Here is a 109,512-nt window from a genome sequence, read left to right as displayed (position 1 = left end):
CCAGGCTGGGTCAAATGTGACGCCCATTTACGCCGCGTTCTTGTCTCCCACCGCGCCCAGCGTGGCCGGTATCACGGATGAGATCAAGAAACCTCTGCTGGAGAACGATGGAAGAACCTACCCCTGGGGTTTGCTCCTTTCCTGAGCCCCCCGCCTGCTGGCAATTGGCGTGTGCCCCACAGGAGGAGTTTATTTGTGCGCACGACATCTGTGTGTGCATTTTTGACCCTGACTATTGCAAATCCGAATATCCCCAAACTCCCTGTGAACAGCCCCTCGCTGTGTGAATGCTCCTGTGTTCTCGCCCCCCTCGTGTAGCTGAGGGCAGTGTAAGCCCCCAGCGCCTGCTGTGAGAAGCATTTTCTCCGGGCGGGCTCTGGAGTGGTTGGCTCTCACTTTCAGTGAGCGTCTCCTTCTTCTGGGGGAGCTGGGAAAGTGCGAATTGTTCTACTCAATATAGTACCGGTGAGAGGGGCCTTTTCCTCGCGCGCGACGATGGAGGAGTTTCACACCGTGTTACTCTTGCATAGCCTCTGAGAGACGACTTCATGTGCTGCGAAAGAAAGTTCCAGCCCAAGCCCCCCGTCTAAAACAGCGACTCGGGGGGCGGGTCCTTTGCCTTCCAGGGGCACCGGATTCATTTCTGGCTCAGATCTATTCCTGGTGCGATGGGTGTGCTGGGGGAGTCGGGGGGTGGGGGGACGCACACCCTGACAGTCTGGGGCCTACCAAACCGGCACCCAGCTATTAAAACGAGCCGATGTGGGGCTGGGGGGGAGTCGGAAGCCTTGGGGCTGGGTTCCCTTTAGGGACCAGGTTTTTAAGGGACAAGCAAACGGCCCAGAGGCCGAGCTTAGACACAGAATAAGGCCACCAGAGGGCAGCACAGCCCAAGAGAGCAGAGAACAGGCTGTGGCTGCTGGGCACAGACTGAGAACCGACCCAGCTCGTGTCACAGGTCAGGCTGAGCAGACGCCGGTGTTGGCCAGAGCGCTAGAGAATGACACGCCAGAGGCCCGGGCTCCTGTCCGTCACCTTTGCTTTATTGATTCAGCACCACAGAGCGAATGGCAGGAAGGAATTGCAGCAGAAACACGTTGCAGAGAAAAACTCCCTTCGGGGAGCCAGCAATTCGGAGCTGATCCCCAGACTCAGCCTGTGCTACCCCGCGATCTCCTTTCCTTCCCAGAGCTGGGAAAAGACCCCCCCAGTGCCATCACACCCAGACTCCTCTGCTCCAGCCTGCTGGCCTGCACTCGCCTGCTGGAACCGGGCACACAGCCCCGGCGGCCCGACCGCCAGGCCTCCTTTCTAACCACTAGCCCACGCTGCCATCCCAGGGGAGGGGTCCCAATGCGGCGTCGCCTGCTCTAACCATTCGCCGGCGCTTTGCAGTCCCTGAGCTCTGCATGGAGACACCAGTTCGGCAAGAGCAGCGTAACAGAAGCTCCGGTTATGGGCCCTCTCCCTGGCTGGAGGGTGGCCGATGGCTCCAGCAGGGGACAAGCTACGAGCCTTTACGTGGAGGTGGCGTTGATCGGTGATCCTCCGTTTCCCTAACACTCGGCTCGCAGGCCAGTGGGAACAGACCTTGGATTCTACTTGTTGGCGTAGCAGCGGGTGAGGGAGAACGGAGATCCCTCCGGCGAAATCCACTGAGCAAAGCCCAAGCGATCCATCACCCGGGGAAGCCGATGACCCTCGAGGGGTCAGGGCAGAACCCCAAGTGAACTCTGCTCCCTGGGGGGTCAGGTGACAGCGTTAGGCCTCAGGGCACTGTCAGGGGTGCTCACAGCAACTCACAGGTCTGCTTCTTTCCAGGCACGCCAGGTCCAGGATGCTTCTGTCTCCGTCTGTCGGGCACATCAGTGTCTGGTTTCTCCTCTCTCACTGGGGGGACGTAGGGTTAGGCCATGCTAAGCTGCCCCTGCAATCCTTCCTTACCCTTCTTCCCACTGCCAATTCTTTTTCCAGGTGGTCACAACCTTCCCCGGTCCGCTCCCAGCTGCACATCCTCTTCTGAACTAAGCTCAGGAGGCAGGATCCTCCCAGACCCGCTTCTTCCTGCTGGGCTCACTAGCGCTCAGGAGAATGGGGAGGGAATGTCTGCGAGGCGTCCTCCAGCCAGGAGAGTCCCTGATGCTGTGTTAGGGACCACATCCCATCTAGACTGCATCCGAGGAGCACACAGTTACTAAGCCGAGGCTGTGGAGAACCTCACCCTTCTCCTGGGACACTGAGGGTGGGCTCGTCTCCCCGAGGGAAGGGCTGGTAAACTCATCCTCTGGGATGTTTAAAGGGACAGTTTCGGGGGGAACAGCCGGAAGAGAACAATTCTGCCCCGTTGCTGCTGGGGACGGATGAGCTGGGAACTGGTGCGACTGTCCCACGGTCGCTGCGGAGATGAACGGGGCTTTTGCGAATTTGAGAAGGTGTCTGGTCGGCATCTCCAAGCAGAAAGCCCAAGCGCCAGGAAGCGGTGGAAATCTGTTATCTTTTGATCATGCAGCTTTGCTCGGGTCGGGCCACGAAGCGGGACCCCACCGCAAGGCTGTATTGATTCTGCTCTTCCTACTGTATAGGCAGCTCCCTCATCGCCTTCCGCAAGGCTCCTTCAATTGCTTCCAGCTTCGCCTCATCCACTGGCTGCTGGCTGGTCTTTATCGCCTCCTTGACGAGCTCCATCTGGCCTTTCACGTTTTTCTTGAACGCCTCCTGCTGCTGCAGCACCAGGCTGGAGATCTCCTTCTGGGTCTCTTCTATCTTGTAACTCAGTCGGAAATTCTCAGAGGAAGACTTTGTAGAGACGGTTTTCAGCTTTCCCAGCAGAGGCATCAGATGTTTGTAAGATACGCTGACGTAGGTGTCGGAGATCATGAGCACGAACTGCGCCACGCTGGAAGCTCTGAATATCTCATCCATTCTGCGGGTGGGAGGGAGCTCTGGAGAGCCCTGGACAGAACAAAGATACTCCCTGAAGCAGGAGTCGATCTTCTTGCCTATCATCTGGAAGAAGGGAGACATATTGTCCCACTGCCTCCTCATACTCTTCAGGGCCTCGACCGCTTGGCCCAGCCTCCTCCCGCCTGTCTCTAAATCCGCCGCCCTCACCTCGTATTCCTTTAGGTCACATTCAGCTTTCATCAGCTCCTTGTTCTGCTGGTCGACGCTCTCAAATTCCTCCTGCTCCTGCTCCAGGGTTGCCTGCAGCTTCTCCCACTTCTCCCTCACGTCGGAGAAGCTCTCGTGGCTCAGCAGCGTTGCATCCGACTCTGGGGCAGGGAGCTCAGGTGTGACGTCGGGGGCGGCGAGACACTTTTTCACGATCTGCAAAAAGACCATTTTCACAGAGTTGCCCGTCTCCAGCACGGCTGCCACGTAGCTCCGGAAGTCCTCATCCGTCTGCTGGTTCTTGGGACCCTGCTTCGCGTCCTCCTTGGCCGGCTTCGCTGGGATGCCTGCCTTCAGCTCTTGTACACGCTTCAGCTCCTGCTCACAGCCCTGCCTGGCGTCTTCACAGGCCTGCAGCAGGTTCCCGACCAGACTCATCACAGCGGAGAATGTGGTGCGGAGTTTGGGCGTCAAGGCCCTGCTTTGGTTCGACGCTGCCTGTATGCTCTTAACAATGCCTTTGAGCTCAGCGTTCTCTGCGCCTTCCTGGCAAAGTAGGACAGACTTTGCCATCTTCTTTGGGACGCCTCTGAAACACACTTTCATCTCACTCATGATCTCCTGGGTGGCTTTAAAGGACCACCAGAGCTGAATGTTCACTTGTGCCAAACAAGCCCCGAACGATTTTGGCAGCTCTCGGATGTTCTGGTTGACGAAGACATTCCCCTCACCGACCGAGATGGACGTCAGCTGCTCCAAGCTGGCGATGAAGAGTAGGGCTGGTTTGAGGAGCTCCTCCCAGTTGCTGTACGGCTCCATCATCAACTGAGTCACCTTCCACAGCCCGTCTGCTTTGCCGATGCTCTGCTCCGGCTCGGTCGCAGCTGAACTTTGCCTGCAAGGTGTAACCCTATTAAACACTGCACCCGGCAAGCACAGGAGCGATGTACTGGGCTTGGAGAAAGGTGCACCACAATTAGAGCCAGGGGGCAAGCGTGAAAAGTTCAATGAGTTTTTAAACAATTGGCACCATTGATTTATCTCCTTAATTTAACCCCCTCCCCTGCCCCGAAAGCCGGCCAGCAGACGGGCATGCGAAAAGCCCACTAACATTAGCTGGCGCAGGAGATACCTTCCTGGCACCTGCACTGCAAATAAGGAGGGGAGAGCTCGGGTTGCAGTGTCGGGGCCAGGGGCAGAAATATCCCCGGGTGTCCCCCACTGGGGCAGGGGGGTCACAGGAGGCCAGTGAGCTGAATTCGCACCTGGGACAGAGTTGGCTGGGGACCGAGGAACAGCCACGTCCCCCCCCGGGCTTCCTCTCCTGCCCTGTGCCTGCATGGGGAGTTCGGTGCAGATCCACAAAGGGACGCAGGAGTTGCTCGGGAGCACACAGTGGCACTCCAGACACCCCCGGCCCAGGCCAGTTTGAGATCACTGCGCAGGGCTCCCGTCCAGTTACGGGCACCGGAGAACGGGGCCCACAAAAGCCACCACACCAGGCTGAGAGGGACATGCTGGGGAGAGGGGTGCGTCCCACCCCCCTCTGGCACTTGTCTGGGCTGGGGCGAGGCCTGTGCCGGCTGATCCGCGCCCAGGGACGGTCCCCTGGCGGCAGGCGGTTAAGCCATTCCTATAAGATTGGTGGTGGCGCCTGCCGGGCTCCTCACACGCCGTCGGCGGGGCAGGCTGCCCCTCTCACGCCTGTTAGCCCGGGCACTAGGGTGCTTGCCTGGGATGTGGGGGGTCCGGGTCCTTCCCCCTCTCTGCCTGGCGAGGACGAGGGCTCTCCTGCCGTTTAGGGGAGCGCCGGCTCAACCGAGGGGCTCTCCTGGGACGGGTCTCCGCCTCTCTGTTCAAGCTGTTGCACTGCAGATAGAAACTTCAACAGTCCCCGGCACAGAAGCAGTGTGAGACTGTCTCGGGAGCCCACTGCTTGGAAATAGGGAACCCCACGTTCAGCTCCCTTCTTCTCATCGGCACAGGGAGGAATTGAAACAGAAGCTCCTCAAAAAAAGACGGGGGGGGTCTGGGAGGGGGCTGCGAGCTGGAGGAGGGGTGTAGGAGGTGGTACAGGCGCGGCAGGGGGCTGTGCGCTGGAGGAGGGGTGTAGGAGCTGGTACAGGCGCAGGAGAGGGCTGTGCGCTGGAGGAGGGGTGTAGGAGCTGGTACAGGCGCGGCAGGGGGCTGTGCGCTGGAGGAGGGGTGCAGGAGGTGGTACAGGCGCGGCAGGGGGCTGTGCGCTGGAGGAGGGGTGCAGGAGGTGGTACAGGCGCGGCAGGGGGCTGTGCGCTGGAGGAGGGGTGCAGGAGGTGGTACAGGCGCAGGAGAGGGCTGTGCGCTGGAGGAGGGGTGTAGGAGCTGGTACAGGCGCGGCAGGGGGCTGTGCGCTGGAGGAGGGGTGCAGGAGGTGGTACAGGCGCGGCAGGGGGCTGTGCGCTGGAGGAGGGGTGCAGGAGGTGGTACAGGCGCGGCAGGGGGCTGTGCGCTGGAGGAGGGGTGTAGGAGCTGGTACAGGCGCGGCAGGGGGCTGTGCGCTGGAGGAGGGGTGCAGGAGGTGGTACAGGCGCGGCAGGGGGCTGTGCGCTGGAGGAGGGGTGCAGGAGGTGGTACAGGCGCGGCAGGGGGCTGTGCGCTGGAGGAGGGGTGTAGGAGCTGGTACAGGCGCGGCAGGGGGCTGTGCGCTGGAGGAGGGGTGCAGGAGCTGGTACAGGTGCGGCAGGGGGCTGTGCGCTGGAGGAGGGCTGTAGGAGCTGGTACAGGCGCAGGAGAGGGCTGTGCGCTGGAGGAGGGGTGCAGGAGCTGGTACAGGCGCGGCAGGGGGCTGTGCGCTGGCGGAGGGGTGTAGGAGCTGGTACAGGCGCGGCAGGGGGCTGTGCGCTGGAGGAGGGGTGCAGGAGGTGGTACAGGCGCGGCAGGGGGCTGTGCGCTGGAGGAGGGGTGCAGGAGGTGGTACAGGCGCGGCAGGGGGCTGTGCGCTGGAGGAGGGGTGTAGGAGCTGGTACAGGCGCGGCAGGGGGCTGTGCGCTGGAGGAGGGGTGCAGGAGCTGGTACAGGCGCGGCAGGGGGCTGTGCGCTGGAGGAGGGGTGCAGGAGCTGGTACAGGCGCGGCAGGGGGCTGTGCGCTGGAGGAGGGGTGCAGGAGCTGGTACAGGCGCGGCAGGGGGCTGTGCGCTGGAGGAGGGGTGTAGGAGCTGGTACAGGCGCGGCAGGGGGCTGTGCGCTGGCGGAGGGGTGCAGGAGGTGGTACAGGCGCGGCAGGGGGCTGTGCGCTGGAGGAGGGGTGCAGGAGCTGGTACAGGCGCGGCAGGGGGCTGTGCGCTGGAGGAGGGGTGCAGGAGCTGGTACAGGCGCGGCAGGGGGCTGTGCGCTGGAGGAGGGGTGTAGGAGCTGGTACAGGCGCGGCAGGGGGCTGTGCGCTGGAGCAGGGCTGTAGGAGCTGGTACAGGCGCGGCAGAGGGCTGTGCGCTGGAGGAGGGGTGTAGGAGCTGGTACAGGCGCAGCAGGGGGCTGTGCGCTGGAGGAGGGGTGCAGGAGGTGGTACAGGCGCGGCAGGGGGCTGTGCGCTGGAGGAGGGGTGCAGGAGGTGGTACAGGCGCGGCAGGGGGCTGTGCGCTGGAGGAGGGGTGCAGGAGCTGGTACAGGCGCGGCAGGGGGCTGTGCGCTGGAGGAGGGGTGCAGGAGGTGGTACAGGCGCGGCAGGGGGCTGTGCGCTGGAGGAGGGGTGCAGGAGGTGGTACAGGCGCAGCAGGGGGCTGTGCGCTGGAGGAGGGGTGCAGGAGGTGGTACAGGTGCGGCAGGGGGCTGTGCGCTGGAGGAGGGGTGCAGGAGCTGGTACAGGCGCAGGAGAGGGCTGTGCGCTGGAGGAGGGGTGCAGGAGGTGGTACAGGCGCAGCAGGGGGCTGTGCGCTGGCGGAGGGGTGCAGGAGGTGGTACAGGCGCGGCAGGGGGCTGTGCGCTGGAGGAGGGGTGGAGGAGCTGGTACAGGCGCGGCAGGGGGCTGTGCGCTGGAGGAGGGGTGCAGGAGCTGGTACAGGCGCAGCAGGGGGCTGTGCGCTGGCGGAGGGGTGCAGGAGGTGGTACAGGCGCGGCAGGGGGCTGTGCGCTGGAGCAGGGCTGTAGGAGCTGGTACAGGCGCGGCAGGGGGCTGTGCGCTGGAGGAGGGGTGCAGGAGCTGGTACAGGCGCAGCAGGGGGCTGTGCGCTGGCGGAGGGGTGCAGGAGGTGGTACAGGCGCGGCAGGGGGCTGTGCGCTGGAGGAGGGGTGCAGGAGGTGGTACAGGCGCAGCAGAGGGCTGAGGGCTGTAGGAGCTGGTACAGGCGCGGCAGGGGGCTGTGCGCTGGAGGAGGGGTGTAGGGGCTGGTACAGGCGCGGCAGGGGGCTGTGCGCTGGCGGAGGGGTGCAGGAGCTGGTACAGGCGCGGCAGAGGGCTGTGCGCTGGAGGAGGGGTGTAGGAGCTGGTACAGGCGCAGCAGGGGGCTGTGCGCTGGAGGAGGGATGCAGGAGGTGGTACAGGCGCGGCAGGGGGCTGTGCGCTGGAGGAGGGGTGCAGGAGCTGGTACAGGCGCGGCAGGGGGCTGTGCGCTGGAGGAGGGGTGCAGGAGGTGGTACAGGCGCGGCAGGGGGCTGTGCGCTGGAGGAGGGGTGCAGGAGGTGGTACAGGCGCGGCAGGGGGCTGTGCGCTGGCGGAGGGGTGCAGGAGCTGGTACAGGCGCGGCAGGGGGCTGTGCGCTGGAGGAGGGGTGCAGGAGGTGGTACAGGCGCAGCAGGGGGCTGTGCGCTGGAGGAGGGGTGCAGGAGGTGGTACAGGCGCGGCAGGGGGCTGTGCGCTGGAGGAGGGGTGCAGGAGCTGGTACAGGCGCGGCAGGGGGCTGTGCGCTGGAGGAGGGGTGCAGGAGGTGGTACAGGCGCGGCAGGGGGCTGTGTGCTGGAGCAGGGGTGTAGGGGCTGGTACAGGCGCGGCAGGGGGCTGTGCGCTGGAGGAGGGGTGCAGGAGCTGGTACAGGCGCGGCAGGGGGCTGTGCGCTGGAGGAGGGATGTAGGAGCTGGTACAGGCGCGGCAGGGGGCTGTGCGCTGGAGGAGGGGTGCAGGAGCTGGTACAGGCGCGGCAGGGGGCTGTGCGCTGGAGGAGGGGTGCAGGAGGTGGTACAGGCGCAGCAGGGGGCTGTGCGCTGGAGGAGGGGTGCAGGAGGTGGTACAGGCGCGGCAGGGGGCTGTGCGCTGGAGGAGGGGTGCAGGAGGTGGTACAGGCGCGGCAGGGGGCTGTGTGCTGGAGCAGGGGTGTAGGGGCTGGTACAGGCGCGGCAGGGGGCTGTGCGCTGGAGGAGGGGTGCAGGAGCTGGTACAGGCGCGGCAGGGGGCTGTGCGCTGGAGGAGGGGTGCAGGAGGTGGTACAGGCGCGGCAGGGGGCTGTGCGCTGGCGGAGGGGTGCAGGAGGTGGTACAGGCGCGGCAGGGGGCTGTGCGCTGGAGGAGGGGTGCAGGAGCTGGTACAGGCGCGGCAGGGGGCTGTGCGCTGGAGGAGGGGTGTAGGAGCTGGTACAGGCGCGGCAGGGGGCTGTGCGCTGGAGCAGGGCTGTAGGAGCTGGTACAGGCGCGGCAGAGGGCTGTGCGCTGGCGGAGGGGTGCAGGAGGTGGTACAGGCGCGGCAGGGGGCTGTGCGCTGGAGGAGGGGTGCAGGAGGTGGTACAGGCGCGGCAGGGGGCTGTGCGCTGGAGGAGGGGTGCAGGAGCTGGTACAGGCGCGGCAGGGGGGCTGTGCGCTGGAGGAGGGGTGTAGGAGCTGGTACAGGCGCGGCAGGGGGCTGTGCGCTGGAGGAGGGGTGCAGGAGGTGGTACAGGCGCGGCAGGGGGCTGTGCGCTGGCGGAGGGGTGTAGGAGGTGGTACAGGCGCGGCAGGGGGCTGTGCGCTGGAGGAGGGGTGCAGGAGCTGGTACAGGCGCGGCAGGGGGCTGTGCGCTGGCGGAGGGGTGCAGGAGCTGGTACAGGCGCGGCAGGGGGCTGTGCGCTGGAGCAGGGCTGTAGGAGCTGGTACAGGCGCGGCAGGGGGCTGTGCGCTGGAGGAGGGGTGCAGGAGGTGGTACAGGCGCGGCAGGGGGCTGTGCGCTGGAGGAGGGGTGCAGGAGGTGGTACAGGCGCGGCAGGGGGCTGTGCGCTGGAGGAGGGGTGCAGGAGCTGGTACAGGCGCGGCAGGGGGCTGTGCGCTGGCGGAGGGGTGCAGGAGCTGGTACAGGCGCGGCAGGGGGCTGTGCGCTGGAGGAGGGGTGCAGGAGGTGGTACAGGCGCGGCAGGGGGCTGTGCGCTGGCGGAGGGGTGCAGGAGGTGGTACAGGCGCGGCAGGGGGCTGTGCGCTGGAGGAGAGGTGCAGGAGGTGGTACAGGCGCGGCAGGGGGCTGTGTGCTGGAGGAGGGGTGCAGGAGCTGGTACAGGCGCGGCAGGGGGCTGTGCGCTGGAGGAGGGGTGCAGGAGGTGGTACAGGCGCGGCAGGGGGCTGTGCGCTGGAGGAGAGGTGTAGGAGGTGGTACAGGCGCGGCAGGGGGCTGTGCGCTGGCGGAGGGGTGCAGGAGGTGGTACAGGCGCGGCAGGGGGCTGTGCGCTGGAGGAGGGGTGCAGGAGGTGGTACAGGCGCGGCAGGGGGCTGTGCGCTGGAGGAGAGGTGTAGGAGGTGGTACAGGCGCGGCAGGGGGCTGTGCGCTGGAGGAGGGGTGTAGGGGCTGGTACAGGCGCGGCAGGGGGCTGTGCGCTGGCGGAGGGGTGCAGGAGCTGGTACAGGCACGGCCGGGGGCTGTGCGCTGGAGGAGGGGTGCAGGAGCTGGTACAGGCGCGGCAGGGGGCTGTGCGCTGGAGGAGGGGTGCAGGAGGTGGTACAGGCGCGGCAGGGGGCTGTGTGCTGGAGGAGGGGTGCAGGAGGTGGTACAGGCGCGGCAGGGGGCTGTGTGCTGGAGGAGGGGTGCAGGAGCTGGTACAGGCGCGGCAGGGGGGCTGTGCGCTGGCGGAGGGGTGCAGGAGGTGGTACAGGCGCGGCAGGGGGCTGTGCGCTGGAGGAGGGGTGCAGGAGGTGGTACAGGCGCGGCAGGGGGCTGTGTGCTGGAGGAGGGGTGTAGGGGCTGGTACAGGCGCGGCAGGGGGCTGTGCGCTGGCGGAGGGGTGCAGGAGGTGGTACAGGCGCGGCAGGGGGCTGTGCGCTGGAGCAAGGGTGTAGGAGCTGGTACAGGCGCGGCAGGGGGCTGTGCGCTGGAGGAGGGGTGTAGGAGCTGGTACAGGCGCGGCAGGGGGCTGTGCGCTGGAGGAGGGGTGTAGGAGCTGGTACAGGCGCGGCAGGGGGCTGTGCGCTGGCGGAGGGGTGCAGGAGGTGGTACAGGCGCGGCAGGGGGCTGTGCGCTGGAGGAGGGGTGCAGGAGCTGGTACAGGCGCGGCAGGGGCTGTGTGCTGGAGGAGGGGTGTAGGAGCTGGTACAGGCGCGGCAGGGGCTGTGTGCTGGAGGAGGGGTGCAGGAGCTGGTACAGGCGCGGCAGGGGGCTGTGCGCTGGCGGAGGGGTGCAGGAGCTGGTACAGGCGCGGCAGGGGGCTGTGTGCTGGAGCAGGGCTGCAGGAGCTGGTACAGGCGCGGCAGGGGGCTGTGCGCTGGAGGAGGGGTGCAGGAGCTGGTACAGGCGCGGCAGGGGGCTGTGCGCTGGCGGAGGGGTGCAGGAGCTGGTACAGGCGCGGCAGGGGGCTGTGCGCTGGCGGAGGGGTGCAGGAGCTGGTACAGGCGCGGCAGGGGGCTGTGCGCTGGAGGAGGGGTGCAGGAGGTGGTACAGGCGCGGCAGGGGGCTGTGCGCTGGAGGAGGGCTGTAGGAGCTGGTACAGGCGCGGCAGGGGGCTGTGCGCTGGAGGAGGGGTGGAGATCGGGATGCAGGGCCTGGGAAGGCGAATGGCTGCCAGAGCTGGTTACGTGGGGCAGAGGGGCGCGGTGGGAGGAGGCGGCAGGCTCTGGCCAGGGGGCACTTACCTGGCCTGGAGTCCCGCAGGCGCCTTAGCCGAGGAGCTGCGCTTTCCAGGCCCTGCCTGCGCTCGGAGCAGCTGCTGTAACCTGGCAGTTGCAAGCCCAGGCAATGGCCCCTGCAAGCCGGGACACCAGCCAATGGGAGCTGCGAGCTCGTGCCGGGGCGAGGGCAGCGCGAGTCCCCTGCTCCCAGAGTTCCCAGCCCCGTCGCCCACTTGGAGACGGGCCAGGCAGGAAGTCGACTTGGGCTCTTGCAGGCGAGCTCCAGCCTGGGGACCGTATTTCGCCTTCCCTGAGCTCGGGTGTGCTGCTGGGCGTGGGAAATTCCCCGCTCAGGTGAGTCCTCCGCCCACCGCTACCCCGGCCGGTCGCTGCAGAGCCAGGCAGGTGCCCAGGCTGCCCACGCCAGGAACGGGGCCTCCTGCTGGGAGCTGCAAGCCGAGACAGGGGCCTGCGCCGTCCAGACGTGAGCCCTGGGCTCCCGAGGGGCAGCCCCGGCCTCTCCTTATCCCAGATGACTTCCTGTGGGTACCACGCCCCTCCGGCGGCCTCTTGTCTCGACTAAACCTGGCTCTCTTCTTCCTCCTCCCGGCCTGGGCCAGGCTCTCTTACCCCGGCTCATTCGGGGGTCTCCCCGCCGGGGGCACCTCGCCCCTCGCTCAAGGCGCCTAGAACTGCGCACAGGAATCCCCCGAGACTCACCCCTGCTGTGGAGAGGGGGACGGGCACAGTCCTCCCACTGACCAGCGCCTGTGTGTGGGACTCATCCCCCCACCCCGGGCGTGTCTGACTTATGCCCATTGTCAGCTCTTCCAGGCAGGGCTTGGCTGCTCCCCTGTGGGTGTGGACAGCACCCAGGGGGGTGGTGCCCTTCCCCGCTGAGCCCCAGGCACTGCGTGGGGCGACCAGATCTCCCTGTCCCACATACGGCAGCCGCCCAGCGTCCCCAGCTTCCCCGAGGCTCGGCGAGGAAGAGGGCCAAATACAGGCCAATAAGTCCCTTTGAGAGATAAGTCGGGGCACATTTCAGCATCCCAGCTATGGGACCGTCCCGCCCAGCACAGGGCGGCTGGTCACCCTCGCAGCGTGGAAATGCGCTCGATAAGTAATAAGCGTAACCCCCGGCCCGTCTGCTCCCCTTCTCCCTTGCTGGAGGCCGAGGGCTGGCGTGACTCACCCTGCCTTCCACGGAGCCCAAGTTCCCGGCTGTTCCTCACCTTCGGATGCGGCTGGGAGTCAGACCTGGTCTCTGGTGAGACGGGACGCAGCATAAATAGAGGTGCAAATGACCTTGGGGGAGTCTCAGGCGGGGCTGCAAACATCTGGCTGGTGGCCAGAGCTCAAACCCCTCCCCTGTTCAAGCTCCCTTCCACCCCCACCCCCACGTGGCCCGGGCTGCGAGAGGGAATGTGGGTGAGAAAGAGGTGTGGGCTTGGGGAGGGACTTTGGGTGCAGGGTGCTGGCTCTGGACTGGAGCAGGGAGGCTGGATCTCGGAGGGGGTTCGGGGCTGGGGGGCTGGCTCTGGACTGGAGGAGGCAGGATCTTGGAGGGGGTTCAGGGCTGGGGTGCTGGGGGCTGGCTCTGGACTGGAGGAGGCAGGCAGGATCTCGGAGGGGGTTCGGGGCTGGGGGGCTGGGGGCCGGCTCTGGACTGGAGGAGGCAGGCAGGATCTCGGAGGGGGTTCAGGGCTGGGGGGCTGGCTCTGGACTGGAGAAGGCAGGCAGGATCTCGGAGGGGGTTCGGGGCTGGGGGGCTGGCTCTGGACTGGAGGAGGCAGGCAGGATCTCGGAGGGGGTTCGGGGCTGGGGGGGCTGGGGGCCGGCTCTGGACTGGAGGAGGCAGGCAGGATCTCAGAGGGGGTTCGGGGCTGGGGGGCTGGCTCTGGACTGGAGGAGGCAGGCAGGATCTCGGAGGGGGTTCGGGGCTGGGGGGCTGGGGGCCGGCTCTGGACTGGAGGAGGCAGGCTGGATCTCGGAGGGGGTTCGGGGCTGGGGGGCTGGCTCTGGACTGGAGGAGGCAGGCAGGATCTCGGAGGGGGTTCGGGGCTGGGGTGCTGGGGGCCGGCTCTGGACTGGAGGAGGCAGGCTGGATCTCAGAGGGGGTTCGGGGCTGGGGGGCTGGCTCTGGACTGGAGGAGGCAGGCTGGATCTCGGAGGGGTTCGGGGCTGGGGTGCTGGGGGCCGGCTCTGGACTGGAGGAGGCAGGCAGGATCTCGGAGGGGGTTCGGGGCTGGGGTGCTGGGGGCCGGCTCTGGACTGGAGGAGGCAGGCTGGATCTCGGAGGGGGTTCGGGGCTGGGGTGCTGGGGGCCGGCTCTGCGGGGGAGTCTGGGTGCAGGCGGGGTGCCGATGCACAGGCTTTGGGAGGGAATTTGAGGCTCTTCAGGGGCTCGGTCACGTCAGTCGCAATCAGGGGTGGGCGCGTCACATGCAGGAGCATCGGCCATTTGCTCCCCGTTCGCTCCCGTCAGGGTTGACGGTGGCACCCCTGGAGCGGCGCCGATATGGGCGCCCTTAAGCACCACTCCCGCCCGGCCCCTTCCCGTGTTGCTTCCCACCGGCTGCGGGGGCATTGGAACAACTTCTCTTCCCCTGGACTCTGCAGGGGCCAATCCCTCCGCCTTCCCGCGCCGGCCCTACCACAGGCCTGTCTCTGCCGTGTCGCTCGGCCCCACCGGGCGTAGGACAGACGGACCCTCGGCCGGATCTCTGACAGGGCTAGCAGGGGCCCAGCTCCCATCACTGCCTTCGGTGACTTCCACACCACCCCGCTCCCGATTTCCCGGGGGATCACAGGGCGCTGAGTGTCCAGACGCTGCCCTGCCTAGGCCCCCCCCCAGTCCACAGGGATCAGGAGCCTGTCCAGCAAGTCGGCTCAGCTCAGAGCCCTGCCCCTCCGAGCTTCATCGTCCTCGTCGCTGGATGAGGTGGCCCCGGGCGCCTCGTCCATAGGCCCCCTCCAATTCCCCCCACTGCAAAGGGGTGCGAAGACGCTACCTCATCCCCCCCCAGGGTGTGAAAACTCCCCTCTGAGCTGGCCGGGGTCCTGCTCTCACTGCTGACCTGTGCCCCCAACTTGGCTCCCCCTTGCCGCCGGTGCGGGTTGGCCGGAATGCCCCTCGCTTACAGGAGTAAAGGTGTTTCGGGTGTGTCCAGATTTAATCTGTGCGGTGGAAACGGCCTTGCTGTGCTGAGTGAGATAGCGGGTCATTACTCACTGCTCTTGGCAGCCCTGCTTCCTCGCCCGGCAGGCCTCAGGGCCAGGGCAAATGGCTGCCACCAAGCTTTAAAGCCTGTGCCGACGGCAGCAAACGTAGGGCCCAGAGCAATCCTCACCTGTCCAGCCTGTGCCATTCCAGCCCAGGACACCGAAGGACGGAGGTCAGCCGCTGACCGTCGCCGTGGCGGAGTCACCGTCGAAGGAGGAGGCGCCTCAGCACCGTCACCGGCCCTGCAGGGCCCGAGGAGGTCCAGATCCCGGTCCCGGAGCCTCGCGAAAGGAAAAGACACGAGAGGCGCAGGCTCCTGCTGAGGCCCGGGCACGGGCACCCGGAACCACCAGCGTCCTGCCGACCCCGCCTGGCCTCCTGTCCGGAGGCCGAGTCCACCCCACAGTCACAGCTGGACAGTACCGGGGAGCTCCATCTCCCCTCCGCCCCGGGGCTGCGCCATTCCCACCCAGGTGCCAGGAGGCACGGCCCCTCCGTGGTGCCCGGCGGCAGAGGCTTCAGCCTCTGAGTCGGACTCGTTCCGGGCCAGCGGAAGCAGGAGCAGGAGATGTGAGCACCAGGGGACCCACGCTTGGCCAGATGGCGGAAAGCCAGGCCACTTACCGCCAGACAAGGGGCTCAGCCGTCCCTTCCAGGCTTCCAAGCCGCGGCATAAGCTAGCGCAGCTCCAGGGCGCTCAGGGGCCCGGGCGCCGGCCGGTGGGAATCGGGGCGGCTCTGCTTGGCTGACGGTGCTTTCTGCCGGCGCAGCGTGGGGCTCTGTACGCCGAGTTCTGCCTCTGCGGCCCCGGCCCAGCGCAGCCCAGGTCAGCATCTGCTGGCTGGATCCCCTTGAGCAGGGACGCCGAGCAGTGAGCAGCCGGGAGTGCCAGGCACGGGGCCTGTGTTCTCCCATCCCCTCGCTCCAGCCACAGGCACAGCCACAGCGCATGGAGTGGCTCGTGTCCTGGGATTTCTGTAACACCCGGCCAGGGAGAGAAATACATGTGTACTACCTAGCTCGAGGCGCTCCCTCTCCCCTCCCCTCCCCTCCTCCAGAGCCAGGCATCCCCAGTGCCCCCCGACAGCCAGGCACCCCCAGCCCCCCCTCCCCCACAGCCAGGCACCCCCCAGTCCCCCCAACCCAATCCCCTTCCTTCCCCCAGAGCCAGGCACCCCCCACCCTACCGCCCCCTCTCCCACTTTAGCCCAATGCCTGGGACTCCCTGGTGGGCCCCCACCCCCCATGCTCCTCCCTCTGGGCACGGGGTCTCTGGGTCCCTCCGCAGCCGCGTGTTGCCGGCTCAGCAGCGGGTTCCTGTGAGCATTGGGCCCTCAGATTGCCTGGGAACAGCCACAGGGCCTGGGCTCGAACTCCCAGGAAAGTGGCCATAAAGCCCTCGGCCGAGTCTTCTCTGTGCTGTGTGTCATAGACCCCCGACATGGTCCAGCGTGTCTGAGTGGTCCAGTGCTCAGAGCCCTGCCTGCTGCCAGAGAGCAGCTGACGCTGGGGGCCGGGCCGGGCTGGGCTGCCGGGGCAGTGTGGGGAGCAGGGGTTAGCTAAGAGGTGGGCACAGACGGGAGGAGGCAGAGCTCGGTGTCCGCACAGAGGCGAGGCCCCAGAGATGGCCACCAGGCCCCCCCCAGGCTCCCTGCATGCTGAGTAAGACGGGGCCCTGCCCCGGCATGTGGGGTGTGAGAGCCCCGCCCCGCCCCCCCCCACCCTGCCCCAGAATAGGTATTCGCTTTCTGGGGGGGCTCGGGAAACTCATGTTTCTGGAGGGGTTAAAAGACGTGGTTCAGAGAAGCCCCCATCCCTGGGGTCTAGGCCCCTTGGCAGGGCAGCCTGGCCCTCATCACTGAATAATTCCCCCTGACGATGGGTGCCCCCCGCCAGCCCTGCTCGTAACGAGCCGGTGTCGTCCAGCCCTTCCTGCCCACCTGGCTGTTCCTGGAGCGGACGGCTGACGGGAGAAACGGCAAGGCAGGCCGGGGTCGCCGGGACCCAACATCATTTTTATTCAGAACTTCTGTGTTACATTCGCCCTTCTATTTAAGGCCTCCTAACCTCGGGGAGAAGAGTTTTCCTAGCGCCACCAGCCGCCTGCCCCTGCTCTATGTCACCCCGGTAAACCCACGTACGTGGGGTCAGAACCAGACCCCCGGCAAGGCACATTCTCCTCCGCTGCTCTGCACTGGATGCAGCTCAGCTCTGAGCGATCCTGGCTCCCTTCGCCCTGGAGTGGAGGATTTCGCCGAGTTCCCTGACAAGGTCCTGTATTTTCTTTCCATTGTCCCTCGTGGTATCAGCCCAGAAGCTCAACAGCCCCTCGCCCCCTTCCAGCTTCTCAACCGCCACCGTTTCCAGAGTCGTCCAGGCATCTTCCCAGCAACCCTCTTCCTCCAGCTGGCGTGGGAGGGCCTGTAGCTCTGTGAGCAGCAGGCCCAGGAAGCAGAGAAACAAATCCTGCTCTTCGCTCCAGTTCGCCTGCAGTCGTGAAAGTTCCTCCTCGATCTCGCGTATTCTCGTCTCATCAGCCTTGACGCTCTGCTCAGTTTTTTCCTTCTCAAGGTCGCATTTGCGGATGTTTTGTTCGTACTCGCAGACTTTGGTTTTGTAGAAGTCGACGGCGGTTTGCAGCTCCTGTTCTGCCCTCTGAGCAGTGTACAGGGAGGCCTGGAAAACGGCAGTCATGATCCCAGCTGAAACGAAAGGGGCGTTCTTACAGGCCACCGTGGCGACAGGTTAAAAGAAAATCCATTTCTGAGAGAAAATTGGGATCTTCTCTAAATCATAGAACACTAGGACCGGAAGGGACCTCGAGAGGCCATCGAGTCCAGCCCCCTGCCCCAATGGCAGGACCAAGTACTGTCTAAACCATCCCTGACGGACATCTGTCTAACCTGGTCTTAAATATCTCCAGCGATGGAGATTCCACAACCTCCCCAGGCAATTTATTCCAGTGTTTGACCACCTGACAGTTAGGAACTTTTTCCTAATGTCCAACCTAAACCTCCCTTGCTGCAGTTTAAGCCCATTGCCTCTTGTTCCATCCTCAGAGGCCAAAAAGAACAAAGTTTTCTCCCTCCTCTTTATGACACCCTTTTAGATACCTGAAAACCGCTGTCATGTCCGCCCTCAATCTTCTTTTTTCCAAACTAAACAAGCCCAATTCTTTCAGCCTTTCTTCATAGGCCACGTTCTCTAGACCTTTGATAGATTCTTGTCGCTCTTTTCTGGACCCCCTCTAATTTCTCTACCTCTTTCTGTGCAATGACTTCTGCAAAATGATTGTATTCAAAAAGTCTCTGCTTGCCACAGAAAATCTCATTTCACCGTCAAACCATTTCAGCCACAGCCGGACACCTCTCGGCCAGAAGTGGGGTTTGCCTTGCCGCAGGGGAGCTGTGTTTCTATTCCCGCCTCTGGCCAGGCACCATGGCCGGAACCGATCTCCCGTGTGCGGAGAACTTCCCCGCCCCTCCCTAAAGGAAGAGACGGGTCGGGGGCAGAGGTTGCCTGAGCAGCCCGAAGATGTGAACGGTAGCGCCTGGCCCCGAACTCCCAGGAAGCCCTGCCCTGGCAGGTCACATCAAAGTACTTCAGCCCCAGTTCTGACGCTCTGCAGGCAAATCAAAACCCTCTGGGCTGGGTTTGAAGACCAGCGCATTGCTGTGCTGGCGTGGGACGTTTTCACAAGCGAAAGATCAGACCTCCGCTCACGCACCGGAGGCTCCCGGTTATAGAACCGGGGACGGGCGGCTGAGTGCCTCAGTGGGCCGATATCTCACCCTCCGCATCCCAACAGCCCCCTCTTTCCTCCTGCACCCCAATGCGCCGCCCCGACCAGGGGTTCCCCGCTCGGAGACTGCCAGGAGCTCAGTCTCCATGACCTGCTCAGCCCTTGGCCTCCACGGAGATTGCAAGCGAGAGCGGAGGTAGCAGCAGAAAAGGGTACATCCAAAGCAGCTGACGGTACAAAGGAAAGGCCGCGTGCCCCATTCCCCGCCCGCCAGAGCCCCTCTTTCCAAAGGGCCGCAGCTGGCTCTGAGCGGAGGGCACAGCTGGCTCGTGAGGAAGCCGCTGCCACCCCGTGGGAGGGCAGGGCTTGGTCGAGACCTACCCATGAGACTGGAGAAAGGCAGGAACGCCAGGGCGATATTTCTGGCGATTTTATTCCACCCCACCTCTCGTCTCGCCTTCTTCTGCATCTTCGTGAGCTCTTCCAGCTGACTCTTGGCTGTGCCGTGTATTGTCTCGGCGTGTTCCTTGGTGCTCTCGTGGTATTGCAGCTCTATACGGGAGAGGTCCTGGCTCAGTTCTCTTTCGTGCTTTTCCTTACGCAGCGTCGAGCTCTTCTCCGCCACCTCCACGGCCTGGGAATCCATGGTGCGCTGCTGCTTTTCCAGCTGGCTGTTCACTGCTGTCATTTCCTTCAAGGCACTGCGGGCATCTTCCTGAACCCGTCTGTGCACACCCGGGGTCTCGCTGGAAGAGCTCATGTTCCTGGCCAGAGATACCAGATGCTCCAGGCCTTTAGCAATCCCACGTTGCAGGTCGGGAGTTAAAAAGGCCATGCTGAGCAAGGCAGGGAACAAGGGTGGTGGGATCTGCGGGAAGGGGAGAACTTTCAGTGCCCCGGACAGGAGAAGAACGTCCTTTCTCACGCTGGACCACCCGACCGTGGGCCACGCCGCAAGGGCTTCCCCCCCACCAGGAAGTCTCAATTCTGGCACAGAAAAGTACTGTGGAAGGAACTGGTTCCTTGTGAGGGCGGTGCCTTTCCCCCGTCTGACTGTTCAAATGCCACAAACGCAGGGTTGCGCCGCCAGGAGACCCTGGGGTGGCTCCAGGGACCCCGCTGACTTCGCTGGGCCTGCTCTGGGTGTTAGAACTGAGCTGAGGGTGTGAGAGTTGAATTGCATCATCCCGAATCTGGCTGTTCTCCCAGAGCCTGCTCTGACCCTGCCGGTGCTGTGTGCTCCGGGCCCCTGCTGCCCCGGTCAGAGCAGTGGGTACAGCTCGACTCCTCTCTGCTGCCCTGGACTGGACTCGTGGTCCATCGCTTCCCGTCTCTCTGGCCGCAGCCCGGCCTGGCACAGTCTCTCCAGCTCTTCCCTGGGCTCTCCCCAGCCCCAGCACACACGCACTGAAACACTGCTGTTTGCCCATCGGCGCGAGCAGTGCCCAGTGACGGCCCCGGCGAGCACAGACCACAGACCGTCCCCACGCGAATGACTTTTCCCCGCTCCTACCTTCCGTCCACGTCGAACCTCGTCCCGTCGGTCACGCGCCCGGTGCCACGTCGGGGGTATTTACAGGGCTCTGCTGCAGGAGGGCGCTGCCCGCTGGCGTGTCAGAGGCTGTGCGTGAAATCCCAGTGTGCAATGAGAAACATGTTCGATCACCTGTCCGGTGCATGGGGCACACACCCTCCACGCCCCTGGGCGAATTCCAGCTGGGTGGCACCTTCCCGCCACCCTGCGCTCTACTTCCAGCTGGGGCCAGGGTTCTGCCCCCCGAGAACCCAGGAGTCCTGGCACGGATCTCTGGATGAGACTTCCCCGTTTCTACATTCTCCCTCCAGCCTCGCCACTACCGGCCCTTCCTCTTCCAGAGGCTTAAAGCTGCTGGTCGTAGAGCCAGCAATGGAATTACATCTTGGCAGGGTCTCTCCCAGTCAGTTCGACAACCCCCCCCAGCCCACCTCTGGGTTTGCAATCCAGTGAACACGAGGGAGAGAAGGGGCGGGACAGGGCACCTGGATTTGATCTGGGGTGGCAGGGGATGGACCATGGCCATGGAGAGAAGATCTCTCGATTGCCTGCCCCCCGTTACGCGCTCCATGGAGGGCTGAGTTCCCACCCAAGGCAGCGTTGCGCAGGGCAGCAGTTACTCTGACCGCTGCTCCCTTCTGCGCACAGGATCGTCGGTGCCTTACAAAGCCAGGAAATGCGGCGCAAAGGGGAGTCCGAAGGAGGACTGGATGCGCAACTCCGCCAAAGGCAGCGGCGTCGAGGTCACCTCCTGATCTCAGCGGCCCTGAGGTGCATCCAGTGCTCACCCAGGACCCAGCAGAGTCTGCGACAGGGTCTGATTTGAATTGCCCCAGTGCAGGACTGGGCCCACCGCACCGACCCCAGGGGAGCTCGGAATGACCCTCCTGGCCCCAGTGGGCTGTGGGCGAATTGTCCCTCCAGAACCAAGTCTGTCTCACCCGCAAGCCCGGCTGCCTCCCTGTACCGAGTCCGGCCAGCTCTGGCTCAGGAGAAACACGTCCATCCCCTGCCGCCCCAGATCAAAGCCTGTCCTGCCCCTTCTCCCTCTCAGCATCAAACCAATGGGATCATCTAGCCCAGAATCGCCCAGCGCTCACCACCGCCCTGCGTTAGACCCTGGACAGCGCCTCTGCGGGGCAGCCTAGCCCCGAGCACCCTGCTAGAATTGTACACGATTTACAATCCTTCCCTCCCCGGCGCCCACCAGCACTACCACTTACCTCTCCATCTGCTTCAGGCCTCCTCCCGCCTGGAAGCCAGCCTGGTGCCGAGCTGCGGTGGCATTTATACTGGCCTCTTCTGAGGGGTGTGTTCGCGTCTCAGCGTGACCTGAGCTGGCTCCTGAAATCCCAGCGTGCAATGAGCTGACAGGTGGGAAAGCCCCTTTGATCACACGTCCAAGAAATGAGCATTAACCTGGAGCACCCGGAGTAAGTTGCAGCTGGGTGGGTTCCAGCCACCCTCCCAAAACGCCAGTTCCCCACGGAGACGGGGTGCACCTGCTGTCTCCCCCTTCTTGCACTGAGCTCCTGGGTCCTAGGAGAACCTCCCCACCACTGGCAGTGGTGTGCAGTGTGGACACAGGCTGGTACGTGGTGACGCCTCCTAACACACCCAGCCACTGTTTGCTTCTCCCAGGCCTGAAGTCAAAGGCGGATCCTCCGAATTGGGTTGGTGCCACTGTGGAGGCCGTGATGGGCACCCGGGCTGGCACGGGGGCAGGACGTTGGTTTAAGGGAAGGGGGAAATGCGAAGAAACACACACCCACGTCCTGCTGAACAAACATTACCCGAAGAGTCAACAGTCACAAGCCGCTGAACTCGGGTGGAACAAGCCAAAGTCTCCACATGGGCATTGTTTCAAACCCCGTGTGAACACCCAGCGCTGAATTTTATCTCCTTCCCTCAGCTTCCTGGGGCGCTGTTACCTGGGGGTTTTCAGTCCCTCAGCTGAACCGGCTGAACCGCCAGGCTGGGATCTCCCTGAAAACGATACTGCCGGGACGTGGGGTGGGAACCAGGAAGGGGCGGTATTTGGGTGAGGCTGGGAAATGAAATACTGGGCTTTTCTGCAGGTCACGTCAGTGAGGGCTGGCTGAGTCCCAGCACATTAGGGAGCCCAGGAGGGCGGGTTAATATTTTTATTGGCCCATCTTCTGGGAGCTTAAATTCCTAATTTTGCTGGATACTAAAAAGGATGGACTGACTCGCGAGCTTCCATTTCTGCCAACTTCCCCGTGTGGGTGTGAGCCCCAGGAACGGTCTCAGCTGTGCCCACGGGTGATGAGTTATATGGGACAAGGTCTGGAGTGAGATCTCTGCCCTGCCTGAGAGCACCTGCTACCTCTCTCCCCAGCGAGTCTGAAAGCTGCTTCGAGTTTGAGGCCAGGTCTACCTTGCAGGGCTTCCCCATGTTCCTTATTCCGACGGGGTCTGAATAAGTCACTTCGGAAAATGGCACACACCCAGCCGCCGCTCTGGGGCACCGAGCGTTCTCATTTACAGCTGCCGCTCCGGGGCACCGAGCGTTCTCATTTACAGCCGCAGCGTTGCGGAGGGAACCCTTGCAGGAGCAGGAAGTAGCTGTCCTTTGCTCACACCCATTCCTTTGCAAACTTGAAGAGGGTGGTGCCAGCAAAAGTCATTCGCAGAGCTGGTGCGGTTACGTCCAGGGAAAAGCTCTGAGCTGTTGCTCAGCTGAGCGAGTGCTTGGGGGGGGGCGGTGCTGGGAAAAAGGGGGTTTTCTGATCCCCTGCCCCGGGTAGACGAGAGCTGCCACACCTGAGTGGCAGGACAGTGAGACAGGACTGGCAGCCCCCTCCCAGCTCCTGGCTTCCCGTGGGGTTAGAGCAGAAGAGGGACCTCCCAGCTGAGCAGCTGCTGCTTGAGGGGGCTTCGGGGGTGAAAGCTGTGCAGGGCCTCCTCCTCCACCCCCAGCCACCCTCCTGCCCAACTCCAGGCAAGGGAAACCCCAACCTCCCCCTGTCTGAGGGCAACAGTGAGGGGCAGGCTGGGTATTGGGGGCAGACCCTTATGCGGTCTGGATGTGGGCAGCTGGGTCGGGGTGCAGCAGGGAGGGGGTGCTAGGCCTGGGGGCAGGAAAATGGGCTTTTCCTAAAAATGTCTTTTGTATTTTGCAAAATCCACCCTTTTGCCAGATTTGTCTTCCACTGGCAATAAAAACAGCGCGCGCGCGCGTGTGTGTGTGTGTGTTAGTTAAACGGGTTGGGAAGGGTTATAAAATGGAAAGAGAAAAACAGAAAAAAACCCCTAAAATTATCATAGCTACCAATTTTCAATAAAAAAAACCAGAAAAATCCCCAAACTCTTTCCTGCCCGTCCCCCCGCCGACTCTTACCAAGTGGTAAGAAACTGGAGAAGTCTGCGCTGTGCGCGCCAGCGGTTTCCTCCCCGCTCCCCCCGTGACGTTTTGTTTATACGTATCACATAGAACTGGAAGGACCTGGAGTCCCGTCCTCACAGCAGGGCCTGTCACCATCCCCGACAGGTATTTCATTTTCCCCCAGATCACTGAATGGTCCCTCGAGAATTAAACTCACAGCCCCGGGCTCAGTAGGCCAAAGCGCAAACCACCGAGCGAGCCCCGCTCCTACCTTCCGTTCACGTCGAACCTCGTCCCGTCGGTCACGCACCCGGTGCCACGTCGGGAGTATTTACAGGGCTCTGCTGGAGGAGGGCGCTGCCCGCTGGCATGTCGGAGGCTGTGCGTGAAATCCCAGCATGCAACGAGAAACGTGTTCGATCACCTGTCCGGTGCATGGGGCACGCACCCTCCACGCCCCTGGGCGAATTCCAGCTGGGTGGCACCTTCCCGCCACCCTGCGCTCCCGTTCCAGCTGGGGCCAGGGTTCTCCCCCCCCAGAACCCAGGAGTCCTGAGCCCCGAACCCCTCTGCTGTGCTGCCGGAGTGGATCTGTAGACGAAGACACCCCCGTTTGTACTGGTCACACCTCCCACCCTCGCTACCAGTCCCTCCTCTTCCACATGGCGCCAGGGCCTGACAGCTGCTGCTCACGGACCCAGCCCTGGCGTTACATCCTGGGCGTGACTCCCTCTTTCCCCAGGCTGCCCATCTGTCCCTCTGCCAGGCAGCTTGCCAACTGCCCTGGTCCGGCTCTGGGTTTGTAACCCTTTCTGCCCCTTCCCAGAGGATGCCCAGCTGAGCTAGTGCAACTGACCAGGCTAGGGTGTCAGGCCACTGAAATCCAGCTGCGTTGTCCCCCTCTGCTCTGGTCCACTGTTCCCCCATCCCAGCCCTGAGGCCCCATTTTCAGCCCCCCCCCCGCTTCGTTACGTTCACCCCTCAGAGCTGGCAATAGACCCCTGGCAGCCTGACTTCCACACCAAGCCCCCGTCCGCTCCTGCAGCTGGGGAGAGAACCAGGACTCTCTACTCCCCAGCGCCCGTGTTAACACCCTGCCTTCCTTAGGCAAACGGGAGGATCGGGCCCAAATGGCAGGAAATTCGTTCACGGCTCCAAGCCGGGGACCCACTGGCCAAGCGGTAGATCTGGCTGCCCAAGACCTGGGGATCACCACGCAGGAGGCGGTGGAGCTGAGGAATAGAAGGGCCTTGTAGGCATTAGGAGGAACATGTCCAGATCAATAGGAGTGATGATTTCCCTCGACCCAGCACTGTGGAGGCCACATCTGGAGTACCGTGTCCAGTTCTGGGCCCCCAGGATAGGCAGGATGTGGGTCCAGTGGAGGGCAAGGAAAATGTTTTGCGGGGCTGGAGCACGTAACCTGTGAGCAGAGGCTGAGGGGTTTGGGCTCATTTGGTTTCAGAAGAGACGACTGAGGGGGGATTTCACAGCAGCCTTCACCTGCCTGACGCGGGGCTCTGGAGAGGCTGTTCTCAGTGGTGCCGGACGGCAGGACAAGGAGCAATGGGCTGAAGTCACAGAGGGGGAGGTGCAGGTTGGATATTAGGAAACACCCTCTAACTCCCTTCATTGTACTCCTCTTCCAGAACCAGAGCAACAATCCAGAATTCCTGCCTCTCCACCTCGCCCCTCAGCAGTTCCCAGCTCCCGGCCATCCCGCCCTTCCCGGAGCGGGCCCATCTTCTGGATGTTCAGCCTTCCCCGAGGCTGGGGGCGAACAGGCGAAGGGTTCTTAGGCTCTCAGGGTCTCTGCTCTCAGCCCCAGGGGACAGGTAACGGACAACTCTGCTCCACTACTCCCGCTCTGCTCGCTGGGCAGGGTCCCCATTATGTCCTCCTCCTGGCTGGTCCCTCTGCTCCTGCCCTGCCCGTCTGCCCACCCTGGCACCAACAGCTGCCTCCCCCCGAGCAGAGGCCTCCAGCCAGAGGCCCAGATGTCCTGCTCAGGCTGCTGGGGCAGCCGGTGGGACTGGCCTCGGAGCTGCCGAGAACAACGGTGCTCCATGGCAGGGCCAACCCGGGCACAGCCCAGAGGAGATTCCTGCAGAGCAGCTCCCAGCCGTTCCCACTGCACCGCAGGCCTGTTCCCAGGGCAGGCGCTACGGCTTCTTTGGAAGCAATTAGCCCGGTTTGTTTTTCAGGGGAACTTGCAGCCCAGCTGCCAAAGGGCCCGGCCCCAGCACTGCTCAGCAATAGCTCAGGAGCACAGCGTTTATGGGTGCTGAGCCCTGAGGATGCCATGTGCTACGCCAGGCTAACGGCGTGCAGGGAGTGAACTGGGGGTCAGAACTCCTGGGTTCTGTTCCCAGCACTGGGAAGTGACCAGGTTCCAGTGGGTCAGAGCTGGAGGGGGCTGGGAGCTGGACTCCTGGGTTCTGTTCCCAGCGCTGGGAAGTGACCAGGCTCCAGTGGGTCAGAGCCGGGGGGGGCGGGGCTGGGAGCCGGACTCCTGGGTTCTGTTCCCAGCGCTGGGAAGTGACCAGGCTCCAGTGGGTCAGAGCCGGGGGGGGCGGGGCTGGGAGCCGGACTCCTGGGTTCTGTTCCCAGTGCTGGGAAGTAACCAGGCTCCAGGGGGTTAGAGCTGGGGGGGCTGGTCATGCCAGCAATACAACCCCTGGCCGATTACTCCCCAGTTTGGCCTGAGCATTTGAGGTTCCTGACCTAAACTGGACAGGAGCACACAGAAAACCGCATCTTCGCACAAGGGAAATTTCTGACAAGCCCTCAATGTGGCCTGTGAGACCTGCAGCCTTCCAGACGGCCCCTGGGCTGCTAAAAGCTCCCTGTACCCTGCTCAGGGAGCAGCAAGGAGCCATCGGCCTCTGAAACCAAGCTCTGCAAACGCAACTGGCAATCAGCAGCTGCCCCAAGCAGAGGGCCAAGCTCAGGCAGGAGCTCAAGGCCAGAGGGAGAATTAAAGAGGCAGAGGAGAAACCAACCGAGCTCACAGCACTGCCAGGGAAGATGAAGAGAAAGCAGAACAGCCAAGGAACGGTCCACTCCCTAGGTCTGCAGGCCAGGGCACGGTAGGTCACTGCGGTGGAGACCCTATGGGACTTCCTAGGTCCTTTTGGAAGTGACTGACACTGTGGGGAGAGGATAGGGCCAGGAGTTGGGGGGTGATGCCGGGTGATCCCCGGGTGCCGAGTACGACCAGGAGTTGGGGGGTGATGCCGGGTGATCCCCGGGTGCCGAGTACGACCAGGAGTTGGGGGGTGATGCCGGGTGATCCCCGGGTGCCGAGTACGACCAGGAGTTGTAGAACTTCCTGGCTGGAGGGGAAATAAGAGGCCCTGGAGGGAAGGTAACGGATACGATTCTGTTTAGGGCTGTCCAGGACTAGGATGTTCAGAGCTGAGCTGGGCCTGGAGCAGAGGGAAACGTGACATTTGTGTGTTATTTGGGTCTCCGATATCACTGATTGTCACCGAGGGACTGTCCCATCCGCCCAGCTCCCTCGCTGTCCCTGCTAAGGGCCAATCATCAAAAGGTCTCTGGGCCAGCAGGCAGGGAACTGGGCACGATCTGTCAGCCAAGCTGGGCTGTACTGGGGGGCAGTGGGGGACGTGGCAGGGAGGAGACAAGCCCAGCAGCACCTGCTCTCTCTCAGCCAAGGGCATCACAGCCGCCTCTGGAAATCAAACAGGAGGTTTTTTTTGCTCTTTCCATGGAAGGAGGTGCAGTCACAGGAACCCACACCCTTGTTTACACAGCTGACGTGGGAACCAGGTGCTCCTGTTTACTACTTCCACGGAATCGAGAGGAGCAAACCCATCGATTAACGAGTGCCAAGGCGGTGGGTGTGGGGCCTCGGAGGAAGCTCTGGGCAAGACTAGCTGGTTGCCATGAGTGAGAGGGAGTCAGGACTCCTGGGTCCCATTCCCAGCTGCAGCTAAGGGCACTAATGGATACGCAGGGGATCCCCCAGTGGGAGCAGGGGCGGTCACCTGGTTAGACAGATAAAATACACAGGAGCTTTTCAGGGGCCGAGGCAGGTTGCCACGTTTATAAGAACGTAACCGATCTCTAATGCCCAATACCGACACACCCACCCCCAACCGTAACCCATCTCTAATGCCTAATACCCCACCCCCCACCGTGCTCTGCAGCTGCTAGATAGTTACCAGGCCTGACCGCGGCTGGGGTCCGTAGCTCGAGTTTGCAGCTTGTGGTGGCTTCGTGGCCGGGAAAGCCGGGCGGGAGAAAGAGCCGGGTCTGCTGGGCGCGAACCGCTGCTCCTTGGTGTTGCAAGCAGAACGGTGCCCGGAGGTCTCCCCTGCTCACCCCGTCTTTTACAGGGTTCACGTGAGACGTCAGCCTGGGGGTCCTGCCGGGTCAGGCTGCCTCACGACTTTCATCTTGTCCATCTTTTCTCTTCAGGGTGGATCTTCTGCTCAGCTTCGGGGAGTTGTCTGCTCTGTTCAGCCCCTGGGGTCTGATCCTCAGGACGGGCTGGTGTGAGGGTCAATCACACACACCCCATTCACACCTCTAACACAATTCACACCCTAGGCACGCAACTTAGGTCGAGTTTTGGTTTCAACAGGGCTTTACCAAATGGAGCGCGGGATCAAAATGCATCCTTGGTTACAGTATGGGGTCTGGTTCGCCCTTAATGGTGCGTATTACACCAGAACTTGAATTATAAATATAAATTGATAACACTAGACTAATCCCGTGTTCATAGTTAATCTTTAGTTATCACACAAAGAATTAACACAACATTACAAACAGTTTCATTTTTCCTACATACAATATTAGTTTCCCTTTTTCCTACTAATTAACCCTACAGCCCCTGAATATATTAGCACGGCTGTTCCTGGACAAGTGCCCTCTTCCGGTCTCTGCATTTCAAAGGGAACAGTGGCTAAATGGACACCAGAAATGTTCTGGCAAAACCCCCGTACTAATGGGATTTAATTGCTTTGCCCAACAGGGGAGAAGGTTTGTAGGTGCTGGTTGTAGGCCAGGACCTACCCGAGGAGCTCTCTGATCACAAAAACCAAACAAGACCCAGTGGGTAGAGATTTGAGCCAGGCAAATGCAGATGACGACCAAGACAAGCGTTTGAAGGGAAGTTACCACTCGGAACAATGCACCTAGAGATGGGGAGGGTTCTCCGTCGCTGGGAGGCTTTAAGTCAAGACCAGGTTGGCGTCTCCCTATAAGACCTGCCCCAATTCAATCACGTGTAGCTGGATTTGAAGATGGGGCGGGGGGGGGATTTGTCCTCGAGAGATGCCTCCTGGTGCAGGTGCACCCCTGCCCCTCTGCTGCAGATGGGTCAGGGGTGCAGAGCCTGCCTCACCCAGGGGTGCCCTTTGCATTTACAGCCCAAATTTCCAGCTCCTTCTCAGCCACCCTGGCCTCAGACAGCCCTGCAGTCCTGCTCACACCCAGTCAGCCAAACAAGAAACTAGCGCCAGCCAGTCTGCAGGACAGCTTTGTCCCCTGAATCGTTCCGCCCAGAGTAGCTAGTAGCTGTACGAGGACTTCCTCAAACTTCGAGTTCTATGGAAAAGCAAACGAGAGCGGCCTGGAGGCGAACCAGCGTATCCCAGGCTCCCCTTCATCAACGCAATGTTTCAGGGGGAACCCAGGAAACATCCCATCTGATCTGCAACTCGACGGCTTCCTACGGTAAACACCTGGGACCAGCTCCAAGAACCCAGACCGGGGACCCTTCATAAATGGCAGTGCAACCCTTGGGCTGGGCGGTGCAGTGACAGTGGATGGGGATGAAAAATGGGCCCCCCAGCTCTCAGGAAGAAGGCGGCACTTTTGCTTGGTTCCATTGCAAACGTCCACCTTGACGTGGCCCAGCCGGCAGTGGCGGCACTGAGCTCCCCGACCCTCCCAAGAGCATTCAGGGACCAGAGATTTGCCTCCGCTCATCTGCCATCACCTGCTGAAAACAGGTCCGCAGGAGAGATCCCCCGAAAGCACCAAGCCCTTCCCCTCCCCAGTTCAGCACCCAACGGGAGCCGGTCAGCCCTACCGCCTAGTGGGATCTGTGGCCCCCTCCGTCGCGGCAGGGAGCAGAGCGCCCCACGCCCAAGCCACCGCCCGTCACTCCAGCCCGTAGCTGCGCGTTTCCTGGCAAACTCCAGCAGCCCTCGACTGAAGGCCGGACGAAGGAGCCCCGGCCACGCGTTCCCTTGCAGGCCCCAGAGACTGGAGAACGGGCTTCCGGCCTAGTGTCGGAGATTTCCAGCACCGGCGGCAAGGCTGACCCAGCCGGACCAAACCCCGGCGGCTCCTCCGCTGGCACAGGGAGCCCAGAACATCCGTCCCCCCCATCTGTGACCGCGGGGTCATTGTGCAGCAGCTCGGCTGGCCCCTCTCAGGTTGGGGCTCTGTGCGGCGTGGCCCTGGGGCGGGCATGATGGTGCCTGGGGGGTTGTAGCAGCACTGGCTGATCTAAGGCCTGTGCAAGTCAGGGCATGGATGGGCCTGGCCCCTGCCCTGCTCCCAGCCGGCGTCGCCTCAGCACAGCTCCCTAGGAGCGGCCGTGGGGGCGGAAACAGCAAGGGTACAAGGAGGGGCCAGCCCTGGGGCCCGCTGGTCAGTCGCCATCCGCCGAGCCGGCCCGGCAGCGCACAGGGGTCACAGGCTGAGACTGGCCAGCACAAGGCGGAGGACGAAGGGAGTTGATGGGCAGGGGCCAGGGAGGCCATACCAGGGCTCAGGCAGGGGCTTCGAACGAGACGCCCCTCTGCCTCATGCTGGGGGGCAGGGCACTACGGTTACACCCACCCCCGGCTCCCTTCCCAGCAGGGCTGAGCACCCTGCCTGGGAGGGCAGCACCGTTCTCCTCCGGCTAAAGGGGAAACTGAGGCACAACCCCCCCCCCAGCCATATATGAGGGGTTGGAGGGGGCTGTGCTGGGGACCCACACAGGGAGGGGGTGCAGGCAGGATCTGGCTGGAATGGGATCCCCTGCAGAGGGACGGGGGTGATTCCACCAGGCCCCTGGAACAGCCGGCTCAACATTACACCCCCAGGGCTCCATCCAGTAGCCTGCGCTGCCATTGCAGCCCCCCTCCAACCCCCGCACAGAGCAAGGCACCCCCCAGCAGTCACAGTGTTTATTGCGCCTGCCTCGTTCCCAGGATGCACTTCTTCCTGGTCCAGGCACCTTCGCCCCATTGGTCCTCGGAGATGCCTGCGGGGCTGGGGAGCCTGGGCAAGAGAGATGGGCGGTGGGGGTTAGGGTCACCCCATTCCTTGCCCCACTCCCTGCACCCCTGCCCCCAAGCCAGCCAGGCCCCACCCCCCCGGAGGCAGCCAGCCCTGCCCCACTTCCGAGAGTGTTGGAGCAAAGAGACCGAAGCGCTGAGATCCCAGCTGCTCCGGCTGTAACTCCTCTCTCCCGCTGCTCTGCCTCCAGTTCTTACGTGCCCGAACATGGGGGGGCCCAGGCACGCCTTTGTGGGAGGCCCTCTGTGCTCACGCGGCAGCACCCCGGCCCCACGCCCCTTCCCAGCATCGGGGAGTTCTACCCACTCCTTACCCCGGTCTGTTTTACTCACCTGGGCCTGGCCGCCCACTGCAGCGAGCCAGGGATGCAAGCTGCCCCGGCGCTCCCCCGGCCCCGTCTGCTGACCCCCTGGAGCTCACTGCTGCAGTGCGTTCCGCCCCAGAGGTGGCTGCATTTCAGCCCGGCTGAGTCCGCCCTGCGAGGTGCGCTTGGGCCAGGCAGGGTCACGGCTGGGGAGCTGTCCCCCGGGAAACCCACACGTCGGCAGAATCGGAGACGCCGGCAAAGCTGCCGCAGGAGAGGGGGTGTCGGCTGAGTGAGGGGTACACAGGGCAAAGCCCCCAGCCCTGCCAGGCAGATACCAGCGTAGCAGAGGGAGCAGCTGTCCCCTCACCCCGGTTCCTATGTGCCCCCATGGGGCAGGGTAAGGGCTGTATGGTGTCCTCCCCCCACCCTCAGACTCAGCTGGGACCCAGGCGTCTGGGCTGGCAGCACCCCCCCTACGTCACAAGACAGACTCCAGCCCCGTGCTAGCAAGGGGCGGGAACGAACTCTCCCCTAGGACTACAGCTCCCAGCATGCCATGCGACAAGCTGGGGGGGTTAACCCTTTGAGCACCTGCACCACAGAGAGAAAATGCCCCCCACCCCCAAATCCCAGCCATGGTGTGTCAGAACCATCCTGCTCTGACTCGAGCCCCCTTCCCAAGCCGGAGATGGGACCCAGGCATCCTGGCTCCAGCCCCCTGCTCTAACCACCAGCCCCCAGCGCCCTCCCCGAGGGAAGGATGGGACCCAGCCCTTCCGCACCCCCAGCTGTAGCCACTGGACCCCCCTGCCGTGGTATGATTGTGCGGAGCGGTACCTGTCAGGCTGGTGTCTCCGACCGACCCGTGGCCACTGGTGGGGGTATGCAGGAAAATGTCAGTGGGGCTGGAAAGAGGGGGGGGGGGCTTATTAATTCACTGGTGGTTAATTACATCAGAAGAAAAGCAGTGGGGGATGGGCAGCCGCAGAGCCGGGGGACCCCCCCCATCCCGCCTCTCACAACACTCACTGCCCTGCACAACCCACCAGCTCAAACCCCAGGGGCACACAGGTCCCACCCCACAGCACACGCTCATCCGCGCAACAGAGCCAGGCACAGAGAGGCGTACACAACACACGCTCACAACCGCGGCAGCCAACACCCTCACAATCCACGTGCGTACACGCCCATCCCCAGCCACGCACAAAGGCACTTGCCCACCCCTGTAAATGCACCCTCGTGTGTAACACAAACACACCCTCGCTCTCCAAGAGCCACGGGGAACCAAGCTGGGGAGGGGTCGTTCTGCTCTCAGTCTGCGCAGCGCCGCGCACCCCCGGGCTCTCTCTATCCCGACTCCGTGCAGCGCCGCGCACCCCCAGGGTCTCGCTGCCCCGACTCCGTGCAGCGCCCCGCACCCCCGGGTTGGGTGCCCCCCGGCGGTTCCCGCTGGGCGCGGCCGCTCACGTACCGCGGCCCGGGCGCCCCACTTTCCGGGCAGCCCCCCACCGAGCCGCGGCCGCCAGCCCCGGGGCAGGATGGCAGCGGATCCCACCGACCCCGCCGGGGCGACGCCAGCGCGGCTCCTTGGCCGCCCTCCTCCCGCCGCGCGGCACGCTGGGAAAAAGCGGGCCTCTCCTCCTCCCATTGGCTGGCCGTCCCGGCCTTCTGATTGGCCGACAGAGGGGACGGGCTGTGATTGGCGGAAGGGTCGGTAGGCGGGGCCCCGGCCGGAGTGGGCCCGACAGGTGAATGGGACGTGGGAAAGGACGGTGAGAAGCCCCGCCCCCTTGGGACCAGACTGCGGGGGCGGGGCGGAGGTGAGCCCCCCCCCCCCGTACGCTCCCCGGTACCCCGTACCAGTTCCCGACCCTCCGCTGCCCTCTCGTGGCCTTTCGCTCTCTCGGGTCCTGACCCCCCCGGCCTGCAGCCCCCCCCCGCCGGGGGCTCCCCCCGTCCGGTGTCCGTCCGCCCCCCCCCCCATCCGCCTGGGAAATGCTCCCGGGGCTGTGGCGCGGCCGCCAGGGGTCAGCGCGGAGCCAGGACCGGGTCAACTCCCCCCTCCCCCCCCACGTCTGCCCGGTGCCCCCCCCGCTCTGGGACTGGGCCCGATCCTGCTCAGCCCCACGACCCCCTCCAGCCCCAGAGCTCGGGCCAGCTCCCATTTCCCGCCCTGTCTGCTCCCGTGACCCCAGGCTGGGACCCCAGGCGCCCCCGCGGGGCCAGTCGTTCGCCACCTGTCCCCCCCACCCCCGAGCCGGGAGAGAACCCAGGAGTCCTGCCCCGGACCCCCTGCGCCCCAACCCCCCACCTGAGCCCGGAGGGAACCCAGGAGTCCTGCCCCGGAGCCCCCTGCGCCCCAGCCCCCCACCTGAGCCTGGAAGGAACCCAGGAGTCCTGCCCCCCCGCTCTAACCACTACCCCCGCTGCCCTCCCTGTGTCCTTGGCTCCCTAATCCCCCAGGCGGTGGGGCTGAGTCACAGGGCAGGAATTCCGCAGAGGCACCAATTAGCAGCTGGCCCCAGCCGGCGTGCCGAAGTCTGGGCCCAGCGCCTGGCGGGGAGCCCCTGGCACACTGGCGGGATGGGGCCCACCACCGCCCGGGGCTGCCTAGGCAGGACTCAGCCTCCTGGGACCCGGGGTTGGGTCAGGACACCTGGGGTCTGGCTGGCTCCAGGAGGGCAGTGGGGGCTGGTGGTTAGAGCCGGGGGGTGGGAGCCAGGACTCCTGGGTTCTCTCCCCAGTGCTGGGAGGGCAGTGGGGGCGGGTGCTTAGAACAGGGGGCAGGGAGCCAGGACGCCTGGGTTCTCTCTCTGGCGCTGGAAGGGCAGTGGGGGCTGGTGGTTAGAGCTGGGGGGTGGGAGCCAGGACGCCTGGGTTCTCTCCCCGGCGCTGGGAGGGCAGTGGGGGCTGGCGGTTAGAGCCGGGGGCAGGGAGCCAGGACGCCTGGGTTCTCTCCCCGGCGCTGGGAGGGCAGTGGGGGCTGGTGGTTGGAGCAGGGTGGGGCGGGAGACCGGACACCTGGGTTCTCACCCTGCTCTGACAGGCACCTGCTCTTTCCAGGCGCCCGGGGCCCAGCTGAGGGCTGACCAGGCAGCTCCCCCTGCATAGCCCCCCGACACTCCCCAGCTGTGGGGCAGAGGGCAGCACTTATGTGCTTCCCCAGTGCCATGGCCGGGAGGTTGGGGGGCTGACCCAGAGTGCTCGGTGCCCAGCAGAGGCCCAGCACGGGGAGGGGCACAGGACTCCTGGGTTCTTTTCCCACGCTGCTGCAGGGGGCTGGGCTGGCATTTCCCCTCCCCCACCCCACCCCCACCCCAGCTGTTGCCATCAACCCCCAGCTGCTCCCTCCCCACCCCCACCCCATCCCCCTACAGCTGTCTAGGGGAGAGACCAGGCACGGGCCATCAACAGCCCTGCAAGGTGGGGGGCCTGGCTGGCTCAGGGGGCAGGGAATGGGGCAGGGCCTGGCCCCTCTAGGGGCACCGGCTCCCCCTGGCTCAGGGCAGGGACTGGCTGGCTCGGGGGGCAGGGAATGGGGCAGGGCCTGGCCCCTCTAGGGGCGCCAGCTCCCCCTGGCTCAGGGCAGGGACTGGCTGGCTCAGGGGGCAGGGAATAGGGCAGGGACCTGTCCCTCATCGGGGCGCTGGCTCCGGCCTGGCCAGTGGATGGGAACAGCCCAATGTTTGGGGGAGGGATCCCGGTCCCCAGCAGGAGACGTGTGAGCTGGAGAATGGGACCCAGGAGTCCGGGAGGGCAGAGCCAGGCCTCACCCCATAGGGACCAGGTCTGAAGGGAGATCGATGGCTCGGGGGGGCGGCGGGAAGCCAAGTGGAGTCTGTCGCTTCGGTTTCTGAACAGGAGTCGAAAACATGGAGTCATTCATAGCCCAGGGCTGGGGGCAGGAGTGGGGGGCAGGAGTGGGGGGCACCGGCAGGGCAGGGGGCGCAAGTGGGGGGCGCTCAGGCCTGGGCTGGCCCGTCTGTCTCCAGACTCCTGCCCCCCCACGCCCGGGCCAGGCCCCGGTTCACCCCGGGGGGGAGGGGCGGGGGTATTTTTAGCCCTGACTCTTGTTTGCATTGAAGGATTCAAAGGTCAGTGCTGCAAATGAGCCATGAGATCAGCGCTCCGGCGGGCTGGGCTTGGGGGAGGGCCGGGAGCCAGGACTCCTGGGTTCTCCCGGCGCTGGGAGGGCAGTGGGGGCTGGTGGTTAGAGCAGGGCCTGGAGCCAGGACTCCTGGGTTCTCCCGGCGCTGGGAGGGCAGTGGGGGCTGGTGGTTAGAGCAGGGGCTGGGAGCCAGGACTCCTGGGTTCTCCCCAGTGCTGGGAGGGCAGTGGGGGCTGGTGGTTAGAGCAGGGGTGGGAGCCAGGACTCCTGGGTTCTCCCGGCGCTGGGAGGGCAGTGGGGGCTGGTGGTTAGAGCAGGGGCTGGGAGCCAGGACTCCTGGGTTCTCCCTGGGGCTGGGAGGGCAGTGGGGGCTGGTGGTTAGAGCAGGGGCCTGGAGCCAGGACTCCTGGGTTCTCCCCAGTGCTGGGAGGGCAGTGGGGGCTGGTGGTTAGAGCAGGGGCTGGGAGCCAGGACTCCTGGGTTCTCCCCAGTGCTGGGAGGGCAGTGGGGGCTGGTGGTTAGAGCAGGGGCTGAGAGCCAGGACTCCTGGGTCCTCCCACAACCCAGCTCTGGGGGCAGACTGGGCCTAGCAGCTCCCCTGCTCTCTCGGGCCAGCAATGGGGTTAACCCCTTGGCTCCCGCTCTGCGGTGAAGGGGGGGCTGCGTTGGGGGTCACCTTGGCAAGTGCATTGATCCAGCCCATGTCGCCCCCCTTGGCTTCCTGTTAGGGCTTGTCGGGGAGGGGCTGCCAAGGGCGCCCCTTGGTTCCCGCCCCCCTGGCAGTGGGGGAGTTATTGGACACAGAGTTGGGGGGAGAACCCAGGAGTCCTGGTCCCTGCCCCCCATAACCGCTAGGCCCCCCTCCCCTCCTGCGGCCGCGGGGGAGCTCACACTGCTTACCCATCCTGCAGCTCAGGGGGGAGGAGGGATCAGAGCGCCTGCCCCAGGCTCCAGCCCCCTTGGCGCTGAGGAGCCCCTGTAAATAGCATAGGGCCAGGGTGAGACATTTCACACCTGGGGCCCAGGCCAGAGCCAACAGCTCAGCAGGGTCCCGCAGGACTCCTGGGTTCTCTCTGGAGGGCAGTGGGGGCAGGGGTTGAGAGCCAGGACTCCTGGGTTCCCTCCTGGGCTGGGGGGGTGGGGGGGAAGGAACCTGGGAGTCCGGGCTTCTATCCCCGGTGGGGAAGCAGATGGTGTAGCTCTGTGCCTCAGTTTCCCCCCTGGAAGGGGATGGAGCTGAGTCCCAGCCCCCTCTCCCCCGCCCCCTGCCAGTTCATTGATTGGTTGCAGCTGCCTTCCTGGGGCCTCTGAATAATTCACCAGCTCCCCCTCTTCCCGCGGTGGGGGGGCTCCTCTCACAGCCCGGCTGGTGAATAATGGAGACCTCACTAATGGTGGCTGGAGGCCCCAAGGAGTGTGCGGGGGGCGGGGGGGGGTCTGTTGAGTCCATTCCTGGGATGGGATAATCCAGTTCCAGGGTTTCTGTTACGCCCAGGCCTGGCCCAGTGGGAAGGGAAACCTGGACCGGATTCAGTAGGAATCTGGAACCTCCCCCCATCCCCCAGCAGGGGTTTAGCGCTGCCCTGGGCAGGAACCTGGCCTCGGGCGTGTGTGGGGTGGGGTGGGGTGTGGCTGGGAGGGGCCAGCTGGCAGGTGGGGGTGTGGATGTGTCACCAGGTTGCACGGTGTGTGGTTGTTGCCTTGTGGGCCTGTGCCGCCTTGTGCTGCTGTGTGTGTGGAGGCGGCGAGGGTCTCAATGGGAACGCAAAGCCCCGACAGACCCAAAACTGGGGCCTGAGACGAGCGGAGAAGAAAGTCACTGAGCTGGCGCTTGGGAAGCAACCAGCCTTGGTGTGAGTGTGGGTGTGTGTATGTGGGGTCTGGTGTGTGTGTGTGTGTGTGTGTGTGTGTGTGTGGTGTGGGGTTTGTGCGGTGTTTGGGGGGGTGGAAGGGTGGGTGGGTGTGGGTTTGGGTGTGATGTGTGTTTGGTGTGTGTGTGTATGTGGTGTGGGTTTTGTGCGGTGTTTGAGGGTGCAGGAGGGTATGTGGGGTGTGTGTATGAGGTGGGGGGGGTTGTGTGGTGTGTTGTGTGTTTTTGGTGTGCGGGGTTTGTGCAGTGTTTGGGGGCAGGGGAGGGGTGTGTGTGTATGTGGTGTGGGGGGTTGTCTGGTGTGTTTTGTGGTGTCTGTGTGTGTGTGTGTATGTGTGTGTGTCTCCTCTGTTTGGCCCTCGTCCCTGCCAGCCCCCGGCCTGAGTCTATATTTAACAGCTCCAGAAGCCAGGAATCTGGGCAGATAAAAACCCACTTGTGAGCCCAGCCCTGGCTGCTGCCCCCCACGCCTGGCCTGCCCCCCGCCCACCACTGGCATCATGGGCAGGGTCCAGGAGGGGCTGGGGGGCACCGGCAGGGCTGAGGGGGGCCAGGCTGGGGCTGCAGGTGGAGAGTGAGTGGCACCGATGCAGCTGTGGGGTTCTGAGGTCGTCCAGTATCTGCCCCTGTCACAGCCCAGGGGCCCCGAGATGGGCGCAGATGTGGGGAGAGAGCAGGAGCCGTAGGGACGCTCCGGCGGGCTGGGGACACTGGGGCCCTGTGTGCGCGTGAGAGAGAGAAATCCATATACAGCTGCAGCCATATCTCTCCCTCGTCTGCTTCAAGGTCTCCCCTCCCGGCTGGGAAAAGGAGTTTCAAATCTGGGGGTCCCCTCCCTGCACTGTAGGGCTGTGGGGTGTGAGCCTCCCTTCCCTCAAACCTGGGTCAAAATCTCCCCTGTGTGTCAAAATTAAAATCTTGAAGGGTTTTCACTCTCCCCTTCCTTCCCCGGCTCTTTCGGGTCAGGAGAAAATGAGTTTCAAGTCCACCATTTTGCTGGGTGAAAAACTGGTATCAAGTTCCCTCTTCTTGTGGGCGGGGGGGAGGGGAGAGTGAATTTCAAGTCCTACCCTCATGCTGGGATAAAATTAGTTTCAAATTCTCCCCCATCCCTCCTTCCAGGCTTAAAAGGTAGTTTCAAAACCCCCTCTTCCTGGGAGAAAAAAATGGGTTTTAAGGAGCCCCACCTCGCTTCAGAGGGGCAAAAGACGGTTTCAAATTCACCCACAGGAAGTATTTTTCATCTCCCATCCCGTGGCCACACCAGGGCTATTCTGCACCTGCTGAAGTCTCCCCAGTGGGGCTGGGTGTGTGCTAAAATCCACCCTCTCCCCCCAGACTCACGACTATTGCCAGCGGGGGGCCTGGAAACAGCCCCAGCTGCTCTCTGCCCCGCTCCAGCAGCCCTGGGCCTACCAGACGTGGTCCCCTCCTGCCTGGCACTGAACAGGGACCTGGCTTTGTTCAGCTGGGGCCTGACAGCTGCTATGGTCCGGCTCCCCCCAGCCCAGGGCAGGGCCGGGCTGGCTCAGGGGAGCAGGGAATGGGGGGTGGGGGGGCTCTGTCCTCTCAGGGACATGCTCTGTGAGCTCTCTCCCCCAAACTGGCATCAGCTTATCGCCGGCTGACTCAGTGCTGGGCCGCGGGGGAGTCAGATAAGGGGGAATGTAGGTGCCTCTGCTGGTGCCCCCCCAGCCCAGCCGGTGCCCCTCCCTCCCTCCCCCCAGCCCCTGCCAGGCCTGCTCCCCCCAGCTGTGGGCGAAGCAGACCAAGGCGCGCTAGGCTATTCATGCAGCCGGCTCCATGGAGCCCATTGAAACTGCAGCACAAAGCCGGGGTCACGAGGGGCCCTGGCAGAGCCGCTATTCATGGAGTTATGGCTCAGCCGCTAATCCCCCCCCCCACCCAGCCCCCCGGCACCCCCCAGCGCTGCTGAGCTTCTGCGTTAACCCTCTACTCCCCGGGGCAGGCATGGTTGGGTTCTGCGCTGGGCGTACAGCACCTGGCGCGGGGGCCGTTGCCCTGGGGGTGGGGGAAGGTGGGAGGGGACTGGGGGCGCACACGGGGAGCTGCAGCAGAGGGGAATGGAGGGCAGGTTGGGGGGCCTGCCCCCCTTTGGCTGCCCTCAAATCTGTCCCCTCCAGAGCAACGCTGACCGTAGTCCAGCCCTGAGGGGCTTAGTCGCCAGGGCCTGTTCAGCCGGGGCTCTGTGCTGGGCTCCCGCCGCAGCTGAGAACCAGCCAGCTCAGCGCATCGGGAGGGGACTGGGGCATGGCTGGAATGGGGGTGTCCTATGGAGAGGGGTGGGGGCAGGGCCGGGAGCCAGGACTCCCGGGTTCTCCCTGGCGCTGGGAGGGCAGTGGGGGCTGGTGGTTAGAGCAGGGGGCTGGGAGCCAGGACTCCTGGGCTCTCTCCCCAGCTCGGGGAGGGGTCGGGTGGGTTGGAGCAGAGGGGCTGGGAGCCAGGACGCCTGGGTTCCCTGCCTATTGTTCCTTACCTGGGCTGGTGTGTGCCGGGGGAGGGGTGATCTCCATGGCAACCCCCCCTTTTATCCCAGCCTCCCCCCACTTGCTGCCAGCTCAGGCAGCGGGGGAGGGAACGGGCCTGGCCCCAGCAGGCCCAGACGAGGGCTGGGCGCGTCCCCTGGCAGCTGCGGCCCAACTCACCTGGGCGCCTCCCTCCCGCCGGGCCCTCTCCGTCCCCAGTCCGCGCTCCCTCGCGTGTCCCCCCAACCCTCCCCTCCACTCCCCACCCCCAGCACCCGCCCAGCTCTGCCCCCCGGGCTGGGGAACCCTGGCACAGAAACCAGCATCTCCCCCCAGCCCGCCTCACCCGGTTCTGAGTCAGCCCCACGGTGCCCGGGGCCAGGGCTGAGTTCCCTGGAACTGCTGTGTGTTCACACCGGCCGCCACTGCGAGCCTGGGCTGGGGGGAGCTGGCGTCTGCCCCATTCCCTGCCCCCCAAGCCAGCCAGCCAGCCAGGCCCTGTCCTAGGCCGGTGGGGAGCTGCCCCCCATACCCAGAGGGGACAGGCCCCTGTGGCTACAGGGAAAATTGTTTTCTGCTGTTGTACTTTCTAATCCCGACTTTCACTCTTGCTGTTTTCCTGTCCCCAAAGCCACGTGAGCTCGGGGAGGTGGGTCACAGCCGTGCTGGCGGGAGCCAGGATATCCGGTTGGACTCTGGAGTACTTCACACCACTTCTGCCAGCTGTTGCCTCTTGCTGGGAATAAATGAGTTTTGAAGGCACGTCCAGCTGCAGGGAAGATGTACGTTTCCGACCCCAGCTCTTGGCTGTGAAAAAACGAGTCGTGATAGGAAATGTGAGTTTCAAGTCCACCCCACTTCCTCCTGGGGAACATGTGAGTTTCAAGTCCCCCCATCTTGTTAGGACAATATGAGTTTTAAACCATGGCTTTTTGGGAAGAACAATTTGTTTCAGCTCCTTTGTCTTGTGGGGTGAAATAGTCTCATGTTCCCCTTCTGGCTGTGGGGAAAATGTGAGTTTCCATACAAAATTTCCCAGAGCTGCGGATGGAAACCAGGCACTCTGAACTCCAGGAATGTCTTATGGAGACACCAGTAGGCTGTGAAAGAGGGGGGCAAAACCAAGGGCAGTGTTCTTGTGCAGGGGCGACTTGAAACTCACATTTCCCCCCAGGCAGAAGATGGACTTGAAACTCTTCTTTTCCAGCTGGTAAGGTTTTTAACTTGATCCCCTCAAAAGGGTAGATATGAAACTCAATTTGTCCCCCCAGACGGGGGACTTGAAACTCATTATTGTCCAAGCAGGACAGCAAATTTATAATTCACTTTGTTCTGAGCTAAGAACAAAGAGCTAATTGGTCTCATCAAAGCCCACAGTCATTCAGATGACAAGTGGGAGGAATTTAAGCCTCATTTTACCCACAAAAGTGGGTGCCAATTTGAAACGGTGTGTGTGTGTTCAGGTTGAAACTCCTTTTCCACAACAGGAAGGGGAGAATTGAAATTCCCTTTCTCCTAGCTTTGGGAGGTTGGGGATAACTTGAAACTCACTTGATCCTGGAGTGAGAGCGGGCCTGGGGAATTGAGAGATACCCAAATCTATCACAGGGTGGGGGGAATTGAAACTCACTTTATCCTGGTGTTTGGAGAGGGGCCATTGAAATACCTTTGTCATGGCATTTGGATGGGGTAACTGAAACTCACTTTTCCTTGGTCTTTGGAGGGGGGGTAATTGAAATTCAGTTTATCCTGACATTTGGAGGGGGTAATTGAAACTCACTTAGCCCTGGTGTTTGAAGGGAAGGTAACCAAAACTCACTTTATCCTGACATTTGGAGGTGGTAATTGAAACTCACTTTACCCTGGTGTTGGGGGGGTGTTAACTGAAACTCACTTTACCCTGACACTTGGAGGGGGTAATTGAAACTCCCTTCAGCCTGGCCTGAGGCCGAGGAATGCGCAGGGGAGCAGAGAGGAACCCCCTTTTGCAGCTGTTCCCAGGCCGGCAGGTGGAGATAGCTGCCAGCAGCCGTACTGGGATCGCCCCCCACCTGCCCCCTTTTCCTTTCTGTGCTTAGGGGGAGCTGGGCCCCTGGCTGGGAGAGCTGCCTCCAGCCACTGCCTCAGCCCCAGCCCCAGCCCCAGCCCTCCCTCTCCTGGGGCCCTGGTGTGGGAGGCGCTCTGTGTGTGTGTGTGGCGGGGTGTTCACGGCAGAGCCGAGGGAGGCACTGTGGGGGGGGGAGAGGAGGGTTGTGTTCCTGTTGGAGCAGAGGGAGGCGCTGTGTGTGTGTGTGTAGCAAGGGGAGAACGCAGGTGGAGGCAGTGTGTGTAGGGAGAGAAGGAGGCGGTGTGTGTATGTGTGTGTAAGGAGGGGTGTGTTCCTACCGGAGTGGAGGGAGGCGCTCTGTGTGTGTGCGCGTGTGTGCGCGCAGCGGGGGGAGGAGGCAGGTGGAGGCAGTGTGTGTCTGGCAGTGTGTGTGAGTGTGTGCAGGAGGCGGGGTGTGTGTGTGTGTCTGGTGGGGTGTGTGTGAGTGTGTGCAGGAGGCGGGGTGTGTGTGTGTGAGTATGTGCGGGAGGCGGGGTGTGTGTGTGTCCGTCCGGCGGGTGTGTGTGTGTGATTGTGTGCAGGAGGTGGGGTGTGTGTGTGTGTGTGTGCAGAAGGCGGGGTGTGTGTGAGTGTGTGCAGCAGGCAGGGGTGTGTGTGCGTGTGTGTGTGCAGGAGGTGGGGTGTGTGTCTGGTGGGGTGTGTGCATGTGAGTGTGCAGGAGGTGGGGTGTGAGTGTGTCTGGCGGTGTGTGTGTGTGTGTGTGCAGGAGGCAGGGTGTGTGTGTGTGGAGCGAGGGGAGGAGGCAGGTGGAGGCGGTGTGTGTCTGGCAGGGTGTGTGTGTGTGTGTGTGTGGAGGAGGCAGGGTGTGTCTGGCGGGGTGCGTGCATGTGTGTGTGTGGGTGTGTGTGTTTGCGCAAACATGCCGAGGAGGAGGAGGAGGAGGAGGCGGCGGGGTGTGTGTGAGTGTGTGCAGGAGGCGGTGGGTGTCGGCGTGTGTCTGGCGGGGTGCGTGTGAGTGTGTGTGTGCAGGAGGCGGTGGGTGTGGGTGTGTGTGCAGGAGGCCGTGTGTGCATGTGTGTGTGTGTGCAGGAGGCGGTGGGTGTGGGTGTGTGTCTGGCGGGGTGCGTGTGTGTGAGTGTGTGCAGGAGGCGGTGGGTGTGGGTGTGTGTCTGGCGGGGTGCGTGTGAGTGTGTGTGTGCAGGAGGCGGTGTGTGTGGGTGTGTGTGCAGGAGGCCGTGTGTGCATGTGTGTGTGTGCGCAGGAGGCGGTGTGTGTGTGTGTGTGTGTCTGGCGGGGTGCGTGTGTGTGAGTGTGTGCAGGAGGCAGTGGGGGTGTGTGTGTGTGTGTCTGTGAGTGTGTGTGTGTTCGCGCAGACACGCCGGGGAGGAGGAGGAGGAGGCGGGGTGTGCATGTGCGTGTGTGTGCAGGAGGCGGGGTGTGTGTGTGGGTGTGTGCGTGCAGGAGGCGGTGTGTGTGTGTGGGTGTGTGTGCGTGCAGGAGGTGGTGGGTGTGTGTGTGTGTCTGGCGGGGTGCGTGTGAGTGTGTGTGTGCAGGAGGCGGGGTGTGCGTGCTTGTGTGTGGGTGTGTGTGTTTGTGCAAACACACCGGGGAGGAGGAGGAGGAGGAGGAGGAGGCAGGGTGTGTGTGAGTGTGTGCAGGAGGCAGTGGGTGTGGGTGTGTGTCTGACGGGGTGCGTGAGTGTGTGTGTGCAGGAGGCGGTGGGTGTGGGTGTGTGTGCAGGAGGCCGTGTGTGCGTGTGGGGGTGTGGGTGTGTGTGTGCAGGAGGCAGTGGGTGTGGGTGTGTGTCTGACGAGGTGCGTGTGAGTGTGTGTGTGCAGAAGGCGGGGTGTGTGGGTGTGTGGGTGTGTGTGTGTGTGCAGGAGGCGGGGTGTGCGTGTGTGTGTCTGGTGGTGTGTGTGTGTGAGTGTGTGCAGGAGGCGGTGTGTGTGTGCAGGAGGCGGGGTGTGGGTGTGGGTGTGGGTGCAGGAGGCGGGGTGTGTGGGTGTGTGTGTGCAGGAGGCGGGGTGTGTGGGTGTGGGTGTGGGTGCAGGAGGCGGTGTGTGTGTGTGTGTGTCTGGCGGGGTGCGTGTGTGTGAGTGTGTGCAGGAGGCGGTGTGTGTGTGTGTGTGTGCAGGAGGCGGGGTGTGTGGGTGTGGGTGTGGGTGTGGGTGCAGGAGGCGGTGTGTGTGTGTGTGTCTCACGGTGTGTGTGTGTGTGCGCGTGTGTGTCTGGCGGTGTGTGTGTGTGTTCGCGCAGACACGCCGGGGAGGAGGCGGCGGCGGAGGCGGAGCCGGCGGCGCTCCTGGGCTGGGTGCCCGGCCCGGCCCTGCGCTGCCAGCGAGTCCCGGCCGCACCGCGCACCGCCCGCGCCGCGGAGCTCCGCGCCGGGGTTCGGGGTTCGGGGCCCGCTGGGCGCCGGGTTCGCCCCGGATCGGCGTCCCGGTACCTCCCGCAGCGCAGCGCGGCGCCGGGCGGGGTTCGCAGGTGAGGCGGGGGCGGGGGTCCCGCGGTGACCCCGGTACCGGCCGCGTCCGGTGCCAGTTCAGGGGCGGGGCCGCCGGGAAATTCCCAGCCCGCTCCCGGGGGTGGGGCGGCCGCGAACCGGCCCGGTCCGGCCCGGTTCCCCCCCTGGTACCGGCCCGGTTCCCCCTTCCCCCGGCCCCGGTACCAGCCTGGTTTCCCCCCCCCGGTACCGGCCCGGTTCCCCCTCCCCCCGCCCTTGGTACCGGCCCGGTTCCCCCAGCCCCAGTACCAGCCTGGTCCTCCCCGTTCCCGGTACCGGCCCTGATTCCCCCTCCTCTGCCTTCCCCAGTACCAGCCCTGATCCCCCAGCCCGGTCCCTCCCCCCCGTACTGACCATGATCCCCCCCCTCCGCCTCGCCTGGTACCAGCCCGGTCCCCCCTAGCCTGGCTCTTCACCCAGCCGGGGACAGTCCCTGCCCCGGCTGAGATCAGGGCCCTTGTCGGGCCGGGCGCTGCACAGACACACAGCGAGAGACAGTCCCTGCCCCGTTGATCTGAAGGACAAGATGGACCAGGGATGTGCCCAGGCTGCGACCTGAATGGAACCCAGGTGTCCTGCCCCCTTGTCTGGGGCCCCACCTGCTGTGCTGTTGTTATACAGATAGCCGCTCAGGTTAGCTCTTGCCAAGGTTGTCATTAGTGCGGAGGCTGTGGGGTGAAAGGTGACATGGGGATTATTTCTGCAGACAACGCCTGCTTGGGCCTGGATCCAATACTGCATGGGGATGGCCTGTCCCAGGGACAGCTGAGATGACGCCGAGGTACGTGCGGTGTTTTTAAATTTAATCTGCCTCTTGCGATTTAGCCCAGCACAATTAGTTGTTTGTATGTTTCACCCCAATGAAAACACACCTGCGGGTTGGCACCCAAGTAACGCCGTTTTATGTGGGCAGACAGAGCTGGGATTGGAGGGTGACTTGAAACGCCTTTTCTGCAAAAAGGGGAGTTAGAAACTCATTTTTTCTTCCAAGGAAGAAAGTACGTGTGGCTGTGGGCCGGGCGTGTGGAAGTAACTTTTCAAAGACCAAAATCGCATTTTATTTCCGTAAGAACCTAGTGCTTTCCGATATCTGACCCGGGATCCTACTGGGGCCTCCCTTGTTTAAGCATCCGTTGTCTTGCCCGTGTTTCTTGTGACTATATTCATTGCAGTGGTGGTTGTGGGTTGTGGTGTTCTGATTTTCACAGGCCCTGTGTTTCGTTGTGTATGAACATGTTGTGGTTGACTATCGTGTCTCGGGACATGCGTCGGAGTGTCTCTTGTTGGATGTGTGCTGGCAGGTAGTTATTTCTTGCAGCTAGTTGTGTGTGTTGCTGTTGTAATTGTGGGTTCTCATATACTGCCTGTATCTGTATATGTGGATGTACTTTTGATGGTCTGCACTGCACTTCATGCATTTACATCTAGTTTGTGGTTATGTGTTGCCTGTTGCGACGCTTTGTATGTGTGTGTGATGTAGTTATATGTTGTTGTTTATTGCATAGATGCGTATTGTTTTGGAAGTGTTGTGGGTCTTAAAACTTATTGCTGGTTCTCTGTGGTCCCTTCTTGTCCTGGGTTGTGTGTGATGTTCGTGGTGTTTGTGGGATTGTGAGGTGGGATTGGAGGGTCACTTGAAACTCACTTTTCTGTAAAAAGGGGAGTTAGAAACTCATTTTTTCTTCCAAGGAAGAAAGTACGTGTGGCTGTGGGCCGGGCGTGCGGAAGTAACTTTTCAAAGACCAAAATTGCATTTTATTTCAGTCAGAACCTAGTGCTTTCAGATATCTGACCCAGGATCAGATATCTGTTTTCCATTTGCAGGGAATTTACCAATGGGGAGATTTTTTTTTTTTTAACTTGTTTTTTCATTGCACTTCAGAACCCCAAAAAATCTCGTGAAACAAAATGGAAAAAATAAATTTAGTTGGCCTGAAATTTTTCCATGTCAATGAAAAGGAAACATTTCGTTCTGCTTTTGACCTTATCCGGTTTTTGCTGTTTACGCACCATCTACCAAAACAAGGAGTCGTGTTTCTAAATGCCGTTTCCAGACGAGGGCATGAAACATTTCGGCCCGAAAATGTCAAAACGGGAGGTTTCAACACCAGCAAATGGCACTTGGGCTACAGTGAAATTTCCTTGAAATTGACACATTTTCCAAAAGGTTTTGCTTGTAGCCAGAGGTGGCGAGGATTTTTGTCTATAAAAAATGAAGTTTTATGGATTTTTTCCCAGCGCTATTGATTGCCCTCCAGTGTCAGGTTTATTGTGTAGAAATAAATTGCACAGGGCTGCAAATTTATGAGCTGGATTGATGTGTGAGTGAATGAAATAGCGAAAGGATTGGTCCTAATGACCTGGTTCTTTACCTTAGAGGCAACTCTCATCAATAGCTTGCATTAGATTTAGCTCAAAACAATTAGGAATTGATTTTTACCTTTCGACCCCATTAACACGCGCCCCCCCCCGGCACTTGGCGCTCAATTAACACAGTTGTAGGAAGGTGGCGGATTGGCGGGCAGATGAAGCTGAGATTTGAGGGGGGGTCTTGAAACTCACTTTTCTCCCCAGCAAAAAGGGTACTTTGAAACCCATTCTTCTATATTATAGTGCACCAAGGTGCCTGTTACCTTGACGTGTGCTGTGATTTATTGTGTGGATCCATAATTGCGGCTGACAGCGGCTGTTATGAGTTTGTGTTCCTGTTAAATATATTTACCGCAGTGTGGTTTGTGCTGCCCGTTCCAGGGTGGTTAGCGTCACCGGATGAGGTGTCAATTATTTGCTGTTGGTTTCTGAGTCTGTGGCCAGCAAAGCAAGGAGGTGGATGAGTTTTGTCTGCAGAAGGGCCAACAAAGACGGTTTTACACTGCCTGACTTCTGTGCCATGGCTGTGTGGGCCGCAGAAATGTCTTCGGGCGAGAGCTTTTCTCTCTCTGCCTCCCTTGGCATCTCTCCCACCCAACCCAAGTCCGTTTCTCTCTGGTCGGACGCCCGTGGCCCAGAGTCAGCTGTCTCTGGCTGTGGCCCGTGTGTCAGGGAAGGAAATGGGCGCTCGGAGGCGGTGTCCAGCCGAGTGGACCAGGGCTGGTATGAGCTGTGGGCGTCCCGGCAGGGAGGCAGCCCAGTATGTTGCTGGGTGGCACAGATGCTCTGGGAACTGGGGCTGATTGGGCGGTGGTGATCCAGGTCCAGGCCTGGAGGGCGTTCAACCCATTGAAAGGCCCTCGGTAACCTACCGACCTGTCCATTACCTGTAACCCTCCGCCGGCTGCAGCAAGGCGACAGGGAGCCTGGGTGAGGGTTTACGGCTCTCTGGGGTCAGGGTGACACGGGGACGCGAAACCTGGGCCATGACTGAGAATGGCGACGCCCTCCTGAAGTGTTAATGTCGCCCGTAATCGCTGGGGCTAACGAGCTGGTGGTTCCGGAGTGGGGCTCCCTCCGAGCCGGGCACGGCAGGGCAGGCTGCAGTGCAGCCGGGCTGATGAGCTGTGAGCTCGCAGCTGGGATTGCCCTCCTAGGGGTGGTGGATGCCCCCCCTGCCTTCGTGCATGTGACACGGTGCATCCTGCGCACGGGGGTGGGGATTAGGGGTCCCCCTGGCCCTGCCCCGTCTCTGTGTCGAGCGCCCGGGTCACTCCATTAGTGGCTAATTGTAACGCACTGAATAATTAATGCCCTCAGCTCCACATTCGAGTCGTACCGCCTTCCCGACGGCCCAGAGCAACACCCCCCTCGCCGCGCGCGTACAGCTCCAGGCGCCGGGAGAACGGTTGCCAGTGTCGTGTGCTCGTCGGCCGAGTGGCAGAGATGAGTGGGTGGCCCCGCTCGTTACACACGCGCGGGCCGGCGTGCTAATTATTGCAGGTGGCCGGTTAGTAGGCCAGGTACGGGAGAGTAATTCTTAATGGTGTCGTCGTGTCGTTAAAGGGCAAAGTGCTGAAGCAGTGCATTTCCTAGGCGTAATTATGAGGACATGTAAATTAATGGTCCGGTGATACAGAGGTTAGGCTGAGTCTGTCAGGGACGGGCTGGATGGGGCTTGGCCCTGGCGCGAGGGCCAGGGACCGGGTTCGAGCTCTCGTCAGCTCTTTCGTTTTCTAGTTCTCAGATTCCTTTCCAGCTAGGCTGTCTCACCAAAGTCTTGCTGGCTGCCCGCAGAGCCTGTTCCTGCTTGCCCTGCTCTCGGCGCCTGTGGGGTACAACCACGGCCTGCGCGACAGCCCTGAATGGAGCTGGGAATGCGGCCGGAGGCTGACAGAAATCAACGTGCGGCGGTTTTGCTGGCCGCAGCCGGTGTAATTGACGTTTACCGCCGCTGGTTGGTTAAAGCCGACTCCTCTTGGCCGACGCTCGGCCACGGCGGGGAAATGTTTGTAGACGGCGTCGGCGGGACCAGAGGCAGGAGCGCCGGTTGTCAGAGGGCGGGGCGGTTCTTGGGCTGGGTGTCTCTTGCAGCCTTTTGCTGTCTGATCCGGAGGGGCGCGGCTTCTCCAGGAGGTGGGGGGAAACCAGTCAGGCTTGGGGCTCGGTGCCTCGGGCGGCGGCGGAGTCAAATTCCAATCCCATCAGGCAGAGCCGGGATTCGAACCCGGGTCTCACGGGGACGGCTGGAACTCGCTAGGCTAAGAGCTTGGCAGGAGATTCGCTGCCCAGCCCAGCTGTGGACTGTCAGCTGAGAACACCCCCCTGCTGCCCCCACCTATCACCTCTCCTGGGGGAAGGGGAGGGGCTTAGATCCCTATCTCCCATTGGTTCATTTCAATTGCTTCCCGCCCCGCCTGCTGGGTCCCTGTTTCTCCCCCGGCTGGGTGGATCCCAGGGGTTTTCCAGGCACTTACAAGTCCAGCCGCATGCGCCAGAGGCCACGTTGAGCCAAAACGATTCGGGGTTCGGAACGGGGCCGTGTGTGGGGAGATGGCAAAGGGGGAGGGGGAGAAGTCTATAAAATCACACGTGACGTGGAAAAAAATAAACAAGGGAAAGTGCCTGACTTGTTGCCGTGAGACAAGATCGAGGGGCCAGCCAATGGGCAGCAGGTTTTAAGCACGCAAAGGGAAGTTGGTTTTCCCGCAGACCACCATTAACCTGTGGAACGCCTCGCCGCAGGAGGCTGTGAAGAGCACGAGAAGGACAGAGTTCACAAAAGAACTAGATACGCTTATGGGTAAGGCCGTCAATGGCGACGAGCCAGGATGGGCAGGGCTGGCGGCCCTGGCCTCTGCTGGCAGCTGAGAATCGGCAACGGGCTGGATCGCCGGCTGGGATGATTCCTCGTCTGTTCTCACCTGGCTTTGACTGCTGTTGGCAGACAGGACCCTGGGTTGGATCGACCTGTGGTCTGACCCTGCCCGGCCGCTCTTATGTTCCTTTGTGAGTCCGGCCCTTAGAGGCCCTGTGCCTCAGTTTCCCCACAGATGCAACGGGGCATAACTGGGGTATCGGGAGGATCAACATGTGAGTGGGCGAAATGAAAGCGAGCCGTGGAGGAAAAGCGAGCACGGTAATTTAGTACAGCTCTAGGTCTCGGCTGCCGGCAGCGTCGGTAACCGGACAGACTCCCGCTACTACAATCCACCTCTTTCTCTGCGGCGGCGATCTCCGGTTAGTAGCGGGTATTCTTCCGCCCGGCAGGGATGTGCTAGACGAGGCGATCCCTGTAATGGAGCTGTTGGATTGGTGCTAACGAGACCATTGTTGATTCGCTTTTAGCGCGTTGGTCTTGGAGCAGGCAGCGGTTGCTGACGACTGAGTGTGGTCTTATTGCAATCCCTCGGGAGCGGATTGTCGTGGCTTTGTCTTAGCATCAGGCAAATTCGGGTCTCGGGGACGGCGGCGTCAGTCCAGGTCGACCCGTTCGGCCGGGGGTGTGGGCTGGGTCGGGGGGTCGGCTCTAACCAGAGCTCGGCGGAGATCCGGAGATCAGGCCGGCAGTTGGGGAATTTGCCTGGGAGCCGATCTGGTTCTGGACGTAGCGGGTTCAAATCTGGCTCGGTTAGGCCGGTCCTTTTCTGTTCTTTCTCCGAGCGCCCCGCAGTCCCTCAGCGTTTCCAGCTGCGCCGTGGACTGGGCCCCCTGGGCGTGCAGTGGCTGGCCGGGTGCCCTTCCTGCCTGCGGGGCAGAGGGGCGTTACGCCGGCAAAGGGACGCGAGTGACCCGGCGAGCAGGTGTGGAAAGTCGGGGTCTGGGGGTGGCACTGAGCCGCGGCTGGTGGCCGAGCTCGGGGGGGCGTCCGGTGGCCACGCCAGCCGGCAGCTCCCGCTTTGTCTCCGGGCTTTTGGGCGGGGCGGGAATTTGGCCAAAACATCCCCCCCCCCCGCCTCCTGCGACGCGTCGGTTGGTGGAAGCTGCTCTCCCGTTTGTTGCCTGGGAGGGGTGCGCCGGGCGGCCGTCCCGCTGGTGAGCAGAGCGCCTGTTTGTGGCTGTGGGTGCGCATCCACGTGTCCCTTGGCGCAGGGAACAAAACTGATTCCACCCGCAGGAGGTCTCTCCTGACTCCGAACGCCAGCTGTTTCCCCAGGGAGCGGTGCAGGGTCGTGCCGCCTGGAGAGAAAGCAGCCGGAGGTGGGTGCGGAGCCCCAGCCTCCTGGCGGTTCCCCGAGCCGGCGCTGGCGGTGGGGTTTTGGCCCAGTTTGGGGCGGGGGAACCCCCAGCAGGAGAGGGGAACCGGGCTGGCACCAGCCCTGTCGTGCGTGTGGGTCTGGCGCTCGGCTGAAGGTTAACGAGATACCAGGCCCTGCTGGCGGCACAGCAGGGCAAAGTCGAGGGCAGCCGAGCGAACCGGCCCCGCCCCCGCCCGCCGGCACAGAGACGCGCCTCCCCCGCCGGGCCATTGTGCGGGGCCTGAATGGAGAACCATGCCGGCGGCATGCCAGAGAGGTGGGGGGAGGGGGGGAGGTAAGGCAGCAGAGAGCCCAGAAATCACATGGCCAACTCCCCGCTCTAACCACTAGACATCACTCCCTTCCCAGAGCTGGGGACAGAACCCAGGCGTCCGGGCTCCCAGCCCCCTGCTGTAACCACCAGCCCCCACTGCCCTCCCAGCACTGGGAGAGAACCCAGGCATCCGGGCTCCCAGCCCCTGCTCTAACCACCAGCCCCCACTGCCCTCCCAGCCGCAGGGAGAACCCAGGAGTCCTGAAGTCGGCCAGTCGGCCCCAGGCCTCCCTCCCCTCCCCTACTGTGTCACCCTGGCTGGGCGCCGCATACCCAGCTGCCTCCGGCACTCAGCCAGGCAGACAGCCCAGCGAGGAGTCGGTGTTGTAAATGGATTTGCCGAGGGACCACCGGAGCCAGGCAGCTGCCCTAGAGGGGCCAGGCCCTGCCCCATTGCCTGCCCCACAGCCAGCCAGTCCTGCCTGGGCCTGGGGGGAGCCGGCGCCCCTAGAGGGGCCAGACCCTGCCCCATTCCCTGCCCCCCGCAGAGAGGGGTGGTTTTGGGGGTCTCATCTGGTGCTCCAGGCGTGTGGCTGGTCCGGGCCTCCACGGAAGGGAGGCCGGCTGAGGAATGGGCCAGGAATTCAGCGCGGCCGCAAGCCGAACGCCAGCCCCACGCAGCACCCTGCTCGAGAGCCCCTCGGCCCGGCCGGCGCCCCTCATCTGCGCCCCCCAGCCCCGTCGATGCCCCTCACTCCAGCCCCCCCAGTCCCTGCCCCCCAGCCCTGCCGGTGGCCCTCACTCCCACTCCCCAGGCCCTGCCTAGGGCCCAGCTGGGCTTTGCTCAGCCCCTCGTGGGTACAAAGCCCTCCCCCCTGCCCGGCCCCCCCGCCTGTCAGCTGCTGTTTACCAGGCGTGGGGCCGGCAGCTGTTGGCACTGACATTCCGGCAATGCCTGGTCAGAGCAGCTGGCCGGCGGCCCCCCCCCTGCTGGGGCTCCCGCTGCTGGGAAGGGGCCGGGGAGGCAGAGGGGGGCACTGGGCTGCGGGGGGGCTGCCGATGGGGGGTTGGGGGGTGATGCTGCAGGGCCTTCCCCCCCTCACCCTGATGGCGGGGCGGGAACCCAGGTGTCCTGCTCAGAGTCCCACGAGTGGGGGCGGGGCGTGGGGATCCCGTCACCCCATGGCAGGTCCCTGCCGCGTCCAGCGGAATGGAGAGTCACTTCCCGGCCCAACCAACTCTGCCCGTGCACAGGTTCATACGTGTGGAAGCGCACGAGCGGGGCGTGAAAGCAGGAGGCGCGTGTAATAGGACTTGTGGGTAGGGGTGTCTGCAGCAGGACACGGGGGAGGGGCGGGGTCTGTGCACGCAGGTGTGTGTTTGTGCACTGGGGCACAAAGGCGCGTGTGCATGAGAACACAAGGGGGTGGCTGTGCACACGTTTGTGCACTAGGACACGAGGGTGCCTTGCGCACGTGTCTTTGTGCACGAAGCCACAAGACGGTGTCTGTGCAGGTGTGTGTGCACAAGGACAGGGGTGGCTGCGCACATGTGTGTTTGTGAACAAGGCCACAAGAGGGTGTATGTGCACGTGTGTGTGCACAAGGACGGCAGTGTCTGCGCACGTGTGTTTGTGCACTAGGACACAAGAGAGTGTCTGTGCATGTGTGTGCACAAGGACAGGGGTGGCTGTGCACACGTTTGTGCACTAGGAAATGAGAGTGTCTGTGCATACATGTGCACCAGGATGTGGGGGTGTGCGCACACATGTTTGTGCTCCAGGACACAAGAGGGTGTCTGCACACGTGTGTGTGTGCACGAGGACATGGGGGTGTCTGCACACGTGCGTGTGTGCATGAGGACATGGGGGGGTCTGGGCACACACACGTGCCGCCCAGTTGTTCATGCCTGCGCCTGGGGAAGCACTAACAATCGCAGGAAGCCCCTGCTCTGCCCCGTGTTACTCAGCGGCTGGGGAATCCTGGCTGGGGCGGGGCCGGATTTCCCCTTCAGCCCAGGCTAACTGCACTCAGCCAGGGGCCCTCTGTATGGCTGGTACCCAGCTGCCCCACCCCAGAGGTGGCTGCATCTTGGCACCAGCAGACCAGCCCTCGGCAGAGCCGTTCTGTGTGGCTGTCCCCAGCCGCCCCGCCCTAGAAGCAGCTGCATCTTGGCCCTGGGCGAGCTGTCCCTGAGTGGCTGGTAGCATGGCTCTTCCGCCCCAGAGGTGGCTGCATCTTGATGCAGGGGTGGGGGATAGCCGCCGGACTGACCCCGCTGTCTCCCTCTCGCAGGCACGACGACCCCCTGGCTGGCCTAACGTGAGCGCCTGCGACCTGGGGGGCCCACGATGAATCCCATAATCCTTTGTTGCTTCCTCTGGGTGTCCGTCTGGGCGTCGGAACTGGAAGGGCACTTCGATCTAGGTATGGCTGGGCCCTCCTGGCTCAGGGCTTGATAGAGGCCTTGGGGGGGCCAGTGGGGGCTTGGGGGGTATGTGGGGGGCAGGGAGAGGGAAAGGGGGCTGGGCTGGGGGGCTGGGGGTCCATGGGGGAGGGAGCTCCTTGGCTGGGCGCCCCCTTGTGGCTGCACTGGGGCTCTGCCTCTTCCACTCCGGCTGGGGGGGCAGTGGGGGGTGGGGGGGGTCAGGCCATGGGGGGCGTCTGGGGACTCAGGTCTCCCCGCTCCGCCCCCCCCACAGCCCGGTGCCGCTACGCGCTCGGCATGCAGGACCGCACCATCCCCGACGAGGACCTGTCGGCCTCCAGCGCCTGGTCTGAATCCACCGCCGCCCGGCACAGCCGGTGAGAGCCCCCCTGGAGCCCCCCGACAGTCCCCGCCCCCCCGCCCTTTGGCCCCTCTGACAGCCCCCCCCAACAGCCCCTCCCACCAGCCCCCCCGACAAACCCCTCCGTATCCTGTCCCCGCCACCTCGGAGCCCTTCTGCCCCTCCGCCTCCTGTCCCCCCAACCCCTCCGCCTCCCCAGTGACCCCTCCGCCTCCTGTCCCCCCCCCGGGCCAGCCCCCCCAACCCCTCTGCCCCCCTGGTGACCCCTCCGCCTCCTGTCTCCCCTGGGCCAGCCCCCCCAACCCCTCCGCCAGTCCTGGTGACCCCTCCGCCTCCTGCCCCCCCTGCCAGCCCCCCCCCAATCCCTCCACCCCCCCAGTGAACCCTCCGCCTCCTGTTCCCCCCCCAACCCCTCTGCCCCCCTCCGGTGACCCCTCCGCCTCCTGTCGCCCGGCGCAGGCTGGACACCAACGACGGGGACGGGGCCTGGTGCCCGGCAGGGCCCGTTTACCCCAACGACGCCGAGTTCCTGGAGGTGGACCTGCGCCGGCTGCACTTCCTGACGCTGGTGGGCACCCAGGGCCGCCACGCCGGGGGCCACGGCAAGGAGTTCGCCCGAGCCTACCGCCTCCACTACAGCCGCGACCGGCGCCACTGGCTGGCCTGGCGGGACCGCTGGGGCAACGAGGTGGGGGGAGGGGCTGGGCCGCCGGGGGAGGGGCTCGGGGCGGCGGGAGGGGTGGGGGGCTGGGCTTCCCCTTCCAATGCCTCCCGTTGGTGATGTCATAATTGACTCCCGGTGACACCACGGCTCCCTGTGACATCATTGCCCAGCGGTGGGGGAGGTCTCCCGAGGGGGTGGCCCCCAGGGTTACGCCCAGAGGGAGACCACACCCCTCCAGGCGGGGGTGTCCCAGTGTGACGCAAGGGGGTGGGGGGCGAGCGCACCGGGGGGGGAGGGGGTCCCAGCAGGTGGGCGGGGCTCTGGCGCTGGGGGAGTGACTCGCCCCTCCCCCGGCCAGGTGATCTCCGGCAACGAGAACACCGATGAGGTGGTGCTGAAGGACCTGGGGCCGCCCGTCATTGCCCGTTACGTGCGCTTCTACCCCCGGGCCGACCGCGTCATGAGCGTCTGCCTGCGCGTGGAGCTGTACGGCTGCGTCTGGCGCGGTGAGGCGCCCCGCCCCCGCCTCCCTCTGCCCTTCCCCCCCATCGCCTGGGTCCCGGGGTCTGACCCACATCTCCGTCTCCCCCGCCAGACGGACTCCAGTCCTACACCATCCCGCTGGGCCAGACCATGACTCTCCACTCGGAGCTCGTCCGCCTCAACGACTCCACCTACGACGGCTACAGCGTCAGCAAGTGAGTTCCTAACCCCCAAGCCCCCATCGCCGCCCCGGCTAGTCCCCACTCAGACGCTGTGCCAGCCCCCGGCCCGGCCCGCTGGGAGCAGGTGATCCATGCCTGCGGGGCGGGGGCAGCTCAGGAGGTCGGTTGGGAGGCGGACCCATGGGTGAAGAGGGAGCTGGGGGTGGAGGGGCGGATAGTTAAGATAGACCTGGAAGTGGATGAACTTGTTGGGTGGTTGGTTAGAACAAGTTGGGGGGAGATGGATGGTGGCTCGGGTGGGTACGTGGATGGACGGGAGGATGGGTAGTTGGGTCTGGTGGATGGATGGTGACTCGGGTGGGTACGTGGATGGACGGGAGGACGGGTGGTTGGGTCTGGTGGATGGATGGTGATGCGGGTGGGTACGTGGATGGACGGGAGGAAGGGTAGTTGGGTCTGGTGGATGGATGGTGGCTCGGGTGGGTACGTGGATGGACGGGAGGACGGGTAGTTGGGTCTGGTGGATGGATGGTGGCTCGGGTGGGTACGTGGATGGACGGGAGGACGGGTAGTTGGGTCTGGTGGATGGATGGTGGCTCGGGTGGGTACGTGGATGGACGGGAGGACGGGTAGTTGGGTCTGGTGGATGGATGGTGCCTCGGGTGGGTACGTGGATGGACGGGAGGACGGGTAGTTGGGTCTGGTGGATGGATGGTGGCTCGGGTGGGTACGTGGATGGACGGGAGGACGGGTAGTTGGGTCTAGTGGATGGATGGTGATTCGGGTGGGTACGTGGATGGACGGGAGGATGGGTAGTTGGGTCTGGTGGATGGATGGTGACTCGGGTGGGTATGTGGATGGACGGGAGGACGGGTAGTTGGGTCTGGTGGATGGATGGTGCCTCGGGTGGGTACGTGGATGGACGGGAGGACGGGTAGTTGGGTCTGGTGGATGGATGGTGGCTCGGGTGGGTACGTGGATGGACGGGAGGACGGGTAGTTGGGTCTGGTGGATGGATGGTGGCTCGGGTGGGTACGTGGGTGGACGGGAGGACGGGTAGTTGGGTCTGGTGGATGGATGGTGACTCGGGTGGGTACGTGGATGGACGGGAGGACGGGTAGTTGGGTCTGGTGGATGGATGGTGGCTCGGGTGGGTACGTGGATGGACGGGAGGACGGGTAGTTGGGTCTGGTGGATGGATGGTGCCTCGGGTGGGTACGTGGATGGACGGGAGGACGGGTAGTTGGGTCTGGTGGATGGATGGTGCCTCGGGTGGGTACGTGGATGGACGGGAGGACGGGTAGTTGGGTCTGGTGGATGGATGGTGGCTCGGGTGGGTATGTGGATGGACGGGAAGACGGGTAGTTGGGTCTGGTGGATGGATGGTGACTCAAGTGGGCAGGTGGATAGACAGAAGGATGGGTGCATTGGCTGGGGTCTGGGTGGGGTGGGGTGGATGACTGGACTGGAGAAGGGTGGATCAGCCTTGTCTATAGGTTCCCCGCCCTTGTGGCCCTGTGTACCAGCCTAATTCGCTAGCCTCCCCATCTCACTCTCCCCGTGCAAGTACCCAGCAGCCCAGATCAGCCCCTCTCCGAGGGGTGTGACGGGACCCTGGCGGCCAGCTCCTCTCAGTGCTGCATGGGGCGGGTGCTGGTGGCCCCATCCATGGCGCTGTCTCCTCCTGGCAGGCTGCAGTTCGGGGGCCTGGGGCAGCTGACGGATGGCGTGGTTGGACTGGATGACTTCACCCAGACCAAGGAGCTGCGGGTCTGGCCAGGCTACGACTATGTGGGCTGGCAGAATGACTCCTTCCCCCAGGGCTACCTGGAGATGGAGTTTGAGTTTGACCGCCTGCGGACCTTCACCTATATGAAGGTACCGGGATGGGGGCCGGCCCCTTCGGGGTCACCAGCTCCAGGGTGGAAGGCCTGGCTGGCTCACGCCCCCTCCATGACTGACCCTCCTCCTTCCTCTCCTAGGTCCACTGCAACAACATGCACACGCGGGGGGTGAGCATCTTCCGGCAGGTGGATTGCCGGTTCAAACGCAGCCTCCCCACGGCCTGGGAGCCCGAGCTCGTCTCCCACGTGCTGACGGTGGACGTCAAGGACCCCAGCGCCCGGTCCGTCACTGTGCCCCTGGGCGGCCACCTGGGGCGGTTCCTTCAGTGTCACTTCTACTTCTCCAGCGCCTGGATGCTCTTCAGCGAGATTGCCTTTCTCTCGGGTGCGTTGGGGTCATTGTTCATCAGCCACTCCATCAACCAGTGAGTTTGTGGGCAGGCACGTTCGTTGGCTAATTTCTCTGACGGTTCGCTCCTTGTTAAGGTTGTCAGATTTCTAGGTTCTTTCGGGCATTCTCTTTTCTGGTGAGTTTTTCTGGGTGTTTCTTCATTAGTTGGTCTGTTCGCTGTTTGGTCGACTGGTTGTCTGGATAGTTTTGCTGGTTGGTTGGCTTTGAGACATTGGTTGGTGGGTTGATTGGTTGGTTCTTTAGGTCATGTTTTGGGTGCGTTGACTGATTGTTTCCTTCCTGAGCTGTTGGTTGGCTTGTTGTGTGTTGATTGGTTATTCCATTGTTCTACGGTTCATCTGTGGATTCAATAGTGGGTTCATTTCTGGGTTGAGTTGATTGGCTGGTGAGTTACTTCCTTGATTCGGCTGCCCATTGGTTGGTTGGTTATTCCATTGTTCTATGGTTCATTTGTGGATTCACTGGTGGGTTGGTTTCTCAGTTGAGTTGATTGGCTGGTGGTTACTTCCTTGGTTCCATTGGCCATGTTGGTTGGCTGGTTATTCCATTGTTCTGTGGTTCATTTGTGGATTCACTGTTGGGTTGAGTTGATTGGCTGGTGAGTTACTTCCTTGGTTCCATTGGCCATGCTGATTGGTTATTCCTTTGTTCTTCGGTTGGTTTGTGGATTCACTGTTGGGTCGAGTTGATTGGCTGAGTTACCTCCTTGGCCGTGTTGATTGGTGCGTTGGTTTGTTAACTTTTTTTGTTAGTTCATTAGCAAGTTCTGGCCCTCATTGGCTCTGTTGCTCATTACCTCATTGGTGGTTCTTCCCCCCACAACCCCTCTATTTGTCATTTGTACCTTCCTGGTTCATTCATTGGCCACCCATTCGTTCTCTCCTTCTTTCTCCAGATGTGGTGGATGACACGTCTGTCTCTGGAACAAGCCATTGGCCCCCAATGGCTGGCCCCTGGCCCTTGGGCAGGGGAGCTGCAGCCCCCCCTGCCCTGGAAGACCCTGGCACCACCCTTCACAGAGACACTGGGACCTCGACCAACCTCACCCTCCAAGGTAAGCCAGGGCAGGAGTGTGGTTGGAGTGGGTGTGGCTTATTTCCCTTAGCTCCACCCACCAAGAAGGTGGTCTGGAATCATCTCCTTCTCGCTATCCATTTCAGACCTTGAGGACCCAGGGGAGTCCAAATCGGGCCAGCCAATCGCCAAGGACGATAACAGCCATACCTCCATTCTGATTGGCTGCCTGGTGGCCATTATCCTGCTGCTATTGGTCGTCATCTTCCTCATCCTTTGGAGGCAATACTGGAAGAAGATCCTGGGGAAGGTCAGTGAGATGGGACCGGTGGGTGTGGGGGGCTGCAGGGTAGGATTGAGGGGCACTGGCAGAGCTCTGTGGGGGGCAGGTTACAGATTGTGGAATCAGAGACCACTTCAACTGGAAGGGGACTCGAGAGGTCATCGAGTCCCTCTTGAAAGGTGGTGCCCAGAACCGGACACGAGACTCCAGCTGAGGCCTAATCGGTTCTGAGCAGAGTGGAAGAACAACTCCTCATGCCTGGCCCACCACACTCCTGTTCATACAGCCCAGAATCACACTGGCTTTTTCTGCACCAGCATCACCCTGTTGACTCCTATTTAGCTTATGTCTCCTCTGTCTGTAACTTCGTGTTTCTAAAAATCAGAGAAACAATAGAGCTGGAAGAGACCTAAAAAAGCCATCGAGTCCAGCCCCCTGCTCTAGGCAGGACCAAACCCATCAGATCAGCCCCGCCAGGGCCTCATCGAGGCGAGACTCAAACACCTCCAGGGATGGAGACTCCCCCACTTCCCTGGGTGGACCATTCCAATGCTTCACCACCCTCCTAGGGAAAAAGCTTTTCCTCATGTTCAACCTGGACCTTCCCAGCCACAACTTGAGACCATTGTTCCGTGTTCTGCCATCCACGACCACTGTGAGCAGCCTCTCTCCAGCCTCTTTGCAGCCTCCCTTCAGTGAGTTGAAGGCTTTTGTCAAGTCCCCCCTCAGTCTTCTCTTCTGCAGACTCAACAGTCCCAATTCCCTCCACCTTTCTTCATAAGTCATATGCTCCAGCCCCCCAATTATTGTGGTTGCCCTTCGCTGGCCCCTCTCCAGTGTCTCCACATCCTTCCTATAACTGAGGGCCCAGAACTGGACACAGTACTCCAGATGTGGCCTCACCAAAGCCGAATAAAGAGGAATAATCACTTCTCTGGATCTACTGGCAACGCTCCTCTTAGTGCAACCTAATATGCCATTAGCCTTCTTGGCTACACCGGCACAGTGTTGACTCACGTCCAGCTTCTCGTCCACTACAACTCCCAGATCCTTTCTGCAGAACTACTACCGAGCCAGTCGGACCCCAGCCTGTGACAGTGCTTGGGATTCTTCCGGCCCAAGGTCAGGACTCTGCACTTGTCCTTATTGAACCTCATCAGATTTCTTGCAGCCCAGTCTTCCAATTTGTCTAAGTCACTCTGGACCCTGTCCCTACCCTCCAGCGTATCTACCTCTCCCCCTAGCTTAGTGTCATCCGCAAACGTGCTGAGGGTGCAACCCAACCCCTCATCCCCGTCATTGATAAATACATTGAACAGAACAGGACCCAGAACCGAACCTTGGGGCACTGCACTAGAACCCGACCGCCATCGAGCCGTTGATCGCTGCCCACAGGGCCCAACCTTCTCGCCAGCTTTCTATCCATCTTACCATCCATTTATCCAACCCACATTCCTTTAACTTGTCGACAAGAATATTGTGGGAGACCGTATCAAAAGCTCCTGTATCTCCTGGGGCAGACAGGAATGGGGAGGCTGGGTGCTACCCAAGCTCTGGGGGCACAAGAGGGGGCTGAGCGCCAGGGGAGCTGGGTTCTTTCCTAGTCCGGGGGGAGGAACTGGGGTGGGGGCCGGTGTGAACTCTCTGCCGCCCCTCCAGGCCCAGCGGCGAATCTCCGACGACGACCTGACCGTGCACTTGTCGGTCCCGGGAGACACCATCGTGATCAACAACACCATGAGCGCCCAGCGCCACTCGAAGCGCTACGAACGCATTCACTCGGGAGAGACTGAATACCAGGAGCCCAGCCGCGCCCGCATGAAACTGCCCGAGCTGCCCCACGGGGCCGAGAACGCCGGTGAGGGGCTGGGGAACGGAGGGACCCGGCAGAGAGGGCCTGGCCGAGCACGGAGAGCCAGGGCAGAGGGGGAGAGAGGTGGATGGGTGGGGCCAGGGACAAGTGGGTGAACAGGCGGCTCGAGAGCTGGGTCGCGGGATGGACGGACCAGCAGGCGGATGGAAGGAAGGAAGGATGTGGAAGTAGGAGGACGTTGTGATGGAGAGATCCATGAAGGGTTGGACAGAAGGATGGACAAATAGGTGGAGGGGTGGATGACAACCCCGTGGACGGACAGACGGACGGAGAGGGGAATGAGGAGATGGATGGATGGAGAGACAGAGGGATTGGTGGCCATGAGGACAGATGGACGATGGACAAGAGGAGACGGGAGGGAGAGAAGGATGGACAAATGGGGGGTGGGTGATGACCCCATGGATGGGCAGACGGACGGAGAGGGGAATGAGGGGATGGACGGATGGAGAGACGGAGGGACCAGTGGCCGCGAGGACAGATGGACGATGGACAAGAGGAGACAGGAGGGAGAGAAGGATGGACAAATGGGGGGTGGGTGATGACCCCATGGACGGACAGACGGACGGAGAGGGGAATGAGGGGATGGACGGATGGAGAGACAGAGGGACCAGTGGCTGCGAGGACAGGTGGACGGGGAACTGGTGGAGGGAGAGAAGGATGGAGAGATTTGACAGGTGGGTGGATGGCCAAGCAGCCGGGCGGCCGGAAGAAGGAAGAAGCCACGGAGAGGACAGACCCATGGATGGACTGACGGGAGGAAGAAGTGAAGGGACGTGGGTAGGACAGGGAGGGAGGCTGAAGGGGTGGGGCAGCTTCCTGCCTGAACCCCCTTGGCTGGAGCTGCTGACTGGGGACCCCTTCCCCCTTCCTGTTGTGTTTGGCCTCTCACATCTCATCTTGTGTGTCCTCCTCCATCCCTGGCCAGAGAGTGACCAACCCCCAGTGCTGGGAGGGCAGTGGGGGCTGGTGGTTAGAGCAGGGGGCTGGGAGCCAGGACTCCTGAGTTCTCCTGGCGCTGGGAGGGCAGTGGGGGCTGCTGGTTAGAGCAGGGGGCTGGGAGCCAGGACTCCTGGGTTCTCCCCAGGGCTGGGAGGGCAGTGAGGGCTGGTGTTTAGAGCGGGGGCTGGGAGCCAGGACTCCTGGGTTCTCCCTGGCTCTGGGAGGGCAGCGGGGGCTGGTGGTTAGAGCAGGGGCTGAGAGCCAGGACTCCTGGGTTCTCTCTGGTGCTGGGAGGGCAGTGGGGGCTGGTGTTTAGAGTGGGGGCTGGGAGCCAGGACTCCTGGGTTCTCCCTGGCTCTGGGAGGGCAGCGGGGGGCTGGTGGTTAGAGCAGGGGCTGGGTGCCAGGACTCCTGGGTTCTCCCGGTGCTGGGAGGGCAGTGGGGGCAGGTGATTAGAGCAGGGGGCTGGGAGCCAGGACTCCTGGGTTCTCTCTGTGGCTTGGGGAGGGCAGTGGGGGCTGGTGGTTAGAGCAGGGGCTGGGATTCAGGACTCCTGGAAGGCCCCGGCGTTGTTACCTTTATGTGTCAGGAACGTCTGCCTCCCTTCCATTGTCTCGGGAAAGACGGGAGCCAGAGGGGCGGGGCACCCAGCAGCCCCGCCCCCTTCCCCTTCCCCGCCCCTCTTGTGTGCGTCCGTCAGTCCATGCTCATCCATCCCCTTGTCTCTCCCTCCCACCCCCGACAGCTCTGCTGCTCAACAACCCGGCCTATCGGCTCTTCCTGGCCACATACGCCCAGCCAATGGGAGGGCTCGCTCGCCCGCCAGCCGACGGGGCTAAACCAATCAACACAGATGGTAAGGAGGGCGCCTGGGCTGCCTTCCTCTGTCCCCCCCGGCCAGCGGGGGCTCTCTGCTTTCCACCTGTCTGCATGTGTAACCCAGGCTGGCGTCGCCCTGCAGCCCTCTGCCCCCAGGCACCTCTCTGCTGCAGCTAGGGGGGCCGGGAGGGGCCCAGGCTTTGATCGGAGGTAACACTGTCCTTTCAGCTCTGCAGGAGTCCTCAGCCTGGGGCCAGATGCAGCTGGCTCTGGGGTGGGGCATCTGCACAGAATGGCGCTGGAGAAGGACCTGCCACTGCTTCTGGGGTGGGGCGGCTGATTAGGAGGGGGGTCCCTGGTGTGGCACTAGGAGGCAGCTAGCTCTGGGGTGGGAGGGTTATTTGCACAGGGATCCCAGCGCTGAGATGCAGCTAGCTCTGGGGTGGGGAGGATATTCATACAGGGAACCCAGGGCTGAGATGCAGTTAGCTCTGGGGTGGGGAGGATATTCATACAGGGAATCCAGGGCTGAGATGCAGCTAGCTCTGGGGTGGGGAGCATATTCGTACAGGGAACCCAGGGCTGAGATGCAGCTAGCTCTGGGGTGGGGAGGATATTCGTACAGGGAACCCAGGGCTGAGATGCAGTTAGCTCTGGGGTGGGGAGGATATTCGTACAGGGAACCCAGTGCTGAGATGCAGCTAGCGCTGGGGTGGGGAGGATATTCATACAGGGAACCCAGGGCTGAGATGCAGCTAGCTCTGGGGTGGGGAGGATATTCATACAGGGAACCCAGGGCTGAGATGCAGCTAGCTCTGGGGTGGGGAGAATATTCATACAGGGAACCCAGCGCTGAGATGCAGTTAGCTCTGGGGTGGGGAGGATATTCATACGGGGAACCCAGCGCTGACATGCAGCTAGCTCTGGGGTGGGGAGGATATTCATACAGGGAACCCAGGGCTGAGATGCAGCTAGCTCTGGGGTGGGGAGGATATTCATACGGGGAACCCAGGGCTGAGATGCAGCTAGCTCTGGGGTGGGGAGGATATTCATACAGGGAACCCAGGGCTGAGATGCAGCTCGCTCTGGGGTGGAGTGGCTCTTATACATGGATTCTTTGCCTGGCGATAGCTGTAGCTGCTTCTGGGCTGGGGTGGCTGTTCATTCATGGATCCCTTGCCCGGCGATTGATGTGGCAGCTTTTGAGGTGGAGCATCTATTTGTACAGGGATCCCGGTGCCAAGATGCAGCCAGCTCTGGGGCGGAGCCCAGCAGGATCTCCCAGCTGAGTGGAACATCCCTGCTAACCCAGTCTCTTTGCTCCCCCCACAGCCTGTGGAGGTGACTACATGGAACCAGACCCCTCGGGCGCCCAGGCCGCGGCGCAGAACAATGTCCCGCACTACGCTGAGGCAGACATCATCAACCTGCAGGGGGTGACGGGCGGGAACACCTACGCGGTGCCGGCCGTGGCTGTGGATGCGCTGGCCGGCAAGGACATGGCCCTGGGGGAGTTCCCCCGGGGGCGCCTCCTCTTCAAGGAGAAGCTGGGGGAGGGGCAGTTTGGAGAGGTGGGTTCCTGGGCCCCCCCGTGGCCTTCCAGCTTCTCCCTTCCCTCTCTGCCGGCTCTTCCATCTGCTCGTTCAGCTGGTTAGCAGCGGTGCCCTTCGCTGTCTGCTTTCCTCTGCTCTGCCGTTCGCCGGCTCCTCCCCCCGCCTGTCGTTCCTCCCTTCTCCGTTCACCCGTTCCTCCCCTCCGCCTGTCCTTCGTCCCTTCTCCGTTCACCCGTTCCTCCCCTCCGCCTGTCGTTCGTCCCTTCTTCCTTCACCCGTTCCTCCCCTCCGCCTGTCGTTCGTCCCTTCTCCGTTCACCTGTTCCTCCCCTCCGCCTGTCGTTCGTCCCTTCTCCGTTCACCCGTTCCTCCCCCCCGCCTGTCGTTCGTCCCTTCTCCGTTCACCCGTTCCTCCCTTCTCCGTTCACCCGTTCCTCCCCCCCGCCTGTCGTTCGTCCCTTCTCCATTCACCCGTTCCTCCCCTCCGCCTGTCCTTCGTCCCTTCTCCGTTCACCCGTTCCTCCCCTCCGCCTGTCGTTCGTCCCTTCTCCGTTCACCCGTTCCTCCCTTCCGCCTGTCGTTTGTCCCTTCTCCGTTCACCCGTTCCCCCCTCCGCCTGTCGTTCGTCCCTTCTCCGTTCACCCGTTCCTCCCCTCCGCCTGTCCTTCGTCCCTTCTCCGTTCACCCGTTCCTCCCCTCCGCCTGTCGTTCGTCCCTTCTCCATTCACCCGTTCCTCCCCTCCGCCTGTCGTTCGTCCCTTCTCCGTTCACCCGTTCCTCCCTTCCGCCTGTCGTTCGTCCCTTCTCCGTTCACCCGTTCCTCCCCTCCGCCTGTCGTTCGTCCCTTCTCCGTTCACCCGTTCCTCCCTTCCGCCTGTCGTTCGTCCCTTCTCCGTTCACCCGTTCCTCCCCCCCGCCTGTCGTTCGTCCCTTCTCCGTTCACCCGTTTCTCCCCCCCGCCTGTCGTTCGTCCCTTCTCCGTTCACCCGTTCCTCCCTTCGGCCTGTCCTTCGTCCCTTCTCCGTTCACCCATTCCTCCCTTCGGCCTGTCCTTCGTCCCTTCTCCGTTCACCCGTTCCTCCCCTCCGCCTGTCGTTCGTCCCTTCTCCGTTCACCCGTTCCTCCCCCCCGCCTGTCCTTCGTCCCTTCTCCGTTCACCCGTTCCTCCCTTCCGCCTGTCGTTCGTCCCTTCTCCGTTCACCCGTTCCTCCCCTCCGCCTGTCGTTCGTCCCTTCTCCGTTCACCCGTTCCTCCCCTCCGCCTGTCCTTCGTCCCTTCTCCGTTCACCCGTTCCTCCCCTCCGCCTGTCATTCGTCCCTTCTCCGTTCACCCGTTCCTCCCTTCCGCCTGTCGTTCGTCCCTTCTCCGTTCACCCGTTCCTCCCCTCCGCCTGTCGTTCGTCCCTTCTCCGTTCACCCGTTCCTCCCTTCCGCCTGTCGTTCGTCCCTTCTCCGTTCACCCGTTCCTCCCCGCCGCCTGTCGTTCGTCCCTTCTCCATTCACCCGTTCCTCCCCCCCGCCTGTCGTTCGTCCCTTCTCCGTTCACCCGTTCCTCCCTTCGGCCTGTCCTTCGTTCCTTCTCCGTTCACCCGTTCCTCCCCTCCGCCTGTCGTTCGTCCCTTCTCCGTTCACCCGTTCCTCCCTTCCGCCTGTCGTTCGTCCCTTCTCCATTCACCCGTTCCTCCCCTCCGCCTGTCGTTCGTCCCTTCTCCGCTCACCCGTTCCTCCCCTCCGCCTGTCGTTCATCCCTTCTCCGTTCACCCGTTCCTCCCCCCCCGCCTGTCGTTCGTCCCTTCTCCATTCACCCGTTCCTCCCCTCCGCCTGTCGTTCGTCCCTTCTCCGCTCACCCGTTCCTCCCCTCCGCCTGTCGTTCGTCCCTTCTCCGTTCACCCGTTCCTCCCTTCCGCCTGTCGTTCGTCCCTTCTCCGTTCACCCGTTCCTCCCCCCCGCCTGTCGTTCGTCCCTTCTCCGTTCACCCGTTCCTCCCCCCCGCCTGTCGTTCGTCCCTTCTCCATTCACCCGTTCCTCCCCCCCGCCTGTCGTTCGTCCCTTCTCCGTTCACCCGTTCCTCCCTTCGGCCTGTCCTTCGTTCCTTCTCCGTTCACCCGTTCCTCCCCTCCGCCTGTCGTTCGTCCCTTCTCCGTTCACCCGTTCCTCCCCTCCGCCTGTCGTTCGTCCCTTCTCCGTTCACCCGTTCCTCCCTTCCGCCTGTCGTTCATCCCTTCTCCGTTCACCCGTTCCTCCCCTCCGCCTGTCGTTCGTCCCTTCTCCGTTCACCCGTTCCTCCCCTCCGCCTGTCGTTCGTCCCTTCTCCGTTCACCCGTTCCTCCCCTCCGCCTGTCGTTCGTCCCTTCTTCCTTCACCTGTTCCTCCCCTCTGCCTGTCGTTCATCCCTTCTTCCTTCACCTGTTCCTCCCCTCCGCCTGTCGTTCGTCCCTTCTTCATTCATCTGGTCTTGTGTTCCTTGGCTCCTTTCTTCTTTCACCGACTGAGTCGTTCGTTTGTTCTTCCAGACCTTTGTTGTCTGGCTTGTTCATCGATAATGCTGGATTCCCCTTGCTGCTTTCCGGCTCCCTCCCTGCAGCCCGTTTATTCGTTCCTGCTCTCGCTCCCTCGTTCAGTTCTGGGTTAGCAGGTGGGTGGTTCTGGCCTTTCCTTTCATTGCTGCGTTTGGGCGTTTGCGCCTCTTGCGTTTCTCACTCACTTGCTCGCTCTCTCCTCCAGTCCGTGGCTTTTGTTTCTTCTCCGGTGTCTTTGTCCGGCGCGTTCGTTTAGCCGTTCTGCCATCCGTTTCTTCTTCCATGGGCTTTCCTCCGTTTTCTCGCTCCTTTGGGTTCTGTTTTTGGGTTTGTTATTTCACAGTTAATTCGTCCCTCCTCCCCCTCTGCGTTCCTCTTTCTCTCTGTCCGTTCTCCCTCCAGCCGGCTCTGAACCTTCCCTCCTTCCTCGACCTGTTCTCCCTTCCCACTGTTCACCTCTTCTCTCTGCTGTGAGGAACCGGGGGACTATTTTGTGGGTGGAAGGATCCAGGGCAGGGGGATTAGTGGGTGGGTGATGTGGCCGACCTGGACAGCTGCTGATTTTCTCCCCTGCCCAGGTACACCTCTGTGAGGTAGAAAGCCCCCAGGATCTGCCCAGCCTGGAGTTCCCCTTCAACGTGCGCAAGGGACGCCCCTTGCTGGTGGCCGTGAAAATCCTGCGCTCCGACGCCACTAAGAACGCCCGGTGAGTGCACGAGGGCCGGGAGGGGGACGAGGCTGGTGCAAATGTGGGAGCATGTGATTGCATACGGAGGGGGGAGTGATTAGTGGAAACAGCACACTTCCTGCTGCACGTGGAGGGTCCCTTGTGAGACCCCAGGCTGTCCCTTGTGCGTGCACGAGGATGGGCACTTGTGCAAACGTGCCATGTCCCAAGGCACAAGGAAGGATGCTTCTGTGCCCTCAAACCATCGGTTGGGAATGCGCAGGAGAAGAGGGCACTTGTGCAAATCTGGCAGGTCCCATTGCACGGGGGGGATGCTCTTTCCCCCTCGGATCATCCGCTGTGAGTGCACAACTAGGGGAACGGTGTGCAAATACACAACACGCTGTTGCACCAGGGGAGACACGTGTGTCACAAGAGGTCTTCCTTTGCACAGGGCAGATGGTTCGTTCCACCATGCGTCGTCTGTTGTGAGGGCGGGAGAAGGTAGCTTGTGCCCCCGCAGACCCTCCCACTGTGAGCGTGCAACCGGGATGCTCGTGCAACACCAGAGTGTTGCACTAGGGGGCACTTGTGCAGCCGGGGCCAGTCCCTCGTGCGTGCGCTGCGTGCGCTGACGACACCTTTGCTCCCACCCCCAGGAACGACTTCCTGAAGGAGGTGAAAATCATGTCGCGTCTGAAGGACCCCAACATCGTGCGGCTGCTGGGCGTCTGCGTGCGGGACGACCCCTTGTGCATGATCACCGAGTACATGGAGAACGGGGACCTCAACCAGTTCCTCAGCAGCCATGAGCTGGAGGACAAGTTGGGGGGCAGCACCAGCGACGCCCCCACCATCAGGTACCCCCCGCCAGCCTTTGCCCTCCCCTCTAGCCCCGCCCAGGGCATGCCGGGAAGAGCCGATATTCACTCTTTTTCACTACCCTGGTGCATGCTGGGAATATCTCGACATCATCCCCCGCCACTTCTCCGCCCAGCTGCCCCAGGGCGTGCTGGGAAGATCTCTACATCATCTCCTGCTGCCCCAGGGCATGCTGGGAAGATCTCGACATCATCCCCCGCCGCTTCTCCGCCCAGCTGCCCCAGGGCATGCTGGGAATATCTTTGACAGCCCCTCCCTCTGCGTGCAGTTACCCCACACTGGTCCACGTGGCGGCCCAGGTGGCCTCGGGGATGAAGTTTTTGGCCTCACTCAACTTTGTGCACCGGGACCTGGCCACGCGTAACTGCCTGGTGGGCGAAGGCTTCACCATCAAGATTGCTGACTTCGGCATGAGCCGCAACCTGTACTCAGGCGACTACTATCGCATCCAGGGCCGCGCTGTGCTGCCCATCCGCTGGATGGCCTGGGAGTGCATCCTCATGGTGAGCCCTCTTGGGGGGTGGGCCTTTGAGAAAAGGGGCGGGGCTAGTGGAAGGCAGCCTCCTCCTGCCTGGGGAGAGGGGGCGTGGCCGTGGCCGTGGCCGTGGGGGGCGGGATCTTGAGAAAAGGGGCGGGGCTAGTGGAAGGCGCAGCCCCCTCCTGCCTGAGACAAGGAGCCAGGGCCTTGGGGGAGGTACTAGCAGCGTGAGGGGCAGGAGGCGACTGTTGTCAGTGTGGGGCACAGCCTGAGGGGAGGCGAGGGGCCCCACAGTGTGTGAACCTCTGTGCTCACCAGAAGGCAGAAGCCTGGGAGGGGCACAGGACCCCATGTGCCCCCCAAGTGTTACCCCCGGGGCCCAAATGTGGGCACTGAAATGCTGCCGCACAGCTCTGATGGTGGAGAAGGCAGGTGCGGGGAGGGGAACATGGCGGGGGGGAGGGGGCGCAGAGCAGGGCTCTGTCTGGGGGTTTTTGTCCCCCCTCACGCCCTCCAATCCCCCTCCAGGGGAAGTTCACCACGGCCAGCGACGTCTGGGCCTTCGGGGTGACGCTCTGGGAAGTCCTGATGCTGTGCCAGGAGCAGCCCTACAGCCAGCTGACCGACGAGCAGGTCATTGAGAACGCCGGGCAGTTCTTCCGGGACCAGGGCGAGCAGGTACCGGACACTGGCCTTTGCTGCCTGGGGGCGCTGGCCCAGGGCAGGGCCTGGCTGGCTCAGGGGGCAGGGAATGGGGCAGGGCCTGTCCCCTCTAGGGGCGCTGGCTGCCCCCGGCCCAGGGCAGGGCCTGGCTGGCTCAGAGGGCAGGGAATGGGGCAGGTCCCCTCTGGGAACTTGTGACACCCCCTGGGACTGTGGCATCGTCGTGCCCTCTTAAATCTCTGCCTCTGGATGTCCTGTCAAGCGTGGCTCACCCACAGCCAGACCCTGCCATGTCGCACGACTGCTCCGCCAGGCACTGGTGAGCTGTGCTCAGGGTGAGTCCCACAGATCCCCCCGCCAGGCAGCCGGGAGCATGTCTGACGCGGCCCTGCAGAGCTGCAATTAGGCCTCTCTGCTCCTCCAATGGAAAATGGCCTCGAGTTGGACCAGTTTTTCTCTTTCCTCGGAGAAAACGCCGCAAACCCGCTGATTTCCGCAGTGTTAGGGACGGTTTCGCTAGAGAGGGAGCAAAGAGCGTGCGGGAAATAAAAGGTGCTTCAGGCCGAGCGAGAAAGGGACCTCGGAGACAGGAGCGGACGAATTTTCATACTTCTTAGAAAGTTACATACGTTCCTCCTCCAATAACTAGCCGTTACAAATGCCGGAGACCTTATTTCCCACGTGAGAGTGGAACCCCAGCTTGGCCGAGGGCTGGGCAGCAGCCTGGGGGCGGCATATCAAATTATTCCGGGTGTGGGGAGAAATCTGCCGATGGGGGGCCCGGGTGAGGGGGGCCGTTGCTGCCAGGCAGACGTATACAATGATGTTCTAACCGTGTCCGGGGGCAAATAATGGGATCCGTCCCAGAGACATGCCAGCTCTGATCTGGCCCCAGCGTGGGCTGGCTGGTGGGATAGAGCCGCACTGACCCCTCTCTGCCCCACAGATATACCTCTCCCGGCCCCCTGCCTGCCCCCTGGCGCTCTACGAGGTGATGCTCCGCTGCTGGGCCCGTGAGTCGAAGGACCGTCCCTCCTTCCAGCACATCCACCGCTTCCTGTCTGAGGAGGCCCTCAACATGGTGTGAGGCTCGCGGAGCGGAGGGGGGGCTGCCCACGTGGGCCCCCGGACGCCGGCGTCTCTGTTGCATCTCTCCAGCTCCCGCCAGGGGGCAGTGCGCGAGAATGCCGGTGGGGAGCCGGCTCTGGGAGCGGGACGCTGCTTCGCTGGGACGTCTGAAGGGACAGCTGTCCCTGAGTCTCGCTGTACCTCTGTCTGTCTGTCCATCCCTGGCTGTACCTCCCTCTGTCCATCCCTGGCTGGCCAACCGGCCTGCCCCTCCATCTGTCTCCTTTCTCTCTCCAGGCATTCCTGACCCTTCCTCTCCACCTCCTTCTTCCTCCCTCCAGCTGCTCGTCCTTTTCTGAACCCCCTCTCAGTATCCCTCCATCTTCTGCTCCTCTGTGCCCCCTCAAGGGTGTCTCTTTCCTCCCCCCTGTCGTCCTGCGGTGGGGCTGACTCCAAAGGGGCATTTGCTTTGGGCACTGGGCGTCTTAGGTTATTTTAATTTCACTCAAACTGGACTAACACTGGGAAAAACCAGTGCCTGGTCTCCTGGCACTGGGGTGAACCGAACACTGGATTTAGGAGTTGCTACTGACACGGACGGGGAAAGGGTGGGTGGGGTGAAGTTATGGGATGCTGATGAAATCAGTCTGCAGGCAACCAGGCCACCCTCAGAGGTGGGAGACGGGGAGGCTGGTTTTAATAATGTGAGAGACACTGTTTGTTCTAACAGGGCCAGGTCCTAACCTCAGTGCAGCCAGCTGGGATCCAGGCCTCGTTGTTGGCCGTTTAATTTGTCGTTCCTCCTGAGCCTTGGAGGAAAGGACTGTAGATTCGGTACTGTAGAGTCTGAGGCAGCAAGGATTTCAGCGGTGACTTGTGTTTCTCTTTTGTCACGGGAACGAGGGACATGGGACACTCTGAAGGGCCGTCCCAGAAAATTAAGTGCCTTTCGAGGTGGGAAACGGCAAATCCCTTGTGCAAAGTTTGAACGGAGCTCTGCTCAAAGCTGGGGAAGGTGAGTGAGGAGCTCATAGAAACAACGAGCTTTTGTGCACCCATTTCCTTCGACTTTTTTGGAAAACCTTAGAGTCGTATTTTTGTTCCCAAGGAGTAAATATTGGTGTCTGTGCTCAAGATTGACCGAGTCGGATGTGTGTGTTTTCATCTCTCTCTGCCTACACTCCACCCTGTTAAATGCTTTCTATTCATTTTCTCCCTCCTGTTAATCTTGGTAGTTTCTTCTTTTTTACTCTTCTTATTTGGAAGCGGGATCTGTACATATTTGGCGAGTAGACAGAAGAAAAAAACAGATTTTTACACTAATATATAGATTTTTGCTGGGTTTTTTAGTTGTTTCCTTTTACGTGGTGAATAAAGCTTGGCCTTTTCTATACACGTCTCCTCGCGGTTGCGGGCCATCTCGAAAGCGGCGGGGAGGAAGCTGTAAAGTTTTGTCAACATTGATTTCTTTGGGAGTGATTTCACAACGGTTGTGGCCTGTTGTGTGCGCACACGCACCGTTGAGGAAGGGAACGCTTTTCCTATGAGACCTGGAGACTTCAGCACTGCCCAATGTCCCCGTAAAAACACCCCGTCGTGCTCTGGAACGGTCAGGGCAGCTTACAAGTAATGGGTATAAAACTAGCAAAGTGATAAGTCTCAGCAAGTCGTTTTCAGTGGGGAATCATCACTGGGTGATGGTGCCCCCAGTGGAGTATGGAGGCCAGGGATCACAGAATCACAGAACCCCAGGGCTGGAAGGGACCTCAGGAGGTCATCTAGTCCAGCCCCCTGCCCAAAGCAGGATCGACCCCAACTAAGTCATCCCAGCCAGGACCTTGTCCAGCCAGGACTTAAAAACCTCCAGGGATCTGGAGATCCCACCACCTCTCTAGGTAACACATTCCAGCATTTCACCACCCTCCTGGGGAAGTAGTTTTTCCTAATATCCAACCTACTCCTCCAGCTCTGTAACTTCAGCCCATTGCTCCTTGTTCTGCCACCTGACACCACTGAGAAGAGTTTCTCACCCTCCTCTTTAGAGCTCCCCTTCAGGAAGTTGAAGGCTGCTATTAAATCACCCCTCAGTCTTCTCTTCTGTAAACTAAACAAGCCCAAATCCCTCAGCCTATCCTCACAGGTCTTGTGCTCCAGCCCCTGAATCATTTTTGTTGCCCTTCGCTGAACCTGCTCCAGCACATCCACCTCCTTTCTATACTGGGGGGCCCAAAACTGGACACACTATTCCAGATGTGGCCTCACCAGTGCTGAGCAGAGGGGAACAACCACTTCTCCAGATCTGCTCGAAATGCTGCTCCTAATGCACCCCAGTATATGCCGTTAGCTTTCTTGGCTACAAGGGCCCACTGTTTACTCACATCCAGCCTTTCATGCACCGTAACCCCTAGGTCCCTTTCCATCGTACTGCTGCTGAGCCAGTCGGTCCCCAGCCTATAACAATGCTTGGGATTCTTCCGCCCCAGGTGCAGGACTCTGCACTTCTCCTTGTTGAACCGCATCAGATTTCTTTTGGCCCAATTTATCCAGGTGCCTCTGGATTCTCTCTCCACCCTCCAACGTATCTACCTCTCCCCCTAGTTTTGTGTTATCCGCAAACTTGCTGAGGGTGCAACCCAGTCCCTCACCCAGGTCATTAATAAAGATGTTGACTAACACCGGCCCCAGAACCGAGCCTTGCGGCACTCCGCTTGAAACCGACCGCCATAGATATTGAGCCATTGACCACTACCCGTTGGGCCCAACCATCAAGCCAGCTTTCTATCCATCTTATAGTCCAAGGATCCAATCCATATTTCCTTAACTTATGGACAAGAATGTTGCGGGAGACCGTATCAAAAGCCTTGCTGAAGTCAAGGTATATCACATCCACTGACTTCCCCATGTCCACCGAGCCTGTTACCTTGTCAGAGAAGCTAATCAGATTGGTCAGGCAGAGATGGGTCTTGAGGGGCCGGGGGGGGGCTCCTTGGCAGCTGCCCGTTGTCCCTTGTCGGTAATCCTGGGTCCGATCTCCTTAGATTGTCCTGGAGAAGGTTAAAAAGAGGGTTAACCACCATCCGCTTAGGTGCAGAACAAAGTTTCCTCTAAGCATGGCCATCCGTGGGTGGATTAAATTTTCTTAAGTGCACCGAGAGATGTGAACGTGCACCACTTATACCAACAAAACTGCCTCGCTGGGGATTCTCTGCTCCTGGGGAAGGGCCCAGCTCTGAGTGCAGCTCCGGGAGTGGAGTGGGGGCTAGTGGTTAGAGCAAGCGGGAATGGGGCCGGGAGCCAGGACTCCTGGGTTCTCTCCCCAGCTCTGGGAGGGAGGTGGGGTCTAGTGGTTAGTGCAGGGGGGGCATTAGGAGCCAGGACTCCTGGGTTCACTCCCCAGCTCTGGGCACTGCCTGTGACGCACGCAAACAAGCTGAGCGATTGCCAGCCGCCGAGGCGTGCCAGCTGCTGGGTTTCCCTTTCCTCTGCTGGCACGCGCTTGTGTGTGCCGAAAAACGAAAGCGAAAGCTACGGCCTGTGTCCCTGGCCCTCTCGGGGTGCAGGGCTGGGATGTGCAGCCCCGGACACATCCCGCCTGGCCGAGGACCTGCTGTGCCCCATCTGCCTGGCCCTGTTGCGGGCGCCCCGCCTGCTGGAGTGTGGGCACAGCTTCTGTGCCGCCTGCCTGGAGCCCTGCGTGCCCAAGGGGGAGCGCCGGGGGGCTGTGCCCCGAGTGCCGGCGCCGCGTGGCCCGCAGCCGGGCCCTGGGCAGCCTGGCGAAGGCCCGGCTGCTGCGGCTGGACGAGGGGGCCCCGCCGGGCCGAGGCGGGCGCTGGTACTTCTGCGCCGAGCACGAAGAGCTGCTCAAGCTGTTCTGCAGCCAGGACGAGGGGCCCGTCTGCGTGATCTGCCGGGACCTGCCCCAGCACCGGGGCCACGACTTCCTGCCCATCGCCAACGCCGTCCAGCAGTACCAGGTGGGGCCCCGGGCGCCTGGGTTCTCCGGGGGCGGGGGCGGTCTAGCGTTAGACATGGAGGGGCTGGAAGACCAGGACACCTGGGTTCTCTGGGAGGGGAGTGGGGTCTAGGGTTAGAGATTGGGGTGGGGGCTGGAAGACCAGGACACCTGGGTTCTCTGGGAGGGGAGTGGGGTCTAGGGTTAGAGATTGGGGTGGGGGCTGGAAGACCAGGACACCTGGGTTCTCTGGGAGGGGAGTGGGGTCTAGGGTTAGAGATTGGGGTGGGGGCTGGAAGACCAGGACACCTGGGTTCTCTGGGAGGGGAGTGGGGTCTAGGGTTAGAGTTGGGGGGCGGGGCTGGAAGACCAGGACACCTGGGTTCTCTGGGAGGGGAGTGGGGTCTAGGGTTAGAGATTGGGGTGGGGGCTGGAAGACCTGGACACCTGGGTTCTCTGGGAGGGGAGTGGGGTCTAGGGTTAGAGATGGGGGGGTGGGGCTGGGAACCAGGACACCTGGGTTCTCTGGGAGGGGAGTGGGGTCTAGGGTTAGAGATTGGGGCGGGGGCTGGAAGACCAGGACACCTGGGTTCTCTGGGAGGGGTCTGGTGGCTCCAATGCTTCCCCACCCCCCACTGTCCCCTCCAGTCCCCTGTGAGCCCCAATGCCCACGCCAGCGCTGGCCACCTGCCACGTGACAGTTCAGCCCCGCCCCCATGGGCTCAGTCCCGCCCCTTTCCCCTCCCCCTCCCAGCTCCAGGGGCCTTGCGTTGGGGGTGGGACTGATCCATTGTTCACAGCGGTAGGGGGGGCACGGACTGGCTCATTGCTCGGTTCGGCATTGTCCAATGGAAAGGAGGGGCGTGGATTGTCCCACTGCACTCAGGGAGGGGGGGGGTTGGACTGGCCCATTGTTCACGGGGGTAGTGGACTGACTCATTGTGTATGGAGGGGAGGAAGGGGGGGCTGGGGGGAAGCAGACTGAACCATTGCTTCGGGGGGGGGAAGCGGTGGACTGATCCACTGTTCATGGGTCAGAGGGGAATGGACTGATCCATTGTTTATAGGAGGTGGAATCAAAGGAGTGTGTGTGGGGGGCGGGGGGGAATTGACTGATCCATTGCTCAAAGGAGTGTGGGGGGAATGGACTGATCCATTGCTCAAAGGCGGGGAAAAGGGGAGACAGGACTGACCTCTTGCTCATAGTAGGGAGTGGACTGACCCATTGTTAACAGGAGGGGGGTAAATGCTGACAGACCCATTGCTCCCATGGGGGGGAAGGACTGACCCATTGTTAACAGAAGGGGGGGTGAGTGCTGACTGACCCATTGCTCCCATGTGGGGGAGGGAAGGACTGATCCATTGTTAGCAGGAGGGGGTGAGAGCAGCCTGAACCATTGCTCCCAGTGGGGCGGGGGGAGTGAATTGACCTGGGGGGCAAAATAAAGCTGTCTTGGCCCTTGGAGGAAGTGGGTTGGGGAAAGGTTGCATGCTCTGCCTGCCACCTGCAGCAGCTGTGATTGGCTGCCGGTCCCCGGGAGGCGGGGAGTTGTGGAAGGGCAGCCAATGGGAAGTGCTGGGCAGGGCTGAAATTCCCGCGAGGGAGCGGAGGCTGGAAGCCGGTTGCCAGGCGGGGGCTCTCGATGGGGTGGCAGCAGAGCCCTGCCTCCAGCCGGTGACCCCGGGGCTCTGCCCCCCAGGAGCAGCTCAGGGCGTCTCTGCAGCCGCTGGAGGAGGGTCTTAAGCGGCTGACGCGGAGCCGGTGCCGCCAGGAGGAGAACTTAACTGAGCTGCAGGTAGGAGGCAGGAGACCGGGGAAGACGGGCACGTGGGCCTGGTCCCGGGAGGGCTGGACGCCTGGGTTCTCCCTAGCGCTGGGAGGGCAGTGAGGGCTGGTGGTTAGAGCAGGGGCTGGGAGCCAGGACTCCTGGGTTCTCCCCGGCGCTGGGAGGGCAGTGGGGGCTGGTGGTTAGAGCGGGGGCTGGGAGCCAGGACTCCCGGGTTCTCCCCAGCGCTGGGAGGGCAGTGGGGGCTGGTGGTTAGAGCAGGGGGCTGGGAGCCAGGACTCCTGGGTTTACTGCCCAGCTCTGGGAAGGGAGTGGGGTCTAGTGGTCAGAGCGGGCGGGGGGGGGGGGGGGCTGGGAACCAGGACTCCTGGGTCCTCTCCTCACCTCTGCAACAGGCCTCAACACGGAAGTAGGTCTGGTGCCTGGTGGACTGGCCACCCACTCTCCATCCCGCCCCACGCCTCCCCCGCTTGCCTAGAGCTGCGCCGAGTCCCTGCTGGACCACATCTCGGCGGAGTTCGAGACGATGCACCAGCTGCTGAGCCGGCGGGAGCTGGCCCTGAAGGAGGCGCTGGAGCGGCGGCGGCAGGACAACCAGGCCCGGATGGAAGAGAAGCTCCGGGAGCTGAATGGGAAAGTGACCTCCTGGGCCGAGACCCTCTCCAGGGCGCGTGTGGGGCTGAAGAACAAGGACAACATCAGCTTCCTCAAGGTGGGGGGCAGGGCCGGACCAGGCGGGTGGGGGAGGCGCTGGGAGCCAAGGAGCTGATGGAGAGGTGAGCAGGGCCAGGGTTTGACCCCACCCACGGCCACGAGAACGTTTTAGGTCCTAGGTCACCCGCCGGGGTCAGTCGAGAACCTGCCGGCCCTGGGAGGCCGGGCGCGACCATGCCAGCGGAGAGGCTCCACCTAGCTGGTAGCAGCTCCCTCGCACGACCCCGCACACGCTGGTCTAGTGCCTGGGCTCCAGGGGTACCGCCATGAGCCAGTAGCAGTAGTAGGTTGTCATCCTCTCGTGAGCGCGCAGCCCGCACTCGACGTGTGGAGGTGCCCCCAGGAGTTAGCAGCTGTAGGAGGCTTTTGTCTTCTTCGGTGGGCCAGTTTGCTCCCCCCCGCCCCACACGCCCAAGGTGACGTCTGACTCCTCCAGCTGGCCGCAGTCGATGGGCCGTTATCCGTTTGTCGGGAGCGGTCGGCGCTTACTCCTGTGACCCCACCGGCTGAAAGAGGGAGGGAGGTTAACATCCTGCCAACCCCACTGGCTGGCGGTGGTAGTAGACTGTTATCTTAGGACGCCCCTGAGCTGGCATTGGTAGGTACTTCATTATCCTCGTGAGCCTGGTGGTTGGTGGTGGTGAGTAGGTCACTGCCTTTGCAATCCCATTGGCTAGCAGTGGTCGGTAGGCTGTTGCCTCATGATCCTATTGGCTGGTGGTGGTTATTGTCTTTGCAAACCCATTGGCTGGCAGCGGCAGGTGGGCCATTGTCTTCGCGATCCCATTGGCTGGCGGCGGCAGGTGGGCCATTGTCTTCGCAATCCCATTGGCTGGCAGTGGTAGGGTGTTTATTCCCTAAAACCAGGCTGGGGCCACTCCCGCCAGCTCCCGAGATTCTCTGCAGGATCCGTGTGGGGCAGGCAGCCCCGGGAAAGGAGGCCCGAGGACGAGGAGGAAGAGGACGAGGAGCCGGAGGTGGAAGAGGAGGAGGAAGAGACCGAGGAAGAGGAGACCGAGGAAGATGAAGACGACGGGGTGGTGCCCGTTGACCTGAGCCTTGGGGAGCTCAAGGGCCCCCTGCAGTTCTATGCCTGGAAGGAGCTACTGGGGACGGTCCAGCCAGGGGAGGTGACCAGGGCCAGGCTCAGCGCTGTGGGGAGTGATGCCGTTACCTTGCTCCTGGCTGCTCAGCGCCCCCAGCACCTCCCCGGGGCCAGCACTGCCTCTGGAGGAAGGCAATCTCTCTTTAACTGATGGGGAATCTCTCTCTCTGCCTGTCAGTACAGAGCATGTGAAACACACCACCATTAACCCCTTCCTCTCCCTTTCTCCTCCCCCAGTACCTGCCTGCATCACCCTGGACTGCCACTCGGTGCACCCCAGCCTGGTCCTGATCAAGGAAGCCACCGGCGTCAAGTTCAGCCCGGGCCGGCGGTTCTGGTGCCGGAAACCCCAGCGCTTCACGGCCAGCCCCGGCGTGGTGGGGCGGGAGGGCTGTGTCGGCGGCCGGCTGTACTGGGAGGTGCGGGTGGGCGACAGTCCTGACTGGGTGGTGGGTGTGGCCCGGCGGTCCATCAAACGCAAGAGACGTCTCAGCTTCCAGGCCCGGGAGGGGGTGTGGGCCTTTGAACGGCGAGGGGGGCAGTACCGGGCCCTGACAGAGCCCCGCCTGGCCCTGACGGTCTGCGGGAAGCTGGAGAAGGTGGGCGTCTACCTGGACTTTGAAGGAGGCCAGCTGTCCTTCTATAACAGCGCCAGCCACAGCCACCTGCACACCTTCTAGGCGGCCTTCACAGAGGAGCTGGTCCCCTTCCTGAGCACCCAGTCCAGTGAGCCCCTCTCCATGTGGGACCTGCAGCTCTGACCCCCTCCGCGGGGGTTCCCGACCTGCTGAGCCAGCCAGTCCCCCAACCCTGTGGCTGTACCGGCTCCACCTTTGAGACACGGATGAAGGGCCCCCCCATTGCCCCCTGCTGCCGAGCCTACACCCCACACCTCTCTACTCGGCCCTCCTGGCTTATCCACCCATGAGACAGGGCCAGGACACAGCTGGGTCAGTGACGGGTTCAGAGACTTTCCCACAGAACCAGCCGAGATCCCACCACCTTCTTGTGGACAACCCAACGGCAGTGGGACTCGAACCTGAGACTCAGAGGCAAAGCTCATTTTGGTCCTGAGCTCTGGACCTCCAGACTTACCTGCTAGTTGTGGGGGCTCATGTTCTCGAAAGGCTCGGCTCTGTCCCGTCCAACGTAGAGGCGAGTGTTGTAACTTTCAGTCATGGCTGGTTTTAGTCCTGGAACTTTCTGCAGGTGTTGCCACAGTAGGTTTGTTCTAGGTTTTTGTATTTGGTTTCATGAGCTTTGTTTGGTGGTTGTGTTTTGTTTCATCAGCTTTGATTGGTAGCTGTAGCTTTGTGTGATATGGTTGTGTTTTGTTTCATGAGCTTTCTTTTGTGGCAGCTGCTGGGTCTCTATTGAGCATTGTAAGTTCATAGAATCAGAGAACAATAGAACTGAAAGAGACCTAAGAAGCCATCGAGTCCAGCCCCCTGCCCTAGGCAGGACCAAACCAATCAGATCAGCCCCGCCAGGGCTTTGTTGAGGCGAGACTCAAACACCTGCAGGGATGGAGACTCCCCCACTGCCCTGGGTGGACCATTCCAGTGCTTCACCACCCTCCTAGTGAAAAAGCTTTTCCTCATGTTCAACCTGGACCTTCCCAACCGCAACTTGAGACCATTGTTCCGTGTTCTGCCATCCGTGACCACTGTGAGCAGCCTCTCTCCAGCCTCTTTGCAGCTCCTTGCAAACAAAGGAATGAACGTGGGCGTGTCTGGACACCCATCTGCCGGCTGCACCTGAATGGCCAGAGAAGAATAGAAGCTGAGCCCTGCAAAAGAATCCATCCGAGAAAGAGACAGAGGCTCCGTTAAGTGAAGATCAAAGTCCGATCTGCTGTTAGCTGGTGCCTTGTGGTCACACGGACGTAATCATGTAGAAAGACGGGTGCAAAGCCAGAGGAGAGTTCTTATTACCTTCACCTCTCGGCAGGATAGTACGAGAGAGGTAGCCGTGTTAGTCTATATTAGGTGATGAGCGTTCCTTGGGGCAGACCCGCTTCTTCAGATCTGACGATCGTGCTGTGCTGGAAATGGTGCAGAAAATGAACTGGTGTGATGATTCTATAACAGAGAGAGGGAGACAAACCAGGAATGAAACGAAACCTGATAGATCAGATATATAGGAGAGAAGAGGGGTTGAGGGGGAAGGAAATTACTTACTGCAGGTGTCTGTGAAGTGACTTGCTGGAGGTCACGGTGAGTGTCGAAGAGAGGGAAGCTGCCTCTGCAATGCGTAAGGTCATCGCGATCTCTGCTGAGGCCAAGGTGCAAAGTGTTGAATTTTCACCTAAAGTCCAGTTCAGATGGTTCTCTCTGCAGGTGTTAATCTCGGCTGGCTGGGGAAGCAGGAGAAGGCCCTGGCCCTGGCTCTGGGCTCCTTTCCGTCTCCCCAGGATGGACGGTGCTGACTCTCAAACAGACGCAAAACCCACTGAAAATGGCTCTCGGGACGGAGCTGCTCTGCCACCGACGTCGAGTCTGTCGGCCGCTTCCACTGGGATCTCAGCCCGGGCTGAAAGGAGCCTGGTCCCAATCCAGCCTCGGGTTCACTAGCTTGGCTGACGAATTGAAAGCGAGCGACCAACTGGCGACGGTCACATCAACGGGCTGGACAGTGCGTGTGTGTGTGTGAGAGCGGCTGCCACCTGCTTTCCTACCGTATTCTCAATAAACGTGGCGTTGCCTTTTCCCCTGAAAAAGATCCTTTGTGCCTCTTCTAAGCATCACACCAGAGCCTGAGCCCCTCGCCCTCTCCTGCCGCCAAACCCCCTCCCAGAGCCCGCACGCCCGTCCTACCCATCGCGCCTCTTGGGGCCTACCCAGTGCAGAGCGGAGTGGGAAAATGACCTCTCGGGTCTTGCTCAAATGCTCCCGGTCCTGCAGCCCAGCGTCCTGTTTGCTTGGGTTGCAACAGTGCCAGGTTTTTCCTAAGAACAAAGCGACCCAGGCGAGGAGTGGCCCGTCTGCCTGATTTGCTGGGAAACAGGTTCTGCCAGGCAAAGGCGGGATTGTGGCTTTGAATGAGCTCCCTGCCTCGGTAAGTACATAAGAACGGGTCAGACCAAAGGTCCATCTCGCCCAGTATCCCGTCTGCCGACAATAGCCAATCCCAGGTGCCCCAGAGGAGGTGAACCAAAGGCAATGATCAAGCGATTTGTCTCCTGCCATCCATCTCCCGCCTTCGACAAAAGGCACCATCCCTTATCCCTTGCTAATAGCCATCTATGGACCTAACCTCCAAACATTTATCGAGCTCTTTTTTAAACTCTGTTTGAGTCCTGGCCTTCACAGCGTCCTCTGGCGAGGAGTTCCGCAGGTTGTCTGTGTGCTGTGTGAAGAAAAACTTTCTTTTATTAGTTTTGAACCTGCTACCCATTAATTTCATTTGGTGTCCTCTAGTTCTTATATTATGGGAACAAGTCAATAACTTTTCTGTATTCACTTTCTCCACACCCTTCAGGAGTAGAGCTAAGAAAACACCCATGTGATTTTGCCAGCTCGTCTTGGGTAGCAAACTGCTGAGTTACGCTGGGGTTAGTGCTGTTGTGACAACCAAGGTGTCGTCTTGGGTGTGTTTTGATCCACAAACCGGTCAGCCGACATTTTAATGGAGGGGGCCATTCTGTTAATGACTTAAGAGTTTGCACCTTACTGAAGAGGAATTTTCACACCACTTTGGAAGGAGAAGCTGCTGAACTCTCTCTTATATTCAAATTTGACACATTAACCGGTGGTTTGAACCGGGATGGGAATTTTCTGGGTCATTATGGGGGTCCGTTTGCATACTTGGCTTGACCTAATTCTTGACCCCACCCCCTTCTGCCCCTCTGCTCTCTGCTTTGCTCACCCTGATCGTTTTTTTTCTGATTTGTCCACCTTGATCACTATTTGTGGTTCTCTGGGCCTTAAACATGGAGTCTGTTCTGCTGTGATCTGAAGAAGTGGGTCCATCCCACGATATCTCGCCACTGTTAGCCGGTGGCCGGGTAACGTGCGGTGAGCTACCAACTCTGCCCTTATTACCATCTGAGTCTTTAACCGCTAGAGCGCTGGACTCCTTCGCAGCGGGCAGCCTGGGCAAGGCTGACGGATGCCCCAGGGTCCTAAACACCCGAGTCTTTTAGTGCTAGAGCAGTGAGCTCCTTCACAGCAGGCAGCCAGGATTGGCTGACGGGTGCCCCAGTGGTAGCACTAAGAGCCTTTCCACACCCGAGACTTTAACTGCTAGGACGCACTGTCCCTCCGCAGCGGGCAGCCAGGATTGGCTGACGGGCGCCCCAGGAGTCTGCCCCGTGGAGGCGGCACGACTCTACCCTGGGCTCTTAGCACTCTCACCTATGGCCAGGCTGTGGTAACCAAACGGTTAAAACAAAAAGCAGTCAAGTAGCACTTTAAAGACCAGCAAAATAGTTTATTAGGTGATGAGCTTTCGTGGGACAGACCTGCTTCTTCAGACCAGAACAGACTCTATTTAAATAGTAACTATTAATATTTAAATTAAATTAAATTAAATATTTAATATTTTAATATTTAAATACTTAAATATTGAGTCTGTTCTGGTCTGGCTCTGGTCTGAAGAAGTGGGTCTGTCCCACGAAAGCTCATCACCTAATAAACTATTTTGCTAGTCGTTAAAGTGCTACTTGACGGCTTTTTGTTTTGCTAGTGTATAGACTAGCCCGGCTTCCTCTCTGTTACTATTCAAACTGTTAAAGTCCTTTTGATTGTGCCGGCTGTGTTGCAGTGACAAAGAGCAACAGCAGTGAGGCTTAGATCTTAACTCGTTACGAGTTTATTAAGCTACAGTTATAAGGGTGCGGTTACAAAAGGCTATTGTCTACTTCTTATATGCTAGCAGAGTGCAGGTGTTAACAGGTTACGTTACAATCCAATACAACGACATCTTAATACAACGACATCAATCTATAGAGCTCTAATTCTTTAACTGTGTACACCAAAAAGGAGACCTTAATGTGGGTACATCTTACCCTCCTTCCTTCTCTCGATACCAGCGTAGCCAAGCCAGGATCGGTCACTCAATTCCGCGGAAAGACGAATACGAGGTTGGGCGTCCCCAGTTGCGGACCTCGGGAGGCAATCACCTGACTCGACCAGCAGGTAGTTGGTGAAGAAGATGCACTCAGAGTCAGAGTGCTGCTGGGCCCATCTTTATACCCCCTGGGTCACGTATCCTCTTTCTTATCTATGGTGCCAGATCGTACTGGTCTGTCTTTTGTGATGCCAGTTTTTACAAGGGCAATTCATACTTAATTTGCACTTGGAAGACAGGAGATAAAGCATTTGGGAGTACGGGACATTCTTTTGCAAGGGCAGAGATTTCTCTTCTGGGATGGCTGTGTGGGCACATCACTCCATTAATGGCAGCCAAGGGCAGTTCTCTGAGGCCCTTCGTTAACGGTTAGCCTGTTAGCCCTCTCTCTGTGTTTTCTGTTTCTCAGGGTCACAATGAGCCAGCACATCTGGGCCCCTTTAGGAAGGCATCAAAGACTGTGCTGTTTAACTGCTGTTCAGTGCCCTGTGTGCTCTGAGGCACCTTACAGGGGAGGCAAAAGCTGGTCTGTAGTGGGGAGATTTTGTCTGGCTACAACCACCTCATAAATTATTTTGTTAGTCTTTAAAGTGCTACTGGACGGCTTTTTTGTTTTTTCAGAAAGCAGTTGGGTTTGCAAATTTCCAGACTGGAAATTTCCAGGCTGGCTGGGTGGGGGCCGTCTCCCTGGCCCAGCTTTTGTTAAAAGGGAGGGCACACCCAGAGAGGTCAGATTTCCACCCCTCGGGACGAGGGGAAGATTAGAACTTGGTTTTGCAAAGGAAAGGCCTCAGCCCTTTAGCCCCCAAAATGCCAGATTCTCAAGGAGGTTACACAAAGGTTGTGCTCGACCAAAGCGGAATGTAAATGTGTAATTGCAATGGGTTTGTTCTTGTTACTCACGCTGACTGCTGTAGCCAATGGGCGCCGCTATCAAAAGCTGTAGAATTGTACCACGTACTGAATGTTTGGAAAGAGCCATGTAACATGATGACATTGATGTATAATTGTAGGCCAAGGGAGTATGTAGTTCTGAAATGTCACCGTTGTTTCTGTAACTAGCTCACATGAGGAGGACCATTCCAAACCTATTGTGTGGCATGGAAGGGGAAACCGAGGCACACAGCCTTTGTGGTGGTCTGGCTGAATGCCGAGGGTGGAAGCATTTGTACCTTCCTTTACTGGACTGTAACTGAATTCCAGACATTTGCTGCAGTGGCTGGATGGACTCTGCCTGCCTGACTTGAGAACGTGGCTGATGGACCGGAGGCCGAAGCAGGGAGACCAACCAACCCGAGGGAGCTAAAGGGACTTGCCCGGCTGCATCACATGAAAGGGGCCAATGCCAAGCTCTTGACTTGGAGCCTCCCCCGGCAGGATTACGACGTGGAGGTGGTGCACGCCAAGGGGAGCACTGAGGGTACAGCCGATGCCCAATCACGAGGGAAGGGCCCTGAACTTCCCCAGGTCGCCGGCTGAGTGGCCCCGCTCAGTTCGGTCTGGAAGGGGGGAGAGATGGGATGGAGTGGGGGATACCTGTGTGTCTGGGCTGGGAGAGAGAGAGACAAAGGAGGGGGCCCCTCAGGGCCTCCTCTCCCCGACATGGATGGGACTGGCTGTCTCTGCCGGCTGCACTGGCTCCTCTGTACGAGGCTGCGTCCCATCGGCTAATAAACCCGCTGTTCCCCTGCTGAGTGAGAGTCACTCCCGCCTGCGGATGGGGTGCCGAGCCTGGGGGACCCCTGAACCCCCCCCCCACACCTTCCAGCTCTATGAGTTAGAAAAAAGCATTAAATGTGAAATACACCTATCTGAAAACCAGCGTGAAATGTACTAAATGCTAAGGGGCTGGAAGCTGAACAATGGGGAACGTGAACCGGTACGAGAAGCCCAGGGAACCTGGCCCCCCCAAGACCTTGAGGAGAGCCGTGGGCACCGAGGAGAAACACAAATGACCCCAGCGTTAAAAAACCCGGCTTAGGAGGACAGGTCAACGGGTGACTTCTCAGGCGCCCTCCCCACCCCACACGGCCGCGACCGCCCCAAGAGTGGGTCGCGGTCTGGCAGGAGCCGGGGGGCGCCGTCTGTTTGGTGCGCCCAAGAGAAAGTTACGGGAGGACTTGTAGAGCCGGGGTGAGGAACCTGGAGCTGGTGAGAGCTGGCCCTCCGCCGACATGGACCCAGGCCACAGAAAGGTGTGGGGCTTTCCGCCATGGGGGGGAGAACGTCTCCAAAGCAAAGTCTCCAAGCCTTGGCGCGTGCGCACACACACACACACACACACACACACTCACTCACTCACTCACTCACTCAGGTCCCGCTGTGCCCCTGGGGCTGGTGTTTGCAGCTCTCCAGGCACCCTGAACTGAGTGAGGCCCGTGGCTCGGTTTACCCCCCGCATTTGAGAGCCAAGTCAGTGAGGGTTTTAGCTGCGTTTTTCTGGGGCTGGGGGCTGTTGCTTCTCTCTTGTGTGGGGGGCCCCGGACGAATGTTTTCCAGGGCTCTGTGGTGCCCCACCCCCAGAAAGGTTCCCTGGCCCGGTCTGCAGCTGGAGCGAAGAGCAGAGTCTGGTGCTAGGATAAGCAGAGGGCGAAGTCCGGGTGTGGGCTCTGAGCCAGCTCAGGTGCTCTTGCCGGCTGGGAAGGAGGCCAGCTCTTGGCCTGGGCTGGGCTAGGGCATGGGGTGGGTGGGGCGGGGCGGGGAGGGGGGTTCCACAGAAGTGGGACCGGTTGCCTAACGAGGGGCTGGACTTGACTACTTGCCAGACACGAGGCTACATTAACCGGCTGCCCTGCACAGGGCCGGCCAGAAGGAGACGGGACCGAGAAGGCCGACTGTTGTCCTGGGGCGGTAGGTGTCCCACGTGGCCTCAGTTTGCAGGGGGCTGAAAGGGAGGGGGTCACTGGAAGGCAGGACTCCTGTGTTCACCGCTCGGGGCGGCGGGGGGGGGAGCGGTGGGGGTGGCAGGGCCTGGGAGCCAGGACTCCTGGGTTCTCTCTGCCAGCTCTGGGAAGGGAGTCACGGAATTAGAGTAGGAGGGAGCTGGGAGGCAGGACACCTGGGTTCTCTGCCGGCTGTGGGAGGGAAGCGGGGGCTAGTGGTTAGAGTGGGGGGGGTGCTAAGTCTCCTGGGTTCTGTGTGGCTGTGGTGGGGGGGCGGTTATGGTTGGTGGGGCAGTGCTAGGACACCTGGGTTCTCTGCCGGCTGTGGGAGGGCAGCAGGGGCCAGTGGTTAGAGTGTGTGTGGGTGTTGGGGGCTGGGAGCCAGGACTCCTGGGTTCTATCCCCAGCTCTGGGACAGCAGTGGGCTCTTGAGGGTTGAAGCCATGGGGCTAGGGACTGGTGAGGGTCCTGGCTGTGAAAACCAGGACTTGTGGGAGGTTAAAGAGCTGGATTCTAACCCTAGCGCTGCCCCCGCCTGCCCCATTTGAGGCTCATTTAATCCGTGTTCTTAAAGCGGTGGGAGAATTTCGGCAGGGCAGAGGGAACTCTCGGGAAAGGCCGGTGGATCTGCGGCCGTCCGAGCGCCTCCCGTCCTGTGTGCAGTGCTGAATGTAGGTGGCCCCAGAGCCTCCGATGTGCCGGATGAGGAAGGGGGTCTAGCCAGGCCCACGTGTGACCCCCATCGGTGTCTCTGCCCTGCTCTGGAATATCTCCCGGGAAAGAGATTCCACAACCTCCCCGGGCAGTTTATTCCGGTGTTTAATCACCCGGACAGCCAGGAACTTTTTCTGGATAAACTGGAGAAATGGTTTGAGGTAAACAGGATGAAGTTTAATAAGGACAAATGCAAAGTGCTCCACTTAGGAGGGAACAATCAGTGTCACACATACGGAATGGGAAAGGACTGCCTAGGAATGAGCACAGCAGAAAGGGATCTGGGGGTTACAGTGGACCACAAGCTAAATATGAGTCAGCAGTGTGATGCTGTTGCAAAAAAAGCAAACGTGATTCTAGGATGCATTAACAGGTGTGTCGTGAACAAGACACGAGAAGTCATTCTGCCGCTCTGCTCTGCGCTGGTTAGGCCTCAGCTGGAGTATTGTGTCCAGTTCTGGGCACCGCAGTTCAAAAAAGAGGTGGAGAAATTGGAGAGGGTCCAGAAAAGAGCGACAAGAATGATTAAAGGTCTAGAGAATGTGACCTATGAGGAAAGGCTGAAAGAATTGGGCTTGTTTAGTTTGGAACAGAGAAGATTGAGGGGGGACGTGATAGCAGTTTTCAGGTATTTAAAAGGGTGTCATAAGGAGGAGGGAGAAAACTTGTTCTTCTTGGCCTCTGAGGATGGAACAAGAGGCAATGGGCTTAAACTGCAGCAAGGGAGGTTCAGGTTGGACATTAGGAAAAGGTTCCTAACTGTCAGGGTGGTCAAACAGTGGAATAAATTGCCTGGGGAGGTTGTGGAATCTCCATCGCTGGAGATATTTAAGACCAGGTTAGACAGATGTCTGTCAGGGATGGTTTAGACAGTACTTGGTCCTGCCATTGGGGCAGGGGGCTGGACTCGATGGCCTCTCGAGGTCCCTTCCAGTCCTCGTGTTCTATGATTCTGTGAAAATAATTTATTAGGTGATGAGCTTTCGTGGGACAGACCCGCTGCTTCAGCCCACAGCCAGACCAGACCAGACTCCATATTTAAGGCACAGAGAACCAAAAATAGTAATCAAGGGAGACAAATCAGAAAGAAATATCTATCTATCCAGCCTCCCGCCCACGCAAGTCCGGTTCTCTCCAGTGGCCGGTCCTGTTGCCCAAGCTGCAGTTGCCCGGCGAGGCCAGGACATCAGGGTGGCGTGTGTCCTTTGCGTTGCAGGGACGGAGAAGCCGGCTGGGATGGCTGGGAAGGACTCGGAGCTGGAGAAAGGCCTCCACGCCATCGTGGACAGCTTCTACCGCTACGCCAAGGGCCCCCCCGGCAAGCAGGGGCTGGACCAGGCAGGGTTCAAGCAGTTCCTCAAAAATGAACTGAGCCATCAGCTCACGGTGAGAGCCGGCTACGGTCCCCCCCAGGCAGCAGGAGATCCCAGCTGCCTACTGATGGCAAATGGGGCTCTGCTGGTGCCCCTCACTCCTGACCCCCAGCCCTGCTGGGGCCCTGCAGTCCCCGCCGAGGAACTGCCATGGCCGTCGTGTGTTTCAGGAGGTGCAGAGCGCCGAGGCGGTGAAGAACCTGCTGCAGAAGTTGGATAAGGACCACAACCAGCTCATCTCCTTTGACGAGTACTGGGAGCTGATCGCCTTCCTCTGCCAAACCATCCAGCGTTACCGCTACAGCCAGTAGCGACTGGCGGCCGGGGGAAACCGAGGCAGGCTCCCCGCGGGGGCCAAACCTCCGACACCTTCAGCTCCCTCTCGCCCGCCTGCAGCTGTTCAACCCAGGCGCCCTGAAACTCACCGGTGCGCTCGGCGACTGCGATCTGGCTGCGTTCCCCACCCCCAACCTCTCCCCGTGCCAGGATCCGCCCCCCCCTGCCCCCGGTCTGTGCTCCCGACCCCCCCAGCTTTGTCCACCGCTGTAGCCGGCACCGTCGCTCGAATAAAGAGCCCGATGAATCTCTTTCATGCAGCCGGGAAAGGCCCCGTGTCCGCGAAGGGGAACAGGGACTCCGGAGAGGTCGGCGTCAATGGGACGCTTTCTCCCCGAGTCCTGTTCCGTCCCGGACCCCGACGCCCCCTCCCCAGTGGGCGCTGGCACAGCGCCAGCTCTGAGGACTTAGCCGCTGCGGGTGTAAATTCACACCCCGGCCCCACTTCCGCCACACCCGCTGGCGGGACGGTCAGGCCCGCGCAAGGGGTTGCACCCGGCGAGAGGGGGTGGATATTTCCCCACCCATCCCGTTCAGCGGGGCTCAGTGAAATCAGCTCCTTGCTACACCCTGCCCCAGTGGGCCGGGAACAGGGGACTGAGGGCGGGACCCGGAACGTGGCCGTACAGCGCCCGGGAGAACTCCACGGGAAACACGACGCCTGACTCTTTGCTTCGGATGCAGCCACCGAGTGAGGGTCTGGGGCCGCTCTCGCTCCTCCGGCATCTCGGGCCTCCAGCAAGGAGGAAAAATGTGGCTCTAGATCATCGGGGCAGGGCCTGTTCTAGCCAGCGCCCCCTCCCACACACACTATGGTACGGCCTTCCTAGCCCCTCCGCCACTATAGTACGGCCTTCCCAGACCTCCTCCAGTATCGTACGGCCTTCCCAGCCCCCCCCGCCCCCGCTGCTATAGTACGGCCTTCCCAGACCCCCTCCACTATGGTACGGCCTTTCCAACCCCCCCTCCCCGCCACTATGGTGTGGTCTTCCCAGCCCTCCAGTAACTTGCATATCCCAAGACAGCAGGAGACAGTGGGTGCAACAGACACACCCGTGTGTGTGTGTCTGTGTGTGTGTGTGTGTGTGCCGCACAGACACACAGCGAGAGACAGTCCCTGCCCCGGCTGAGATCAGGACCCCGTTGGGCCGGGCGCTGCACAGACACACAGCGAGAGACAGTCCCTGCCCCGGCTGAGATCAGGGCCCCGTCGGGCTGGGCGCTGCACAGACACACAGCGAGAGACAGTCCCTGCCCCGGCTGAGATCAGGGCCCCGTCGCGCCGGGCGCTGCACAGACACACAGCGAGAGACAGTCCCTGCCCCGGCTGAGATCAGGGCCCCGTCGGGCCGGGCGCTGCACAGACACACAGCGAGAGACAGTCCCTGCCCCGGCTGAGATCAGGGCCCCATCGGGCCGGGTGCTGCACAGACACACAGCGAGAGACAGTCCCTGCCCCGGCTGAGATCAGGGCCCCGTCGCGCCGGGTGCTGCACAGACACACAGCGAGAGACAGTCCCTGCCCCGGCTGAGATCAGGGCCCCGTCGGGCCGGGCGCTGCACAGACACACAGCGAGAGACAGTCCCTGCCCCGGCTGGGCTCCTGGGGCGGCCGCAGCGGGGCTATGGCTGTTGAGCGCCGGGTGACACAGCGATGTGGCGGCAGGCGGCTGGAGGAGGACGCAGGCTGCCTGCCTGTCCTGGTGCTCATGGCAAGGCCCTCGGAAGGGGGCTTGTGCCCTTGCAGCACTGCAGCCACCAGGGGGCAGTAGGTCCCTACGCAGCTGTGGGTTCCAACCCCTGGCTCCCACCCCCGCCAGCGGCCAGTGCATGAGCTGCTGCTCTGGGGGACCCTGCCAGGGACTAGCCAGCAATGGCTGGGGAATAGCTCATTTCCCCCCCCTCCAGGGGGTGCCAGCTCCAATCTGGGGGCGCCGCTAGCGGGGTGCAGGGTTTTGCCACTGGTTGGCAGTTTCACACTTGCTGCTGGATGGAATGTTCACACACACACACACACACACACACACACACACACACACACACACACACCCCCGCCCTCAGGGCTAGCTTGCTGCCCCCTAGTGCAGCCAAAGTCAGCTCAAGTAGAGATCCCACCGCTCACACCAACAGTGGCCCACTCAGCCTACAAGCCGCCTGGCTGGTGGAACGACCTTGTGTTTTCAGGTCACTGTTGCCTGTTGAACCCATGAGCTTCCCCCAGAGCCTGGGGCTGGCAGGAGGGGAATAATTTGCTTCCACGTTTGAACAGCACCGAAGAAGGGCGACGGTGGGGAGGAGCCGAGACGCCCAGAGAAAGCCCTGGCTCCATCCATCCTGCTCTGGCTCCAGGCGTCTGCTCCCACCGGGGAGGATGTGAGAGTGGAGGCGGGTTTGGTGGCCTCATGAGGAGACGGAGGAGCTCACGGGGGGTGGAGAGTCGGGGCAGTGCAGGGAGCTGGGCTCTGGCAGGATGAGCAGGATTCTCCTGATTTGGGGCTTTGTAGGTGAGCAAGAGGAGCTTGAGGGGGTCTGAATTCTCTGGGGAGGGCACGAGAGACCGGGGGAGAGGGGAGATAAGGTGGGAGGCGCATGAGCGAGCAAGTATTTTGGTTCCTCTAAGAAAGACAGGGTGTTGGGCGGGGACACAGGGCTAGTGAACTGGTGCTTGTATTGGGGAGGGTGATGGGGCGCATGGTGTGTGGGCCTGGCGGGACGGCATGTGTGGGGGTCCTGGCAGTGGGAGGGGGTCTGGGTGTGGGGTGCATGGAGGTATGAGTGGGGTCATGGAGGGCTGGGTAGGAGGCTCCGGGGGGGGGGGGGGGGGCTGGGTGGGGATATAGGGCCCAGTGTTAGGGATGGGGGCGGTTGGGTGTGGGGGAAGTGGGAGGCACCTTGTGTGAGTGGAGGTGGGACGCTGGGAGGGGGGCACAGTGTGAGAGTCGGGGGGGGGATTGGGGGTGTCCAGGTAAGGATGGAGGGCAATGGGGGTGTGTGTGTGTGGCAGGCCAAGTATGGAGGTGCGGGGGGCCAATGGGATGACCCCAGCCCCACGGCCCCCCCGTCTCCCGCAGGCAGCTGCTGGGCGCAGCGGCTGGAGGTGCCGGGAGCCGGCGTGGCGGTGAGGCCGGGGGACACAACCCTGCTCCCAGCCACCCTGCACCTGCCGGCCCCGCCGCCCGCCTCCTTCCAGCTGCGCTGGCGCTTCCTACCCACGGGCCGGCTGGTGCTGCTGGTGGTGGCCCAGGGCTGTGGCCCGGCCCCCTGGCGCCTCTCCTGCCGCCTGGGCCTGGAGCCGGGCCGGGGCTACGAGGGCCGAGCCGGGCTGGGGCCCCGCGACGCCTCTCTGGAGCTGCGTGGCGCCTGCCCCGAGGACGCCGGCCCCTACCGTGTCAGCCTGCTGGGCCTGGAGCTGCACGCCGCCGCCGAGCTCAACCTCAGCCTGGCCACCGACCCCGCCACAGGTACCCGGCTGGGCCGTCGCGCCTCCCCCTCCCCCTGCGCCGCCGCCGCCCAGCTCAACCGCAGCCTGGCCACCGACCCCGCCACAGGTACCCGGCTGGGCCGTCGCGCCTCCCCCTCCCCCTGCGCCGCCGCCGCCCAGCTCAACCGCAGCCTGGCCACCGACCCCGCCACAGGTACCCGGCCGGGCCGTCGCGCCTCCCCCTCCCCCTGCGCCGCCACTGCCCAGCTCAACCTCAGCCTGGCCACCGACCCCGCCACAGGTACCCGGCCGGGCCGTCGCGCCTTCCCCTCCCCCTGTGCCGCCGCCGCCCAGCTCAACCTCAGCCTGGCCACCGACCCCGCCACAGGTACCCGGCCGGGCTGTCACGCCTCCCCCTCCCCCTGCGCCGCCGCCGCCCAGCTCAACCTCAGCCTGGCCACTGACCCCCCGCCCCCTCCAGCCCCTGGGGGGGGGTCCCCTCTCCCACTTCCCATCCCGCTCCCCATCTCTGTCTCCCCCCCCCCACAGGATCCCCTCCCCCACATCCCACCCCTGCCCCCCCCTCCTCCCCTCCCCAACCCCCAGCAGGATACCACATCCCAGCCCCTCCCCCCACAGGCTCCCACGGCCCCCCCCCCCCACAGGGCTCCTTCTCCCAGGGATCCGACATCACAGCTGCCTCCTATGGATCCTACCCCCGGCCCGTGGCCCGGCCCTCACCCCCGGCTCTGGCTCGTCTCCCTCCAGATCCAGCCACCGTCCTGCCGCCCATCACGCCGGCGCCCCCCGACGCCGTTGAACCGCAGGGTGAGAGAGGGCACCGAGGGCGGGGGGAGGGGATTCCCGCACTGGGCTGGGACCCTGGGGCCTCCGGTTTCTCCTTCGTCCCCCTGGAGCCCTGTGGCCTGGCTCGCCCCAGCCCCTCTGAGGTACCTCCCCACGGCTTTGCACACCCCGGACCGGGGGGTGGGGGGAGGCCTTGCCTGGTCAGCCCATCCTTGTCATGACCGGGCGGGGGTTTCCCTGGCCGCACCGCCCTGCACACGCTGTCTGTGCCGTGTCCGCCCTGCAAACGGCCGGGGCTTGGCCCCGGATCCCAGCGGGACGGGCCGCACGCTGGGGCCGGTGTTCCCTGTAAGCAGGTGGTTCACATCCTCGGTGCAAGAACAAAATTTATTCTGGGCATGGGTAAAGAAATGAGGGAGCGTTGGCCGGGTCCAGGCAGCTGAGCTGGGCTCTCCATCCCCTTTCCTCTCCGCAGACAACCTGGAGCCGCCCCTGGCGCCAGCACAGGCCAGGCTGGAGGGTGGGAAAGCCGTGGGGTCCAATGCTGTCCGGCTGGGCCTGGCGGGGCTGGTTCTGTGCCTGCTGGCGGTGATCGTGGGCAAGGTGAGCTGGTCCCCCCCCCACGTGTGTGTGTGTGTGTGTGTGTGTGTGTGTGTGTGTGTAAATGCTGCCCCCTGCTGGAGGGCGTCTGATACATACACGCTGTGTGTGTGTGTGTGTGAATGCTGCCCCATGCTGGAGGGACTCTGAGCCATAAACCGTGTGTGTGTGTGTGTGTGTGTGTGTGTGTGTGTGTGTGTGCGTGTGTGTGTGTGTAAATGCTGCCCCCTGCTGGAGGGAGTCTGATCCATACACTCTGTGTGTGTGTGTGTGTGTGTGTGTGTATGCACGCACGCGCACACACACACACACACACACACACACCCCGCTGGCAGGCCCACCCCACACTCACTTTGCTCTCATGCCTGGTGCTGGCCTCCCCCGGCTGTGGCCGCAGGCCGCTCACCCCGGCCTGCCCGCCCCCCCCGCCACCGCCCCACCGCCTCTCCTCGCTGTGGGCCCCAGTCCAATCTGCGATTTCCTTCCCCAGCACATTCTGTCCCCGAGCCCCCCAGCCGCCGCGGAGCCAGAGCCGTACCCAGCGCCTGCCGGCCCCAGCCCTGCGCCACCCACCATCTACGTCCTCCGAGAGCTGCCCAAGCCAGCCGCCTCCGAGGAGTTCTATTCCCTCCTCCACTGACCCTACACCCGCCCGCCGGCTTTTCTCCCCCGTGCCCACTGCAGTGCCGGTCCACAGCCCGTCCTGCGGCGGGGAGTTCCACCGATCGCCGCCGGGCTGTGCCTAACCTGGGCCCCCGCCAGGCTCGCGGCCTGAATGCAGCTTCATTTCCGACGGGAAGCAGCGGCTGAGATGAGGCGGGCCGGAGGGCAGGTTCCCAGGCTAATTCCCCAGCCGGTGGGAAAGCCCGGGGCCCTTTTTGGTGGAGTTCAAGCTGGTGTGCCTCGGCCGTGCGCCCCCCCACGTGGGAATAAATATCGCACCCTTAGGGAGCAATGAACCTGACTGCCGGCTCGGTGTCACGTCACAGCTGTTTTAGTCCAGCAGATCTACCTTCTCTCTCACAGCGGGGAAGAACGTGATCTATTAGCCAATCCCTTCTTCCTCTTTTTTATTCCCCCCCCTTCGTGTTTTCCACGGCCGACCAAAGTCACCCAAGCTTTAGCTGTGAGCTCCTCGTGACCCCACACACCCTGCGTACGTCACCGCTGCGATCTGGACCCAGGGACCGAGCCAGAAATGTCCCTCTGATAATCACAGAGTGGTGAGCTCTGGCCTGGGTTAGAAAAAGTGCTTTAAATGGCTCTTCTGGCCTTCAAAGTGAGGCGTCTCCCCTCCGGCGGGTGTTGGGATTGCCTTCTGAGCAGGGCACACAAGGGTGTTTTCAGGTGGCCAGGGAGGGAAGCAACGGAGGGGGAAATATTGGAAGAGACCTGCCTTTGAAAGGGAACTTTTGCAACTTTTTCGTTGCCCTGAAAAGTGGGGGAAAAACTTCCTGCGGGGCTGGAGTGGATCTGGAGGAGCTAAAAACGTGGGAGATGCTCACGGAAGCTCTCCAGGATGTGTTACACACAGGGTCCTACCCCGCTCACAGCCGCACAACCGCTGAATGAGGAAAAACTGCACCTTGGCCTAGTTACACAGGGATGCTTAGAGCCGGGGAGTTTTTGAATGACAAGCAGGGTTTGCTGTTTGGTTTTTCAAAGAAAGCAACAGTTTTTAATTGCAGAAAACAGGCCAGGTTAAGCCCCTCTAGTCCGGCATTCTCTCGGCCGGCAGCCTCCGTAATCCGGCATGATTTGAATTAGCCGGGCGACCTCTTGTCACGGGTGTGGCCAACTTTCCTGCAGTCCCAACTCCTGGCTCCGTGTTCTGGGCTGGTCTTTAGCTGTCGTCTACCCTCAATGTCTGCTAAAAGCCCAGTGAGCCGTGGAAGTGTTGATAATGTGCTGAACAATGTCGACCTCTGGGGAGCTGGCAAATTTTTTCACCCTACACGCGTCAGGTCGTGGGGGTGCCGGATTGGAGAGCTTCAAGCTGTATTTGTCTAATTTGTCCATGAAACTTTTGACCAGTCTTTGAACTGTTATTTGGTTGAGGTTCGAAGCAAAATTATTCTGGAAAGCTTTGGTTTCTGCCGAGAGAGTTTTCAGCCTGTTACGGCGGTAATTAGTGCTGAGGGCATGAGCCCTTAAGTGTTCACATACTAACGGGGGGGGAGGGGGTGGAAATTTTCCGCAGATGATGTATTCAGGACTGAGCTCAGGCTCCCAACGCCATGAGCATTTTCGCAAGCTGGCTCTGCTGCCAGCCGAAAACTTCGATTTCCCTTGAAAAACCCAAGAAGCCCGTAAACGAACGATTTTCAGTCTGGAATGCAGCTGCCTCATGGGAGCTGTAGTTCTGGAGCATCATACTGCTATTCAGTTCTGTGGGTGGGGCTGGCTGGGTGGACTTCATCTCCCATGATGCATTGCCAGAAGACCACAGTGCATGATGGGAATTGTAGTCCAATCCAGGCATCTGGCCTAGAGCTATGAATGAGCCATAGTAGGCCCAGAACTACAACCCCCCTGTGGCACTGGGGTGACATTTCCAAATGGAAAAATAGTGGTTTCTGCTTTTCTTTTTGGCCCCAAAACTTCATAGTTCCTAGGGAACCTCCCCAGCACAGGTGCACACACCCATCACGCGTGTGGCCACACCTCTCATCAGCATTTACACGCGACATTTACACACCCAAAGTCCACCAGGCTGACCCTTTGTTCTCAGTAGACCAGCGAGTCAGGCTGCGTGTGGGTGTTCGTGCAATGGATTCTGAGCGTGGTAAGGACTTTAGGACACCCTTTTCTGTCTCTCTCATGGCAGAATAGGGACCTCTTGCTGCTACACGCGTTAAAGCACTTGGGGCCCCAGGCTGGCGTGAGCAGGGCAGTCTGGCAGGCACACCCCATTCGGGGCAGTTTGCTTTGTTTCCCGCAGTGACCTTCTCGCTTCCTTAGTATTTTATATTAAGTCACGCCAGCCATTGTCCCCAGCGGCTGCATAAGCTCACAGACATCACTACCCTGTAAGGCTTCTCATTAACGACAGGAAAGGCTTATTAGCCTTATTTTCTGGGTGGGGAAACTGAGGCACGGTGCGAGGCTGTGACTCTCCGTGGTTACAAGGGGAGTCGGCAGCAAAGCTGGGGCCAGCCCACAGGCTTGTAACCGCAGGAGTCCCTCGCGAAGGAGGGCCGCCAGCCCCTTAGAAAGGTTGGCTGAGTCAAGTGCCATCATTAGGGTCCAGAGTGAACGTCGCCCCAGCGTGGTGGCTTGGCTTTGTGCAGCTCCGGAGCTCACCACCACATCGCAGGTGCTCCTCTCCACTAGCACCAGGTCACGCCGCCTGCGAGACGTCCTTGTTCAGAGGTCGGTTTGGAAGTGCGAGGCGTGCCCGGTGAATTCTGGGATAGGTGGAGGGCAGCTGACTTTAGCGCTACTGGAACGTGGTCCTATGCACGGCCGTAGCTTCACCAGTGCGTTATCCAGGTGCAAACACACACACGCACCCACACCAACAGCAGCTGGCTGATTGCTGGTGCTCCCTGGGCATTTCCATAACCTTCTGTCTCCACCTTCTCGGGCGCCCGCGGCTACCCGCGCCGACACCGGCCCTTCAGCATCCAGCCCAGGCCGGCGGCTCCCACCAGCACAGCTGGGACAAGGAGCAGGTACCATTTCCAGTTCTCGGCCTCTGCAAGCCAAGAGAAGAGGGGGGTGGAATTTGTCCTAAGACTGGTTGCAAGAGCAGGAGGGAGGAGAGGGGGCTGGGGGGGGGGCGGTGTTTGTGTGGCCCTGTTAGTCTGTAGCTTCGAGAACAACAAGGAGTCTCGTGGCACCTTGGAGACTAACCGATATGTCGGAGCCTCAGCAAAGACCTGCTTCTTGTGTGGGAAAGTGTGGACGGATATGAAAAAAAAAAACAAAGTTCCTTGTGACCCGGTTCCACGGGAAGCTTTGGCTTTCTCGCAGAAAGAAAAGGGCATCGGCTTATTGAACACGGCCTTGAAACCGGACTTCCGGACAAAACTAAAGAACCCTAGACCTGGAAGGGACCTTGGGAGGCCATCAAGTGCAGGCCGCTCCCCTCACAGTAGGACCAAACACCATTGAGACCACCCCTGTCAGGTGTCTGTCTAACCTGCTCTGAAATAGCTCCAGGGATGGAGAAGCCACAACCTCCCCCGGGCAATTTATTCCAGTGTTTAACCACCTGGACAGTTAGGAAGTTTTTCCTGCTGTCCAACCTCCACCTCCCTTGCTCCAGCTTAAGCCCATTGCTCCTTGTCCTGTCCTCAGAGGACCAGGAGAACCATTTTTCGACCTCCTCCTTGAAACCCTCTTTGAGATGCTTGAAAACCGCTGTCACCTCTTCTCGTTTCCAAACTAAACAAGCCCAGTTCTTTCAGTCGCCCCCTCATCGCTCGTGTTCTCTAGACCTTCCGTCCTTCCTGTTGCTCTCCTCTGGACCTTCTCCCACGTCCCCACACCTTTCCTGAAACGTGACGCCCAGAACGGGGCACCAGCTGAGCCCTGATCTGCACAGAGTAGAGCGGACGAATGACTTCGCGTGTCTTGCTTCGTGCGACAGGGCAGGGCCGGGGCTGGCCCTCCCAGCTGGCGTTCCCTGGAACTTTTAACAGCCGGGGTGGAATAAATGGCTCTGTGGTTCCCTCTGGGAGGGGGTGGGCACTGAATTGCTGAGCCCCAGGACTGAGATGGAAAGTCCACCCCGCTCCCCAAGAAAGAAACCCGAGTTGCCCCAGGGGGGGATTTACCCAGCACGGTCAGCTGGAGCAGGGCCAGGCAAGTCCCATCCAGATCCTGGAACCGGTAGAGGCCGCCGTCCCGCCGGCTCAGGCTGTGCACCCTGAAGTCACCCTCGGCCAGGGAGGCCCAGCTCTGGAAGAAGTGCCGCAGCGGGTGGGAGGTCCCGTTGACGAAGCTGTAGCCGTGGTCCCAGCTCCGCGTGGCGTTGTGCCACTTGTAAAGGTCCACCGTGGCGGGCAGGGGAGGCAGGATGGGGAGGGCCAAGGAGCTCCCATCGGGCACAGAGCAGTGGGCGGAGGGGCAGGCGCCACCACCTAGGAGAGGGAGCGGCGTGAGAGGGAGGAGAAACTGACGCCGCGTGGGAACGTGATGGAGGGAGGGTGCGGCCTAGCCGGCTTCCAATCCCCAGGGCTGGGCAGGGAGCGGGGTCTAGTGGTTAGAGCGGGGGGGGGCTGGGAGCCAGGACACCTGGGTTCTCCCTCCAGCTCTGGATGGGCAGTGGGGTCTAGTGGTTAGAGCAGGAGGGTGGCTGGGAGTCAGACCTCCTGGATTGTCTCCCCAGCTTGGGAAGGACAGTGGGGGCTGGTGGTCAGAGCAGGGCCAGCTGGGAGCCAGGACTCCCAGGTTCTGTCCCCATATCAGGGAGAGCAGTGGGGGCTAGTGGTTAGTACAGGGGGCAGCTGGGAGCCAGGACTCCTGGGTTCTCGCGCAGCCCTGTGAGAGCAGTGAGGGGCTGGTGGTCGGGGTGGGGGCTGGGAGCCAGGACTCCTGGGTTCTCGCGCAGCCCTGGGAGAGCAGTGAGGGGCTGGTGGTGAGGGTGGGGGCTGGGAGCCAGGACTCCTGGCTTCTCGCCCTGGCTCTGGGAGGGCAGTGGGGGCTGCTGGTTGGGGCAGGGGTCTGGGAGCCAGGACTCCTGGCTTCTCTCCCCAGCTGGGTGCAGGGCACACCCCTGCAGTACCCACCCCCAAAGAGCCGCCAGAACCAGGATCTGATTTACCAACCGCTGCGTCGTTCGGTCACTGGAGGGAACCAGAGAGGCGCACGGGGTTAGGGAGGGGCCTGTCCCACACTGAGGATAACAACCCACTGCTGCTGCTGGCAAATGGAGCAACCCTTGGAGTTCAAGCGGTCGGGGGCTTTAGGTGTGAAGCTGCTGGTGGGGGCGGGGGGTCGTGACATCGATAGGGAATTTGCCGGCCGAAGGTTCAGAGGTTCAGCCGAGCAGCCGGCCTCCCCGTTACCTGATTCACGTTGGCAGGGGGCGGCGAAGACAGCCCTGACGATCAGCAGGAGAAGACCTCTGTGTGCCACTGTCCTCCGGCGGTGCCCCGCGAGCCTGGGACCCATGGCGTGGGGTCGGTGCGTGGACGGAGGCCAAGCCTGGGAGAGGGAAGCCGGTGAGAGGGCTGGAGAGCGAGGGGCGGGCGGCTGATGGAGCGAAGGGGAGAGCGTGGGAGGAGGAGGTTGGGGGACCAGAGAGGGACCCATCCTGGGAGAGGGGGAGAGACACGTGATGGACAGGAAACCTCCAGTGGGACGGCCACCTCGTGGGCAGATAGCGTCAGTCCACATCGACCCTCCATCCAAATAGAGCCCTGCCTCCGCTGGGGGTCGCTCTAGATTTACGCTGAGGTTACGAAGGTCAGAATCTGAACCTGGCGCCATTGATATCAGTGGGGGGGGGGGGTCATGCTAGATTTACACCCGGGTTCCGGAGGTCAGAATCTGGCCCTGGCTCCATTGATATCAGTGGGGCTTCCTCTACATTTACACCCGGGTTCCAGAGGTCAGAATCTGGCCCTGGCTCCATTGATATCAGTGGGGGATCGCTCTAGATTTACACCTGGGTTCTGGAGGACGGGATCTGGCCCTGACTCCATTGATATCAGTGGGGGGTAGCTTTAGATTTACACCCGGGTTCCGGAGGTCAGAATCTGGCCCTGGCTCCTTTGACGTGACCACCAATAGACACGCTGCCAGCTGGGTGTCACCTAGAGAGGTGGTGGGCTCTCCACCCTGGCTTGCCCAAGCCCTGGCTGGGACGCTTTAGTTGGGGTTGGTCCCAGTCCCGCTTTGGGCAGGGGCTGGACTCAATGCCCTCCCAAGCTCCCTTCCAGCCCTGGGATTTGGTAGGAGGTGCTCCAAGCAGGACCGAGCAAAACCGCCAAAGACGCCCTCTTCCCCCAGCATCTCTCCTCACCGGCTGAGGGCTCCGGCCTCTCCGCTCTGCTGCAGACGGCGCCTGGATCCCAGCCCGTGGCCAGCCGGAAGGATTCTGGGTCTGGACCCTGAGGCCGGAGCGGTGCTATTTACCCTCCCCGAAGTGGCATTTCCCCCGTGTCACTGTGACGCTCTGTTTGCAAACCGCAGAGTAGCTGCTGGCCCTGCCAAACCACCGCGCGCTGCAGGGCTGGGGAGGAAGGAGCTTAGAGAGCTGAGAAACCACAGCAGCACACAGAGATTATCCACATGTCTCCATCACGCGCTCGTGGCACCTTTGTCCTTCCTGGAACGGCCGGGTGGGAACCTGACTCAGAGGGAGCCCCCGCTGCTTTGTCGCGGGCAGAGGCTGGGGGGGCCAGGCTCTGGCAATAGCTTGTCTCAGGGCTGGAGCCTGTCACTGCAAAGGGCTTGGTAACCTGCAAGCCAGAGCTAGGCCTGGCCTAGCCCAGAGGAGAGGCTGATGGGTCAGAGAGCTCGTCACTGGTTGCTGTCCGCAAGAATCCCTCTCCCTAGTGGCAGGGTTAACAGGGTGAGCACCCTGAGAGCTGGTGCATAGCGGGCAGGGGTCCCTTTACTTTTCCCATGAGTGGAATAAATTTTATCCCACGCACTGACACACACACAGACGCGCATCACCCTGAGACTCATAGAACACCAGTTCTGGAAGGGCCCTCGGGAGGTCATCGAGTCCAGTCCCCTGCCCTCATGGCAGGACCGAGCACCATCTAGACCCTCCCTGGTAGATGACTGTCTTACCTGCTCCGAAATACCTCCGGTGATGGAGATTCCCCAGCGTCCCCAGGCGAGTTCTGGATCCGGTATAGTGCAGTGGGGCCAGGAGGTTCCAGCTCCACGGTGACTCAGTATAATCCCAGCGTTTGGTTCTGTCCCTTCCCGCCCTTAAAACTCTTCTTTTCCGTGTGCTAAACTCCGGTCGGGTGCTTGTCTCCCTCCAGAGCTCCCTGGCTTGTCTTCCTGAGAGCGAAAGCCTCCCTCCATCTGGCACACGAGGAACCCTGGAACTTCCCTTCGGACAAGCCTGTCCTGGGGAGGTGGACGGAAATAGAGGGTTCGGAGGGGGCCTTGGTGAAGGCCCACCCGGCAATTACTGGTCGCTTCTAGCAGGTCGGCATATGTACAGGGGAAAAAGAGTTGGCTGGAGTTAACAGGGTGTGTGCCCCGAGCTTCAGTGTCTAGCGGGCAGGGTTCCCATTAATTTTTTTCCCCCTGGGTGGAATAAATTTTGTTCCACGCACTGAGGCCTGAGCAGAAGTGCACCACCCATAGAGTCGACGGCTGTCAGCCTGTGGGCGGCAGGGCGGGGAGGAGACAGCTTAAGCATCTGATGGACAGATTGGCCCCAGGGAAAGCAAGAAACGCAGGCTGCTGGCTGCAGGCGTTCTGATAACCAGCCGGGGAACCCTGCTCGGGTGGGGTGGGGGGGGGTCTCCTTCCTGGAGGCTGTCTCTAGCCTCCACCTCTCGGGCAGTGTCCTTGGAAAAAAGAGACGCACAGGGGGCTTGTAGCCAGACAGAGTCTCCCCCTTACAAGCCAGCTTGCTCGTTGCCCCCCCCCACTGAGGAGCACACAGGGCACGGAAATGGCTGCTGACGGCACAGTCTTTGATGCCCCCATTGAGGCCCAGATATGCTGGCTTATCGTGACCCTGAGAAGCAGAAAGTACAGCTAGAAGGCTAACAGGCCAGACTGTCAACATGAGGGCGGGGGGGGACCCTCAGAAATCACCCCAGCTGGCATTGATCAATATGATGCACACACACAATCACCCAGAAGGGGACGTGCCCCGCCCGCACAAAAGAATGTCCTGTACTCTCAAATTGCTTATCTCTTGTCTTACAAGTGCAAACTAAGTAGAAATGCCCTTGTAACAAACTGGCATCACAAAGACAGACCAGTATGATCTGGCACCATAGATAAGAAAGAGAATACGTAACCCAGAAGGGGTATAAAAGATGGGTCCAGCAGAACTCTAACTTTGAGTGCATTCGACCAACTTCCTGCTGGTCGGGTCAGGTGATTGCCTCCCGAGGTCCACAACTGGGGACGCCCAACCTCGTATTCGTCTTTCCGCGGAATTGAGTGACCGATCCAGCTTGGCTACGCTGGTATCGAGAGACGCAGAGAGGGTAAGATACACCCATGCTAGGTCTCTGACTTTTTTTTGTGCACAGCTAAAGAATTAGAGCTCTGTAACTAGGTGTCATTGTGCCAAGATATCATTGTGTTAGATGGTAACAGATATCTTTGTATTGGATTGTAACGTAACTTGTTAACACCTGTACTTTGCTAGCATATAAGAAGTAAACAATAGCCTTTTGTAACCGCACGCTTATAACTGTAGCTTAATAAACTTGTAACTAGTTAAGATCCAAGCCTAACTATTTTGTTAACCCTTTTGTCACTGCAACACAGCCGGCACAACAAAAGAACTTTAACCGTTTGGTTACTACAGCCTGGCCGTGGGTGAGTGTGCTAGGAGCTGCCTGCTCTAACAGTAAAAAACTGGGTTGTTTAGGACCCAGGGGAGTACCTCACCGCGCATTACCTGGCCACCGGCTAACAGGGCTGGAGATCTGGGGGAGCAGCCCCCCAGCGCCCCGTTTGCTTAGCTCACCCACAGGCTGGCGAAAGGGCAGCGCAGTCGGATTTCTGCCGGCAGAGGGTCCCCAGACGGGGGGTGGGTTTGTCGGAGGTAGCTGCGGTTCAGAGCTTTACTTTGCCTGTGGTACGAAACCCGCCGAGAGTGTTGAAAAGGGGGCAACGAAACAGGATCCCAGGAAACAAACGACCCCCCGCAGTGGGCAGATAACCTGGGGAACTCTCTGCCACAAGATTCCCCTGAGCCCGAGAGGACGGCGGGACATTGGACACTGATAATGAAAAGGAGACGCACCAGCAGCACAGGGAGGCCGCAGGTTCTCCGCATTTCCCTGTCATTTGTGGCCTATGTAGGTTTGAACCCAGCCTCTCCCTGAAGGAACAGTCGCAACCACACCAAGCAGACCGGGGGGGCATGTCACCCGGTCTCCTCTGGCAGGTCACAACTGCACCAGAGGATGGGTCAAGGAATCCTTCTGCAATTGGCTAACCTGTTTCCCGGGGAACATTCCTTCCTGACCACAGTAGTAGAGAGGTTGAGTTGTGCCCTGAAGCATGAGAGTTAGTTAATAGTGATCATAGAACGCCTGATCTGGGGTTTTTAAGGGCATTGAATACAGCCCCCTGCCCTCATGGCAGGACCAAACATGGTCTAGACCATCCCTGAGAGACGTCTTTCTAACCTGCTCTGAAATACCTCCAGCGATGGAGATACCACACTCTCCCCAGGCCACTTAAGTGACGGGTACATGCCCATTTAACAACAGGCTCTTTAGTGTAGCAGAGAAAGGTTTAGCATGACCCAGGGACTATGGTTTGAAGCTAGACAAGGTCAGGCTGAAAATCAGGTGTCCACTTTGAAAGGCGAGAGTCTTTAAACCCCTGGAACAATTTACCCAGGGTCAAGGGCAATGTCGTCTCTAATTTTTTCCCTCCATGTGTGGAATGCATTTTATTCGGTGCACCGAAGCACCTAGTCTGTGCACCACCTGTAGTAACAGGTGCTGCCAGCTGTGGTGATTCTCCACCACGGGCAAGTTTTAACTCAAGGCTGGATGTTTTTCTAACACAACCTGGGGAACTCCCTGCCACAAGGTTTCACAGGGACCGCAAATCAGCTGTGGTCAGAGGCGGCTCATGGCTCGATCCTTCTCTGCACGCCCCTGGGCTTAGCTTCACATTCACCCTTTGCTCTCTGTCTCACCCTGACCCAGCCTCTCACCCCGGCTCTGAGCACACGGAGCTGGCGTTTCCTCTACGCTCCAGTGAGCAACTCCTCACGTGCTGCCGGGTGGTTTGTTTTCTATGCCAAGTTCCCCTTTCCCAGCTGGGCAGGCTGACAACTCCATTGAGTCACCCCCTGGCAACTCCCACGCACCCAGAGCAGCCACCCACCGGCGGGGGGTCTCCTGGATTTCCAGGGCATGAAATATCCCCAATCACGCGACTCTCTTGGGGGCGGGAGCTCCCAAGAAAACCCTCTCTCCGTCTCCCCCATTTCGCAGTCCCGGACTCCCCCGGCCCTGCTGTGACGTTGTGGGATTGTAGTGGAAACATACAAAACGCTGTCCCATGATGTATGGGAGTTACGCCCTTGTTCTCTGCGTGCATCTTCCAGGCTCCTCTGCTTCACCCGCTCTGGCTCCAGGAGGACCCCCGTGGTGGCCCTTCAGGCTCAGGAGATCTCCACGTTGTCCGAGGTCTTCCTCTTTGGCGTTCTCCTGGCGGGTTCCGTGGCAGAGCTTGACGGCCGATGCTGGAGGAGGGTTTTCTGGCAGCCCGGCCTGGCCGTCCCCGCTTTCTTCTCTGGATTTGACCGTCAAGTGGTTCTTGTCCTGCTCTGTTCCAAAGCTCCTCGTCCGGGACCAAGTCCTGCCTTCGGCTGTGCAGGATGGACCTCAGGCATCTGCTTGTGAACGTCCGGAGGCTGTGGTTTGGAGACCTTTCGGTAGACCAGGTCACGCATCCGTGCAAAGCTCACGCTTCACATTTGTGTTAAAGACCCACAGTTTCGTCTACGTGGATATTATTTGCGAACTCCCTACGGCACGGAGAGTCTCGACTGCAGCTGTTGCTTTCCCTATCCTGCCACCGATCTCCTAATCTGTTACACGAGAACGGCCATACTGGGTCAGACCAAAGGTCCATCTCACCCAGTATCCCGTCTGCCAACAGTAGCCAATGCCAGGTGCCCCAGAGGAGGTGAACCAAAGACAATGATCAAGCGATTTGTCTCCTGCCATCCATCTCCCGCCTTCAACAAAAGGCTGGTCACCATCCCTTATCCCTTGCTAATAGCCATCTATGGACCTAACCTCCAAACATTTATCGTGCTCTTTTTTAAACTCTGTCAGAGTCCTGGCCTTCACAGCGTCCTCTGGCGAGGAGTTCCGCAGGTTGTCTGTGCGCTGTGCGAAGAAAAACTCTCTTTCTTTTATTAGTTTTGAACCTGCTACCCATTAATTTCATTTGGTGTCCTCTAGTTCTTATATTATGGGAACAAGTCAATAACTTTTCTGTATTCACTTTCTCCACACCATTCATGATTTTATAGACCTCTATCGTATCTCCCCTCAGTCTCCTCTTTTCTAGACTGAAAAGTCCCAGTCTCTCTAGCCTCTCCTCATATGGGACCTTTTCCAAACCCTTAATCATTTTAGTTGCCCTTTTCTGAACCTTCTCTAACACCAATATATCTTTTCTGAGGTGAGGAGACCACCATTCCTCCGCCTCCGCCCGTAATACTCCCCAAGTAGGTGAACTGCTCCTCGTCTTCCACCTCATCCTCTCCCGGTGTGATGGTCTTTTTGGAGTGGTTGATCCTCATTGTCTTGGTCTGTCTCCATATGGGCCGGAGAGTCTTGAAGGCAGGAGGCAGAAAAACCACACAAAGTCCTGGAAGGTAGGAAGGAAAGAGAGAGAGAGAAATGAGCCGACAAAAATGAAGAACACAGAAAAGAGAAAACCCATTAAAAAATAAGAAACCAGAACAATCGGGGGAACCCGCCCCCAACAGCTGAAAGCCCCCCAGCCTGGAACAAACGGGACACCCTGACACTTGGGAGAACTGACCACGGGATGGGGGAATAGAGAGACCAGCCAGAAAACACAAACAAAAAAGTGAAAAAAGAAAAACCCAACCCACCAGCTCACCTGTAGGGAGCACAGAGCTACAGCCACCAACCTACGGGGGTCTGACTTTAGTCAGTTTCCTGTGGTGGCTGCGGGAGATCTTTGCCTGATGAAGATGGTAAGTGCTACACGGCAGGGGAGTCCTTGACCGCAGCTGAGATCAGGGCCCCGTCGGGCCGGGCGCTGCACAGAGACACACCCACGGGCGCAATGCCTTGGCCAGGCTCCCAAGACAGCCAGTGAAATGGGGCTGGGATTTCAACTCCTCCAGCCAAACCCAGGACTTCGGCTTCCACCCCACACGGTGCCGCAGCCCGGGCGAGGCTGCCTAGCTGGGGAAACCAGGCTCGGAGGCTGAAGAGACCGGGGCTGTGCCAGACAGCCCCCGCTTTGCGTTCTCCCTGTGCGTCACCCCGGAGGCAAGCTGCCCGCCTTCCTGGGGTCTCCCAGGACAGCCCGAGGGGCCTGGGGTTTCTCCCGAGAGCTCAGGGCTCCTGCTGCCTTGGCGGGCTCTGTTGATACCCCTGGAAATGGCAGGACAGATGCTCGGCAGGAGGGCGTCCCTCGTGAGATGATGCTGGGACGCTGCAGCTGAGGGGTGCCAAATTTCAGGTTGGCCCAGGCGCCTGGCTGTCGGGTGAATGGAGAGGAGCAGGAGACAGATGTGTGGAATTGTGACCTCCTGGAGTAAGACACGCCCAGCTGGGACCTCTCTAGTCCGGCACTCTTCGGGCCGGCAACCTCCGTAATCCGGAAAGATGGGGCACCTCAGAGGCTGGAATCCGGGTTGAAAAGCCTCCCAGGGCTGGCATTCAAGGGGGTTAGCAGTTAGAGAATCCCTGTGCCCCCCTGCAGGGCCAGGCGCCGAACCCCTCGGCCGAGTGGGGCATTCCTTTCAAAGTGGCGGGGGGGCAGGCTGGGCTGACAAAGCGGCGGCTGGTCTTGAGATGGGGCAGATCTTTCCTGCCCCACCGGGGCCACCTGGTCCACCTCTCCAAAGATACACTTGTTGCTGTGCAGGGTGCGTTTCAGCAGGGGGAGCTCCGGCCACGCAGGAAAGTCGGCGACCAGCAGCTCCCATTTCTGGGGGGGCCGTTCTGGCTTATTTCCAAGGGCGGGGGCGGGGGCCGGCCGGTAAGTGCAGCTATAATCCAGGGGCGTGCAACCTTTTCACGTAGGGTCCCGCTGTTTGGCCCTGCAATGAGCAGGAGGCGTGCAGGAAGGGATGCAGCGGACATGCTCAGGAAGGGGGTGCTCGGGGTGGGATGTCTCAAAGGGAGGACCCCGGGGCAGTCAGCTACGTCGCCAGCTGCACCGTATATGCCTCCACCAGTACAGCAGGAGGGCAGAAAGCCGGGCCCAAGTTATGAGCCTCGTGACGAGTTAGGACTCGTACCAGCCTGGGAAATTTAGCCACGCCGAGGAGGGGGCCTGAACACAAGCCACAGCCTGCCCTGGAAATTTCTGCCCGACACCCACGAGAGCTCGTCACCTAATAAAGAACCGGGGTCGGTTTGACGGGGCGGCAGGGCCGCTGGCTTTTTCAATTACCCAGACGGCTGCAGCGGATCGTCCACCGCACGTAACGTACTCGCCCGGATGACCGACTCGCCCGTACGAGGAAGCTGTGGGAGTCACTCTGCCTCCCAGGTTGCAGTCCGTAGAGGTGGACCAGCTCAGCCTTTGTCTCACAGCCCTTGGGAGCCCTTTCCTCTCTTCAGTGGTTTGGAGAGGGATGAAATCTGCAAGGAAAAATACTCCAGCCGCCAGATGGCTCAGCCCGCCCCTGCGCTGAACACGTCAGGCGGGATAACCACAGACCAAGGCGGGAGCAGAGACGGTCCACGTTCGCCCGGCGCCGGCTGCAGCGGCGTGGGATCAGGGCGAGCGGGGGGTTTTGGGCAGGGGATGGGAGACAGCTGGCAGAAGATGGGTGCTGGAGGTGGACCAGGGCTGAGGAAGCAGCTGAGAGGTGACACCTGGAAGGAACAGGAAGAATGTAGGTTCAGGATGGGGAAGTGGCCGAGCCGGGGCAGCCTCAGGCTGGTGGCGTTTGTGGGAGCAGGAGGCCGGCAGAGCGGCTGGGTCTGCTCCGGGGACCGGAGGGGAGGGCTGGCGGCAGCCCCCCCCAAGCTCTGCTGGGTGCTGGGCCCTGGGCGTGCGGCAGGTTGGTACCCGGCGTGAGGGATGGCCTGGAGAGAAAACGGGGGTGTGGCTGGTGTGCGGGAAGGAGAGGCAGAGGCCTGGGGATGGTGGGGAGGGGAGTAGGGACAGGGGGGCACACAGAGCCGCTCGGGGGGCCGTGTGTCAGGGTGGGCGGAATTTGGGGGCTCGCAGCTCCAGGCAGGGGGCGGGAGCTGCTGGGAGTCCCTGCAGTGAAGGAAGGTGGCAGGACTGGGCAAGGACAGGATGGCTGCGGGGTGCCTGCCCAGGCTGTGAAGTGGGGGGCCCCAGGGGGAAGACACAGATCAATGAGGGGGGGCTGTTTTCCCAGGGGCACCGCGGGCGGGAGGCTCCTGCTGACAGGAGGGTGGCAGAGTTCACGTAATGGGCCCGGTGCCGGCCGCGCCCCGCGGGAAAGGGAGTGGGGGGCCCACACGGAGGCCGGGTCGCGGGGATGGTGGCCAGGTAGCCGCCCAGCCGGGGATACTGAATCATCTCCCTTCCCCTGGGGCTTCCTGCAGGGAGAGCTGGAGCGGTAACCGGCCCACCCAGCTAACGCCCCCACCACTGTTCTGCTCCCGTGGGCTGCCGAAAGCCGGGAGCGGCGTCAGCTTTGGGGGGCACCCCAGGGCTTTGGCAACAGAAGCAAGGGGGGAGGTGGGGTTGGGGGATCATAGACCACCAGGGCTGGGCAGGACCTCGGGAAGGCATCGAGTTCAGCCCCCTGCCCAACGCAGGCTCGACCGGCGCTAACTCAGCCCAGCCAGGGCTTGCTCAGACACCTCGAGGGATGGCGATTCCACCCCCTCTCCAAGGATGTCACCACCTTTTCCCAATCTCCAGCCTCTGCCTCCCCCTCTGCGACTTGAGACCATGGCTCCTTGTTCTGCCGCCCGTCACCACTGAACGGCCTCTCTTCGGCCTCTCCAGCCCCCGAAGCACATGCCGTGCCCCCCACTTGGAGGGCTGTGGCAGGAGGGGAGAAACGCATTGCATGGGGCGGCAGTCAGCAGAGGGGCTCTGGTTTGGAGCTGGGGGGAGGTGGGCCGGGTGTGGGGCTGTGTTCGTGCAGCGAGGGCCTGAGCCCGGGGTGCAAAGGGGCTGGAGGGGAGGGGGAAGCTCCCCCACACTTCTTCCGCTCTGGGAATCCCCCAAAATCCCCGTCGCCAGGGCAGGGCACTTCCCAGGGCCAGAAGCCAGATCCACATAGCGGCTGAGCTGTCTGCGGCTGGTGCTGAGCTCGCTTAGCGCTGGAGGTCCCGACTCACGAGGCCAGGTAAGGTCGCGGCTGTCTCTTATCACGTGGCACCAGGCTGGAGCCCCACACTTATGGGTCTGAGCTGGAGGAGGCCACGGAAGGGGAGAGCTATGTCGTGGACCCAGCATAGCGCAGCTGGGTTTATTTACCTTCGGCTCCGTCTTCAGGCCCTGTGGCGACAGGAAAAACCTGGAAAACGTTACCCGGAAAGGCTGAGAAACCAGCTGGCGGCTCCTTGGAACTCCAGCCACGTTCTCGCCGCCCGGCGCTCAGAGCCGTGTTAAAACGCCAGGCCCTGTCGCTGTCTCGTGGAGCAGACCTGGCCATTTAATTGGCTTTCTCCCGACGTTGCTCGTTCTGCTCCGGTTGAGTCCCTGCCGCCCAATGCAAAGGGCTCCGATGCGTAGAGCCGAGGCCCGAAGGACATACAGAATCGTAGAAGGCAAGGCCTGGAAGGGACCTCGAGAGGTCATTGAGTCCAGCCCCTGGCCCTCAAGGCAGGACCGAGTACCGCCTGGCCCATCCCTAGGACATCAAAGGTCCAAATGCATTTTCAGCGGACGCCCGCCTCCTGGGCCAGATCTCCAGCTAGACCGAAACGTCGATTGAAGACACGCACTTCCGGCTACGACGATCGTGGCGTAGCCCAGCTCGATTTTTCTGGCTGTCCGCCCAGAGGGAGGTTGACGGGAGAATTTCTCCCATCGCCCTCCCTCGCTTCTCGCGGGAATGAGGAGTACCAGGACGGACTGTCGAGACCTGAGGGTTTCATTTAGCGCGTCCCCACTCGGCGTGCTAAACCGATCCCCGGAAGAGCGACCTGGAAGCAGTCGATCTTCTGGTAAAGGGAGGTGCACCCCAGTGGGTTTAGATCAAAGCTCTGTGTTTGGGGGGGGAAGGCATGGCTCCATGGTCCCAGAAGAGGCGGGGCCTGGGGCAGAAGGGGCGGAGCCTGTGGCTGAAGGGGGCGGAGCCTCGGGCAGCCAGCCCTCAGAGCTGCCCAGAGCAGGCCACGTGGCCCCCGAAACAGAAATCCAGCTCCTGGAGCAGGAGCGCAAATCCA

At 61.5% G+C, this 109,512-nt stretch overlaps 6 protein-coding genes and 1 long non-coding RNA gene across 12 annotated transcripts; 5 read left to right on the top strand and 2 right to left on the bottom strand.

Annotated features, from left to right (window-relative positions):
• Positions 1-1,027: 1,027 nt before the first annotated feature.
• On the bottom strand, positions 1,028-15,084 carry LOC142024643 (uncharacterized). The gene is made up of 5 exons (XM_075016788.1): positions 14,430-15,084; positions 12,272-12,343; positions 11,101-11,210; positions 4,844-5,043; positions 1,028-4,006 (listed from the first exon to the last, which is right to left on the bottom strand). The coding sequence occupies exon 5, from the start codon at positions 3,931-3,933 to the stop codon at positions 2,572-2,574; it is 1,362 nt and encodes a 453-aa protein (XP_074872889.1). The 5' UTR covers positions 3,934-4,006; positions 4,844-5,043; positions 11,101-11,210; positions 12,272-12,343; positions 14,430-15,084; the 3' UTR covers positions 1,028-2,571.
• Positions 15,085-16,305: 1,221 nt separating this feature from the next.
• Positions 16,306-27,369, bottom strand: LOC142024644 (uncharacterized). Of its 2 annotated transcripts, none has more exons than XM_075016789.1 (6): positions 27,112-27,369; positions 23,196-23,515; positions 20,802-20,922; positions 19,558-19,665; positions 18,426-18,912; positions 16,306-17,004 (listed from the first exon to the last, which is right to left on the bottom strand). In XM_075016789.1, exons 5-6 carry the CDS (start codon positions 18,877-18,879, stop codon positions 16,508-16,510), a joined length of 951 nt encoding a protein of 316 aa, XP_074872890.1. In that variant the 5' UTR covers positions 18,880-18,912; positions 19,558-19,665; positions 20,802-20,922; positions 23,196-23,515; positions 27,112-27,369; the 3' UTR covers positions 16,306-16,507. The 2 variants fall into 2 exon arrangements, with proteins under 2 accessions (XP_074872890.1, XP_074872891.1); XM_075016790.1 differs by having other exon boundaries at positions 23,196-23,303.
• On the top strand, positions 25,796-28,698 carry LOC142024652 (uncharacterized). Its single transcript, XR_012648504.1, has 2 exons — positions 25,796-26,013; positions 27,368-28,698. It is a non-coding gene; the product is annotated as an uncharacterized LOC142024652 (long non-coding RNA).
• Positions 28,699-39,720: 11,022 nt separating this feature from the next.
• DDR1 (discoidin domain receptor tyrosine kinase 1) lies at positions 39,721-70,911 on the top strand. Of its 4 annotated transcripts, none has more exons than XM_075016778.1 (19): positions 39,721-39,740; positions 44,215-44,289; positions 52,685-52,816; positions 53,092-53,194; positions 53,638-53,866; positions 54,201-54,348; positions 54,438-54,540; positions 56,199-56,385; positions 56,490-56,736; positions 57,659-57,817; positions 57,924-58,087; positions 59,720-59,918; positions 61,618-61,728; positions 63,024-63,262; positions 66,341-66,468; positions 67,089-67,289; positions 67,580-67,814; positions 68,318-68,467; positions 69,399-70,911. In XM_075016778.1, exons 3-19 carry the CDS (start codon positions 52,741-52,743, stop codon positions 69,537-69,539), a joined length of 2,820 nt encoding a protein of 939 aa, XP_074872879.1. In that variant the 5' UTR covers positions 39,721-39,740; positions 44,215-44,289; positions 52,685-52,740; the 3' UTR covers positions 69,540-70,911. The 4 variants fall into 4 exon arrangements, with proteins under 4 accessions (XP_074872879.1, XP_074872878.1, XP_074872881.1 ...); XM_075016777.1 differs by lacking the exon at positions 39,721-39,740 and adding an exon at positions 43,310-43,489; XM_075016780.1 differs by lacking the exons at positions 39,721-39,740; positions 61,618-61,728 and adding an exon at positions 43,311-43,489.
• On the top strand, positions 69,637-77,758 carry LOC142024692 (zinc-binding protein A33-like). Its single transcript, XM_075016842.1, has 6 exons — positions 69,637-69,685; positions 73,187-73,494; positions 75,173-75,268; positions 75,738-75,971; positions 76,861-77,134; positions 77,316-77,758. Exons 1-6 carry the CDS (start codon positions 69,637-69,639, stop codon positions 77,756-77,758), a joined length of 1,404 nt encoding a protein of 467 aa, XP_074872943.1.
• Positions 77,759-84,898: 7,140 nt separating this feature from the next.
• LOC142024651 (protein S100-A16-like) lies at positions 84,899-87,704 on the top strand. Its single transcript, XM_075016804.1, has 3 exons — positions 84,899-84,998; positions 86,961-87,130; positions 87,288-87,704. The coding sequence occupies exons 2-3, from the start codon at positions 86,981-86,983 to the stop codon at positions 87,426-87,428; spliced, it is 291 nt and encodes a 96-aa protein (XP_074872905.1). The 5' UTR covers positions 84,899-84,998; positions 86,961-86,980; the 3' UTR covers positions 87,429-87,704.
• A 1,213-nt stretch (positions 87,705-88,917) lies between these two features.
• On the top strand, positions 88,918-93,245 carry LOC142024647 (uncharacterized). 2 transcript variants are annotated; one of them, XM_075016797.1, is made up of 5 exons: positions 88,918-89,957; positions 90,525-90,914; positions 91,643-91,702; positions 92,157-92,284; positions 92,966-93,245. In XM_075016797.1, exons 1-5 carry the CDS (start codon positions 89,924-89,926, stop codon positions 93,089-93,091), a joined length of 738 nt encoding a protein of 245 aa, XP_074872898.1. In that variant the 5' UTR covers positions 88,918-89,923; the 3' UTR covers positions 93,092-93,245. The 2 variants fall into 2 exon arrangements, with proteins under 2 accessions (XP_074872898.1, XP_074872897.1); XM_075016796.1 differs by having other exon boundaries at positions 88,927-89,957; positions 92,772-93,245.
• Positions 93,246-109,512: the final 16,267 nt, after the last annotated feature.

The sequence above is a fragment of the Carettochelys insculpta genome, chromosome 22 (assembly GCF_033958435.1).
Source record: "Carettochelys insculpta isolate YL-2023 chromosome 22, ASM3395843v1, whole genome shotgun sequence".
In the NCBI taxonomy this organism is placed as follows: domain Eukaryota; kingdom Metazoa; phylum Chordata; order Testudines; family Carettochelyidae; genus Carettochelys; species Carettochelys insculpta.
Note: the sequence above shows the minus strand (reverse complement) of the source record. Positions and strands in the feature narration are given on the sequence as shown.

Excerpts from the sequence above, each read along its gene's own strand:
- LOC142024644 (XM_075016789.1), bottom strand. The coding sequence starts at position 18,879 with ATGGCCTTTTTAACTCCCGACCTGCAACGTGGGATTGCTAAAGGCCTG. Across the intron at positions 17,005-18,425 it reads GCCTTTCTCCAGTCTCATGG|CTGGGATCATGACTGCCGTT; the intron begins GTAGGTCTCGAC and ends CTTTCGTTTCAG.
- LOC142024651 (XM_075016804.1), top strand. The coding sequence starts at position 86,981 with ATGGCTGGGAAGGACTCGGAGCTGGAGAAAGGCCTCCACGCCATCGTG. Across the intron at positions 87,131-87,287 it reads AACTGAGCCATCAGCTCACG|GAGGTGCAGAGCGCCGAGGC; the intron begins GTGAGAGCCGGC and ends CGTGTGTTTCAG.
- DDR1 (XM_075016778.1), top strand. The coding sequence starts at position 52,741 with ATGAATCCCATAATCCTTTGTTGCTTCCTCTGGGTGTCCGTCTGGGCG. Across the intron at positions 59,919-61,617 it reads CCACGGGGCCGAGAACGCCG|CTCTGCTGCTCAACAACCCG; the intron begins GTGAGGGGCTGG and ends CACCCCCGACAG. Across the intron at positions 67,815-68,317 it reads CCTGGGAGTGCATCCTCATG|GGGAAGTTCACCACGGCCAG; the intron begins GTGAGCCCTCTT and ends ATCCCCCTCCAG.
- LOC142024692 (XM_075016842.1), top strand. The coding sequence starts at position 69,637 with ATGCCGGTGGGGAGCCGGCTCTGGGAGCGGGACGCTGCTTCGCTGGGA. Across the intron at positions 75,269-75,737 it reads AGAACTTAACTGAGCTGCAG|AGCTGCGCCGAGTCCCTGCT; the intron begins GTAGGAGGCAGG and ends CCGCTTGCCTAG. Across the intron at positions 75,972-76,860 it reads ACAACATCAGCTTCCTCAAG|CTCCCGAGATTCTCTGCAGG; the intron begins GTGGGGGGCAGG and ends CACTCCCGCCAG.
- LOC142024647 (XM_075016796.1), top strand. The coding sequence starts at position 89,924 with ATGAGCAGGATTCTCCTGATTTGGGGCTTTGTAG. Across the intron at positions 89,958-90,524 it reads CCTGATTTGGGGCTTTGTAG|GCAGCTGCTGGGCGCAGCGG; the intron begins GTGAGCAAGAGG and ends CGTCTCCCGCAG. Across the intron at positions 92,285-92,771 it reads TGGCGGTGATCGTGGGCAAG|CACATTCTGTCCCCGAGCCC; the intron begins GTGAGCTGGTCC and ends TTCCTTCCCCAG.
- LOC142024643 (XM_075016788.1), bottom strand. The coding sequence starts at position 3,933 with ATGATGGAGCCGTACAGCAACTGGGAGGAGCTCCTCAAACCAGCCCTA.